The sequence below is a fragment of the Scophthalmus maximus genome, chromosome 15 (assembly GCF_022379125.1).
Source record: "Scophthalmus maximus strain ysfricsl-2021 chromosome 15, ASM2237912v1, whole genome shotgun sequence".
NCBI lineage: Eukaryota > Metazoa > Chordata > Actinopteri > Pleuronectiformes > Scophthalmidae > Scophthalmus > Scophthalmus maximus.
In genome coordinates, this window is record NC_061529.1 from 15,475,839 (window position 1) to 15,597,734 (window position 121,896).

A 121,896-nucleotide genomic window follows, 5' to 3' on the forward strand; every position below is an offset into this window, starting at 1 on the left:
CATGAGGAGTCAGCAGTGTAGTATCTATCTAAAGATGTTCTTGCTCTGCTGTAGAGTACAGTACATTACTTTGACGCATACTGTGGACAGTAAATGTTTAAACTGGTTCCTCTCCACTGGCCTCCGCGTGGTTGAGTACAGGCTGCGAAACAAAGACTCTCCCCTTGTGTTTATCTCTTCCAATGGGGCCAGGCATTTCATCACAGCACTTACAGCCAATAAACTCCTTGACAAATCAAATCAGTATTTAGCTTCTCTCAGCAGTTCACTACCTTGCTGCCAAAGTATCGTTTATCCCTCTGTAATTCACTTTGCTAGGTAAATTCACTATGGCAGGTCTGTTGCGTCTGTCTGCCGGAGAGGATGTTGGGGGGGGGGGGGGGGGGGGGGGGGGGGGGGGGGGGGGGGGGGGGGGGTGCAGTTTGAATTTAAAACACCTTATGATTTTTTTTTTTTTTAAACAAGGCATTTAAATAATTGCTGGTCAAATCACAAACGCACCAAAAACGACAAACAAACATTGACAGGGACCGATGCTGCATGTTGTCAAGTCATCGGGACGTTTGCACTGTGCATGTTTCCTCCCCTCTTCTTCCCCTTCCTGTGTTTTTCCCATGGGGGAAACCAATGTGCATCAGGCCTGATTCCATTTAAGCCTTATAAAACTTTCTCTAACACAGAATAATATTTGCTGTCAAGCTTTTATTGAATTATGCCAGCAGAGGGGAAAAAAGAAGGATGTGTAGGCTCCAGAAGGACTTATCTCTGTTTACCGGATCGTTCAAGCGGCGTGGCACTCAATGCCTTACTCAAATATTTTCTGCTGCTTATAGTTAAAACAATTATTCTTTCGAGATACTATATCAACAAAACCAGTGTTATTCATGCACATTGGTACCAGTTGCTGGGGTTTTTTTAGCAGCTTATCTTCTATGTTTTTCATTACTCTAACACTGACTTGCACGAAAACATTGTGCTCCACTGAGGCCTATAAATCCTGTGGAATCTGAGTAAATGTCACACAAACCATAATGCCTGTGCCATTACTGTCACACACACTCAAGTGAAGTGATTTATTGCTTTTTATAAAAAATAAATCTGTTAGCAAAATTGTATTATTGTTGTTTAAAAATTCCATCATTTATTTAAATGGGGGGGGGGTCCATTAGACTACAAAGTCACAATTTAAGACACAAATGTACTCACTATGGGTTTTTTTATCTGCACCACAGTTACCTTCTAGCTTTTGAATTTTTTGGGATTTTGCATGTGCAGAGCATGTGCAGGAAATGCATCCAACTGAGAACAAGACAGGAGTAATATAAAACTCATGTTACGGCAAGAGAACAAATATATTTGAGCAGTAAAACTTATGGCATAAATGATATCAAACCTTTATTTCTGTCAATGGTTAGGGCGGTACACTGTTTGATGTTAGTGGGTTGGAAGTTCCGATTCTTCCTGGACGCAACCTGTGACATGACACCGAGGCTCCGAAACTCCACCTTTCTCTTTGGCTAAAAACACTCCATGTTAAGATGGAGGTGCAAGCCCCTGAATGCATTTGTAGATCAGATACATTTGCATACAAAGTTTTGATCAAAACATTAAACCTGACCCTAGCCCTAAAAACGTAAGACCTTGGCCTTAAAATATATTTTGTTAAAATGATATATGAATAAAGTATGTATGCATGTATAATTATTCAGAGCAAGCACACAATAATGATGATTATAAACCTTATTCAAAAAGCAATTTTCAATGCAATGTTTCAAGTTAAAAATAAAAAAACGAACGCAAACATTAGAGCATTAGCCAACATTAAGGAAGAAATATGTATGTTAATATGTTACAAATGAGAAGAGTAAAAACAAATCAAAATTTAAAAGATCCATCATTATTTACATCGGCATACATTTATTTATAAAGTGGAATAAGATTAATAATAGTCTGCCTTTTTTTTAGTTGGTCCATTTTCTTTTTTTTTCATGTTACATTCTTATCACTCATCACATCCGTTGGTCTTGGGAGATGCAGGAAGATCATCCGAGCTCATTGCGTCAAAAGGATGAGTCCTGCTCCTCTGTTGGTTCTGTTCTGACGAACCTGTCTGTTTGCACTTGTGGCTGTGGAACAACAAAGAAAGAACGTGTCAGGCAGCAGCCTCCTCCTTCCTGAGCTGGCGCGCGGCTCTTCCTGCGCGCCCGCATCTTGTTTGAGTTGCGTGCAGCTCATGCAGGGCATGGCAGGTGTTTGACTGATCTCCATAGCCGGTTTCCCCAGGCCGTTTATCACTGTCACAGCCACGGCCCAAATCAACACCCCCCCACCCCACCGCCCTCATCTCAGCCAACTTCTTTCTTGAAGATGAACAGATCTGCGTAAGCTTTTAGTTGCACTCAATCATAACTGCCCGTGTAACACCCCACCGCTCCCTGTTTGTTTTGTTGTTGTTGTTGTTGTTGTTGTTTTTACTCTGCCCATCTTTCACTTGGTTGAATCTGTGCAGCTCATCACTTGCTTTACTTTTGACTTTCTCTTTCTCTCACCGTCGGCTTGCTGGACCTGTCCCCGTCCGTCAGCGCAGATGAATCGCCCAAATCTTTCCCCTTTGCCCCCCTCCACGATACATTTGCAATTAATTTATTTTTGCCCCGGTTTCCTCTACCCGTGCCTCTCCTTCCCCTTGATCTAGAGTGGAGCAGTCTGGAAGTGATTTTGACGCTTTAGTTGTAGCGTGCAGCTGCCTATTGGGGACATTTTGCACTCCCTGACTTTTTATTACAAGGGAAATACCGTAATAGGTTGTGGGGGGAAAAGGTCTTTAAGAAGAAAATTGCAAAAATCCTTTTTTTTTTTCTCCGACAACTGTAAAGCTTTTAAGTATTGGAGTTGTAAACACGGCGGCTGTTTTGAAAGGACGTACTGCTCTGTTTATTTGTCTTAAGAGATGATGTAATCAGGAAGTGGGGAAAATATAATAACAGACCATTAGATTTTTGCAGATATGTATGTTTTTGCTTCCTGTACGACGCAGAAGTGGTCGGTTAAGGTAGCTGTGAAGTTGTTAAGGCGTGAGCTCTGAGGTTTGACTGTGTTACAGGCCCTCCACCCTGACACTGCTCCCCACCCTGCTCATCTCCCGCTGGCACCCACTACTAATACACACACTGCCCCTCACGACCACTGCCAGCATTCAGCTGAGCAGGCAAATCACTTCTGGCACCTCTGAAGAAAAGACAACATTAGTGGCAACCACAGCTCTAAGATAATATCCCAGATCTCTACATCATCAGTTTTTCTAACTGAATAATTATGCACGTGTCAGATCGACAATCGCTTTAGTGTCTGATATCTTGAGAGTTGTTCTTTCTCAAATCTTGCAGTTGTGGCGTGAGCTCTACAGTTTTAATATTAGTGTAGAATTGAGATTGAAGTAATTTATTAGTTACAATTTAAACTCTTTAAATTAACAATTATATGTTTGTGGCTTGAAACCGAAATAAATATTTACATGAATAACTTTTTTTTTTTAAGAGCCTTGTCCAGGGACTTCCTGTGACACTGAACATCTGAGTCATCAGTAGTGTTTGTAGTTCCTCCTGTGTTTCTCCTGTGTTTTTGTGCTATTTTAAGGCAAAATGTTGGCTGTGGAAAAGCGGTCTGTTGGAAGCAAAGGTGGAGGTGGCGTGACGTTGTGGCAGTTAGCCGCTACAAAACACCCTGTGGGGAATGAATGGGTCATTAATGTGTGTGTGTGTGTGTGTGTGTGTGTGTGTGTGTGTGTGTGTGTGTGTGTGTGTCTCGGACACACGAGACGGCAGTTCATTCACAGTACAGTTTTCTGCTGACATCAAACCATAACCATGAACACACTTTTCCTAACTCCAACCTCCTCAAAGGGCTTGTCACCATTTTTATTAAGTTCGTCTTACTCATCACAAGGAGGATAAGGTTGTATAATGTCTCCTGGGGCTCTGGAGGGAGAATTGAAATTAAATTTCAGGCCGGAAAAAAAGAAAAGAAATGGGCACCACGCCACACCGTAATGTTCCCGTTGTCTCAAAACAGCTTATTATTTTGAAAACCGGTTGTGCACTCAAAAAGTGCCATAGCCAAGCCTGCTGTACCTCAAATACACCTGTCAGTGCTCAGCGACCCCGAGGGTGGTGTTGTTTTTGCCCTGCAGATGTTGAATCTGAACAAAGCGGCAGCACAGTAGCTGTTTGCTGGTAATCTCTCGAATCAAGTGACAGCCATATAATTTACCTTCAGAGAGAAGCCAGGTACTCAAACATCAGGTTTCACACCCTCCCCCCTACACCCAAGTCAACTGACTGTTTTCAAACCGATAACAAAATAATAGATTTCGAAACATATGTTGAGGAATAAAATACAGTGTAGGAAACTCCTTCCTGCTATGAAGCCAGTTATGTTGCCACTGGTCAAACTGTTGTTTACGTCGCCACCAATTTGGACCATTTGTTAACCCTCCCTCCATATTTCAAAGCCATGTGTGTGTGCATGTGTATTATGAGTGTGTGTGCGCCATCCGACAGCCCCACAGCCTAGTGGTCGTCTGGTGGTTTTAGGGGGAGAATCTCCACCTCAAGTACAAAGTTGGCTAATTGCCCCCAACAGCCGCACGCACGCACACACACACACACACACACACACACACACGCACGCACGCGCACACACACGCCAGTCTTCTCTGTTGTTCTGCTGGTTGGAGGGAGGGACGGTGGGTTAATCCTAATTGCGGTGTGTGGGAGCCTGGAGAGAGGCCAGGATTACTGGGGGCTTCTCCTTGATCCACAGAGATGCTGATGGTAATGCTCCCTGCCCATCCCAACCCCTGGCAGCCGCCTGCACCGTATACGCATATGCATCAGCAACAACGCCACTCCCACGCACACATACGGCAGAGTAGAGTTTCACGAACACAGCAGCCCATAAGTATAGGTTCTGTGTTCTGACTCACCAGGGCTGGTGATTCACTTATGCCCGTGCAACCCTAGCCTCTCTCCGAGTGTGTGTGAGGCCGTGGCCTTACGTCAGGGCTGCAGCACTGCTGTTTATGTCTGCTGTCGTGTACGCAGGCTGCACCCCCAGCTGACGCACTACCACCTCAGCGGGGTTAACCCAGTCAACAATGGCAGACACATTTAGCACTGCGAGTCTGCTCGTTCATTTGTGACTTTGCAGGCTAATCTTTAAACATTGGATTGTTAAAAAACAAAACACATGAAGTCCATGAGGTGCCTTAATATAAGGATATTAAAGGAATAGATAATTTTGCCAAGATAGATCATAACATTGATACATGGTTGTACACTAAAAGACTGGAGCTAGGATGTTTGTATGGAGCCAGACTAACTATTCACCCTTGTTTCCAGTCTTTATTGTATGCTAAGCTAACTGGCTGTAGCTTTACGATTGATGTACAGACTTGAGAGTGGTATCTATCCTCTCACACAACTCTCAACACAAAGATGAATGAGCATGTTTCCCAAAATGCTGAACAAATCCTTCAATGAGTGACTTACATTTGCTTTTTTTATTGCTCTTTCATTTCTGCATTTATTCAGTCGTAAATATGGAGATGTGTAAAATGAAAGTGTACGAAACTTCTAAATAACATCTACATTATCATGATCTTAAACAATATTCATGCTCATCATTTGCAGACAGTGTGTATGGCAGCAGGTTTGTCCCTCATAGCACGGAGCCCCAAGCCAGACCTTTTCTGCCCCGTCAGGCCTCTCCACCATCATGCTGGCTGTTGTGTGAGAAGCCGCAGGCCTGCCCTCCTCCCTTAACAAAATCATGTCAAAAAGCAATTAATATCTTAATACCTCCATCAACGCCAACCACCAAGCCGCCAAAAGGCCCGACTCTTTGTTTTTTCCACCTCGGCGTCGGCTGCCGTGCTGCTCTTGCTTGGCCCGTGGTTTCCTCGGTTTCATTTCCCAGTGCCCCGGTGGTCAGCTGTGGTTTTCCAGGGGGCACGGGGTAGGACGTTGTGGGCAGGAAGGTCCTCCACTCTTCCCAATCATTAAGTACTACTCTCCTCAGGCCTGAGAGCTCCAGCGGCCACAGCCCTGGACCCATCTAATGCAGCGGCCTACAGATCAGACCTGACCAGAGACACTCATCCACTCTTCAGCCTTTCCATCCATTAAGGACACACCAGGGTAATAATGGACACCTCTGATAATTTCGGCGGGTTCAGTCGGCACAGATGTTCACTGGGCTGACTTGGTGTTTTCTCATATGTTTAAATATTGAGCCAGTTTGCTAAGTTGTTGTATCTAGAGCAAGACAGCTCAAGGCGTGTTTTCTAAAAAATGATTAATGATGTTGTCTCTTTACATAAGTGAAAAATGCTGACATCGACATTTTTTTTGTCTTTGCACGGATTATATGGGCTTATGTTGCACAAGCATTAGCCAGGTAATATTAACCGCACATATTTTTTTTCATATCACAATAGCCCGATTAAAGTGTCTCACGTCCACACACTCGGTGAACACAATACCTGGTCCCTGTTAGGTGTTTCTTTTATAGCTTTGCTCATCAGAGGGAAGAAAAAGATGGGTTTTGACTTCTGAGCCATGGCTCCACAATATTTGGTTTCTCTACATTTTCATTCATTTCTCTTGGCAGGCGCGGCCAGTAACTGGTGGAAGGTTTTGGCAGAACATGCGATAAAAGCTCATGATTAAAGGGACTAAAATAAGTACTGTATATAACTCATGTATCCATTAACCACTGAGAGGAGAAACAGAAAGGGCAAAAAAATGTTTTTCTTTTCAAGCCCTGCCTGGCCAGTTAGTCTATATATTGTGAATGTATAATGTATTCCCCCTCATCTCTTTCTGTCCCCTTTCTGTTTCTCTTTGCTATATTGCACCTTCTCATTGGAAGGCTATATGTGTCCTCTCTCTCTGGGTTATGAATATTTGTGATGCATGTACTATATGATCAGCATGGTTGACTTCTCGTTCATACGCACACTTTGTACAATGAGTGCACATTTACACGCTGACTGTCCAGGGTCACCGGTTCCCAGCCAGCAAGCCCACACACCTTGGCCGGCAGGGTGGTGGTGCCTTTGAGTACACTGTAGTGGTTTGGCCCCGGGCCCCTGCCTGGCTCGACTGCCAGCATCTGTGCTTTTGCTCCTCTGGACAGTCTGCCTTACAGTGCTGTCAGAGAACTGACTATACAGCTCTCCTTTACCTTCAGACAGCAGCTAAATAGCAGCTGTACAAACACATATACATTAAACCAGGCCTGTATTAATGACTTTATGTTGGAGCCTCTCTGCGGCAGCGGTTCTGATATTCTAAGAATTTGTAGTGGTTGTTGTAATGGTGGTGGTCTTATGCATAGAAACGCTGATGTCGGCGGACTCTTTTCAGGGTACACACTGGTGGGGAGTGATGGCGCGCTACCAGCTGGACTGGGCTAGACATCAGGAAGTGGATTTTTCGAAGTGTGTAGCATAAGAGTGATTGCCTTGACTCGGACAATGGAGGTGACTATAAACTATTGGGTTACAAGTGATTTGGCCACAGTGAGCACATTGTCTTTTTTTAATGACAGGTTTTATGATTATAGGGTTCGAATTCTACATCTGCAGCCTTTTCCAGCGTTGAGATTTATCTTTGAAGGGTCAAGACAATGGACCAACTGAACAGCTCGAGTTGTGACTGTTGATGGTTTAAGACAGAGAGAGAGTTTGTTACGATCCGTCCTGCACAGGCTCTGAGTGGAGCCCACTGTAGAAAAGATTGATTTACTATTTATCCCTCTGACAGTGCGGATAGGGAAGAGTCATAATTCTGTGCACTGGGGAGATTAAATTCCTGTATCGCTGTCAGCTACATTAACTGACTTCCTGGATCTCAATTCAATTAGCGCAGCAGCATTCTCTAGCATTAATAAATCAATAGTGATGGCCTGCTGATAGGCATGCTGCATGCAGCATGTCGAAGATGCTTTCTGTGCACATACATTCACACACACACACACACACACACACACTCATCTGTTACAGTATGTCTCTGCACTGTTCATTACTGTTCATTAATGACTCCCAGCCCTGCAGCAGTCAGAGCAGATCGCTAGCATGTTAGCTGATGTTTAAGTACACTTCCCCATGGCACATTAAAAAACACACTAACAACACTTACCTATTGATATCATCTCTAGGAATACGAGAAAGAACAACTTTGCCATTTATCCTCATTTATGCCGTTGCTGCTGTTCAACTGTGCAATTGAGGGCCGATTTTCCCCAAAGTCCCTCAACTCTTCACTCACTATTTCAGCAGGGACTCGAGCCAAGATACGCTTGTGCCTGTGAGCAGAGGAAAAGACACAAGCTATTGTTTTCCAGCCGTTAAATCTCCACAGCTGTTTGGAAACCTCTGTGACAGCCAGTAGAGAAGCGGAACCAGATCTGGGGTGCCACTGACAATGAGAGGGAGGAGGACGAGGACGGGGAGGAGGAGAAAAGACATGCTATTTTAGTTGACCTTTGTAAGCAGTTTTCGGCATTAGCAAAGATTTCAGGAAGGGTGGAACAGAGCTCACATGTACTCACTTTGCCCCCATCATTTTATTGGTCTATGACACACTCGTGCAAACACACATTTAACATTTGGTACAGAGACAACGTCACTACGTGTGCCCCCTGTATGATCTAATTGCATGGAGGGCGAATTATCCAGATAGTTTGAAGTGAAATGCATTTGGATGATCTGTTCGGTACTTTGATTATATATCTGTCTTGTGATTCTTAACAAGCTCATCTACAAATGCATCTGCTTTCTGTTTCTGTTTTCCTTCACCACATGTCAATGTCAGGGGGTATCTTGGGTATAAGACGTCTCTCAGTACCTGTGTGCTTAAATGATGTGTTGTGTCTCGGATTTTTATCATCTTCCTCATCTGTTTCTGTCACTGGCTATTAGTTAACTGTTCTACAGTTTTTTTCCAGTGGATACTCTAGTTTCTTAGATGTTGATTTCTCCTTGATTACACCAACTATGCGTCACTCTGCGAACTGCCTGAGGCTAATTTGACCAGTCGGCCTGATGAGACAGTTGATAAGGGCATTGATTGGCTCTCCTTCTGAAGGAGGGGAAGGATTTCATTGGGACAAAGATATGGGGGCAACGCGGCATTCATTTCAGCAATCAGTCCACCATCCTGCCTCCTTCTTTTCCTTTCCCCATTTGACCAAACTCTTCCCAGAAGTCTTTCAATATGGATTACACTGCATGGTACGCACAGGGGAAATTCAAGGTGAAATAAAACTCTTCTAATCCTATTGGCTGCAAGATTGAGGGAGAATCTGAAATGGTACAAGGACAGTCATCAAGACAGAGGTGATTAGATGTATGTGGTCTTTCTTTTGATGGCAGTGTCTGCCTATTTCTACCTCTGGAAGTTGATTTGGTAGTAACGGTCTGGTGAGCACGTCCTTAGTCAAGTCCCTGTCTACTCCTCTTTCTGGATGCAAGCGGCGCGCTGCTCCAAAAAATCATAGGCCTTCATTATCTCCAGTCAGGCAATTTTGGGAACATAATACTGTCTCGGGATCGGAGAGCTTGCCCCCATCAGGGCTGGGGCCTGATCAAACCACTTGCACCGGGAAGGGGAGTTAAAGAGAAGCACACCCGCCAGTCGGTTCATCTCCCTTCAAAGGCATATGGTGCGAATTTGATCAAAAGTGTAGGGGTGGAGGAATTGAGGGGCCATTCACGTTGCTGATGTGAAAAATAAGGCCAGGCTGTAAAAAACCAAATCAAACCACGGTCGGCTCTCTGGGAGTGATTAGCCCAAAGAAGAACCAGCTGCTGCATCGTCGGCCGCATCTCAATCTCGTCCACGCACTGGCAGCCCGCTGGCTGGGCAGGGCAGACGGAGACGGGGGGAAAAAACAAGTGCTCATCCCTTCATCTGCCTCAGTGGCTCCTGAGCTCTGAGGAACCACAGACAGAAGAGACAGTTGGCAAGTGTGAGACGTGAGGATAAGGAAAAACAGAACTTTGATAGTGAAAGAAGAAAGGGAACAAATGCGAGAATGCGGGCAGAGAAGTACGAGACAGGAGAGTGCAAGAAGGTGATAGGTCAGAGTTTGGAGAAAGTGCAATAAGGCGAGAGTGAGGATATAGGGACTTGCTTCACCCCCTCTGGGATGTTAAATGGAAGAGTCCCAGTGTGTCCTTAAATATTCATGTGAAGTGTGAGTTGCAGGCCTCTCTAATGTTCACTAGTGGCCCTAGGAGACCAGGCCCTCTATGTATGACTATACACTTCATTTCAAATTACAGCCTATCGTTTAGACAAACACTTATAGATAGCTCTTTTATAGTCATGCCACCCCGTGTTGATTAACATCAATGAATCCTGGGCCCTTTGTGTTAGAAAGTATTGCGTTGTCTCAGCTAGTGATGAAGCAGTAACTGTTGGTGATTAGTGTGGATATGGCAACGAAATAATATAAAATGTATATCTCAAGAAAAAGGATTCATTCATTCTGAAACAGTCTCACACATGTTATAAATTTGCCGGCATTTCTATATTTTCAGTCAGAGGAGAGACATTTCCATTCCCAAAGGTTAAGTGAACTTTAAGTGTCACTCTGGGCTACCTCCTCTTCAAAGTCCTCTCTGCTTAATGACAGCAGTTATTGAGATGAGATGGCGAGAGCCCCTCACCTCGTGACTCTGACTGCATCCTCATCAGGGCCCTAAAAGCCCCTTTGTCCTCCACAAGGGAGGGGTGTGAGATGGAGCTGAGATGGTGTAGGGACCAAAGGGACTGTGTGCACAGTCTTTTTTTTTTCGCCTAGAGGTAGCGAGTGTTCGTCATCACCATGAATCATTCAAAATACTCAACAGAGCCATACAACATGCATCTTGTCCCTGTAATTCAAGGCCATCAGTCTGTCTCATCTATTAGCAACGCTCAAACACAGTCACACTCATGGTAAATACACACACAATCACAAATCCTGGTCACAAGGACCAGTAATCAATGCCATTACTGATAGAGTCACAGGAGTCAGTGCAGGGCAAGACCCCCTCTCTATCCTCCAAAGCCATGGCCAGGTTCGGAGGGGAAGGTCAAGTTTCCAGAGTGATTGTCCCAGCTGTAGCTCGACCACAGAGCAGAAGGCTCAATCCTTTGCTCCGTCTGGTTGTGCATTTTGCACTGACCTGAGCTTTTGTCAAGGCTGCGGACACCCAGATTGTGAATGGTCCATCCTTGTGGCCCTTGTGGTCACGGTCACCAATGACCATTCAGTTGGAGAGAGAGGGGGTCACGGCACGACAAAGACCTCTCCTGTTAGCTGCCGTGAGTAGGTTGGTCTGTGTGGGATAAGAGCAGGGTGAAGGGTGATTATATATTGATTAGTTATTTGGTAGTACAAAAAACCCCAACATATCAGTCAACTGTGGTAAAGCCCTAGGCTTTCCTGCATCTGGCCACAAAATGATCAGTGGAAGTTTGGGTGTCTTATCTAAAAGGCTCTTGAGATTGAGTTTAACAAAAAAATGCTTTAACTTTGCCTGATTTCTTTTGTATTCTTCATCATAAGCAAGATAAATGTCAAAGATAATGTATTTTGAATGCATTCAACAGTTGTCATTCCGTCCCAGCACTGTGGTGCATGCTGTTTGTGTAACTGTTGCGTCGCCATGGTGGTGTCTGCCTTTGTAATGATGACTCATGGTAAAGCATACACTTACACCACACACTTCCTGTGCAACGTGTTGATGTAGAAATATTTGTCAAACAATGCACTTACTTTACTTACTTATTGAGCTAATTATTGGAGCATGATTCTTTAACATTATCTCATGGAATCTATGGAGAACTACAGCATTGCTCTCTAATACCCTTTTCCCAAATTTCACATATTTTGGACATCTACAGGTTCATGATTTTAATTTCCCTTAAACTGTTGTAGCTGTGGGCCCACCTCCAAAATGTCCATGTCTACTCTGATTGGTCAGCTAGCCCACTCTTTTGTGATTGAGTGTGTGTCAGAAATGTCCCTTACCAAGAGGCTTCCCAGTCTGCTGTAAACACCTTCTGTAGCTGTGGCTACTGTAACAGTGGTGTCAGTTCTGCCGAGTCAAACATGCTGGTAGGCCGGCATGTTACAAGATACTTGGTAACATAAATGCTTTACAGAAGAAAAAAAAACCCAAGAAGGCAAACGGACTTAGGGACCAGTATTTTCTTAACATAAAAACGCTGTATGAGACACTAAAGGAAAGTGGAAAAAACCCAAAAGCATATTATGGGCACTTGATAGCAAATTCTATGTTAAGAGCTTCAGAGCTATCCTACAAATACATTGAATTCTTTGTGTATGGAAAATGTTCAGTTGCATTTTGACGAAATGAACCAAGTGCATAGTGCACGATATTATCGGTGGGCATGATTCCCACCAAACATGGTAACTTTATGAAAGCACACAGCAAAGTATTATTCATGGAACCTTAAAAAAAGAATAATAACACGTACCTTGTGTATCAATATGTATTTTGATTCTCAACCTGGCAGGGTTCCTACACCTGTGCTGAAATTAAGGATTCGGGCATAATTGTAAAAACCTCTGACATATGGAAAACTAAAAAAAGTTTGACAATTACCCCCCGCCAGCCCCCCCCCCCCCCCCCCCCCCCCCCCCCCACCAGTCTTGGTCATTTGTCTTCCCTGCGTATGGTACGTATGGATGTATTCAATCAGAAGCCATTCCCACTGAAACATGCTCTTACACGGCGAGTGAGTAAACCTTTATGTAACCGCCAGTCGAGTGGGGAGTTCATTTGATGGAGAGCCCTGCTTGATTTGTTTGTGGCTCCAAAGAGGCTTATGACACGCAAGCTGCCCCTGTTCTGCACTGATGAATGGTTCTGGTGAGAAGGAGGAAGGAGAAAAAGTGTGTGTGAGACCTCGCCAAAGACTTTGGGGTTTTTCACAGCTTAACTATATTAGGAGACAATCCCCCACAGACACGCACACACACACATGGTACACACATATACATTCAGCTATTAAATATGAATGCACCCACATATACTGTACATTGAGTCATGTGTGCCTGTCCGTGAGCGTTCTCCCGGGCACATGTCTCGCACACACTCTGGGTGGTATTCATTGAAATAAAACAGCGCGATGATGAGGTGGGAAGCTTTTCTGTGCAGGCTCCAGAGGAAAGGGTGGCTCCCCACGCTTCACTCTCCGTCCTCCTGCAGAGTGTGCCGTGTGTTTGCTCGGTAACGCGACGCCGCTGTCTTTTTTGTCCTCTCCTGGCAGACCAGGCAGGTCTGTAATTGAATGTTACCTGTCCCACCCGGCCAGCCCCCGGCAAAACACTGCCACAGCCGATTTGCTAACACTACAACTACGCTAATGACCCGTGAACACGCACGGGGGCCCACGTCTGCTCATGACAATGTGTGTGTGGGTCCTTTTTTACATCTGCCTGTCTCTTGGTCTCTGTGACTATTATGTGTAATGAGTATCACTATGGCGACCGGCTGCTGACAGGCCACACAGAACGGAACACAGTGGTCATGCAGTTGTCCTACCGACTCCCCCACCCTCGCCACAACAGACGCGCAGGCCTCATGTCAGGACTGGGCTGAGAGTGTGCCACTGGAACACACAGATTTGCTCCGGCTGATGGCAAACCACAGCAGTGGAGCCTGTGGTGGCCTGCATTTCCTTTAATATCCTGGCTAATGTACAGAGAGAAGCCAGGGCCTCTAGAAAGCCTCTGGATCCCTGCCAGACTCCCTAACCTACCGCCACACCACATCTTATGTAATGTTTTGATCAGCGCAGTCGGCGGTGTTCGGTGCAGGAGATGTAAATGTGAGTGAACGTGGCAGCGTGTTGTTCACTAATAGATTGTGCTTAGTCTCTCGGCGGTGATAGTGTCATTTCATTAGGATATACTTTGACTTGGACTTTCACTCTGACAATCTGTAAAGCCTAAATGACTCTTTTGGCTGAGTCTTGTTGATAAGGCGTCCCTCGAGAGAAGGATAAGATAATCTTCATCCAAGAAAACTTTCCATTAAAGCACGATATGAATCCTATATTTGTGCAGCTTGTCCAATTGGGTTTTAAAAGTGCAACTAGTTTATCAGTCGCGTACATTCAGGCCGAATAATTTTCTTCTTTCGTTAGACTTCTTTATGTCCTCATCATGATGTTCTGTGACAACACTACGTCTTTGTTGTTCGAAACGCTCTCCATTCCGTTTAATTTAGCAGGAGTTTATTTCACGAGCCAGTAAAACACCCTACCTTTGGGCTAAACTCTGCTAAATAAACACTTTAAGTCAACGGTTGAGAAGCCAAAATTATGTAAAATGGCAAATTTAAATTTTCTATGATTCTGTTTTGGCACGGGTCAATCAAACCAGATGTAATGTGTTATATTGTGAGTTTTAAGAGACGCAGCATGGGAGGAGGATTTTGTCTTTTTTGCTAGCAGTTAAAGCCAGTTTGTGAGTGTTGTGAGTATTTGAGTTTAAGTTTAGTCCTTGAATATGAAATTGGCCACTCCCCCCTTCACTCATTTTAAATGAAATATTCAGAAACATCAGTGAGTATTGGTCCAGAGGGGGAGCAGATACTACTGGGATAGCTGTTGGAGTGAAGTGGTGGTGGGGGTGTAGCGTGGCCTCGACCACGCAAATTAAGCATGGCTTCATGCGCAGACCTTCATTGCAGGATTCACAGCAGCTGGGGAAACCACATCTCCTCCCATGGAGCAGAGCCAGGGCCACAGCCAGACCCGAATGAGCGTCATCTCTTTTTTATACCGCAAAAGAAAAGGAAAGAAAATGAGATTGAAGGAGTGAGAGAGAGGGTGGTGGTGGTGGTGATGGTGGGGGGGGAGGGGGGGTTTAAAGTGCAACAGTAAAAGGGAGGCTGTCTGCATGGGGGTTTGGGGCCGAGGAGCTGAGAGAGGAAACCACAGGAGGATTATGAGCGTGGGCCTCTGTTTCAGTTAAACCTCTCTCTCTCTCTCTCTCTGTCTCTCTCTCTCTCTCTCGGAAACCGTTATACAGACTTGCTGACCCTTTCTCCTGCAGTCAGAACTTCCTGCCTCTGTCTGCCATGCAGAACCGCTCACCTGCTTCGAGCCAAATCACACCTCGCAGGCCGACAGCGGCGGTTCATGAATTACTCCACAGAGAGGTGTTCTTGACCAGACTCACTCCCTTGCTTCCTACTTACATCTGGTGGGGCACAATTTTTTTCTACTTTCAATGTTCTATGCTTTAAACTGGCAACTTTGGGATTTGCTGTCTCTGACTCGCTGAGTTGGCTCACCTGAGAATTGCCTGTCCGGCATTAACAGCTGCTTCTGGCATTTTGATGAATGGCAAATGAAATAAAAGTGGGAACCGGAGAGGAAGGCTCACTCAGTGGCGTCCTACAGGGCTGCCGAACGCGGTGTTATTCCTCCCGTACGGAAACGTCCTGTTGACCTTGGTCATTTGACGGGGGGATTGCGGCCCGTCGCTGGCCTCATCTGGTCAGGTCTGTATTCCCTCCTCGCGTGGGAGGATCTGAGTTTGGCCCGACTCGCCGCTCTGCTTGACTGCGCACAGAGGCTGGTGTCAACAATGGGTAAATGTTACAGCTAGTGTGTTTTTGTGTCAGAGCAGGGTAATTGCACCCTGTCCCATGGTCATCCTTGGACCACAGCTATATGCAGTGTGTGTATTGACTTTACTCTTTCTACCCTATGTTTTTCTTATTTGATGTTTTTTTCTCTCTTCCTCTGGCTGGTGAAGGGGTCACTGTTTTGGTATCGGAAGCGGTTTTCAACTGCTTTCTCTGTTAACCTCCACTTGCTTTTAAAAGTTTAGAAGCGCACAGATAATTCTTATTAACGTTGAGTTGTCAAGAACATGCTCATTACTGTGTTTGTGTGTCTTGCGCACAGTACAGTGAGATCGCGACCACCTACATTGTACAGTAGAGGCCCCACGAGCCACGCCAGCTGCTCTGTGTTTGCTGAAGCCTTTGTTGTGCGGCAGTTGTCATAGGAAATAAATGAAATTAACATTATGTACTGTCATATCCTCTCGGTCCCTGCACACAGTGTTGAGTTCCTTGCCATTTCCATTTTGTAATTTACAATTTATTTGTAGTTTATCAGCGAGAAAACATGTTTCGTTAACACTGTGGCTACAGTCCAGATTTACTGCATATGTCCCTACTGTTGGCGCAACATCACCTTTCAATTCATCTCCTGAAATCTGGAAGACGAGAAGAGGGAAGAGGAGCCACATCTGCAGAGAGCCCCATAATTATATCTGGAGATGAGGAGAAAAAGAAGGGGGGGGGGGGGGGGGGGGGGATATAAAGGAATAAAACGAAGGGGGTGAACAGAGAGGGGAGAGACTAAAAAAAAAAAAAGGTTCTGACTGTGAAATGACTGCCAGATTTCTATTTGTGCGTCTTGAAAGGCCTGTGTCTCTGCCGCTGCATATGGGATGTGGGATGAGAGCTCTGGCAAATCAAAGGCCTACTGGATAAAGATCTCTGGAAGCCTATGCTAGTAAACAGGCCCATAAAAGCGGCTCGCGGGGTGGAGCGTCAAAGAAAAACTTGAACGTCTGCCCACCTCTAATAAAGCCCGAGCTTCTGCAGGCGTCGGCTCCAGCACTGCGCGCGGCCAGGCGCACGGTGCTGCTGGTGGTTTGGAGCGTCGTCGTTGTATCATATCCTCTGATTAAGGGGCTATCAGTCATGCGGAATACTACAGTGTCTCCGGCTGGCTCTCCAACTTTTCCTCCTTGCCTTTCATTTTTGGTTTGCCATGGTTTACATCATTTCATTCATCGCCCTGCATGCCAGCTCTTCTCCAATCTTCACACTTTGCTGACACTTAATTTCCACATCCATCCTGTCATTTTCTGTAATTATTAACCACCATTTTTTTCTTTCTTCAATCTAACCCACTCGACAATCATTTTTCCAGCAAACAAGGCCCGTCTTGCAGTAGCACGTGTAGCATTAGTGCTCGCAGCCCAAAACCCTGAGTCAGCAGATCTGCTCCGGCTCTGCAGCTGCCCCATTTTTTTTTTTTACACTTTATCGCTGCCAACCACCGTTGCACACTGTGCTTCTTTTTTCCCCCCTCCTCCATCAAGGATGTAAGTGTTTGTGACATTGTGGCTAGAGGGGGTGGAGGTGTTGAGGCCAAACTATTTCATTTGAAACAACTCAAACCCGGTAGCATTCCAAACGTAGCCAACCCTCCTGCAGTTTGCTCTGGAAGGGAGAAAAAATAGGAAATTGAAAAATGTGGCTGCGAGCTTTGCGGTAGAGAGGGCTTCATGCTGTGTGGCATTTGTGTGTTGTTGTTTTTTATTTTGGGGAGCAGAGTACTTCACAACACGGAAACAGCCTTTACCTTTAACACCGATAATAAAAAAAAACTCATTTTTTATGCATTTAGTTGTCATCACCATCATACTGTACATCTGTATCGATAAATAAAATGTGAGGGGATTTAAACACCCATTGGACATGAAGCAGTAAACACTTAACTGATCTCTACAATCTGTACATTACACAAAGTCCCTATTTCCCTATTAAAGTTCAAACACTATGGAAAATGTGGCAAATATTGAATGTATATTCACTTTGTCCCTTTTATATCTGCTCACAAAGAGCCGTCTGTGTGAAGTCAGACAGAGCAGTGCCCTCCAGTGGTGTGGCCGCTCAAGAGGGGCCCTTCAGAGCCGCACGGCTTTACATGCATTCCACCTCGGTTGTAGTCAAGGGCTCCTGGCTGACAAAGGCACACACAGCAGCTTTAAAAAAAAAACGAAACTAAAAAGAAATTCGGTTTCCACCACAGTCTGAGGAATGTTTATCAGCGGTAAGCACACTGCCCTGGAAGCATATGGTGTGGTTTCACTGCTTTGGGTGCACAAGAGGTGAACTTGAGGAAAAGTCGTATGATCATAGACGAGCTGACGGATGGTTGAACATGTGAGCTTCTGGACGTAAATGGTGCTTTGCTCTGTTTGTCACCTTTTTTTTATCTGATCAAATCACTGGGAAAATAACCCAAGAAGAACAAGTACAGGATTACTTTTTTACCTTACCTTTAACTCACACATGATTCACATGCACACACAAATTCATAGTGACCTTTGGTGTGATTTGAATGCAACTGCCAAATAAGCAGTAGTAGGTAGGGCACTTGGCCACCAAGCAGCACTTTGTGTCCGACCACCCATCGCTGATTGTCTTCAGCAACATTTAAAGGAGGCACGCCCGGAGCATGATGTGATACAAATTGGCACGTTTTCTTTGTGGCCGCACTTGCTTTGACACTTCCCCGTTGTCAGTATGTCATTAAAGTGATTGGGTTATTACACAATGAAGCATGAAAGTGGTGGAAGGTAAATAAGTGTGTACCCAAGTACTGCACTTACAGTAAGCACAGATTGTAGGCAGCTGCGCTTAACTTGAGTATTTAAATTTGATGATACTTTTACTCCACTTTGTCTTAGGGACATAACTTTATTCTCTTGTTACTTCTACTGAAGTAAATTATCTGAACACAGCCTGATTTAAAGAGTGGACCTAATAACTTGAACACATGAATAGCAGAATACAGTCTACAATCGCCCAGCTGTAAATATGTCTTATGAGCTTATATCTTGGATTGCATTACACAGTACCACAGGTGCCACCGCATCTAATCCTGATATATGAACAGCCCCCTAACACAATACAGCTACCTTCAGAAATGAAGTCCAGAAAACGGTCGGAAAATCTGGTCCGGACATTTTCCTGGACTTTGCTGTTCACATATGACGAATACAGCAGGAGATTGTCCGGCGTCTAGGTAGAACATACAGGAGGCAGAACATGGCAGTAATGAAGCGGTGTATTTGCTGCTCTATTCTCACATGGGCTCACTCTGAGATTTTACGGAAATTCTACGGGGGAAGTGGTAGGAAAAGTTTCGGTATATGTGTATATATGTCCAGAGCAACATTTGCGGACATGTGCACTCTCGTATACCGCCCCTTGGGAAAAGGTCAGGACTTAAGGGCATGTCAGAAAGCAGCCTACGTCACATTTTGCCAGAATTGACCAGAATCTGAAACATCATAAATTACCCAATGAATGTCTTTCAAAAAGACTCTTAACTACAATTTCATCACACACGCACAAACGCACACACACACACGCACGCACACACACACCCCAACACACATACACAGGCTCCTTGTCCCTGTCAGCAGTGCCCTACACTTTAATGACCTTCTCCCCAGTAGGCCTCGTTAACTTCTCCTTAGGACAAATTAAGGAGGTGTTACGCATGTCAGAGGTCACTCGGCTGCTCTGATGGCAATATGCAGCACCCCCCCCCCCAAATTCACAGCACATGTTCACATCATCTGTAAACCCAAAAGGTGTTAACTCAAAGTTCACCACCTCATTTAAATCCCAGGTTGCTGCCCATTTCAGTCAAGCTGAGTCACTGGCAAACAGAAATTAGCAGACAGCAGTTTCTGCGGTGTGCCGGAGCCTTTGTTGGCCGATGGCACTGCTTTGTGATAGACAGCTGTTTTTCTTTGGTCTGGCTAAATTGGACCTTAGGATAGCTGGGTATACTATAAAGGACATTTGGTATCATGCAGCCATGCAATACTGGTCCAGTTTTATGTATGATGCGGTGCAGAGATGTGAAGATATTCTGGCCATGTTCTTTATTTTGGTAGTATGCCACATGTTACTGGTTGATATTTTGTGTATAATGAAATATCTTTTTGCTCAGACGCATATTTTGCTTCGAGCTATTTGGCATTAAAATAATACCCCATACATAAGAGTTTCATCAAAAGGAGTAATGTAAAAAAATTATGAATATTCCACACACCAGGGTTTCTAAAAGGAAAACCTTTTTAATTCCATTGATTTGCTTCACATTGATAAATGGCACGTTAAAATCTGGTGGTTCCAAACTTTATCGATATGGATCAAATCAAGTGCATAGCTGCTGCTTTTCCCTGCAGATTATCAGTGAAATCAGAGCCCACCGGATGGGATTCATATAACACCCCCTGCACTCCTTGGAACAAATGCACTTGATTATTTCGGTCTGTACCCCGTGATTTCTCGAGTGTAAGTGTAAATTACATGTCGCCACCATTAAATATTAAACCCGATGGTGTTTAAATAATTGATGGCATCACTTCTTCTGCAACGGTGGCCGAGGAGCTGGCCCAGAAAAGCCCCTTGCATTAGGCTTCTTCTTGAGGTTAGAGATTGTGGCCACCATATCCATCTATTTCTTTTTAGCAGGCTGATGGATGATCGCAGGAAGTTCGTAAAAGAAAATCTCCCCCACCAGAACGGCATCATCTTGGGCAGGGAATGGCGGAGTGCTGAGTGGATGTAAGTGCTTCTTCAACCACAACTAAGTATGTTTCTGTGGACCTGAGGACTCTCAAGCTGTGGGCAGGATGGGTATGATGATTGGTTTGGGGGGGAAGAATGGCGTGTGTGTGCGTGTGTGTGGAGAGAGTGGTACGGGGTGGGTTACCCACATGGTCTCCGAAGCCTGTAAGCTGTTCCCTCTGCCCCCAAAAGTGGTGTGTTTGGGGTGGCGCTGGCATCTCAAAGCACCACCGCTTCAAAAGTTTATTCAATAAGTGGACAGCCATAATTATTGTGACGATAAAAGCTGAAAACCACTGATGGAATTTGATGTTAAACGTGACTTCCGTGACATAGACCCAGAGAGAAAACGCTCAGGAAACCTGCATATTATAAAATAAGGCTAAACAAAATCATCATTGTAAACACCGCGTATTGTGGAGCATTGTAAACTGTTTTAAACTGTCCAGTAGTGTGCTTTACTACAGCACAGTAGTGCAGGGAGCTGTAAAAGTCTCTCCCCATACAGATCAACAGTCTCTCTCCATAGCACACTTAGTTCCCCCTGGCAGTGATCAATACAGCTTAATAATAACCTATAATCAGTCTCGTCACGTTGGGAGTGATGGTGACTTATAGGCCTCTGCTGTCCGCCTGGCGCTCCTGCTGACACTAATGCACCGTCTGTCTATGTACGACTGTTTATTACTCAATAAGGACATTTGCAAATAGCCTGATCAATAATGAATGCTACTCCCTTAACTCTGCCTGCATGCATGGAGGAGGCAGGGGAACAACATGTAAACAACAAAGCATCTCAGTTTTACATCGGCTGGGGTGAGGGATGTCCCTAAGAAGAGGGAAAAGAAAAAACTGGTAAAAGCACTAGTCTGACTGGTCTGTCCATTCAGTCAAATGAGCAACAGTTATTTTTTAATAATGTCATTACCCACAGAATCAAAATCTACCGATATTTGTTTGAACAACTGGAACAACGGCTATAATTCTACTCTACGGTTCTGTGGAGCTTGTTAGTGTCTTTCACCTTAACCTGTCTTTCAGACAATTTCCTGGACTTTTCCGGAGGGCATGTATGTATGAACACAAATGTTGCTCCGAACTTTTCCCGCCAACCCAACTTTTTTCCGTGAAATACAGCAGGATAAATCTCCAGAAGATCCATGGCGAGCGAGTGGGCGCCCTACCCAGTTGCCAGCCCTCGTCTGAATGTTCTGGAAACGTTCCTCCTGTTGTGAATGTATCCGACTCGGACGGTATCCTGCCGCGTTCTTCACGTGTGAGCGACAAACTCGTCCAGAGAAAATGTCCAGACCCAATTTTTTGGAGGTCATGTCTGAAAACAGCTTGATCGTATTGGTTTGGAAGGCCAACACGTACATTTTTAGGTTCAGGAGGCAAGTGAAAAAGAACACAAATAAATTGTATGTTTGGCCAAATAGAGTCAGACAAGTTAGCAGCTCACTAACATAGGTGGAGCTGACGGAAACCATCCCGAAAACAAGATATATTATATTTGACTTTCATTTACCAAAGTGCCCGGAAGAAGCCCCCCAAAAATGTATAGATTCAAGTGAAGAAGTAATACCAAAATGTAAAACTACTTCTATTACAAGAAAAAGTGTTGTAGCATGGTTACAAAAACTACTTTGAACTATTTTGTGTGAAACATATGTCAGATAAATTTAGTGGAATTAAAGGCACAATAGTTTATTCTGAAATGTGTTGAAGTAGAAATTATAAAGTAGCATCAAATAGAAATAACTTATTGTCGGAGTTAAATCACCGAGTCACTTTCTGCTCTGGAGAATAATAGAAAGAGCAGAGAGCATTGTCACGCTGTTTTACAAAGCTGTTCGAAACGTCTTGCTTTCATACACGACCACCGGCGTCTAAGGTTACGTCCACTGGATGTTGTGGGGCTATAAATTTGCTCTGTGGACCGAGGTGGCCTCCCCACTCTATAGAGGACCATTTAACATGGTCAGAACACTTTGATTCTGGCCAGTGAATGGTTCTTTTCAGCCGACATTCTCACTTTCAAACAGCAAGGGCGACAGATATATAAAAGCGGCTCTTCAGACCGTAGAAAATATTTTTGCAAACCAAAATAGCCTGGCACTTATGGGAGAGAGAGCTGGTGAGAGAGAGAGGGGGGGGGGGGGGGGCGGTAATGACACTTTTTTTTCAATGTAACTGGAAAGGCGACAGGCAATATATCTGCCTGTTGAAATCTCATTGGAACGAGAAAATGTTTATTTTTTTTTCACAACCCAAGGAATCCTCTGTCCCCGTCGCTCCACCGTCTGACTGCTCCGTGTCGGCGTTTGCCTCCAGAGTCGTCGGGGCGGGGCTGGGGGCTGGCGGAGGGCTGATTGACTCTAAAAGTGGCTGAGGTTTCCTTTAGCTCTCCTGTTTGGCCATAACGGGACCATCCCGTGCTGAGCGCAGCCTGACACCAGAAGGAGCCCAGCTACAGGGAGGAGACGCCCCGTCGTCTCCCCGTCTGTGTCAAAATATTTGTTTCGCATGGATGGAGAGGATGTGTGTGTGTGTGTGTGTGTGTGTGTGTGCGTGCGTGCGTGCATGTGTGCGTGACGGTCAGTGGGACTTGTGGTGCTCCATGTGTGGGCACTGCCCAGGCTGTCTTGCCACCCTTTGCCACCACACACAGCCACTCATCTCACCTTCGCAGGGTGAATGTATGTCCGTCCCTGTCCGCGCGCACACACACAAGTACCACAGTCAGACCACCCAGGCAAGTGGGGAACCATGAGAAGGCCACTTTATGCTCCCAGACAGTCCGGTCCGACCACAGTGGCGCCCCTCTAACACCCATGCAGCCACTATTACCCACAGAGCCTGTGTGCATGTGTGCACGTGCAGTCAGTCAGTGGACGAGGCAGTGACTCTTCTCTTTATACTCGGCCGACCACAGGCTCCAGCACATCTAACTGGGTTCATTTAGTCAAATGGCTCCAGTGCACCATCAGACGTTTCACATTTGTTACCTGGCAAACCCCCTACTGAATGTGTTAGCGTCAAGTCCAGGCACAGTCATTAAACCACTGCTTACTGTAGCTCAATCATTATCCTCACTAATATTCATTGTGCCAGTGCGCGTTGGGAGAAGCGGGTCGAGGGGCTTGACTGGTCACGGTGCCGACGTTTATCCTGTGTGTTTTGCGACTGCAATGGTTTGGTTGGGAGTTGTCATGTGAGCCGCGCCTCTGCTTTGTTCTATGTCTCTCTGTCAGACACCATCACCCAGCCATGATGGGAATTGCCAGGGACCAGTTAGACACATATGCTGAATGATGGCTACAACAATTGACTGGGCACAGCACGCTGTCGTGGAGTGCCGATGTGTGTGTGTGTGTGTGTGTTTGTGCCAGCAGATTTCTGCTTGTTAAACCTGCCTGCGCTCATGAACTATGCTTGCACGAATGAGAACAGGTGTGTCACCGCATGTTTCAGCAAATCAGTTGCATTTTGTCCGTGTTCATCGTCATATCGATGCTTTGTCGGCGATCGAAACATCAGCCACCGGCATTTTCTCTGATTGCTGTGACATTCCTGATGAGGGAGGAGGGAGACGCGAGGGAATTGCACCAACTAATCTGGAAAAGCGTGAGTCATTCTCTGTGATATTTTTTCCAACTGAGCCTCCTACCGTGCTACGCGCGGCTTGGCAGCCGCTCCACCTTTGATTGATGACTCCTGCTATTGTCGGCCCTCGTGCCTATGATCATGCAGTAAAGTCGGTTTGTGCCCAGAGAGCTGGTGCGACTCACTGCAGTGACTCATTGCCCTTATTTTTATCACAAGCAGCACAACTGGCAGCTAGTGCCAGACATTTATATAATCTGTACTGGAGCTCGATATCACATTTGTTCATCAGCGGCTTATATTCAGTAAAATATTGATACTTTACTAATTAAAGTGAGACCACCAAATTCTGTTTACTTGTCATACTCAGCATGCAAAAAAAAATGATTCTCATATTTTTTTGTGACTCTAGAGCAGCTTTCCAATATTAGAAAGAATTGCCCTGATGATGTCGTCAATGCTGTCAGAATTTTCACTATTTTGTTCTTCTGAAAATCTTGTTCATTTGTTAAACCTCTCACTCAAGCTTTAATTATCTTAGAGGTGCAACACTGAATAACTAAAAACTTTTAAAAACTTTAAAGCACTTTTAATGCTTCAAAAAAAGCTTCTACTATAACAAACTGGATTTGTGCATGATATTGTTCTGGGGGGTTTTTTTAAGTAGAGGCCAGAAAGTCTAATGATATATAATGTACGTGACGTACATGAAGCTGGAAAAGTTGAGCTGGGTCGCGATGAGATAATATTTACAGTGGATTAGGGTTTTTGAAAATAAGAGCACTTTTGCTTTGTTCTGTTCATTACGTAATGTGCTGTTATTTCGTTTACCGCACCAAAGTGACGTTCCGTGTACCGTGTTTGAAAGAGGTCCCGATTGGGAAAAGATGAGAGCGAAAAGAACTGTGCGCGCAAACATTCTCATAAACACTGTCGCCACTGCGCCCGCCACGCCAGGAGTATGATGAAACCACCAGTGTGTGTGCTGTCCATTCAGGGATGGCGTCTCCTATTTATTTTTTATTTTCTGCCTCCTGATTGGCCGGCGGAGGTGTGCGGCCAGTGGGCTGTGAGCTTCCCCTCTAGAGCCCGATGACAGATCTAAAGGATAGTTCCCTATCCCCCTTGTTACAAATAACTTCCTATGACATGTTTGGGCACGCTGACAATGTTTTGAGTGAAAACAGCTCTCAGGGTTGGATGGGATACAAGCTTTCAACCCCTAGGGTGGGCTACTTCTTCAACTGCTGCTTTATCCCTCTGAGGGAAAGCAAGTGGGAGCAGAGAGAGAGAGAGAGAGAAAGAGAGACGCACAGAGCCCAGGCAAGGCTGGGATTAAGCCCTGCTCAGGACAGTGAAGCGCCATGAATAAAAGTGTTCTGGAGTGTAAGCGTTTTGGCGTTACAGTGTGACACAGACCTGTTTTTTCTCTTTCACTCTCTGTTAGTGCTTTGAGGACGGCGGGGGGGGGGGGGTGCAGACTGGAGGGGAGGTGTGTCATTGTTGACACAGACAGGGAAGAATGCCTGGACAGTTTTCCTCTGTCGCTGGGACTCGATTCCACTTCTGTGGTCTGGCCCGTTTGTTGAGAAGCAGTTCCAGGTCATTGCATGAGATCTGTGTCGTGGGCACAGACGAGCTTTGTGTCTGCTCTCTGTCCCCCCGGCTCCGAAGTCATTGTGCAGAACATGTTCCACTGCTTTGTGTACACCACAAATCCATTGACGCCAGTACAAGCAATGCTGTTGCTCATTTTCCGTTTTTTGCTTTTTTTCCAATCACTAATTTGCTGTTTGCTCAACTCCTCCCCTAAACTGAATTCATCCAGTCCTAGCTTAGCAATCATAACTAGGACTGGCAAGTCTTCTTTACAGGTGGAGGCTGTGATAAAAGAGACACTTAAGTGAAGTCAAACCATAAGAGCAAAAGTAGAAAGGATCAAACTGTATATTTGTCTGCTCTAACGTAAGCTGCCCTCATTCAGTCACCTAGCATCTCCATACAAATGGGGGAATCTCTTTCTGTCTACTTGTATTTAGATTTCATCTTCAAGCAATCATCCGATCAACTCTCAACTTAGTGGGCATATTGTTGAGAACCCAAAACCCTGCATTGGCAAGTTAAGAGTTGTACTTGAGAAAGCCTTTCACACGTTTCTTTATTTACCTGTAAGAAAAAGACAGAACAACACTGTGAGGGCAGCGCAGCAGCCGGACAATACACAGTGCCGACGTGCCAGCGTTTTGAGAAAGGCCAAACTCTGTCAGCAATCGGCACGAGGCACGGCACCGCTTACTTCCGAGGCCGCGGAGTGAATAATTTAGTTTGAATTAGTTTGTGTGCTTTCAGGATACGAGGGCACGTCCGTGTGTACTATTCGAAAGCCAGTCCTGGATTCTCCGAGAGAGTGGGCCAATGTTAGCTGCGCTCTCCTGCTGTTTATTGGATTTGGGTTAGTTTACACTACAGCAACTCCAGTCAATGCTACCGCAGATATAGCCTTACGCCAAAACACATTGGACGGTCCTCATCCGCACAAAAAAAAAATCTGTTTGCTATTGCAACATTAAAAATGAAAACAAGAAAGTTACGCAGCCAATTGGTGTTGTGTAATCTCTACAGGATCTTACATTTGTCTGTAACACATAATATTTATAATACTTTAACTAACTTGATCTGCACTTTATGAACATTGGTACAGTGGTGTCTCCTTATTTATGTTCTACGTGGTTCATTATGAGACTCCTTTAATTGGAACATTTAGATTTCGCCTTGTTCTTTTAGCCCAATAGCCCAATGTCATATGTGTCTTTGAGACAAAGGTTCAAACAGCAGCAGGGAGGAGAAACAGTAGGAGAACAAAGTGAATGAGGGCTGGGCCGAACCGTGACAAATATCGGGTATAAAGCGAGTAAGTGCATCTTTAACACGGTTTTCCGAACAGCCTTTTGTTTTAATTGATAGAGCCGACATGCTTGATTAACTAGCTACGGGCTGGTTTGCATTTGTGATTTCAGGAAACAAAAGTAAAGTCCTCAAGCTAGAAAAGAGAAGCGTGCTTTTGTCTCCTTCTGTCTAAAATAAAGGACCCATTTTTTTCAAAACCTACAAAGGATTTTGGTGGTGAATCTGCCAACGCTATTGGTGTGATACATATTTGGAAGAGCAAAACGCTTGACAGACGTAGTAGTGGTATCCTGGTTAATGGTCAGACTTGACCTCAATAGTTTTTGTGTCCCTGTCTCTCTTACGCCTTTCTCTTCTCTTTTCCATCAGCCCTCCTTTGGGACAAGTCCTCCTGATCAGGCCCATCGGAACACCGGTATGTTCTCCTCAATTGCCTAATCAGAGGAGATGGTGAAATCGATGGGGTTTATCGATCCTAACAGGAATTTGAAATGAACACCAGCCTCCAGGATCAATGCGTTTCTTCGTCTGTATGTGTTCATACGTGTGAGTGTGAAGGGCTGGAGATGTTCGACCTTCTCCAGGACAGCAAGCGGCGGCTGTGTCGGATCACTTTTGGGAAATGATGAAGAGGGAGGAAGGAGAGGAAAAGAGGGGTGTTAATTAGAGGTCGAAGGTCTGCGGCCACCACAGGCCACTTTACGAAAATCAGAGCACAATCTTTTGTGGCCAAATCAATCTGTTTGCAGTGTGGAAGGGCAACGGATCCTGCAGGATCAATCTCGGCAAATATGAGGGATGAGCAAGTTGAAGTCAAGCCACATTGATTTATTCGACAGCAATTGTGTTGGAAACCAAAGGCGATTTTGATGGTGGAAAAAACAGCAATGGCAACAAGGAAAAAACCACTTGGATGAGAGGTGAAGATACGAGAGGCTCAGGAGTGGCTCATCACCATCTCTTCGCCATCTGGTCCCAATCGCCTCTGCTGTGACTCCAGTGATGTCACTCGGAGAGGAGATGGTACCAATTAGAAACCATGACTGAAGACGTCTCTTGAACAGGGACATCTGGGCTCAGTCTCAGATCTTTGTATCGAGTCTGCCGCACAGTCACTGGGTCAGAGGCTCAGAAGGGTTGCGCCACTGCCAAGGAGGCCTGGCACACACCGTGTATGTTTCCAGTTATGGCCGCCGATCTTTCCACAAACAAAAGTATTGATCCTACACTTGTCATAGCAGAAGAGGGCATTATCATTACTAGCGTTGTAGATAATGGCTGTCTGGCTTGGAAAAAAATCTAAAAGTGTAAAGCTCCTCTGTCACCTCAGGAGTGAGACAAGCAGCGCTGGCTCGCCTCTTATTTCTTTATCAGGACCGGAGACGACTCGAGCGCTTTCCCAGAATCTGTCAGGACCCGGCAAGCACAACGCTTCATCCATCACAGGAGCCAGCTCCACAGGCTTTTCATTTTACTGGGGAGGCCCACTTCAGAGGGCAGACCCATTAAGTTTTCACATTCATGTCCCAACGCCTGTCATTTGGCGCACATCAACCGAAACACTCTTTCATTCTCGCCGATTCTCTCGTTCTATTCTTCATGTCCCATTTATCTTTATTTCTCGGTTTTCCCCTCTTTGCCCCCTGTCGCTCCTTCACTTTTCTCACCTCTAATGAGGAGTGAACTCGAACTGCAGAATTATGACGTGGTCCTGGGGTCAAAACTACAAATGAAACACAGGTTTTCGGAGCTCACCCGAAACAAAGCCAACAGCGAGGATGTGCGTGCTCCCAAGATAATGCTGCTGCGGTTTGTGTGTGGCGTTACTATTAATCATCCCACACAAACAGAACTTCAATGTGTTATTTCCATTTGTTTGGGGGATTTTTTTCTTAATGATCCAACTTCTCAGTCACTGCAAAATGTAAATTGTTGATTGTTGAATTCTCTAAGCTTGTGAAAAATCTCTTTTTTAATGTCCAGCCAGCTCCTCTGCATGTGAGGAGGCCCTATTTACACTACTTTGCTCATGATTGCCTTTTTGGTTGATTCTCCAAGATCTTATATAAAGCATTGGTCCTCATTTTGGTCCCAAGGAATTTCTGGGTTCATAAATCTCCGAGTCAAATGCACAACACACATAGGAGTGAGAAGGATGTCGTCACCCTCGGCAGTTGAGCAGAAAATTTCTGGATCTTGCTGAATGGCTGAATTGGCCATTTAAACACTATCAGGTTCCTGCTATTACTTTATTTCCCCTCCTGGAAGCACGGCGTGCAGTGGGTGTCCTTCTGCAGGGCCCGATCACAGGCTCACATTGTTGACAGTCAGATTTAGTCTTGGAACGGGCGCGATGCGTCAATTGCTTTTTCCTCCTTCATCTTCTCTGACCATTTAAAAAGCGGTTCTGCTATCACTGCCAATCATTCCGCAAACATTTTCCCTAATCGGAATCCGATGACTCTGGGCCATTCATCCCTCATTCTGGCACAGGCTAAAATTGTTGCGAGGCCACAAATCTGTAATGATAACATTCGGTCTGAGAGGAGGTGCAGTGGCATCTCTGTGCTCTCCTTGTTGTGGGCCTGCACTGTAACACAGTGATGTAACACTGACCCTGATATATCCTCTGTCAAAGTGCTGCCTGCCATGTACAGTATGTGCACCACACGCACACTTACTGTACATTTTCCATAACTCAAATGATATATAACTAAACTAAACTAAAGATGTTATGGCTTGCAAATTAAAATTGAACAAAATCGTGTGAAGCAGGCAAACAAACAAACAGCAATGAAATCATAAGCTCCTCGGCAATAAAACATTTCATTACTGAAATAGTTTATGTATGACTCCTCTCTACATGTGCTGTTGTGATCATGGCTGTATTAATGACAAATGGATACAATGTTCAAAGATGACGCAGCATTCCTTCCAATGAAAGCTAATCACAGGGTGTAGATACCACATAGAGTCCTCGCACAAGAAGGGAAAAACATAATATCATCATCTGACTCTCCAAAGGTTATTAGGGCAGAATGGATGAAATGCTGATGATAAAATGATTCATCCCAGGGGAGATGGTGACACACCAAAAAAAATTGAAATGTAACTTTACTTCATGTAAATGTCAGTCACGAGCAGTGCATGAAACATTTCAAGTTAAGCACAACTGGAAGCCACTAATGAGTTTTGAAAAGAACACACCAGTACCAGTTATAATTCGTGGAGGTCTAGAAATTATGAGCACAATTTAACAGCCTCTCTGTTCATTTGAAAGCCTCCGCCCCTCCACGGTGAAATTTACTTCCCTCCAGCTCTTCATAACACAACATGCCACACACTCCAGTTATTGCGGTGTAGTGTTTTTGTAATAGGTGTTGTGATTGTAACCACAGCTCCCCCCTCCTATGGCATGAGCCGACGAGTCCAGGGTTGGGTTTTGCCATCTCATTTGCGTGTTTTCATTGTTGCCGCGCCGAGTAGAACATTTGTTGCAATGCACATCAGGCTGCCTGTGAGAGAGCATTTAAAGAAAACATGCCGAACATTCCTGTGTGTTGTGATCGTGACACTGTGTCCTCGCATGTCCTCTGGGGCACTGTTGGAGGCACGTGGCGCCCCCTGCGCGTCAACGCTCAGCAGTTAGGGTCCAGACAGAGAGTACTGACTGGGGGTCAGCGATCCGCACACGGTTTATTTACTCACCTCCACGGCTCACAGTTTGAAGCGACAAATTTGGCTGAAAAGCTCCATTTTTGTCAACTTTGACCTTTTCTCCTCTCTTTTGCCTCTCCACCATTCATACCTCCGGCCAGGAAGGAAGCGGTTGTTGTGAAACATCCGGGTGGTTTCTTCCGTACATCCTTTTTCAGCTCTCTCGGAAAAACGGCAACAGGGGAACAAAAAAAAGTGGTCTTGGACTTTGTTCTATCTATCCATCAGCATGTTTGGGTTTCTTACAAAGCCCCAAACATTTAATTCTTCAGTCTCTTTGGCGATGTGCAGCACTTAAGCGAAAACTCCAACTTTTTATTTAATCTCTACATTTTGACTCTCTCCCTCAGCTCTTTGAGGTGTTTACATAATGAACATATTGAATTTGTTACAGGGCCCAAGTCTGATTTCCACTTCGCTCTGGGTAAATAAAAGGATAGACCCTATATTAAAACATATTTTTGAAATTATATGATAATTAAACCAATTAGGAGTTGTTTATGGGCCCGTGCTTGGGTTATGGCCACTTTGGGCATGCCGTTGAACAATGTGGATCTTGTTTGGCTGACGTTTGAAGCGGTTTGGCTGTTTGGAGGGTCCTGTTAACTGAGACTTTTAAATAGCTGCTTTTTGAAGATCTGTCGTGTGCTCTGCACTCGGCCCAATCTATGGGCTCCTGGAAACCCGGGGGAAACATTATCAAATTTAACACAAAAACACACATTCTGTTTTATATTTTGTCAACCATATCCCCTCTACCAACCCGCCCCCCACTGAAAAGACACTAGTGCCTTTTTCCTACACCACCAACCTTCGTGCTTGCTAGAAAGGCCTTGGAGAGGTGCTGGTGCATTGCATGTTGATGAATCACCTTTACACTGGCCTGATCTCAACTGTATCAACAGCTTCTTGCACAAGCTGCTTTATGAGTCAGAACATTTTTTTATTCACAAGTTCACATTATCTTACACTGTTACAACAGGACATTTAATGTCGCCCCAGCTTTCAGCACATTGCGTTCCACGTTGAGAATTTCACCACAGTGACCGTTTTGCTGCTCGGAGCTGAGCAGAGACGTCGGAGAAACTATGCATCAGTGGCTCTTCCTCCGGTACATTTCAGAGAGGGCTTTCACAAACCACTGGTAAAAATGTTTGTCTCAAGTTAATGGTCCTCTCCTCACACTTGAGACCAAACAGAACAAACAAAAAGCACTTATGTCAAACAGCATCCTTCATTACATAGGAAAGAGAATGTTTTATTAACTCTAAATAAGCCCCACACCTATCGTAAACACCTATATTACTGTAATGCTATCAATAAATGAGCGAGAGGAATCCTTTCAGCCTGATAAATGGCAAACAGCTTTCCATTTGCCTCTGACTAAAATGATTTAATGGCCAGATTGAATCAGGGAAATTAAGTTGTTGTTTCAGTTGTAATGTATAAGCAGCCGCGCCTGAGCAAATGGGAACTTATCGTATATTCCTCTAACTCCAGGGAACTGTAAAGTATGGAACTCCAAAAATGAAAAAAAAGAATTGTAATAATCGCTTGTCAGACGTCAAAAACTATAATGAATGCATGTGCATCAGTAAATACTTTTATTACGGAATATATTAAGACATACACTGGTCCGGTAGCAGATACACACCCATCTCATAATCATATAGGAATTTTCGGAAAAATTGCAAATGTGTTGGAAAAAAAAAAAAACAGAATAGGAAACGTCAACCAACAACATTATTTCTTTACGTGTTGACATGAAATGCCACCTGGTCAGCTCTGCCGCTCAACAGCCACGGCATGTGACATGTGACCTATTTTATGGCGCTCAGGTTTTATCACTACTTTGCTCACGCAACCATAAATCTATCCACTGCCGCTAATAACGCTGAGTGTCGATAAAGACACAACATCATTGCGTTATCAGTGCCGTGCGATAAGGCCTTGTTTACTTTTGAATATCAAACAAGTTGATTTGTGCCAATAAAGAACCCACATGCCTCCATGTGTGGTAGGACTGCAAGGCCTGCACTCATACTTCTGGTTAACCATTATCTCACATCAGGTTTGGCATGCGAGGCCGCAGCCCAGATCAGACCTGAAATAGGCGGTTAGTGTGAAGATTGTGTGTGGGGGCACGAGCGGCACAGGTCGGCGTCGGCTGCAGCAGCACCGCTGGTCCGGCTCGGGGTATTTTTACTGTCAGCACTAAATGCCTCATTCAGCTAAAGCACGCCCCCCCACCCACCTCGTAACCTCAGCCAGAATACCTTCACTTCTGTGTATACAGCACCACAGGCAGGCTTGCCAGCTGTTTACACATGCACACACATACTCAGACACACACACACACACACACACACGCACACACTTACTTAAAAAACACAAATATGCAGCCGGCTCTCTCTGCTACACACCCAGACAAACACTCAGACACAGAACACAACTATTTAAACTCAGCCTCCGTGAAAACATATTCATATTTCTGCAAATGTAGTCGCACAAATAGACTCCTCCACTCTGCACACAAACACACGTATCATGTGATTTGGCCCGGGCCTGTCCCGACTGTTGGCGAGTTAGAGGAACGGAATGTATGTAACGGTGCCCACACATCAAGCCGCCACCCAGTGTTTGATGCCAGCATCACACGAGGTGGGGGAACACACCCACTGAACAGCGGGAGGGGGGAGCAGACAAATCAGCCGTCTATGGTAAACAACGCTGCGGCAATCAAACGCAGCCTCTCTCACCTTGGGCCTCGCTCCCTTTCATCAGATCAAGGCGATACTGGGTGGCACTTTGCGATGGGACGATGGTTATCTGTGAGAGTCAGCCCGAAGGCATTCCTTCATTTTGGTGAGACAGTTTTATGACTCGTGATGAATTTCTCCCAAGCCACCACCGCCACTATTCAATCACAGCCAGGAGGAGTTTTTATGTCTCCGGCCAGAAATCTGAAGGCCTGTACAGCATCTGGCACTTATCTGAAGTTTATTTGTCATGGGCTGGGGTGAGATCTGAAATGGTCTCATGGTAGACAGGTAGGTGTCGCTTTCCACACCTGCACTGTCAGAGATGTTTCAACATTGCATCACCTCGTCTCCCTGCCCTCCCTCTGTTAGCTCCTAGAGTCTGGCAGTGCTAATGAATGAACGCGGGGAGCTGTGGCTGGGCCGCTCTGTATTTTTAGGGCTGTGTGCCTGTGGTCTATGTGGCCGGTCCCATTCAGAGGAGCCATGGGGGGATATTTTGGGCCACAGCCTGAGCTGAGTCCAGGCCCACACAGAATCGCTGACAGGCGGGGAGGAAAGAGGGATGTTTTCCTATTGGGAGGAAACCAGGCCTGATTATGGAGGGAAGAGAGAAAAACCAAGAGAAAAGGCAGATGACTGTGTTTGAGTGTGTGTGTGTGTGTGTATGTGTGTGTGTGTGTGTGTGTGTGTGTGTGTGTGTGTGTGTGTGTGGAAAGGAGATTAAGAGAGAGAAATTTGAATTTTTCCTGATTTTCCAAACACCTTCCTCTTTGTATTCCACACGTGTGAATTAATTAATTTGACATTTGGGTCAATTGTAGAAAACTAAGAGCATCTTTTCTCATTAAATTAGCATCTTCTTCTGATTAATTGTTAATGGTGGCCAGTGACACACTACCACCACATATTTACATGTAAATTAAAACAAAATGATAATAATTACACCAATTGCTTTCCAGTTTTATGTTGTTTTTTCCCTCCATAGTTGGTTTAGTCCATATTAATGATATTAAAGATAACCATAGTCGTATTTATACAGCTCTCCAGATGGTATTTCAGTTGGCTCGCTGATTGGAACGATTTGCATGCTCCATGTAATGTGGATACAGCTCTCAGGCTATGATTCCCCATTTTAATATTTAATTGCCATCAAAGTGTGTTTTCAAAGTATAGGGTGACGCTCCGATCTCTCGGCCCAGTCACGATAGAGCTGACTCCGGAGCAGGGAGAGGAGCACGGTGCGGTTCCAAAGAGACGTGTTTTTGGTCATCTTATCCCTCCCTCTGCATGCGCTGGCACCTGTAGCGCCTCTCCAGCAACAGTAAATCACGTGACCATTTCCTCGCGAAGAAATCCTAATCCGCCTGCCAGATCCGCCCGGGCGCATGCAGCTGCCTCGGCCCAAGACATGCTGAAACCCGAGGCGACAACATTAAGAATTAAAAACGCGAGAAAGTGGTCCCCGTGCGCGCCTTGTTTTGTCATCAATGTTCCATTAGTGTCACTTTATTCTGCGCCTCCCCTCCTTCTCCCATCGGCGTGTTTGAGTCAATATCGGGAAAGCCGGCGCGTTTCTGCCCAAATGGTTACAATATACCTTCTTCACGCCTTACGAGCTGACAGAGGTTATTAGGCTGACCTGCGCGCTGAGCAACCGACAGGGCCAAACAGATAAATCAGAGCTGCAACAGATATGTCATCTCAGGCCCTGGGAATTTGCCCCAGAGAGCCTAAGTGTGAGGGGGCAGGGGCATGTTGAAGTCCCCTAATTATTATGAAGCTGCGAGTGAAAACAGCCTAAAACTCTGGAACAAGTGAAACATTCAACCTTTAACGTCTCCGTGTCGGATGGGGGACCTGACTTCCTGGACAGTGGCATTGGGGTTTAGAGGGCTGTCCTCCAGCAGGAAGCCTCATGGATATAATACCTACGTGCGGCTCCAGCCCGTGGCCAGTGTGGTGATGTTGATACAGCAGCAGACCTGACACACAGCTGTTGTTTATGATGTGGCTAGCCCAGGTGGACGGGACATGGCCACAAGCCAACCAAACCCCTGAATCCACAGATCTATAGTCCTAACCAGAGCTGTTTTTAAGTCTAGGGGGAAGACAAATCAGGTCCGTCCCAGCAAGTCCGATCTCCTTTCAAACAAGTCCAAGGCAAAATCTTATCATAAGCATAATATGGGTCATAAAGCTCTTTCAGGTCATTTTTACAGATGAGATCAAGTCCCTCAAAAGCCTTCACTGACACTGAGACGACTAGATCAGTTCAATAAAGTGTCCTTATTGCAGTGATTTCAACTCTTCATTTAAATCCAGATTATTGTATGTGTGCATATATAAATTGACATTAAAAACATAAATGAATACCCTCGCTCTCACACAAACACAACCTCACATGCGTTCATGACAAATTAAAGAAACACTTAACTTTCCAACTCCTTATAATTTAAAGAAAGGACTTTATATGTAACCAGTAATTTACTAAGAAGTTTCCTGGAACCGTCATTATATATTTATTGAAAATGGAGTAAAAGTGCACTATAGGAAATGTCAGTAAAGGTATCCCAGTTTATTTGTCTTTCTAAGAAAAGGTCTGGTAATTATATAGTAGTTATATAAAAATAAAAGAGGTCAGTTTAATTGGGTTCGTACGAAGCTGTTAATGTCTAAAAATATTTCCTTGGAAAGAACTGACAGGATTCTGGATTTTCGAATTGGAAAAACTGAGGCAGAGATTCACTGAGTGGTCCGTGAACAACATTCAAATGCTGCAGCGCACACGTCTCGTGTGAGCGTCACATCAGTAATACACACAGCGGATGACTGACGGTTTGGTAGACGGTTTGATAGACAGTCTTCAGACGCAGAAACGTGAACAACAGGTTTTCACACGCTGTTTGAGATGCAGGCCAAGTTTCACAGCAAAAATGGGAAAAGCTTTGACACCATCACTTTTAATTGCTGATTAAGGCACTGGTTCTTCCCTGTACATGAAAGTGTTGATGGAATAGCATATTGCACAATTCAGATTATACTACTGAGACACAATATGTTTGATTAGCGAGCTAGGTGATGCCCTTGCTTCCAGTTTTAACTAAGCGGCTGCTGGCTGTAACTTCATACCAAACAGACATGGGAGTTGTATCGATCTTCTCCGCTTACTCCCAGCAAGAGATCCAATAGGCATAACTCCTATCCCCACGACTTCTGGACAAATTATCAATTCACAATGAAATTTAAAAAAACAAAAAACTCAGTGTTGTGTAACTGTACTTCTTACAACCACATAAGACTGATCAAAGGGACGCACGCAGACTGACCTGCAGATGCACCGACCTCAAAACAGCTTCCTTGGCAGAGGCCGAGCTAAGTTGCAAGTGACCTAATACTGTGCTTTTTCTAAGTAATTATTTTGTAGTTTTTTTTTATCAATATTGTTATTATTATTTTAGAAAAAAGGTAGGCTACTGTAGCCTGTTTGCCTTTTCCTGCCTCGTCCATTTTCTGTGTAACCACATTTTTTATGGTTGTTTGGTGGAAAGATAATGTGCCTGCTGTTGCTTTTAGTTCCCGTTCACTGGAAATAGATTATAATACCAGGAAATGTATGAAGATATGACCACGATGGCCATAAGCAAACTCCTTCCTTGACAGTTTCTGAGAAGCGAAAGTCCGAACATAAAGAGGCTTTTCTGTTGTTTATGGACGGCTAAAGTTATTGCTACCTGAAAAAAAGCTTTCACTGTTGTGTAATATTTAAATTACAACCTTTACATTGTTTTTTTTTTCTTCAAATATGACATTTGTGAACCCATGAGCACCAAACACTCAAGGATGTTGTTCCAGCCCAGTGGCTACATGTACAGAGCATGCACTGAGTCGTACTGATATGCATCTGTACACACAAGGCAGTAACAGAACGCTCTGATCCCTGGCCTTCGAGTCATCCAGCTACATCAATAAATACAGCAAAATGGCATTAGCAACAATAAGACCAGGCTCTAATATGATAGAATTAGTATCAGTGTTTTAAGGTTTGGCCATTTAGGTGAAATTCTAAGCCGGGCAGGGAGTAATTTGGACACAGGCAAAATTGATTTTGACCATCAGCACTTTCTCATTTTCAAACAGTGCCTGCGGCTAAATGGGTTAGCCTGTTAAGCACATTACACAGGTAGCTTCTCCTTTCCTCCCCAATGATTATGTGTCCGCCTTGAGCAATTGATATTTCTTGCAAATAAGAAAATTATCATATTCCATGACTGGAAAGAGAAATTAGGGCCTGCTGTTGTGGAGTGGAGTCTCTGGACTGAGAGAGAGGGAGGCTGAGGTACATTTTTCTTTTTCTTTCCTTTTTTTGGTTTTAAGGGTGGGGTGTGCATATCAAATGTCCCATGCTATATTGGAATTGGGGCGCTGTCAGCCCTCATCAATAAATATATACAGTGATAGACTGTAAGTGGTGGAGGGGGGACGAGGAGGGATGTGAGACAGAAGGACGGGCTTTTACTCTGTGCTGAAGCAGAAAGAGCCGGGAACATATACAGTAGGGTGTGTCATAAGAAAGCTGTAATTTAACCACCAGACTGTGCACTGGTCTCATAAATCATAACTATCGCACAGTAAATGTGTTTGGCCAAAGTTAAATAAGCAAATCATGCGGAGCTTTTTTTTTTTTACGATCAATTAAAAACATCAATCTTCAAATGACCAGATTATCTTTCTTTGTAGTGTCACCTCTAACCCGGACCTTATCGTCTTATCATCCCAAAGAAGCCCCCTGATGATCAGTGAGCAGCAACACATTGCCCCGGGGGCAGTCAGGCACCAAACACACCATGAGGCACCAGCTGCTATAGCGATGAGGTGTGTGCCACGATGTGGGTTATTGAGCCAGAGCAGCGGGGCCATTCCCTGCACCACTCCTGCCCTGTGGCCTGAGCGGCTGTCTGCAGACTGTAGCTGGAGCCCCTGGCGGTCTAAGTGGAACCACATGGGGAACCTGATAGCGGCGCTCGGCTTGGGGAGAAGTCAACCTGGGCAGTGCGACAGGCAGCTCCAGGCCTGCGAGATGGATGGTCACTGCTGCTGCTGCGCCTGACCCTCAACATCACACTCAGACATAACCGACACAATATCATCACATAATGTCATCTTATACATCTCTATATATATAGAGAGAGATGTATATATGTATATATGCAGGCTCACAGGCATGCCTGGACACCCACTTTTCTCTCACTTGCCCTCATGCCCACACCTCCTTCATCCTACACCCTCTCAGGGGTTTCTGTGGCTGCGGTGCCCTCAGGAGTGGCCGACCGATAAGCAGCATTTACTCTAGGGCCAGTCGACATGCGAACAACACCAAACACACTAATGGGAGGGAGACAAAGCCACAGGCCACAGACATCCAGTAAACGGCAGACCACAGTCCACGAGACGTATGCTCTCGCTCTCCATTTGACCGTGCAGGTAAACGAGTCTCATTGCGTGTTACCACTTGCCGTGCGACCTTGGGTAACTAGAGTAACCCTGTCTACAGTAGACTTGTATGAACCAGCACACGGCCAGCTACTGTTTGATAACAGTGTCATTAGGCTGGCCGCTCTCTTACACCTGCCCTGGGATGGATTCTAAATTCGGAGGTCAGTTTGTAGGAATAATCCCCGCCTCCGTGTCTCTCCCCCTCTATCTAATGTGCGCCGCAGCCATGTGCTTCCAGTTAAGTTGGCGCTCAGCCCTGTGCAGAGGTTAAGTGAAACTACCTGCTCCTCTGTGCCTGGCGATTATTTGCTTTGTTCGCGGCACTGCCAGATCATAAAACACTTGGGTCCACTTTCCTCCTGCTCTCAGAGTCCCCTGCGGTTCATTATTGTTACGCCTGGACGTGTGGCTGTACAAGGCCGCCTTTCAAATGTCACACTGTGACAGTCCACTGAGGGTCTCACTAACAACACGTACCACGGGCCAATATTTCAACAGCAAACAATTACACACTTCAAACCTTTTCCAAAAAAGATTTCAACCCCACCACCACCACCTCCCCTTCATTTACACAATATTGATGATCATCAGTCTGGAAGTGATACAGTAAATAATGAAAAATGAGGTTTCTGCAGGCAAATGGGATGAGACATGAAAGCGAACTGTAGCACTGGCTCCGGTTTCCTGTCTGAATGGCTGTTAATTAATGGAGCAGACGAAGGCCATAATTCTTCACCGGCCCGAGACTTCCACAGTGCCAGGCAGTTCAGCGATCACAATCATCCACATGCTGCTGGCCTCAAGCTTACATTGTTTCACTGCAGTGCTTCTTTTTTTTTTTTTTCTATTTGAAAGAATTTATGTCTATTAGTCATCGGGGAAACCCAAGCCTCTGTGCCTCTTTCTTATTTACCCCACACAGACTTCCAGAAAGAGAGATATAGGGAATCTGAACCAGTAGATCTGGAAAAAAAAGAAGACGAAAAAAAGATCAAGCCATTTTCACCCCCTATCAGTTTGGAAAGCCGGTCCTTTCTAAATGATTTCCAAAACCACATGTGATTCGTCTCTGTCTCTCCCCTTGACTTCATTTGTAGGACTCAAAGATCAAAAGGGCATGCAGCTCCTCTAAGATGAGCTCTAATCGCTTGAACTCCAGAGCGGTCATTAAATACAGTGGTATGGATGTCTCTGCCCCAGTGCCAGCTGAAAACGGCCCGCTCTGAATTTCTGCTCTCTTTAGCAGACGCCACTCATGGGGAAACATTGGCGCCTCCCACAGACAGTGATTAAAGTAAATGAATGAAATAAGATACAAGGAAATTGAAATGATTAGTTTTTATAGTAACCGCGACGACTGGCGAGGCCCTGCCAACCTCAGAACAGGAACGACTGACAACGACATTGATTATGTATTCCAGCTCATGGATTTCTTTATGAAATACGGTCGGCTTTCAGACATGGTGGAATTTCAGAGGTATAGTCAGAAATCCCCCAAACAATATCTGGTCTTGATCAGTGACAGACACTGACATTTTTGCCATGCAAGAATGTAATTTCCACCAAATCACCACTTTTGCAGGAGTGTTTTTGGAATCGTGCACATGTTGAACCTGGAATAACAACGTTTGAGTCACTTGTGGTAGTGGAAACAAGCTGTGAACACAACACTGACGCATTATTACCTTTTAAGTTGATACTTTGATAAAAATCTGTTGCATTTTTACACATCCCTCAGTTTGAGCGGGACATTAGGTTTCATTTGGAATCGTCTTTCTGGCCACCTGGTGAAGATAAGTCGAATAGCCACTCGCCTTTTTATGTCCGTCTCCACTAACTCCAACATCTGGCTTTTTAGCAGGCTAACAGTGTCCTGCTGTGGCCAAAAAACATGACAGGGTGAGGGTGAACCAAAACAGTAAACACGCGGGCTGATCTACCAAAACAGTGACCCGAAAGACGCTAAAAAGTTAAAAGTAAATAGTTGAGTGGAACTGGAGAGTTGGGTGAGAAGTGACTGTGGGGTTCTTTACAATGAGCAACCACTTTCATATGGCCGTGTGATCCATTGTTAATATAAAAATATTTATTATTGCTGCTTTAATATTTCACTCTCGTGACTTATTCGTACCATATAATGTATATCTCTGAATTCATAAACACTTTTATCCATGTTTTTCTTTAGAGACTGAAACTTGTTTTGCACCGTCAGCTTCCCTCTTCATGGCTGCATTTCTGACGTATTTTTCCGTTTTTACACCGCTTTGTCCCTCCCTGTGTCTTTCGGCGTGGGTGTAAAAGGGACCGCATTCCCAGTGGGGACAGTTAGGTCCCTCATGAGGGGAAGCAATCAGGCCCAAACCTCCAAATGATGTGTCGTCCTCCTCTCTCCCCATCCGGCCGGAGCCTGCGAGTGGTGGTTGCTTTGTCCCATCCTCCCCACCACACTCTGGGCTGGGGTTCCCCACTGAGAACCCACACGCCCGTGCTGGTAGGGCTGGGATAATGAGACGCTGTGAGGACAACAAACAAGGCATCAACCCCGAGCTCTTAGTAATGTTGGAAGTATGTATACGAAATTCCCAACCTCAAATACAGTTTGCAGAATCAGAGTTTGGACAGTGACGCTGTTGAGTGGCAAATTACAGACATGGTCATGGTGAAAAAGTAGTATAGTTCATTGAATGTGCTTGCTTGTACACATGAAGTAGCAATTTAAGAAATGACAGAAACTATAAATACCTCACATTAGCTGTTTTTCCAGGGTTTATGTGGAGCATTTGGTTTATAGAATAAAGAGTGCAGGATGTATTTTCACTGTAATGCTGTGTGTCATTTTGCCAGGTATCAGAAAAGGAAATGAAACACAGTATGTTAATGAGTTGGGGATTAATGGCCTCAGAAATATCCACAAACCAGAGATGGGGAACATTAACAATTGAGGGGGAGGAAAAAAGCTAGAGAAAATACATGGACAATTTGTGCTATAATTAATCGCGTATGAATTAAAACTGTCCCATCAATTGACCACTCGCACTAATCACACAGCCGCCAACCGCCACAACCACCACCGCCCACTGGTGCCTCTCCGGTGTTTGATCCCAGGCCTGTGTCCACCCACCAGCCCCCCAGTGCCCCCTTTCAACCCCCACCCACCTGGCACCAGAAGAAAGGCTGCCTCTAAACACAGTGCAGAGTGGGCTGGGCCCGGCGGGCATGATGCCATGAGTACATTTCCACATTCTCTCAGCGCCTGTGCTGTATTTCCTCTTCAGAAGCCCGCGGCTCTCCCTACCCAGCGCCTTTACGCCTCGCAACATGACTACAAAGCCACGGGCTAAATGACAGTAGGGAAGAAAATGCACAGCGTGACGGGGAGAGAAGGGGGGTTGGGGGGTATTTAACATGGAAGTATTAAAAAGAACGTAAGTATAAACAAGGGCCTAGTCAAAAGCTGTCTGGTGGATTACAGTAAAACAGTCTGCCGCATCAATGGGTGCCTCGCACTGAAACTGGGGGAGGGTGCGGATGCCATGGCCGGTTGCCAAGTTGGAAGTTTCAGGGCTTCCTCGGAGGGCACAAATTGTCACATGCACCAGTGGCCAAACCCAAACCACCATGACCGAGGGTGGAAGTGACATCATCTTCTATGGCTTGGCAGGCAGGAATGATGGCATTATAATAGCGATGGCGTCGCGCTGAAGGAACGAGCCAAGAATTGCTCAGCCGCTGAGGAAAAGGCATGGGGGTGCAATGAATGACAGAAAGCAAAGGGAACATTTGACTTGTCAGGTAAAAGGGTTAATTGATGGTACTTTTCAGCCTCGCTTACAGCGTGGCTGTATGCATGGCAACGTCGGTCGGTAACTGTACACCACTTTGGTCTTCTGAAATATCTCAACGAATATTTCATGGATTGCAATGGAAATTGCTACAGATATCATTGATACCTACGGAATGAATCTCACTGCCATTGGATATTTCCTGACCTAGTAGTTTTCCTAAGAGGTCAAAGGTTTTACTTATCTGAAATATATCTCAACATGTACAGGACAGATTTGCACACACATTTCTGTAGACATTCATCGTTATCAGAATCATACATACTAATGCTGATCCCCTAACTTTTCCTGTAAGTCCAGCAGGAGGTTAAAACTATTGATTTAAGTGAAATGTCTCAACAACCAATGGATGGATCTCCAACAAATATGGTGTGTAATTTCCACCAGGGATTAGCTCTAATGACTTTTTCTTTTAGTCCCAAATACAGTGATATTCCCATTAGCTTCAGATGAATTATGTTAAGGCCCCAGTGTGTAATTTTTGTAATTTGATGGCGGCATCTGGTGGTAAAGTTGCAAACAGCAAACCAACTGAGCAACCGACAGGGACACTTTATGGGGACGCACCGCTGATTCCATATCCGGTTCCCGGCAGCGCTGAAAATTCAATGCGAATTCGACGTATTCTTGACCGTTTTGTGCAACAACCCTATTCAACACGACGTAGCGAACATGGCGAGTCACACGGAGGTCGGGTCCACCTCATGTAACTATAAGTAACTCATTCAAAGTTGACGAAAAAACATTGGTTCTTTGCTGCAGGTGATTATACATATATGAACACATAGTTGTGGACAATATATTCACTTTCTGTGAATAAGTTCCAAATATTAAAGATTGTAGCATTAAGGCCTAATAAGAAAATAGCATGCTACTATGCCAACCAACATAGTTAACATCTACGAAATATATGGCATGTTAGCTTTGCCATCAATGGCATGTTAACGTTCTGAAATTACCACGGAGCGACAGCACCATTGCGTCCATGTGCTCACAGCGTCACAAACATGGTTGTGGATTCTCTTGTTCTCACATATACTACATGAAGTAGACCAAAAGTGGTGAATTATATGTGAGTCACAAATAAAATTGCGTCCCTGAAAGATTTTAACGTCCACATAACCAGCTGGCTGACCATTACATTAATATATTGAGATGCCTTAAAAGAAATGTCCATTCAAATAACAAAATGATGGCGAAGTTGTTCTTTTTTTGGAAGCGGCAGCCTCATAAGATGGCATGCTATCTTGCTCTCAGGACACTGAAGCACTGTGCTCTGCACTGGTGCTCTCAAATGGATGATACTCCCGCAGCATCCCGAATGTGTGTTTATAAACAAGACTCAATATTATTGTGATGTCTGAGCTGAATTCGATAGATTCCGCCTCCGCCAGTTGCGCTTCCGCTGCAATACGATCCGAAAATTACAGTCAACAGCAACAGGAGACGGGCACGGCTCATTCTCTCCGCCGTAGCGCTCCGGCTGCCGCGCTAACTTCATCACAGGGGCTCCGAGGGGCTTGCCAGGGGCCATGGGAGTCTGAAAACACCCTGGTCCATTACTCAGAGTGAGAGGCTAACCTGGAGTTAGAGTGTCTTGGCTACCTCCATCAGAGTCCCATGTCTGGTTAGGAACGTTCCCTCAGAGGCTTTTGGCTTTAATGGACTCTGCTAAACGCATTCTCTCTGTATATTACCTTTAGGATCGGCCCCTCTCTGGTTTCTATACACTCTGTTTACACATGGCTCAAGCTTGTGCTAGCTAATGCTCTCGTTCTCTTTCCTCTCCATTCCTGCAAATATTCTTTTTATTTTTGTTTTACTTTTTCTCTATGTCACCGTCTTTCTCTATGTCACCTGTTTAGCAGCAATTCTCTTTTCCCCCTTCATGCACAAGATTTAAAAATGGACATCCAGCCTGAATGTGAGCCAAATATTTTCCACTCCGCCTGCTGCTCCCAAGAGTGTCCGATTATGGTCCACATTAGGGGAAACACCTCATTCATTCACACACATAACCCTACATCACTGCAGATGACTCAGACAGTTCGTTGACTTTTCCCTGTCCTGATCAGCACTCCCACGTGTGTCTTTTCCCTCCCCAGTATTGTTTTGGGTATTTTGGGTGCCTTTATTTGACAGGGACAGTGAAGATAGACAGGAAATGCAGGAAAAGAAACATGCAGTCGACTTGTGTCAACTTGCTGCTCAGGGTGTTTGTGGCCATGTGGTATTCGCCCTCACCGTTCGGGTGTCAGGTCGCCCTGTGCGTCTGGTTTTAATGACTCCAAGTCACCCACGGACCCATAATAACTCCATGGACCAAATGGTGCCAATACCACACTGGAAATTTTTACACTTTAAAAAAAAAGAAGAAGCATTATTTCAGACTATCACCAGCAATTGCTTTTGTCATTACTTTCAAATGGTTGCCATGCTTTTGGTTGCTTGCCATATTCGTCCGTCCTCCTCTTCTGCCTCAAGGTCTGATTTATTCCCTTTTCTGTGTGCACACAGTAGTAATCTCTCCTCAGGCCTGCCATTTCTTACCTGCCCACCAGTTGTCACTATTGAATATCCTGCCACAGCTCACTTGAGTTCCTTGACTGCTCTTCATCAGCAAGCCGTCACAATGTTTTTATAGTGTGACTCTCAGCCAGTATTTACCGAGATGTCTGTGTTACCTCGCTGCTGTATCCCGTGTTCTATCCTGCCTCCCTCTACCTGTTCTGGTGACTGTCTGTCTGCTCCTACCAGTGAGTAGCACAGTGAAATTTATTGGATTCCTGACAGGATAGGTGGTAGCAACCTTAGCAATTATTATGGCAATAAACAAGATTACCTTTTTTATACAGCTATTTTTATGCTTTTTTAAATATATATATATATATATATATATATATATATATATATATATATATATATATATATATATATATTCCTGAATCAGCTTTTAGTTCACTAATCTGCTGTATGAACAAGTGTTATTGTGTATTTATCAAAATGTTCTATTTAGAGGGTGTCCTGGAGCAATGTGGTGAGTTTTTGTACTCAACGGCATTTTCCACGGTCAAGTGTTAACTAAATGAAAACCAATGAATAAAAATAAGGTATAACCTCTCACCTTTAACCAGATGACTGGCCTTAATCTTATCACATTTTCTCACATCACAGATGCTTCTCTTCACATTCCCAGGGGAAAATGCTCGCCACCTTGAAAATGACTAAATTAGCATTTTCTGCCTCACAAAAAAAAGTTTGTTCATGAAAATAGAAGATCTTTTAAGCCCAAAATAGTCGAGAGAATAAACTGACCACAAAGAAAGGGTTCATTTATCACTCAGCAGTTCTCAGTGGTGTTGTTGTTGACACTTGTTTTAGATTCTTGGCACTGGCGTGTTCATCATCAGATTTGCAATTAGATCATTGGTGCCTTGAACTCATGATGAAAGGAGCCACTGCAGTTTTTGTACTAAACAGATTGTTAGTTCTCAGAGCACAATATTGAGTGGGAATGGGATTCACTTTTTTGTGTGTGTTTGTGTGTGTGTGTGTGTGTGTGTGTGTGTGTATGTGTGTGTGTGTGTGTGTGTGTGTCTGTGACTGTGCATAACCACATGCATTTTGACACGTGTGTGTGTGTGTGTGTGTGTGTGTGTGTGTGTGTGAGTGTCTGTCTGTGTGAAGTTATTTGAGCAACTGATTTTGCGTGTCAGGCTGGGGACAGATGGGGAACACTGTTTGCCTATACAGCTGCATGTCCAGAGGCTGTTGACTGGCCACCTCTTATCACAGCCCTCTACAACAGTGTATTGTTTGGCCAAGTGAGAACTTCACTCTCTCATTAAGGTCACTGGGTAAGAGGATGGGAACTCAGAAGCGGAAACCCATGACAATTTTGGGCCCCGCTCAAGGGGAGACACTCATGTTGAACTTGTGTGTGGGTATGGTGGTGAATGGATGCTTCACGGCAGATATGGAGCCCAGTGCTTTCATCTGTGGTGAGAACTCGAATGTGGCTGTGGGAAATAGAGATACACTTGCTTAAGTAAGGATAAGCATGATATTGTGGCCTTTTTTAATTTAATATTCTAAATCAGATTTAATAGGACTGTCCTCTCTGGTGGAATACCAGGGAAAGGCCTCCCTCTTGTGGTGAGTCGGAGTTGCGAGGGAAAATGGCTCCAGTCCCTTCTTTTGATCACCTCCCTACACTTCCCTCCACAGGATGAACTCTTCCCCATGATAGTCCCAATTGGCCTCACTTACTGGAATCACTCAGACTTTTTCTATTGCCATTCCTCTGAGTTTATATTGTTGTTGCACTTTAATTTTGATCAGTAATTATGATCATAAAGTTTGTGGATGAGTCTTGAGTTCCTTTGGATGACAACAGAGGAGACATCTGTGTGCCCGCAATGTACGGGCCGTGGAGCTGCTCTCTCCTGTGGTTGCTGCTAGTGGAAAACCCATAATGGCCTTTAATTGGGACTTTAATTGTGTGTGGTGGAGCAAAAGCACTGACTGCACAACTGGTGGTATTTGAGTGCATACATGCATCCTTTGTGTAAGTATATGTGTCGCTCACCAAATCCTTCTCCTCTCTCGGCCTGTGATTGGCTTCAGCTGAAATCAGAGCAACTAGTACCGTGTTGAATCACATAAATCATGATCTACATGATATTAACATTATCTTGCCTACGGGGAGGAGATAGTAATTTGGACACACACACTGGCATTTGTGATGACACAGAGATGCATTTGGTCCGGGGCGATTTACAAAGACGCCTATCCAAATAGCTCTATATTCATTCCATTCATGCATGCCCTTTGGATAAGTCTAACAGCAGTTCTGAAATCAATGGGAAGCATTTTGACCGCGAGGGGTGGCTGATAATGTGCTGTGAGGAATGTTTCAGTGGAAAATGAGCTTGATGACAAATGACCCTGTGAGAGATTGCAATTTCTTTCTTAAGTAGCTGCAGTGAGTGTTTGTAGTTGTTGTTGGCAACATTTCAAACAGATCCTCTCTGAACATCTCCAAACTTCTATCATCACCCTGTAATGCTCAAACGCCTGCTATCCAACATGGACTATATCAGAGAAACATGAAGAGGGAGAAAGGGTGGATGGGAAGCGTGGTATAGATGGGGTGCAGAGGCGGGTGGTTGGGCGTGTGTTGAACACACCGAGGAACAGCAAATGAACAAGAGGAGGAGTGTGGAGGGGGAGGAGGGAGGAAATGAGCAGGACGGAGATGAAACAGTGCCTGTCATGATTATACTGGCACCAGCGGGAACATTTGGATGAGATGGAAAACAAGACGCCATCTTGTGTTCCATTCATGTCGGCAGCGTCTTGGCCTCTGTTCCCCCACACATACATATGCACTCACACATCCAAGCTCACACAAAACACACACTGGCGGAGCGAGGCAGGAGCTTGTGGTTCCAGTCCAGTGACAGCGGCCTGTAGTCAGGGTGGCGACGCTTCAGGAGCAGCTCCTTGTATTGGAGAAGCATGTTTGTGTTGGCCCTGAATTAATAACTTTTCATTTAGTGCGGAAATGACAGGAATAGTAATTAAGGAAATGGAATGATTTTATTGGCCATGATGTTTATATTAAGTTCCAGATGTGAAGCAGCTGCCTGCACAGCAAGAGGCCCAGCCCCCCACATGTGCTATCTAGAGGAACTCTTATTAAGAGCAAGATAACGGCCCTGTTCAAATGTATTTCTGTGTGTACAAAAACATATAGTATCTCATTCACAGCATGTAACAAACCGGACTTACACCAAGTACAGCTTGATTAATGGGGGACAGTTATAAAGTAGCATGAGGTCTGGTCTGTGTTTATGAATGTGCCCCTAAAGTGCAATTTATTTGCAGATATACTGTTACTCTATTTCAGGCGTGATTTGCCTGACTGGAAAAGTTAATATTGAGGAGTGGCTGTTCAGCATTTTTGGGTGGCCCCAGCACATGTGAGATACATGTCATACTGCACTAAAGCTCCGTATCCTTTAAATGGCGGTGACAGCGTTGCTGAGATCACATTACCTGTCACAAAGCCAATTTGTATTTCAAATTTAGATCAAACCAATCTCCTCTGAAACGTATGAGGCTGTTGTCAGGCCCATGACAAGCACTGGCACAGGAATGAACAGAAAGACTTATTTTCCTTTGCCCCGACCACACTGCAACTCGAGTATTGTTACAATATGTACCCACAGTGAACTTGCAATAATACTCACACACACTGTAGTTGTATAATCTGTGGGGCGGGTCCCCAAACGTTTCATCACTCGCATCTCCGTTAAGTGTGGCTTAAAATGGAAGCTACCACTGTGAACTGTACCTGGGCTTCATGAATGGCATGATACTGTAAGTTCTTGCTTAGCAGCATCTGTTCATTCCCGAGCAAAACATGTTGGAGCTTCCACAGCAGTGAGTGAATGCACCCAGAGGGGGAGTTTGGTTGACTTGAGAACACTTAAAAAGATGTTTGGACAAATTGCTTCTTTTTTTTTGCTTCGTTTTCTTTGTTTGGTTCGTTTCTCTTTCTTACTCATTTAGAGTCATTTATCATGAAGATGCTTTCTCTGTTGCATGGTAATAGTAAAACGCTGCCCATTACTGTAGCCAATGCTGTTTTGTTCTGTTATGATGTGCTCCCATCTGGTTTCCAGTGAAAATGCATCACTCCATTACCGTTGCCTGTGATCTAGAGGATGCTTTAATCTAAGGCTATAAACTCCACTTAATTACATCCAACAAAAAAAGCACTATTGGCATAATGCAATCAAACAGGGAGAACCTCATTTTCATTTCTTCAAATCAAACATGCTCAAACAGGTCCTGAAAGTGTTTACTTTGGTCTTCTGATCAGATCATAGAGTTATAATTTGGAGGTGCTAGGTTATGCTCCAAGGCCCTGACTGATGCTTGCAATTTTTTGCGAGTAAGAACGAGATGCAGTAGAAAAAGATATGAGAGTTTATTGACCATAACAATTGAGTTTAGGGGAGTCTGACTCCAAACAGACTCTCTTTGTGGCACACTGATGACTTTATGCTTGACCTTTCATGCCTCTCAACGTGAAACCTCCAGTCATATTCATAATTGCTGTCTCTGTACGTCATGCCAGTTTCCACCAGTCGAAAAGTATTTTTCAATCAATTTAAACTTCAAAAGGCAAAATGGCCTGCAAAACATAAGAGGCCAGGCAATTACTTTAGCTGCGGTGCCATGATAAAAACAGGAGCACCACTGATGCAATATTACAGCAAATTAATGTCTTCCATGGTAATATAACAGGTTTGTCATTGTAGGATGACGGAGAAAAAAATAACTCCAGACAAATTTGTCAAAACACCGGATCCTGTACACTGTCAGCTCCTTAAACCTCCTTCGGATAAAGCGTGTCACGTCCCTTCATCTGGGTCATTTTTTTGTCGTGAAAAATAGTGTTTAATGAAGTTGCTGTTATATGAATTTTTCTTTGACCTCCAGATTCTTGTTTGTTAGCCTTTTTTTTCTTACCACTAATTCTATGATGTTGCTTATTCGTTTGAAGGAATAACTGATGCACGGACCAATAGGCTATTCTTATAGTCTGAGGTTAAATCAGTCCGACAAACAATTCTGTTTTGAAGTGGGAAACTTTATATTATACTAAGTAGTTAGTAACCTTTCAGTGTTGAGTGAAGGTTGATGTCTAGCAGAGTTGGTGATGGGTTTGTGTTTGGGTGTGAGCACTGTCATTTTAAAGTATTTTAAAGTGTTTTTAGCTAGAGGGTTTTTTTGGTTCGGCATCTTTAATTTCCCCTTTTAATTGGTATTTTGAAAACTGTACATTTCTAACTGACAAAAGCATTTCGCACTCCCCTGCCAAATCTCAACTGTAAAAGAACAGTGTTCTTCTTACCACCTAACTGATATGTCAAACTCTTAGTGGTAGAGAGATGTACTTACTGATGCTCACTCATGTACCTTTCTTTGATTTTGCTAGTCCTTCCCTTATATCCATCTGTTACATCTACTCCTCGGTATGGGATGGAGGTAGTTAATTCTCATTTGTACACTATATACACTGTATTGGATGCAGGGGTGCTTCTCTACAGCAATTGTAAAGTTTAATTGCAAAGATAAAGAACGGGGGCTGGTGCAAGAAGAGATGCAAAATAAAAAATCAGCATCTCACTGACAAAAAAAATGTTGTTTTTTTGGGGGGGTGTAGGTGTTTTTTCATTTGTTTATTTTTTTCTGAATATGCACAGGGGAAATATTGGTTGGACTAGGTGGTATGAATGATGAATAAATGTAAATATTATGTAGATTAAATCTAGATGCGTTTGAATGCAGATATGGTGTGACTCGCTCTCACAAATAATTGTCTTGAGAGTAATTATTAACTAATAGGATGGAAATTGTGAGGTAAAGAAAGACTGTTTTAAAAAAAAAGTAGTTTGATATTGAATCATTGCAATCCACTTTTTCCAGACTACTCCTTCAAATAACAATCGATTAATGTTTGAATTTATTTCATTATAAATAATAAGACAAAAGCGTTTACGTTCGCTCTTTTTCCTACATCCGGTGTGGACCTCGCACTTCCTGTCGTCGTACTTCCTGTCGTCGGCTGTCTTTTAGCAAAAACAATGGCGTCCTGTAGTGAGGTTTGTAGTGCCCTTTTCATTTCCAATTACTCTGTTGTTGTTTTCATAATGTGGTGGCAGATTGTAGCCGTCTAATAAAAGTCATTCCGTGTGAGGAGATCGTGTTTCTGCTCCGCGCTTGTGGTTTCGCCTGTCGCGCGAAGCTAACCGAGCTTAGCGAGCGCTAGCAAGCTAACGTTAGCTCGTCGCATTTCCTTGCCGTCGACGTCTTGTTGTGTAATACGCCATTTAAACGTCCAATTTCATCATATTATATTCCCCGTGGATGATATTAACAGTGTTTTTTTTTCCACCCTCAGACATCTGCTACAGCCCCCGAGGAGGAACAGTCCGAGACGGATGCGTCTCAGAAGAGAGAAGCCAGACTGCGGAAGTTTCGAGAGTTGCATTTCAAACGGGTAAAAACAAACATGTTTGTACGTTCACCTGGTGGAGACACGTTGTCGCGTCCCCGTGTTTCGGTTAAGTTGTAGACCGAGGACTGTGAACACACACTCGTCCGACTCGGCGCTGTATTTCGTATATAGCCACACGGACACTGCTGCTTGTACAAACCGGACAACGTGTGTCTCTTTTCCACCGCAGAATGAAGCGCGGAAGCTGAACCACCAGGAGGTCGTGGAGGAGGACAAGAGACAGAAACTGCCCGCGAACTGGGAGGCTAAGAAAGCTCGACTGGAGTGGGAGCTCGCTGAAGAACAAAAGAAAAAGGTATGTCAGGTTGAGTCTGTCTTTGCTCTGTGTGTTCAGGAAGATGACAGGTGTCGTCCCTGGTGACCCTGGAGACTTAAGGTTATCCCATCATATATTTAACGCATATCCGTTATGAGTCAATCGATATGCCCCTTCAGCTCACACACACACTCGTGTTTGACAAAAAACAAAATATATTGCGGTCAGGAATGTGCAGCCAGAGGGGACAACTATGACCGAGTGAAACTGCTGGAGATCACCGCGGACGACGCGGAGCGGTGGGAGAGGAAGAAGAGGAAGAAGAACCCCGACACGGGATTTGCAGGTTGGTGACGGGGGGTCGAACGCAAACTGTACACTGTTGTGTGTGACGTGTACTCTTTGGTCATGCTTTGTTTCACATGGTATGAATTAAATCATTAGGTAAAAATTAAAAGAAAAGTCATTAGCAAGTACAGGCACTCATTTTCAGAGTTAGTCCATTTTTCTTTGATTCACAAAAGGTAATCACAGGTGAGTTGTTCTCAGATGAGAAATAATTCAGCATGTGTATATTAACATCAACAGTGGTACTGTCCTTCAACCTAACAATAAAATACTAATGTGTCAGCATATAAGGGAGTTGATTTGCCTCACTCATCCTGATTTACCTTCCAGTTGGCTGAATCATTTCTTACATACTTTATACTCGCAACTCAACGTGATTGTGGAACTGAAGTTCTGGGGATCTGGGGCTATTTTCTGCAAGTTCTAAAATTTGACTTTTGAAATCGGACTTAAAAACCACGCAGACGTCTCACACGTGTGCTTTCCTACCCACCGACTTGTGTGGACAGGAAGAACCACAAGTTGCCATAGGTCACATAACACACACTGTCGCCAGCGTCTTGTTCATTTGAACAAATAATCAGGTTTGTGAATCTGTTAAAAGCTCAAAGTAGAGATTAAAGACGTAGGCCTCCTTTTTAGTCTTGATTTTTTTTAAAAAAAAGAAAGAAATGTAAACTAATTACACTTTCTGTCCCTTTCGTACTTAACATGACTGGCATTTATTGTTCAACACAGTCTCTGGAATCCCGTCAGAGGCCAGTGGGGATTAAATCAAAGTGTTTTATTTTAGCCATGGTAAACCATCATGTCACGTCATAGAACATCTGTCTGATTCATTTAGTAGATAGTAATTCAATACAATTAACTGCTGAGCATAGTGGTGCACCGTGATATTTGTCCTATATATATTAGTTTTTTTATAGCATTAGACCGATAGTAATAGACTACTAAATTAATCGGCAAAGCTCATTCTGATAATCGATTAATCAGTTAAAGTAGTTTTCATGGGGGGGGGGGGGGGGGGGGGGGTTCTATGATTTCAACTTGTGAAATGTGAATATTACCAGTATAATACTACCAGACTGGCAAAGCGCTTTATGCACCAGGTTTTCAAGAAGCTCACCAAGTCTTGCACAGCAGTAGTGTTAAGACAATCAATTAACAAATAAGGACTCTTTGGGATATTACTCTTCTCAAATTGCTCCCGATTTCATCTACTGAAAAAGACTTGGCATCTCCTAAATATGGCCTCCTCTGAATTAAAACCTCTGGGGGGCAAGTTACCACCAGGGGGGCTTCAAGAGAGGAAGGGAGGAGAACTGACGCCAACCAGCCACATGTTGTTGCTGAGCGTGGTGCCTGCTTGCTGTTTGTTCTGGTAATTATAACTCAGTCAGTTTGTTTTCTCCTCATCTCACACAACGGCCTGCAGGTTACGCCGAGGCCCAATTCCGACAGTACCAGCGGCTCACCAAGCAAATCAGACCAGACCTGGAAAACTACGAGAAACAGAGGGAGGAAGGGTGAGATAAGCCCCTTTCTCTTTTTCCTTTACAGTGACAGTGCTGTATTTGTAAGTTTATGTAGACGCCCAGACGCAACGGCACGAGAAGAAATGCCCTCTGGCGTGAAAAGATTAATGTGCATCGTATAAACAGGGCCATAAAAATTATGCATGAAGACATTTCTGGTACCAAGACCGTAACTGTGAAAATTCTAGTCAAGTAAAATGAATTGTAACAATTTGCTTTGCGTAATCGTCTTAGTATTCACCCATCACATGTGCACAAAGCATTTTCTATATGTGAAATAAGGGATCCCCTCATCTACCCTGGGGGCGTGTGTGTGTGTGTTGATATATCTGCACACCCGAAGTAATTTAAAGACGTAAAAGTGTTTAGGAGAGGGAAAAGCGCTATGGTCGCTGATAAGATCTGTAGGCCTGCAGGTTTTTTCCCTCCTTTAAGGCTGCCACAACCCCTTTTTTTTCCCTGGAGCCACAGCAGCTCCCCTCAGTGGGACGGCCGTAATCACAATGATGGGATAGAAAAGTAAATTTAGTATGTTCGAATGGTAATTATCTGTGGTAATTCATTTTCTCATTTCTTTGCTGTTGCTACACAGCGGTGCAGACTTTTACCCCACGTCCAATAGCCTGATCCACGGCACACACATCCCGACAACGGAGGGCGTTGACCGCATGGTGGAAGATGTTGAGAAACAGTAAGTCACTCTCCGAAATGGACAGTAGAGCAGATATGCCATATCATCTCCTGACTCTCTAAATATGCTATTAACTTCACCTCTGTGTCATTCAGTACCCACTTTAATTTCTGCTCACTGTGGATGTTAAATAACAAGAGACATTATACCAGAATGACAAGCTAAACACTGACCCATTAATGTGGAATTTTATAATTGCATAAATCCATCCAAAGTGAGGCTACAGCGCAAGTTTTTCTTAACATCCTATTTTTAGTCATTGGTCATAACAGATTACTTAATTTTATAATTTGTCACAAAGGCATTCGTGGAAATGCAGATTGAAATAATCATGTGTTCAAAAAGATTTATGCCCCTTAATGACCAAATAGATTCGAAGAAGAGTTAGTTATTTAAAAAAAAAGTACTTATGTGTCCATGCATTTCTACAAGGTTTATGGGCGTGGCTGTTTACTGATGACCTCAGTTTCATTTTTGAGGTAACTCAACCACACACAAACTTGTGATCATGGAGCTCATAATTTCTCCATAAAAGTGCAATGGAAAATAGTTTTTAAATGAATCCGTATTTGAGTCTATTTGGTCATTTTAAACACATTTCCACTATTTTTTTCAAAAAACAAGGAATGATTTCAAAGGTTTGGTGCCATTTGGATACAGAACAACTTCAATTGAATGAATGTGATTCGATGCAGTGAACAGCTGATATCAATGATTCAACTTATGTGATTTGGTTTTTGCATTTTAAAAGAAAATCCAATTTAGCTCAACCAAATCATGATAAATTAAAAAACATAAGGGGTTTATTTTCATGGGAAGTTTTTGTTTCTACCTCTAACGTGGAAAATAAATCTGTGGGGCTTTTCTTTAACATACTTAATATAGTTGTTAATCATCATCAAGTGATCAGCTGAACACACAGTAATATTTAAAATCCTCCTTAATAGAATTTCATCCTGCCACGACTTTATTTAAGAAATGTGTGGGTGAGCTCAGCACCGATTGAGACACCCCTGCCTATCATGATTGGCTCGAGCAGTTCAAACAAACCCACATCTTTTTTTTTTTTCCATGCATCTCTGAATGATAGGGGGTTCAGTCAAGATCCTTTCCTGGCACCGGCACACACCACAAACATGGCGCGGAGATGAATTATGAGGCTATCTCGGTTGTTATCAATTATGTGTGAGAAGAGGGATTTTTGTGACGGGGGTCTTTGTGTGAACCGGAGAGTATCTGATCTGAAGAATTCAGCCCCAGTTGCAAGGAGCTGATTGGAGGCAGGTCATTATCGTCCGAATAGTGTGGTGAGCCGTCTTGAGCATCGCCGGCTCCAGGGTGGGCGTATCCATGAAGCGTCCTACTACAAAGAGTCACCACTAAGGCCCGAATTATAAGAAAATTGTTCAAAATTATGACTTTTTCTAAGAGTTTCCCCTCACTGTTGAGATTGGATCCTGGTTAAGATAAGGTATTCACAAAGCATCTTGGCCTTTTAAGAGAGTTCCTGAGGTGAAGGGAGGAGGACCCAAAAGAGGCTTAAGGATTTCTGATGCACAGGAGAAACTGGGGGTAAAATTCTGAAGTTGTTCAAGATAACTTTTCCATCAGTTTTAAGTAAGTGGTAAATCTGTGTTTTGTGAAGAATCTTGTCAGAGAGCAACACACACTGCCGCTCTTCACGCTGGTGCAGCACAACCAGTGGGAATGGGAGTGTTTATCTGCTGCACTGTAATCTCTTGGACAAATGTTCATAAAAATGTTTTGGCACTCATCAAATGATTGAGTTAATATTTGGTTGTCTATCCAGTTGGGTTTTCTGGATCTTTTACTTGCTCTTGTTTCTGCTACTTATATAGACCCACCAGCAATCAAAAAAAATGATGAATGCTGACCCATTTTCCCCCCATTCATATAAAATAGATTAAGTATTAAAAGTACCAGCAGGATTAATAACTTTAGTTTTATAATAAAACAACTATCAGCATAGGCCTGAGCTTTAAAACATGTTGTAGGCGACTTGTAACGTGTGTCTCACAGCTTGGGGAATAAAATTAGCTATTTATCACTACAACAACTTCTATGTTCGGGCCCGTTGATTTCACGTTCATTTTATGCTGATTAAGTCGGTGGGTTCTCAGAATGTTTGAATATGGCCCCTGGTCGGATGGTAGCAGACTATGGCGACATCGTTGAAGCACATCACTTATGCTGGAAATGCTGCTGCTTGTGTTTCAGTCTGGACGATCAGAAACTTTTAGAAACGATGATGTTGTAACCCACCGCCGCTTCGTTATTGGATCTTGCCCGTCTCCCCGCTTTGCTAAAAGCCAACTTCCCAACTAATCGTCGTCATCCAAAGCAAAGAAATCAATGGGTTTTCTTTTTCACCATTGCAGTTTTTTAGTTTGTCCATGAGCAGATGGTTGAACATTGGCAGAATATTGACTACAAACTGCTTCCTGTTTACACTGGAATACACTCCACCAGCGAACGTGACTGGTCATGTGATAGGCATTTTAGGTGTGTTAGTGTGGAAGATGATTACTTCCAATAAGGAGCTAAAATCCTTGTCTGGGTGGAGATCCAGTCTGAAGCTGTTTTCAGACATGAAAACATGTCCGGACAATTTGGTCTGGACATTTTCCAGACTTTTCCGATAACACAATTTTGGGTGAGACGAGTTCACAATAGCAGGAACATTTCCAGAACATTTGGGGTGAGGGGCAGGTAGAACACCCACTCGCTTGGCAATGAATCTTGCAGAGATTTTCCTGCTGTATTTTTACATTGGCTCACTCTGACATTTTCCAGATATTTAAATAGGGGCCTGGCAGGGACAGTTCCGCAAAATGTCCGGAGCAACATCTGCTGAGATTTCACATGCAGCCCCTCTGGACAGGTTCAGGAAAATGTCCGGACTTCAGTGAATGCTTGAAAGCAACTTTAATGTGAAGGTAGCCAATGTCTACAACCTCAGGTCAAACAAATGCTGCTACAGTTCCCACAAGTAAACATACTAACTGTCTATGGTTGTCAAACCTTTACAAAAACCACATAAGAGCCACAACACAAAGACACCGTCTTACCTTTTGGTGTCCCACACATGTAGTTAGGTTTTTTGCCTTGCCTTCCCCTGAGATTTTTTATATTCAAGACAGTCTGGTGCTTGTGTTGGAGATGCGACTGTGGGGCATTAGACAAGGATTGAGTTTCCAAAGTATGACGCACAACAATGCTTTGAAGACGCTGTGAATCAAGACTCGGAGCTCACAGATTTACCGTATTTCCCTCTTGAGTGTGTGTGTGTTTCGTTTTACATCGCCACTCTCCTTGCCAAATTTAAGAGCGCACGCTGCCAAATTATCGCCTGTAGCCAATTACTGTTAATGGATGTGTCACGGAGAGTGGTCTTACTGGTTTGTGAAATCCTCCCTAAGCTGCTTCTATTTGCGATTGTCAGGATCGAGAAGCGGGCCAAGTACAGCCGGCGCAGGGCGTACAACGACGACGCAGACATCGACTACATCAACGAGCGGAATGCCAAGTTCAACAAGAAGGCGGAGCGTTTCTACGGAAAATACACGGCAGAGATCAAACAGAACTTGGAGAGAGGCACAGCTGTCTAGTGAGTCCGGTCCCCTCCGCGGAACATGCTCACTGGATCCGTTTTTTCCCTCATTTAGGAGTCGCGGGCGTGCAACTTTTTTCTTTTAAGTTCTTGCTACAGAGACAGTGTATTGTAAGGCTGTTTCTGTAAGATATGAAACGTGTGGTGTTTCCTTGTACAGTATTAGAAGCTTAAGCAACACTTTCAGTGTATACTTGTTGTTTTTAAATAAACCACTTCCAATTATCCAGTTATCGTGTGTGTGTGTGTGTGTGTGTGTGTGTGTGTGTGTGTGTGTGTGTGTGTGTGTGTGTGTGTGTGTGTGTGTGTGTGTGTGTGTGTGTGTGTGTGTGTGTGTGTGTGTGTGTGTGTGTGTGTGTGTGTGTGTGTGTGTGTGTGTGTGTGTGTGTGTGTGTGTGTGAAATACCAGTAACTACCATCAGATGCCAGCCAAAGGAATGTTTGAATGTAGGTGCACCCACAGATGAGTTCCCAACAATTGAGCAATTCAATTTATTCATTATCATCAACATCTTAGTTTAACCAACTCGCCCCGGAGCTGCGACATGAGCAGCAAAGCCTTGTGACTGGAGACGAGATAGACATGCAAGCAGGTTCCCATGCGAGTCTCCCATCTCTCCAGCACAGTCGCACTGCACCCTCTAACGGGCAAACACTGATGGCATTGTGTAGCTAAGTGACCCCAACATGGATTTACATCTAACACACGGGTCTGACTGACCCCACTGTATATCAGTTATTTTATATTTTACCCCGCAGAGAAACATTTTGAGATGCCCCCTAAAAAAGGTGTTTGTGCAGAGATTCCATGGCTCACACTGTTAATGCTTTGCTGATGAAAGGGAGGTCTTCAAATTATGCCTTTTGATATCTGACTCTGCTCAAGGTCTCTTCGAAGGGGTGGGGGGGGTGTTGTTATATTTTTGTACTCTTATCTGATTCACCCGAGGATGTTGGCCGGGACTTTTGTAAAAACCGACAATCTGACACCTCTGATTCTTTCAAAGCCAAGTGCCAGTTATAAAGTGTTCCCTCTAAAGCAGGACGGCTTTGATTTCAGCTCAGCCAACAGTTTTCCCATAGAAACACCAAGTGGCGAAGGGGCACCGACTCTCGCTTTTCAGAAAAAAAACGAGATGTATAGGTGCTCACAGTGAATATGGTAAAACGTACAACTCTGTGTGAACATCAAGACTCACCGTGTCTTGCGTTTGCATTCCTTATTTTCTGTCAAAGTCATGAATCAGAATTAACAGCTTAGTTTACAGCAGGAGACAGAGTCTGGCAGTTAGGACATAATCAAAAGTGTGATTTCACCCTATATTACAACAGATTGACACGTAACCCTTTCAGTCCCAAAAGTCTTGGAAAGGATCGATGCGTATTACTTACTCAAAAGATGGTTATCTCACCAGACAGATGCATTACGCTCTTGCAATAATTCATTCAGTATTTTCAACAAATGCCAAGGACATGTCATGGTGAACATACACAAGTTTTTGAGTAAGTAGCACAGCAGCCACAACAGAAGATCTTTATCAGGTTTACCCAAGAAGGAACACGTTTGAATCCTGCGTGGGCAGAAATCTAACACTGATAATTATAGATGGTTGGAGATCAGACCAAAATGAAAAAAACTAAAAAAGGTTATTTCCGTCAAGTGTCTGATTAATTGTTAAGGGTCTTTTTATTTTGACTTGTCATGGTGGGAAAGTCACGTTAACACAAAAAAAGTGTCACATGACAGGAAACCAACATGCACAATAACAAGACCCAACTGATGAAGCTACATTGGATTCAGCCAGGTCATTATTTACATATGTGCAGTGTCAAAATGTCTCTGTGCAAAGGGCCTTTTGTATAAATTGACTAAGAATGAGCTGCCAATCACAAGGAACCGTGTGGCACAGAGGCATCACTATACCATAATACAGGAGTTAAGATACGCTGGGATGACAATTTTGGACATAATTAAACCAACCAGTCTGATAATCTTGACTTAACTGCTGTTTTCTATTACTTCCTTTATATTTAAGTTACTTAGCAAGTTACGATAGGGCAGTGATTCAGAGAACTGAAACCTCTTAAAAAAATCTCACCATGCTGGTGGAAACTAATGGTGGACAGATACTGACACCGTGTGGCCATTCTAGTAATGGTAGCTAACTATCTTTGTTTTCCGTATTAACTTATCTGATCAGCATACAGCAACTCCTGCATAGCTGATCCTTACACACCCCTCAATTAGACTGGAGAGAATACTTTGGAAACCAGGCAATAAACTGAAACCTTTTGGGCCATCTAGCTCTCAACTGCCAATATCTTTGAAAACCTGTTTATACATGTTCTCATATTTTAGCTACTTAATCATGCCCAAGCCATGTTAACATTTTTAGCACTGGCATATCCCACATTTTAATAGGATAGTATTTTCAAGTATAGAGTTACTCATGGTTTACACACATTGATTTGCACATACTCCATATACCCCCTGGAATATCCAAGATAAGATAAGTCTGTATTTGTCCCACAACGGGGAAATGTTCGACACATCAGATGTAGTAGGCAAGAAGCGGTAAGTGTCTTGACTCACCCGGGAACCGAACCCTGACCCTCAGTCCCAAAGTCAGTGGTGTGGAAACAATAAATGAATAAACAATCGCCCTATGCCCGAAAATAGGATTGACAAGCTAGAAGGATCATTCTGTAAGAATAATTAACCTTGGCATTACTGGTCAGCAAACCAAAACCCTTCCCCTCTACACAGGCTTTCTGTGATTTTTGACTACAGACATGGACAAACAATTTTTGATCAAATAAACATCTTTATTAGATCTTTGAGCAGCTTCATACACAAAGGGAAAAAGACAATCCCACCTGTACCGAATTCTTCACTTCTTCCAACTTAACTCTTTAACATCTGAAAGAAAACGTCGACCATGAAATGAGCGTATGTACAAAATATTTACAGTGTTCTGTTCAGTGTCCGTGTTCTCTGCCACACTAGTGTGCCTTGGTGAGTGTGTGTTTGCGTGCTTTGGAGGATTTGCCCGCTCTGATTGGAACCCAGTGGCCGTAGGGCTTCCTGCTCTCGTAGCTGTCCATTCTGGGGGTTACCTTAGCTGAGGGTGGAGCTGCTACTGTTGGTTTGGCCACAGAATTCTAGAGACATGACGACAGGAGAAAGAGAACCCATTAGAACACATCATTGTCTGTTCAGCAGTTCGGCGAGGATCAAAAAAGCAATTTGAGCAACTTACGTTCAGGCTGAAAGAGATTGTTTTCCTTTTAGGGGAAGTCTTTGGGTTGGAAAAGTCATCGGGCTCTGCGTCACTGCTCTGTTCCAAAAAGACAAGAGAGACAGACCTAGTTAAATGTGAGTAAAACTATTGGAGGTTGTTTTTTTATACAGTTTTGGAAGTTTATCTTGATGGATTGTACATTACTAAAATTGTAAGGCCCTTCTATTGCATAGACTATAACTCAAATATTAGCTTCAACAAACTGCAGCTGTCATGCACACTCCCCAACCCCACACTGCTGTCAAAAGACTAAGCTCAACCATTCAATGAAAGCTTCAAGAACAGACCTTGAAAACAGAAATATTAATGTTGTTTTTTAAAATATGCAAACAAAAGATCAAAGTAAAAAGGATGTCTTCTCTGACTAGAGTGGCAGAATGATGGTGACGTAGGTTTCCCAGCCCCTCAGCACTCGCCTCAAGTACCGACTTATCTTTGGCATACGGAGAGGAGTTCTTCGTCAGTTTTTAGTGCTCTTGACAGGAATAGTCACTATAACGCGTCCACACGCCTGCGCTCCATCAGTGAGTGGAGGATTCTGCTAAATAACAATGACCCATTTCAACTTCAAGCATAAACACAATGTCAAAATTCTGCTGCCTTGCTATATGAAGTGTAGTACGTGATAAAATATCCAAATTGCTAGTACAACATACAAGTATATGTGTGTGTGTAATTAGCATTTGAATGGACTGTGCATCGTGGATCGTGTCTCAATGCGAGCTAATCTACAAATGTGTGATTGCAGAGCTCTAGTTGATACATTTGCATTACAAGGGTTATCAATTAACCTTTCAGAGCAAACACATTTAGTCTTCACCCAAGTCACATGACAGCCTTTTACTCCCAGGTGCCGGTGAGTGAAGGAGACCACTGTCATGTTATCTATGAAGACAGGAATAAATACAGAGAGAGTATGTGTGTTCCCTCAGGGGTCCAAGGGTCAACACAAGACAAGGAAATTCAACACAGCACAGAACTCATGCTCATCAATAGACACGTGGAAACACCACACTGTTTGATATACTGCGTGTCTGTCGCAGTTTTCTTAAAATTGTGCAACAGATAACTCTTACTTACAAATTATTTTCTGTACAGCTCCTACGAGTCCATAACCAACCAGGTAAAACATGTATAGATGGCCAGGTGGAATGAAAAACTATTGGCTATTCCTAAAATTCTTAACACCACTTAATTTGTATTTACATCCATGGACTATATTTGCAGCTAAGCCTTGTCTTCAGTGTGCGATATGTTCAGCATGAACCACACGGACGACCACTTTCTGACACCCACCTCTGACGTCGTCCTTTCCGGGTCTTGTCTCACCCATGTCTCTGGTTCTGGTGACACCCGTTTGGGTTCCAACTGTTCTGAAAAGGCTGGTTTCACTCCCTCTGAAATTTCTGGCATCTCCACTACGAGGAGCTTCAGTGCATTGGCATTTGCAGGGCCGATGAGTTCTCTTTTATCTGGGGAACATATGGAAGTTTTGAAAAGATATAAATCGGTTGAAAATGGCTCTTTGGGCAACAAATGCACATACAAAGAAATTACTATTTAACCTATTAACTTACCATCCACACTCAAGCTCGGGGAGTGGCCTGAAGATCTGGACTTTGAGTGGCTCCTGTAGCTTTTGCCCGTGGATCTGCTGTCCTCCGCCCTCCTGTGCCTGCTCCGACGGCTGGTGGACCTGGAGCGGGACCTGTGACTTCTGCGACTGGTGCACCTGTCTGGTGAGGGCGAGCGGCTATAGGATCGAGAGTTGGCCCTGAAGCGACGAGGTGGGGAGCAGCGGTGGCGGCCGCGACCATTTCTGCGATGACTGTCACAGCCACAGCGGGAGGAACGTCTGTGGCAGCGAGGACGAGAGCGGGACCTAGGGCGAGAAGTCAACTCAGAGCTGGGCGAGGACGATGTGGAAGACGATGAAGACTTGCAGAGTCCCCCGTGGCTGCTAAGCACCGTGCGGCGGCCAGAACCAGAGGAGCGGCTGCTGCCGCCGCTGCTGCTGCGGGACCGGGAGCGGGACGAGGCGGGGCTGTTCTGGTCAAAGATTACGTTGATGCCATCGCTGTGATGAGGGCGGGCCATTACAGAGTGTGAGCCTTCTCCCTTGGCCATTGTTGCGTTGAAAGCCACGGGCTGAAATAGGATGAAACACTGACGTCAAGATCATCAAAAGTCACTTTCATACAACAAACAGTAATGGTGGAATAGGGCAAAATAATAGCGGTTGTTTCAGAAATGGTTATACCAGCTATGAAAAGGCCATGCTGCTCTGTTAGCGTTTCTGTTTTGGAGCAAGTGTATTTGGAGAGTTTCAATTCTGTCTATTCCAATGATGTGATTCAAAGCGGACAGTTTAAAATGTTCTTTCCAATTCTTGATGATCGTTTAATCGAAATACTATCACACAGCCCCCGTGATGCAACAATCGAAGGGACACACTCCTGTGATCGAAGACGCACACTCCTATGATCTGTGATCTCATCGCATACAACAGGAAGTGAATCCGCACGGTTGAAAATACAAAATGCCGGACCCAGATCACCACCTGGAGAGACGAGCACAGTTTCTGAGAAACCTCGTGCAGCAGACACCTAAAACAATAATAAAGGAACTGAACACAACAAAGACCCGATCATTGAAACCCTTCTCTGTGAAAGCAAACCCAGAGTTCTTAACGGACTCTCCGTGGCGATTCGAATGATCTAACTATGTTTCACCAGCCACAGAGTGTGTGTGTGTGTGTGTGTGTGTGTGTGCGTGTGAGCCTCAGGTCGTTGCATAACAGCTGATCCCTCGGCGCTGCCCCTGGCCAGCAACGTAATGTTGCGTGACTGTCATGGCCGACCGGAGAGGACTGGAAATTTCCAGAATGACGCAAGCATAAAATAGCCCGACTAGCTTCGGCTAGCGGTCTTCTGCTACTCAATATCTTTATCACCTTCACTCGTGGCTTACAGCGGGTTTTCTATACATCATAAGAATTACGCGAACAATCCATTCACAACAGCCAATTAAAGATGGTTCGACCAGCTGCAGACGTAGCTTTAGATTAAAAACACAGTGATGCTAACGTGCTAACGTTAGCTGGCGTCGAGCCGCTTACCAGGTCGGCTGTGGAATCCTTTGTTCCGAACGGCGTCGATCTGAAAGAGACGTGAAGAAGGTCGCCTTCAAAAGCCCACGTCGGGTTGAAGATTTGACGACAAGACCTCGACGGGAATCGACTTGTTGTCGTGTTTGAAGCCAAAAATACTGCGTCAAGCTCGAGCGATGTCTCTTCCTCGAGGCTGTAGCTTCTGTGGTCGTCACACGAACGAATGCGGGGGGTGGGGGGGTCGGCGGAGCGACGGGCTCGTTAAGTAGCTTGTGGAAAATTCCAGTCACGTGTTGTTGTTCTTCTTCTTCTTTTCCTCTTTTTATGGCGGTTGGCAAACAGCTTTCAGGTGCGCATTACCGCCACCTTCTGAACTGGAGTGTGGATCACAATGGTCTATTCTAAGTAAACGACATCTCGCGATATTTGTCTGGTTGGTTAACGCGGTGTCTTGTCCCGCCCCGAGCCCTCGACGCTCGCCAGCGCTCTGCTCGCCGCACAACAGGGAACGCGTTGAGCAGACATGGACATTCTCAAGGTGCTGCCGCCCAACTTCGGATATGTCATATTCACGTACCTCTACAGCTGGGTGATGCTGGGGTACCTGGCGGTCAAGGTCGGGGCCGCCAGGAAGAAGTACGACGTCAAGGCAGGTGGAGTTGACTTGCAGAGGAGAGCTTCGGCGATGGGACGGAATGGAGTTCTTTCCCGTTGCCGATCCTTCTCTTCTGCTCTTTTTGAAATGTACACATCCAAATGTGTGTCTGTGTAAATTCTGTTCATAATAACATGCTCCTGTTGTGTGATCCTGGCGTCACTTTGCAGTATCCCACCATGTACAGTGACAAGGAGCAAACGTTCAACTGTATCCAGAGGGCTCATCAGAACACACTGGAGGTGTACACTCAGTGGCTTGTTTTCCAGACTATCGCAGCTCTTGTCTATCCGGTACGTTCCTTTTCACACCTAGTCTCCATTATGTGTGAGGAGTGCCATACATCCATAAATACGTGTTATTTTGGCTGTACTGTTTTACATAGAGGTAGATATTAAGGGCTACCAACTTTAGTATTACTCATTGTGTCGGATTTGTGGTAGTAGCATCCGGTCCTCATGATATTTGGCATAAATTCTTAAGATAACAGAGTCGAGGCCTAAATGCAGTGTCACTGTGACTAAGCATATTTTCATTTTGCTAAACCACCCATGTTTTTATTCCCATTGTTTCTAATTCTCTGTGCGTTTGTTTTTTCCGGTTTTAACGTCAGTTATCGGCATCTGTGCTGGGGGCTATTTGGGTGACCAGCAGGCTTTCCTATGCCTGGGGTTACTACACCGGAGGTAAGATTGACCTTTATGCTAATGTAGGCCAAAGTCAATTCAACCACTCTTTTATGTCAAATACCTTTTTACACACAATTCTAGGTTGACATCATACATTCAAAATAAAGTTAACCCATATTTATCTACAAGTGTTGACATGGGTCAAAGTTCTGAGTTCAGAGACCCTTCAGGATTGAAACACAAATATCATAATCGCAATTGTTTGCTTAGATTTGTAATGATAAGGTCATAATTCATCCACCTTATCTACCACTGCACTGCAACAGTTTGTAATTCCAACAAAATAATGTTTAAAACATTGTAGCATTAAAGGCTGCAGTCCAATGTGTCACAGAGGTTACGCTATAGTGATTGTTTGAGCATATTTATTGCTCCTCACTTAGTTTTGTGTAATCATTTACAGAAGATAGCCTAACAGCACTAGCTAATGCAACTAAAACACATGCAATTAAATTGTGGCATTAGTTAAGTGGTAAAGTAAATCATTTTCACTTAATGTGTTATCTGCAAAATCTTAGGTGTTCAGAGTTTCACAACCAGACCTAAGAATCCTCCTACAAACACATTTTGTATACATTGTTCCAAATAAACAGTAGTTCTCTGTTCCATATGATTCTTTTCTGGTGAACATGTGCATTGTCCGGTTTTATTCCAGATCCATCCAAGAGGATGAAGGGTGCCTATGGCTACATTGGATACTTTGGAGTCATCTTTCTGTCCATATCTGTAGCCTTGCAATTGCTTGGTGTCTTTTAAGATGGTTGTCTTTTATCTTACTGATTTGTTTGCTCATTTATATGACTTGCATGCTATTTTCAAATGTATCATCAATAAAGTGGAATCACAGTCCTCTTATGCTTTTTTCCCCCAACTTTTGATGTGAAATACCTTTATACCACTAACTTGATACTTGATATCTTTTCCTTCCAATATTTGTTATTAAATTTTTTTTCCATGTAATCACTGAAAATAAAAATAGATGCTGTCTGATACTACTGCCTCAAATACAGTGTGTTCTTTATAGTCCTCTTCTCACAGTTGAAAGCATAGCAGTGTGCGCATAGTAAAAGGCTTAGGAGCAGGCATGAAAGCCCCATGTGACTCGCACACAATGTCCCCACCAAGCACAAGGGTCCCATGAGATGGAGCATACAGCAGAGGACTTCATAAAGATCTACAGGTCATCCCGACAAACAATACTAAGACAAAGTAGAATATTCTGTTCTCCCTTTGTTTCAATAAACCTTCTGTTTGTTAAACTTGTATGTTGCTGCTCTGCAGCTACACCGCTGTGCCGTGGATTAATGCTGTCTTCCCTTGCTAGTCGGAATTATTCGAGTTCAACACTTGAGTCATGTTCAAGTGTTGTTTGTTGTTTGGTGTTGTGTCGAAAAAATAAAAAAAATGGCGTAATGGCTAATGAAATAACTTTGCACCATGCTAGTAGACTTTAGTCCATTTGTTATGGATAGAACGATAAATAGTATAGGTCTATACTAAGTTAAGGGGAGATAGATTATAGATTAAAACTATGTACAGGACCTACAGCTAATTCTTGTTGCACTATTGTCACTGTACATGGAGGGATACTGTTGCACTCTTAAAAATAAAGAATTACATCAAACCATCACAATCTACCCTCTTCTCCACCATGTTGAAAGGTTCTGGTCACCCCAACTCGGGAACTCGGGTATCAAAATTATTTCCCACTCGTAATAACGACTTGAGGGAGCGTTCATATGCAATTTCCAAGTCCGCAACTTGTATTTACCATAATTCCGATACCACATGAAAGCAGCATAAATCAAGTCAAATGTTAAAAGGCCTGCATACAAGGAGAAAAATACACACTAAGATGGTGTATAACTTTTTTTCAGTCACATTTATGTATCTACCCTGTTAAGCTCAAGGCCCTATTCACAGGTCACTGCACGGAAATGACACGCCCAAAATGAAAAGTACATAGTTACAAGTTACATAGGCAGGGCTACCGCTCAGCAGCCCATTGGTCAATCTGAATGATTGACTATAGATGAATGTCTATCAAACCATCAGAGCCAGTAGAATCTACCATCAGCCCCCAAATCTAACCATTCCCTAACTATCAGGAAGTGAACGAACTATGAGGAATTGGATAGGTTGAAGCCTTTTCACCTTAGAATCCCTCCGCTGAAAGCAAACAGTGGTAAAATACGCAGGTAAACCTTTCAATGTGACGAGTAGCCTTGAGAGAACAAGTTATTGTGACAAAACATCAAAGGTAAGAAAATGTATGTATGTCGCTGTTTCATACAAACTTTCTTTTTCTCTTCTTCGGCTGCTTGTTAGATGACAGTTGCTCGTAGAGTGAAAAAAACACAGACAGTTGGAGTCTTTGGTGTCTCGCTCTGCTCTGATATGTAGCTTTTGGTGTTCTTATGAAATATCACGACCCTCATATATGGACATAATAAATATGTACAGTTATCTTGTTTATGTGATATGCTGATTTAGTTGCTTTGGTGTTTGAAGTGTGTTTTTTCAGGTGAAATTGGTTGATATTGTAACGTAGCAGAGTTTCTCGCTGTTCTGTGCACATGCTGTATGGCTATATTACTTAATGTTTGGCATAATGATATGTGATTTGTTTAAACTGCATTGGAACCAAAACCAAGTGAAACTATTGTTTTAATCATATTTGGTAATAATTGCTTGGATATGCGTTGACTTATTGGCCAAAATACTCATTCACATTACTTCATATTTTTTGTCATATATAAGTTGATGAATGTATATACCAGGTTTACTACTTACTGAGGGGGATCGTGCACTTTATGTACTGTAATGTTTGGTTTGAACGAGGCCCGCTTTGTCCAACAGCACCTGAATGCACCACTATCAACAGCGTCTCGGAGGTCCCCTCGTCGAACGGGTGAACTGCGCATGTGCATGACCGAGCTCGTTCGGAAGCAAAGTCGGGCTAATCCAAGGGGTCCACATCAAACAGAACGATAATAAACGGTAAGAATTTCCTTTAGAAAACGACTCTACCGCCAAGTAATGTCGCCGCGGCGCGTGCTTTCGCGCGGTACAACCACTGTCGTTTGAGCCGTGGTCTTGTTTTCAGCGACTTCGTAGCGAGAAGAACCCTTCAAGGAAACGTTTGCTAGTGCCAAAAGCGACGGAACAAAAGAATCGCCCCGGTCGTGTATTTTAATCCACACCGCGAATGCGCCGTCTGGCTCTCCAGCCTTTGAACTTCCCGTGTCGACGAGCCTCGTCGTCGAACGCGTCCGAGAGCCGCCGTTCGACTCGAGGGGGTCGGGCATCATCCTCAGCGCACAGCTCATCACGCACGGAAGTGGGCTTCGCGTTTCGTCTGGTCCAGGTTTCCAGATGATCGACGCCTCGGGGGGACATGCTGTTAGCCGTCGACTACGGCCCGCGATGAATCACCAACACATCGACGTCCAAGTGTTTTTTCCGTGAAGTTTATTGTTGCTTTGTTGTTGCTTTCGCTTTCGCACACAGACAGTCGGCCCCTGGCGCAAGAGCCATGTCGGGCTTTCTGGACGGAATCCGCTGCGGAGACTGCGAGTGCAATGTGGACTGGGGCGAGAGGAGAAACACCATCGCATCTGTAGCCGCTGGAGTGCTGGTACTTACACGGGTCTCCTCGGTCACATCGCAGCTGTGGGCTACTTCGAGATCCGTGTAGCTTCACAACTAGAGCCCGACCGATACATCTGTCGGCCGATATCAGCCTTTCACAGACATCTATGCTGGATATGTTTAATAGTTATGAGCCTTTAAATGTGCATTTATGTTTACATTTTACGTTAGATTAATGTTTGTTTTCTTTATTCAAATTCTATTTATTTGGTTGTAATTGCTTTTTTTTTTTCAATTTATAATTATTTATTATAAATTTTATGGTTAAACTACAATGTCAAGCCTCAATTACATTTCTTTCACGAAGGTTTGGTGATGACATCTTAGGAATCATTGACAGATTCAGAAAACAAAAAAACAAATGTAGAATTGTGGATTCCTCTTATTACACATTCTTTTCAACGGTTAGCGTTGAGCCGGTGATCTCCTCAGGCTAACTATGGACCTTTTTGTTGCAGTTCTTCACTGGCTGGTGGATCATCATCGACGCGGCAGTGAAATATCCTGATCAGGGGCAGTTTCACCATGCCTATCACACTTGTGGAGTCATCGCTACGGTGGCTTTTCTCATGTAAGACAGACAGGCATTGTGTGTCCTCTGGCAGGGAGTGTGAACTCCTTGAGTGTGGCTAAATTGTCATTGTAAGCTTCATTAGCTTTGTGTTCCCATAGCTTGTAGCCGAATCATGTGGCCTCCCTCAGCTGATACGAGTTGCTTGGTTTCCACTGAGATGGAACATTTGCTACTAAATGACTTAAATATGGACTTTCAGTCAAAAGATAACACGTGGACGTAGGAGGATTGGTTTAAAGATGGTCTCCACCATTAGGTTCGGTTGGCCTTCTTAGTCTTTCGCCATCTACTGACCACTGGTTGGTGCCTCGGGCCCTTTTTCCAGTCAATGCTGCAAATGTTTTTTGGTCTATTTTCCACATGCAGCTGTAACACGTGACTGAAATTACATATGTAGGCCACATGGTAGCAACTAAACTATCTCCATGACAGTTCAGCAACTACATCCACCAAGGAAGGCCATTAGATGTGGCTAAAAGTTTCAGAAACATCAAAGCTGTTTTCAGACATGAACACGGCAAAAATTGGGTCCAGACATTTTCCCTGAGTTTGCTGTTTACGCACGAAGAACGCAGCAGGAGATCGTTCGAGTCAGATGCTTTCACGCCAACAGGAAAATATCCGTAACATTCCGTGGCGTCTGGGTAGGGCCTGCGGGAGGCAGGACTTGATGATAATTCCGCTACGAGAAGCAATGTTTTTGTTTACAGTCATTGACGCGCACACGCAACATTTTCTTGCTGTATTCTCACATGGGCTCACTCTGACATTTTTCGAAAATTTTAATAAGGGCTGGCAGGAAAGAGTTCAAAAAGTCGGCCCTCAGATGATTTTTTGGTTTTTTTTCATGTTTAACAATGTCAATTGTCTAACTTTTTTTTTTTACAATCTATGAGGTGCCATTAAACATGAGCAATCTGGTAAAAGTAACTTCTGATATGTTAGTAATCATTTTTGTTTTCTTCCTTTTTCCCCTCATGACAATTTAGGATAAATGCTGTTTCAAATGGCCAAGTGAGAGGAGACAGCTACAGCGAAGGCTGCATTGGACAGACAGGTGTGGGTGGGTGGGTGGGTGGGTGTGTGTGTGTGTGTGTGTGTGTGTGTGTGTGTGTGTGTGTGTGTGTGTGTGTGTGTGTGTGTGTGTGTGTGTGTGTGTGTGTGTGTGTGCGTGTGTGTGTGTGTGCGTGTGTGTGTGTGTGTGTGTGTGTGTGTGTGTGTGTGTGTGTGTGTGTGTGTGAGAGAGAAAATACACTATGAGTTGCTCTTTATTATGAGCATATTTCCCATACACATTTCCTTTTCACCATTTGTGACGATGCTGCTTTCTTCTGCAGTCATTGAAATATTGTGATGTCATCACGTTTTTTCTCTCATACTAATTTCAGTCCAGTTTCCTTGTATTATCATTGGAACTTACATGCAAGTAAAACACGCAATCATTAAAGGCACCGTACCGATTCACCCAGTAATCCACCCTCTCTTATTTCTGTTTGCAGGCGCACGAGTGTGGCTCTTCATCGGTTTCATGCTGGCTTTTGGTTCTCTCATTGCCTCCATGTGGATTCTGTTTGGAGGCTTTGTGGTGCCTCGTAAGTCCCGTCCTCTGCTTAGCACATCGGAAAGTGCGCTGATTATTCCGTACTCAGTTTTAGGGGGTGACACATTGATCATCGTTTTTCAGTTTTGAGCAACTCAGGAGCGTGTTTTTAAAAGACAGAGAGATTAAATGGGGCGCAGTATGATGCAGTAACTGAAAATCTTATACAATGGCGGTGTGGTATTATGCAACATATACACGCTGTCCCAATTTCTAACCTCTGTGCACCTGTTGTGTCTTTTGCAGAGAAACCTGTTGTGTACCCGGGTATTGCCATCTTCTTTCAGAATGCATTCATTTTCTTTGGGTAAGTCAGTAGTTGTAAGATGCGTCTTACTTTCAACCTATGCTTCCCCTTCGCTCTCTCATAGTATCTTCTTGTCTTTCGCTGCAGGGGTTTGGTCTTCAAGTTTGGCCGTACGGAGGATCTGTGGCAGTAATGCACTGTGTCTTTATGTCCACTGTTAAACACTTACAACTTTTGTAGCATCAAAATTAACATGTTTAATTTAAACCATTGGCTGTATAATGGCTAAATCATAGCTGACCACAATTGTAATAGATTGAATATTTTCAAATGAAGCACATCTTTAAGTGTAGCCATGTAGTCAGAACGGTTTACAACTTGTGTATGACCAAATGTGTATTTTGGGAGATGTACTTCCCTGAACTGAACTGTCCATTTTCCTTTGGGTATACTGACTGCTATGATGTCATTTAATTTGAACTGTTTATTGAGGGGAAAATACATAAATTATTATCATACAAATCATATTGAGAGCAATGTTTCAAAAATACAGTACACATCCAGTACACATAAACTGAATGTTTGTAATTCTGTTGAAATAACACTGTCCACTCTGAAGCTTTGCCATCATCCAGTTTTATTGTTGAAGATTTGTGTTTCACTGCTTCACTCACTTGTATCCATTTTGCTTGTGTAACATCATAACCAAAGTTATTTTCTGACAACTATCGCAACATTAAACATAAACCTACTGGACATTAAAAGTCACCTACATTTATGTTTCTCTGGTTAAACACTGTTTTGCTCAGGAAAAAAACAACTTTAGGAATTAGGAATAATTGAATGGAATTATATACATTAGCGTAGAAAATTGTTTATACTTCCAGGATTCCAGGCTTCCAACGTCTCACTTTTTTACTGCAAGATGAGGAAACTGCAAAATATAAAATTAAATGTAGTTAAATGTAGCACAACAGAAACATGCCAAGTGCAGTACAGTTCAGTATCGCTGTAACTTTTTTTTCAGTGTAGAAAAAGGAATTTAATACTCGTACCTCCCAGAAAGCCTGGTCATCGAAACATTTCTTGCTTTTGGGTGTCCTCCAGAAGTCCCACTTGAGTAGAAGTCCTTAATGATAGATTAAAGTCCTTTAGGAAAAGAAGCTTACAAATTGCAAACAAAAATTATTGAAGCACATCTGTGATGTAAACATCTGTGAACAGTAATGCAATTTACTACACTCTTTTTGCAACTGATAAGAACCTTATTTTATTTTCTATGATATGATAGTGCGAGGGCCCTTGAAAAGGGAAACTTACCTGTGATGATTGCCATGGACAGACAGTTAGTCATGGTGATGAGGAGAGTCGAAATGTGAAATACAGCAAACCGGATCGGGATTGCCCTGCAAAATGAAGGACACAGGGTGTCACACTTTTGTGGCAAGTGCTGCAATGCCTATCATATTCATTCTGCATCCTTACGTTGTGTGATCATCGCAGTCTTTGATCTGCAGAAGAAGATTTGCGAGCCACCCCACCAGACCAGGGAGTCCATGTGTACTGAGAACAGCACAGGTGTCATGGCATTGAAATGCAAGTAGCATTTGAGTCTGGAATATAAAGAACTGTCAGGAATTCTGAGGTATACATTGGTAAAATGGTCATTCTATTGGTGATCAAAACCTTGAGGTATCGGTGTCCGACGGTTGATACAATGGCAGCAGTGAATCCAATCACCATGGCATCCCCTGGCTGATGAACCACTGACATGGAGATGCCAACAGCAACACCACCAGCAAGGATGCATTGCTGCATATGGATCTGACCAGAGGAGTGAAGACGAAAGCCTTTAGTCAGATCTCGCAGTTGTCAGACATATTGACTGACTCATTTAATTTATGGGTGGATCTTGTGGTCCGGAGGCAGGCAGGTGCCCTTCCAGTCCAGCTCATAGTGACACATGAAGTAGCCTTAATTGTGTGTTCAGCTATCGATGTTGGATCATACCAGGTTGAGTTTCCCCTTGGGACTGGAGAGCACAGACAAGGCAGCAGCTGTTACTGCACTGACAGCCAGGGCAAGGTAGGTGCTGCACACGGCCCCAAACTTCCTCCAGGGATTACCACTGTCCACAAGGACGGAGTTAAAACTGGGCCAAAACACCCAGAGAAACAGTGTCCCTGGAGAACAGAGAAGAGGATATCTAATGTGCTTTTGAACTTAAGTGTCCAGTCGAAGGACAGCCATCCCACTCGCTGCACTACCCTACAAACCCTATGCAGCAGTAATGTCAGAAAAACTGAAAATATTACACACCCAACATTGAGAACGATCCAGATCTGTGGTCATATTTCTCTTTTTCAAATCCCTGCTCAGAACCTTTCCGATACAGGATCCAGGCCAGCATGAGTCCAAAGAAAGCCCCAAAGATGTGAAGCATCATGATGCTGTTCAGCAGCTGCACCTGCAGTCAGGGAACATCAGCAATTTACCAACAAAATATGGACAATCATACACATCATGACATGAATGTGATCATCTGAAGAGCTAACGAAAGGCTGAATCACTGGACTAGATGTTGCTTACGTTCAGCACAGTCTGCAGGACCCATTTATTGAAGATGAACCCCGACACCTCCAGCAGGGAGATGAGGATGAGGTGAACCGGGTTAGTCTTTCCCAGCACAGCTCCGATTGAAATGAGGACAGAGGCTGTGCACATTTGAGCTTCTACCAAGCTACATTAAAACATGACAAGCAATGACTTAAATGATAGAACTGTAAAAGAAGCATAAGATTTTTTTTTTTCACAAGGGAAATAAAATTGAAATGTGCTGTGTTATACCTTTTCAAATCCAGCCTGATCTTTCCCCTGAAGGACTCAATTCCATTGAGTATGATTGCCCATTGGGTGGCAATCACGGCCACGAGGAGGTTAAAGGCAGAGGCACTGAAACCATACCTCACCAGGAAAGTGCTTAAGAACCCGAAACCAAGAATCACCGTCACATGCACATCCTGGAACTCTGCAAGAGAAGAGGAGTATAGCAGGCTATAAAATCTGTCATATATCCGAATCAGATGATACCGTCACTTCTAGTGTGTCAGTTTCCAGGAGATAACCCAGATCATCTGCCGCAAAAGAAGCAGCAACTGTAGAAGCTTATCAATGGCCACCAGTAATAGCCGCAGCCCCTCCCAACACTCATGAAATGTTTCACTTTATGTAGCTTCTTAAAGAACCTATTTGACGAAGCTTCATTCAAAATGTCACCACTCACCTGGGTAAATTTTGCTGAAGTTACTTCCATGTGGGTTGACATTGCTCTGGATTTCAGTCCAAAAGGCATAAATGGCAATAAACCCCAGCTGCAGGAGGAGCAGCAGCGGTACCAGGCGGGAGCGCAGACTTGGTGCGTATCGAGGAGCCATTGGAGATGTTCTCTGGTGCACTCCTCACCTCCAAGTGACGCAACTGTAGCACATGAAGTGTTTGAAAGTGGGCGCAACCTCCAGCAGAGCGTTTCGGGTTGTTGTTTTTTTTAATCAGCTGTTGCACCAGCAGAAAATATATATATATATTTCTCCCCCACAGAGCTCTTTCTCACAAAGAAAAGCCTGGAAGCACTGTGAGAATCATGTTTGATCGTTGATCTCTCCAGTGCCTTCAACACCATCCAGCCTGTTCACCTGAGGGACAAGCTGGAGCACACAGGAGTGGATCACCACCTCACATCCTGGATTATTGACCACGTCACCAACCGCCCCCACTATGTGAGGACAAGTGACTGTGTTTCTGACTCAGTGGTCTGCAGCACAGGAGCACCACAGGGAACGCTCTTGGCTCCTTTAATGTTCTGCCTGTACACTGCCAACTTCATGTGCAGCACAGACAACTGCCATCTACAGAAGTTCTCTGACGACAATGGACTTTGTGGACTGGTGCCAGTGGAACCGCCTCCAGATCAACCTTGAGAAAAAAACAAAGAGCCCGTAGTGGGACGAATGAAGGATTATCTTACATTATCTTATCTAATATGTCTCTCTATATCTATTTTTATTTATATCAAGCCACTTTGTTTGGAGCCTACAGACAATGGTATAATCAAAAAGCCACGGGTAAAGTAAATCATACTATAAACAATGACAACTGCCACCTACACTTATATAGACAAATGCACACATTTGAACCTGCCAATACAACATTGTTAATGTTTGGCCGTAGGATAAGTCTGTCAGTGAACCACACACAAAGGTCCTGAAATAAATAACCTCCGTCTGTTGAAGAGGAAGTTTGTTTGTGGCACGGAGTGAATTTGGTCAAACACTTAATAATAAACCACAAGCAGACGCTAGTCACTCTAAGCCCGCCTCTGCGATGAGCTGATTGGTCAACCGGCGATGCCCGATTTGTCCACAAAGGCCTGATTGGCTTGAGGACGAGCCGCTGGACACACAGCGGGCCCCGCCTCCTCTCTCTGTCCTATTTGTCTTTGGCGGAGGGGAAATGTGCGAGCGACTACGGTGCAACGTGAGTGGCTCATTTCCGCATCCGTCAAAGAGGGAGGCCTCGGCGGACAGATTAATTGGATGTATCAGCCGTCTGACAACTGCACGCATGTACGACACGGTTTGCGCTTATTGAGCCTGCGCTAACAGAAAAAGAGGAGGTTCCCGAATAGAGTGCCTTTATTTATGTCTTTGTTTCCAGTGGAGGGGGCAAATAACAGCCACACGTACCACAGCCACTTCATTTATTATTTTGTGTCTGTTTACGCAAGAAAACTGGATAAGACTACAGTGGTTACTCGAAGGCCAAAGCCAAGAGGAGGAGGATGAAGCGGCGCAATGCGGACTGCAGCAAACTCCGACGGCCGTTGAAACGGAACCGAATCACCGAGGGTATATACGGCAGGTAACTTATATGGAGCTTGACGAAGGGGGTCCCTCCTCACGACAGCAATTGGGGGCCACTGGCTGGAGATGCCTGCGGCCCCGTGGCTGCGGAACGTGCAAGTTGCCAACGTTGCCGCTCGTGTGCCAATCAGCTGCCACCGCTGGCGCTCGTATTATCCCACAGTAGCTAGCCGCTGGTGCTAGCGGTGTGTATGCTAGCGGTATGTTTTCGTTGTACATTAAAGGCATCGTTAGCTGTTAAGCTAGTTGCCGCGCTAGGCCGCAGCGCAGCCCGTTTTGAACCATGTCACCAAGTCTCCTCCGTGGCAGCGTTGCTGTTCGAATTGAGTCGTGGTGAGGTTTTGGATAATTGAATAAAAAAACCTCGATTAGCGAACGTTCCCCCACGTCAGTTGTCATCTGAAGATTAGCCGCTTCCCTGCTAGCTAGAGTATCTCCTGCTAGCTAGCTCCACAGCAGCCACGTCCACTCATTGCCAACCCACTTCTCCAATAACACTCAAACCCATGTTAATATATTATCCGTAAACACGACAAGACTGCAGTCAGCTGCCCTGACGTCTGGCGAGCTTGCTTTAAACTACTCAATGTGGACACTTCAAAGCGGCTTGGTTGTCCTTCCAGCAACACCTGACAGGTTCTACCTCGATGTGACTCCCTATGTATCCAATGGACCGGACGTCAGAAGCCACTTGTTACACGCGTGGCACCGAGACCAAGAGGTGTGGAGATGTCCTTGAATTATTGAACAGGTGCCCCCCAGCCCCCAAAACACTCAACTACCATGCTTTGGAGCTCAAAGAACACCCCCACAGCGTCACTGTCAGGGTCTCAGTGTTCTGAGGACAAAATGTCAGCTGAGATCAAATGACTGTATCCTATTAAATTGAAATGAATTTGGGCTCTTGCAAAGATCCAGCAGCAAATTACAACAAAGCTCTCTGTGCATGAGGTACCTCCTCATCCCCTTGGGAATAAATCGAATAAAAACTCATCGTGTTCAAAGCAGCATCACATAACAACATACGGTACAGATGCAGACCTCTTACAGAATGTCTGCAGACGTCTATTGCGTTTCCCTACACATGTACCAAGTTGCAGTTTTTAACTTAAGCTGCTTAGACTAAGTGCAATGCACACAAGCGCCTAATCTGTCAAAGAGCAGCTCCAGAGACGTGCATCTTGGAGGCATGTGTGTGTCGAGTCCTCAATTAAGCTGAACTTCTTTGATATATTGACTTAATGGCGACCTGACATATAATGACTCATGAGGGTTGAGATGAGTATATTTCTTTGTAAACGCATATTACTTTGCCAATATGAAAAGAAAACACTCTTGAAAGGGTATTTGCTTTCCAAAACATCCCGTGTCATCCCGTTTTTCTTCTCATTTTCAGTACCTTCCTGTACCTGAAGTTCCTGGTGGTGTGGGCACTTGTGCTGCTGGCAGACTTTGTACTTGAGTTCAGGTTCGAGTACCTCTGGCCGTTCTGGCTCTTCATCCGGAGTGTGTACGACTCCTTTAGATACCAGGGGCTGGTGAGTAGCTGTGCTCTGATTGTCTTAGGCAGAAATGATGCCTTTCTGAAGAAACATCATCTTAATTACGATGCAGGCAAACGCCCTTCATATCCAAATGTGTGTTTAGATATTAGCTATGGACTTGTGTGTCGACCAAGATGATTGGTGGAGTCGTTTCCTGCTTGGAGGTAGGTTTGAAACTGAGATACAAACAACCCAAAAAATGCTAGAGGGTAGAAGGACTTTCTTATGCTTCAGCCCCTTTGCAACTTCTCAAGGACTCAACCCAAATAAGACACTGTTGCACAAGTTATGCACAAAATGAAACTCCACACATCTGAGCGGATGTGTGAATGTGCAGCTCAAATAAGCCTGCCAGTCCAAATTCTTATACCAAAAATTAGACAACGTATTGCTCCAGCATGCAGGATTATTAAAATGCTCAAATATGTGATTTCATGCCTTACCTCACTTGTCCAAATAACCCGATTCCTTGTGTATGTCTCCTTGGGTCCATTACTGATGCCGGACAGCTTGTTCTTATTGAAATGCATTGTGTAGGTGTGTTTGTTGGCCTGTGTCTAACAGAGGTGTAGAAAAAGAACCAAATATGTAATATTTATATAACTATTCCTGGTATATTTTTTTATCATCCAGGACGAGGTCACTTATTTATTTTTTTTATTAATGATTATGAGGATATGGCAACCAGTCTTTCATGATCTGGTGTCCAACAGCTTCACGCTGGTTGTCAGCCTTGAAACATTTCCATTTTCTTTTTCCAGTTATGGTTAAGTTTTGATTCTCGATATGCTGAAATTGCCATTGTTGAGTTGATTGTGAAATGCTAAGGGAGAAGAGCAATCTACATGTCTCTTTCTCACTCTTGTTTAACACAATCACCTCTCCTCTCCCCTACAGGCCTTCTCAGTATTCTTTGTGTGTGTGGCGTTTACCTCGGACATCATTTGCCTCCTCTTCATCCCGGTGCAATGGCTATTCTTCGCTGCCAGTACCTATGTGTGGGTGCAGTATGTTTGGCACACAGGTACGGCCCTCCTCTGTTTAGATGTCTTGAAATTGCACATGAGAAATTGGCAAATGCCAGTGGTTAGGTTGAATACAGGTTTGCGAGAGGCTTGTATGAAAATCAGGAACAAAATATACCTCATGGCTACGACCTTCATTTTATCTACTCAATATACTGTTTAGATAAACCATGCTTTTGAATTCACAACTCAGTCATTTTCAGATCATCTGCTTGATGCTTCTGGGGAAAGCAGGTGTGAAAAGTGTTGTGCAATACTCATGCACATTGTGTTATCATATTTTCAAATAGTTGGCTTGCTTCTTAGTATCTTGCATGGTGTGTGTAAGTGAGCCTTGCTCTGCGGATTAGTTGTCACTCTGATTTAGTGGTTTCCCCCGTGTTGACCAAAGGCCAGGTGTCAGATTGAAATTCAAATGCCAGTTGGGGGAGGGATAAACACAGAATGGTCCCCAGTTGCTTTCCAAAACCTCCAACTTAACTCGCCACAGATTCACAAGCAGAGGAGTATTAATATTTCTTACACACACTCCATAGCCTGGCGGTAAAGGTGTCTGAGTGTTTTACAAACAAGGAAATAGTGCATAATGTCTCTATCCTGACCACGCTCTCATAAGGGTTCAGTGGTAATGCGGCTATGAGGAGATCACAGCAGGTGTTTACCAGGTCGCTCGCCTGTTCTTGCACTGCACACGTGCGAGCGAGCGAGAGAGAGCGAGAGAGAGAGCGAGAGCCTATTGAAACAGTTAAAGTAGTTGCAATATCATCTAATGTACACAAGTCAGCAGTGTCATTCTAAGGCATGTCTGGATAAGATTTACAAAACCAGTTTTGCTTTGGCTGCCGAGATAATGATAAATCATCAGAGTGGATACATTTTGCATCAAATTGTTAAACTGTCATTGAGGAAAAAGTTGTGAAGTTCTAACGCTGAAAAGGTTTAACAACTTTTGCCGAGCAAAAATATGATGAAATTATCATTTAGGCAGTGTCTAATAAAAGAAAATATAAGCCATGACCAAGCATTCCTCGTCAGCACTGGCAGTTAATGGATCTCTTTATCATGGTAACAATTATGTTTAATATCTAGTCCTAACATTTATACCTTTTTTTTTTTTTTTTTTTTTTTTTTTTTTTTCAGAGAGGGGTGTCTGTCTGCCCACAGTGTCTCTATGGATACTTTTTGTGTACATCGAGGCAGCCATCAGATTCAAAGACCTGAAGAACTTCCACGTGGACTTGTGTCGTCCTTTTGCTGCACACTGGTGAGCCACCGTTGTATTTTAACAAGGTACAGCGGGACACTGCCCTCGACGGGCAGGATTCGAAAGCTGGGTTTAGTGTCCACTGTGAATGTGTCGCCATGGTGCTGAGGAATGATGTGAAGGAAAGACTCATTATAAATTACATTTTCTAAAACCATAAACAAAGAGTAGACTTGTAAGTGTGCTTGTTATGTCCATCTCTGTAGCATTGGCTACCCAGTGGTCACACTGGGCTTCGGCTTCAAGAGCTACGTAAGCTATAAGATGCGCCTCCGGAAGCAGAAGGAGGTGCAGAAGGAGAATGAGTTTTACATGCAGCTCCTGCAGCAGGCTCTGCCTCCAGAGCAACAGATGCTTCAGAGGCAAGAGCGAGAAGCAGAAGAAGGTAAGGTTCAGACCCGCGTACGTGGATACTGTAAGTACACATGACGAGCTAGCTTCATATGAGATCTACGAGATCTGGATAATGAAATTACACTTTTGGATTGATTTGACAAAATAGAGATTTCTTCATGAAAGCACATGGTGTTAATCTCTTGGCTAGTATCTGGTTAGATAGTTTGCTGCCTTGTGTCAGTGATTGTACATCCATGGATAGTTAAAAGATCTGCCAGTCACTCTTGCATCAGTCGGTCAAGACTGTTAAAGGACATAGCAGGCAGTAATGCATGATACAGAAAAAAAACTTTTTGGTTTTGTATATTCTTCATATTTTAATTATTTTTCCCTTTGTTGGTTGAAATCATGCTCATCCACAGCTTTGGTCAAATGTTCTTGGGCTTTATGTTTGGCCCAGGAGTGACAACTCACAAGAGATCTCGGTCCCATTCAAGTGATTAAATGAATGGTCACAAACGGGGGGCCTTTTTCTATTTCCTCAGAACTAGGCTTTTATCAAGTTCTCGTTGTGTTGTCATGAGTCTAGCACTACTACAACAGAAATTTGCAGCAGTATAAGCAGGATGTCCCTCCATCCAAAGCCTGTGGTTGCAGGTGCACCTCCCTTGGAGTTTAAACAAACACACCATGCACATATTGATCGCAAGAGGCTCTGCCCTTTGTGTGTTTTTAGCCAAAATTTGAAAAATTGTATCCAGCAAAAGATTTGTGACCAATTAGAATGGCCAAAGGTCACCGAGATGCAACTCAGATGAGTGGCTGCTTTGTATCTGTAGTCAGAGTCTGTCTATTTCACACAAGTGATACATATAGGAGATGCAGAATTACACACTGGTTATGTGAGTATATAGTCCTTCAGGAAACTCTCTTTAAGATGAATTTTTTTGTGTATACATACAGTATATATATATATTATAGATTTCATCCCAATTACTTGTTTTTCTTTATGCAGCAGCAGCAGCAGCTAAAGGAATATCTGAAGTGGACACACCTCCAGTGTCACAGAATGGCGCCCCAGCCAATAAAAAGATATCGGCACCACTGCCGGAACTAGACTATAGAGAAAAAGGGAAAGAGGGAAGGGGCGGCGGGGAGACTAAAAAGCAGCACAACAGCAACAACAGCATCCTGCCATCATCAGTGGACTCTAAACTCCAGGAGATGGAGTATATGGAGAACCATATGAACAACAAGAGACTGACCACAGAGCTGGGCAGCACAGAGAACCTGTTGCTCAAAGAGGACAACAATTCGTCCTGCTCCTCCTCATCCTCCTCCTCCTCCAAAAACTACAAAAACGCGAGCAGCAATGCGGCGACGCTCAACTCCTCGCCCCGGGGCCATAGTGCTACAAACGGCAGCGTGCCCTCCTCCACGCCATCATCCTCCTCTTCGTCGGGGAAGAATGACAAGAAGCACAAGTTATCGGTGGGGAAGGGGACGTCAGGAGGCTCACACAGGGATCCCTCAGACAACTGTATCCCAAACAACCAGCTGAGCAAGCCAGAAGCACTTGTTAGGTAAGAAGCACACGCTCAGACAAATTCATCAACACACACACACTAATATCATAATTAAGTTTGTTTTGTGGTATGTTTATTTTATGCTTAACTCAATTTACCAAGTGTGGGGGGTTAGGGATAGACGGTTTATTTATCAGGTGTTCACCAAGACAAATGTCCACCATTTGTGGACCAAGACTTGGTGACCGCCTGAGATGACAGCAGATAGAACATAATTAGAACACTATCTGCAGCATTCATTTCTAGTTTAAGGTCTCTGCTTTCTTTCATCATAAATCTAAAGACTCTTTTGCTGAAGGATTGAAAATATTCTTTCTTCAGAGTAGGACATGAAAATAGTTAGGAAGCTTCCTCCAGCCACTTTGAGGTCCTGTAAGAAAGAATGAGATCAAAATTTTTAGTTTTCTTTGTTGGGTTGTGTATCTTGCTCAAAAATTAAGATGGTCTTGTTGTTCTACATAGATTAAATATGAAATGGTCCTGGCAGCAATGCTTGGCTTTGGCTCTGATTTCGGCTGAACTTTATAGACCACAACATCTGGAATCATGTAGCCATAACTACATACATGTATTGATCCTAAGGTGTATTTTTACTTGAAATGCAACGTGTGCTTGAGAAACGGTGTTGTGTATTTTCTGAAAATAATGTAAATGTGATTGTCGTGGCACATCATTTTGTCTCCTCTTTTAACTCTGTCGCCTTGGACAGATTGGAGCAGGACGTTAAAAAGTTGAAGGCGGACCTGCAGGCCAGCCGGCAGGTGGAGCAAGACCTGCGCAGCCAGCTTGGCTCACTGGGCAGCGCCGAGCGCTCCATACGCACCGAGCTGGGTCAACTACGCCAGGAGAACGAGTTGCTGCAGAACAAGTGAGTGGTACTACAGTCCAACGGGTCTTAGCAAGGTCCGGAAAGTCATCGCTTTTGGTTTAGGAATGTCGCTATCAGGGTTTTTGTCCTGTGCACTTGCAGACTCCATAATGCTGTGCAGGCGAAGCAGAAGGACAAACAGACAGTAGGCCAGCTAGAGAAGAGGCTCAAAGTCGAGCAGGAGGCTCGAGCTGCCGCTGAGAAACAGCTCGCAGACGAAAAGAAGAGAAAGAAGTTAGAGGAGGCCACAGCAGCCAGAGCAGTAGCACTAGCAGCAGCATCCAGGTAGGTGCACGTATGATGTTACAGGTTCAGTTTTTGACAATTTCAATCCTGGCTTGTCGCTTGTTTATTTCAAGGTATGATGTGTGATATAATTCACTTCTTTATTTTCATCTTTTTGTCCCAGAGGGGAGTGCACAGACACGCTGCGGCGGCGGATCACTGAATTAGAAACAGAGTGTAAGAAGCTAACAATGGATATCAAGCTGAAGGAGGACCAGATCCGAGATTTTGAACTGAAAGTGCAGGTGAGGATACTTTTTTTTAATTAAAGTACTTGTAAAAATTGTTACTATCAATCTTTTTGCAAGGTGAGTTACAGCTTTAAGAATGTCATTAATTCTTCTTTCTGAATCATAAGAGTTGGAACCACTGAACTTTAGATCTGCTCTGGTGCGGCCTAAGTTTCCAAATCTTGATGCCAATAGCTTTTACAATAACGTGGACCACAGTTTAACTGAGGAAAGATGTGACACAGCATAATACAATATGTCTTTCATGTCAGAGCATTTCTTGCAACTCTGTCCCAGTCAGTTTCTCGGAACTAGCCAATGCTTGGGGTACATGTAGTACAAGTGCAAAAATGTGTGAATATTTAACTTCCCAGTTAGTGCTTACACACAAGGCAGTACAGTAGAAGTCAAACAAGCAGTCAACTGAAGGCTGTTACATGGCATTTACACAATGCTACCTACACATTAGCTTACCAAGACAAATACAAAACATTACACCAGTTTTGCTCATCAAATTGTCGCAGACACCAACCTCCCGACTTGACCCTGACTGCGTCTCTTCCTTTCCATCTTTCAGGAGCTTCATAAATATAAGGAGAATGAAAAAGACACAGAGGTGCTGATGTCAGCGCTGTCAGCCATGCAGGACAAGACCCAGCACCTGGAGAACAGCCTGAGTGCAGAGACGAGGATCAAACTGGACCTCTTCTCTGCACTGGGAGACGCCAAGAGACAGCTGGAGATTGCACAAGGTCGGCCAGATCGACACAACATACGTATTTTCACATGATACCGAGAGTATATTTGGCTGACTTGTTATTGTCTCCGTTCAGGTCAAATCCTGCAGAAGGACCAGGAGATCAAAGACCTGAAGCAGAAGATAGCCGAAGTGATGGCCGTCATGCCCAGCATCTCCTACTCTGCCGACACCAGCAGCATGACCCCCGTGGCCCCCCACTACTCCTCCAAGTTCATGGACACCAATCCCTCCGGCCTAGACCCCAACGCCTCCGTTTACCAGCCACTTAAAAAGTGAACGCTTCATCCTGCCCCCTCCCCTCCCTGCCCTTCATCCTTACCCGTGTCCTTTTCATCTTCCCTGCAGGCCTACCCCCTTCCAATCTGCTCGGCATGTCTGCGGCTGAGAACGTTGTTTTTCTTGGGGGTTTTTTGTTTTCTCCTCGCCAGGTCAGAAGGATGTTGTATTGTGTGACTGTATTTGTTGTAGTTAAAACAAAAGACAAAAAAAAAAAAAACTTTAAACGGACATCACATGTCAACTAGGAAGTCCCAGGTTTTTTTTTCTTCTCTTAAGTGTCTAGTGAAACCTCACAGAATCAGGTATGTACCTTCATCTCAAGGGTGTTGCTCTCCCTTTCCCACCACCACTGCAACCCGTTGCCTGCTCTTTGGTCCTGGTTTATTTCGGGGGGGGGGGGGCTGAATTGTCCCTCCTAAAACTGGAAAAAATTGAGTTCTCCTTCATCATACAGTCTGACCCTTGTCCCAATTTCTTTGACAGATTGTTTTTCTCACAAGGTAGCAAGGCAACATCTGTACAACCAGAGGAATGTAGTGCAAAGTTGGCACAGACTCTCGCCCCCATTATGTTTCATTTATTCTTTCAATCCACAATCGGACACCAAATTAACCCTGCCCTCAGCTGCTTAGGAATTTGGTGGTACATCATTTTATTCAAGTGTATTTTGTGGTTCTATCCTTTAAGATTCAAGTGTTGATTTCAACAAGCTGGAAAAGATCTTATGTTAGAAACGGAAACGGACCTTGAAACGAAACGAACCCCAGCGGCACAAAGTGTTCAGCATCAGTTTGTCCCCCCCCCCCCACCCTCGCTTCTTTTCTGTAAGAGTTTCTGAGTTGAAGGAGCACCGGAAGAGAAGACTGTGTGCGAGTGCTCAGCCTGTCAGTGCTTCTGAATAGTCTTTCAACATTACTAATATGCGTCATGATCACAGTGCCTTGAGTCAAGGACATGCAGTGGGTGAGATGATGAGAAATGGTTGTGAAACATCAGGCTAAAGCTGCAATGGATAAGAATTTGACCCCGCCCAATCAAGAGGGACGAGGTTACTTCAGAAACCAATTAGGTTTTTTGGCCTCTCTGCTGATTTCCACACTCGTGGGGAAGCGGAAGGGAAGGGATGCCCTGTCCCTTATTATCAGTCACAGTGGACAGATACAGTGGTTAGCAACAAAACCAAGACTTTTCATTGTACACCATTGTACGCCTGTCTTCGGTACATTGGCATGACGTTATTAGAGTCTACTGCACACAGGTCTCTGAATGGTCACATGATCCACACACTGAAGCTCATCTACACAATAGTTTGACCCCAAATCCCTCAGCGAAGCCATAGCTCCCTCTTTTCTTTTTCTTTTGAGTTGCAATTGAAAGTTGCACTGTTAGAAAACACACACTGTTTGAAAGGGAAAACTAAAAAGATGGATTGTGCAATGTACACAAAGCTTTGGAAAATACAAACTTGAATATAACAGTTAAATAATATTATTTAATTCACGATTCATATTCAGTTCATGTGCCAAGACTGGAATGCTTTGTTTCCCCAGTAATGTGTTCAAGAATGTACTTCAAATACATTGGCTGACATTTTTATTTCTTTCTGTCAAATAATCCAGTTGAATATCACTCTATGGAGAGAACAGTGGTTACCTGCCTGTAGTAGACAGTTTAGTTAAAAATAAGGGGCTAGAAAGTCAAATTTCCTTTTGTGAATGTTACAGTATTTGCAGCTGTCGGGCAAATGGCTGTTTTGAAAAGCAGTTTTCCTCACTCCTGTTTCTGGTATTAATGTTATTTTCCTGCAGAGAGAAAATCGCTTGAGTCTGATGTGGTTTCGCTGTCATCTGAACTGATCACTGTTGTGCGTGTGGTTTCACCTGCTGTCTACGGAGAGAAGCCTGTTTCGCTCAGCTTGCTGACATTGGCTCCTGGGGGGGAACAAAGATTTGAAAATGACATTTGCGTCAGTTGTTTGGTCAACTGGTTATTGAGAGGTCAGAGGAGTGTTTTGGTTTGTTATTTGTTTTCTATGCCCACAGTCACTGCTCTGTTTCTCCCCAGGTCTGACCTTGGCTGCGCTCTCGCTCTGTGAGGTTTGCAAGGAATAAACTTTTTTGTTTTCTTGCAAATGGGTTTTCCTCTGTTGCTGTTACTGGACAAACAATGTTCAAAACAACTTTCACTACGAGTGCATGTTAAATGGGGCTCCCCACAGATTTTTACACATCAAGATCAGTTTATTCACTTAATGTGCCACTGGCATTGTAAGTGGCAATGCCGGAAAGAGTATTTTTGTATCTTAGCCCATACTTGAAACTAAAACTCTGAGTCCCTAATTTAAATGGAATAGCCACAAAATACAAAACATAACATAACAATCCTTTTGGAAAAAATATATATAGAATTTTATATATATGTATATATATATATACATATTTGTGTGTATATATATAAAACCCCTTCATAAGATAAATGTTTTGCCATACTCTGATTTTGCAGATTCATGAGACGCCCTCTCATCTCTTTGCCACTAGGAGGCAGTGTCCGCCTTCATAATGCAGGTTAAAGGAGATTATCTATGTCAAGAACCACTAAATTCCTCTTTTCAACACCAGAAAATCCCATTCAGCTCAGACTAAAGGAGCTGATGACCGCTAATCACGGCTTGTCAGAACGTGTGAACCACAGTGCTATCTATAACAGCATCGGTTTGTCAGGTTGTTCATTTTCAAAATAACATTTCAAGTGCAATTCCAGGGGGAATTGAAGACCAATTGATTTTATTTTTACACTTCCTCTTTGTCTACATGTCAATTTCCGACAGGGTGTTCTCTGTGCTCTGCTGACCCATGGGCCCTGGATTCCACCAATGGAACCATGAAAGGGGAGCCAGTATTTTATTGCTCTCCCTGTCCCAACTTGGCACCACACTATTTGACTATTTGGCAGAATGGAGCATGTGGAATTAACAGATTGTTAAAAGGTCTTTTCTAGCGGCGGACGTTGGGCACAAGTTGTATTTGCAAAGCCATTGGGCCTCACAAATCTGCAGTAAATCCAGCTGTTTGAGGAGAATAAGCCATAAACAAATGAGAAATCCCAGGTAAATACTCACTATCCCCTGCTGCTCTGCTCAATTAACAAAAAGTCCAGGAGGAATTCTCTTGGTGGAAATGCACTTTCCCTCCTGCCTGTCCCTGTGAGGAACCTGGTACACAGTGAAACGGACTAAAAACGGAATTGGTTTTCACATCTGATCATTAAAGATGTAACGAATTTATATAAATATGCTCGCATTGCTGATGCTATGAGGTCATGTGTAAACAAATCCCCTGTATTTTGACTTTAATTCTCACCTCCAGAGTGAAGAATGTTTGAATAATGAATGTTTGTCAACCTCCTATTCCCCGCCTCTCTATGTGCAGTTGGACCCCTCCTCTCTACCCGCCAGCAGAAACTCATTCATTTTTTATTTCTCTTGCAAAACACACCTTACTCTTTCGCCATGTTGCCGCTTTAAAGGCCAAGATATGTCTCGCGTGCTTCAATAACTGGCAGAGAGTGCAATTTACTGACGGAGAGTGTACCCTTTTGACTCGAGCCTCTCAGTGAAGCACGGTTTGTGGCTGCCAGCCAAGAAACTGATTTACAGGGAGTGCATCTGTACAACCGAAGGGTCATTTTAGTTTACTGGGAGACACTGATGTGATGATAATTGTATTATTTTTGCGTGTGCAGAGTACAACCAAGCACTGCTACCTGAGCTTTATATTGAAGGTGGCCGTCGTGTTGACAAATGTTTCCTTGGGGATGCAGAGGCCTGTTGCACTCTTTATCGCTGAGCTCATCATCTCCTATGAAATCTGGTGCTGCGGGATTTTATTTTTTTGAAAGCCATTCTCCCAAGTGGTTCATTTACAGTTTGGTGGTGGAAGCTCAACGTACATATGTTGCTGGATATCATTTGGAAATGTTTCAATAATGGACCACTGATAACCAAAACCACAAAAGAAGAACTTAAACACTTCTCTGTGCTGCTTTAAACCTCATAAGTTATTGAGGTTTGACCCCATAGCATAAATACACAAATATTACTTGTGGGCATGATGGAACTTCATAGCCACAAACACAGTTTTTCCCACGGCACTCTGCAGACAGTGGCCCTATACTATAGTCATTTTGAACTCCAGCTGTCAGAACAGTTGGTTGTATCTTGTCCTTGAGGACATTTAACATCTATGCACAAAAGAGGTCACCACCATATGAGTTGCTCTTGCAATCCTGCATCTGTGGCTACAGTCTAGATCTCCCTAACTTCCTTATTATTATCATCATCATCGTTTTTTATCATTCCATCAGAAGATCCTTTCTCCTCCAGATGCTCAGCAGAGACTCTGTGGCCCTGGGACTGGGAACAATGGCTCAGTGATGCAGAGAGTCTTTTCCCCTCCCATGCAGCTGTTCCGCCGGCCGATGTTGGCGATCGGGGTGCTGGGGCCGGGGTGAGGCCGCGGGATAGGGGGTTACACACAGCATAGGGCGCACGAAAGAATGGCGCGTCACTGCATGTGATTTCACTGAAAAGGACATGGCTGAGACATGAGTAACAAGGTATGACTTGCCTTGAGGAAAACATTCGAAATTATAAATAAAAAGAAATCGTCACGTCCTACAGACCGCAGTGTGAGATTGGCTGCTTCGCGTCAACCCGGGAGAAAAGTGAGTCGTGACACTTCACACCTCCACAAGATGACGTCGGGAGCTCAGAACGGCAGAAGCCACGTGGCTGAATGAAACATGACGCGTCGGACCGCTGCCCGCGACATGACTGCAAATACAAAAGACAGTGTGTGGGAGTGAAGCCGCGCCGTGTTGTGTGTGAACAGGAAGTGCCGATACTGCCGCTGCTGCAACCTCACTCGCGTGTGACTCCACTACCGGGCGTCACGCGCGTCGCCCGGCTCATTTACATACTTGACACCGCCCAGTGGGGACGAGCGCGATAAGCTGCCGTCGCCCGACAAGCTATGAAGCTAACCGCGCGGAGGGGAGGGAGCGAAACACCGAAACAAAGTTTGGCCGGGAGAGGGCTGCGTTAGAGAGAGAGAGACGGAGAGACGAGTGTTTCGACAGAGCCGAACCGCGGCTTCGTCGGGCTCTTTCGCCCCCCTCACTCTGTGGATTACTGCCATGGACGCGTTGAAGTCCGCCGGGAGGGCGATCATACGGAGCCCCAGCATCGCCAAACAGTCGTGGGGCGCGGGCAGGCACAAAAGTAAGTGTTCGGTTTTGTTCAGCGCGTCTGCCGCGGAGGCGTTAGCCGCCGCCCGAGTTCGGCCGAAACCAAGCTAGTAGCCTCGACCGGTGGCTAACACTACGACCAGTTTACTGAGCGCCACTTTACTACTCGCCTGCGAGCGCGCGCGCGCGCACGTGCGTGCGTGTGTGTGGACGCTGGCTACAGCTGCTGGGAACGGAACCGCTGTCAGAGGGGTGGAGTGGGGGGGCGCTTTATCAAAAGCTTTAGTCGGAAATGTTTTGTTGTGCAATTGAACCTGACGCTCGAAGTGTCAGCAGCGCCCCGCAGCTCCGTAAGCTGACTCCTGTTGACGCGTCGCGGCTCCCACGGTGGCTCCAAACAAACACACCCTCCCGTCGCGGCAGAAGTTTGACGCTCCTCTGAAATCCTGCGGTCGCCTCGCCACGTCACTCGGTGCCCGGTGACTGACTGACTGACTGACTGACACGGGTCGGCGGTGGCACGACACGGGCTCCTCTCCGCGGGGGGGTCGTCGGGTGGCTTGGTTGGGAGTGGGACGACACACGGGGGGGGTGTGAACAGGCATGAAGAGAAGAGTGGTCGTCTTCCTGTGCCATCCTAGCAACGCGCTGTTGCTAGGCGATACACTTATGCGTAACAGAAAAAGACGCGAGGCTTTGTGAGGAGGAGCGGTGGTGCTGGTGGAGTCTTCACCTTCATATATATATATATATATATATATATATATATATATATATATATAAACCCGGGGTTCGAGCATCACCTGCATATTGTTTTTAGCATGAATTTCCCACATGATGCTCGACTCCATCACAAAGCAGGAGGCAGAGCACGATCTCACTCAACGGTGCCCGTGTGGCTTTCACATGCTTGTAAACCCCCCTTTTCATGTTCACAAAGAGGAGGGTGTCCTCTGCCCTCATGCCCCCCCCCCCCCCCCCCCCCACACACACACATTTTATTTCATGGACAATAGAGCAGTTGGCAGCAAGATGTCACACGTGACAGACAGTGCAATCGATGCTTTGTTTCGGCCCACTCCTCTCTGGGGGGGGGGGTAATGCACAATAAGCGTGGTCCACAGAGGGCTAACCAGCCATCAATAGCTGATGTTTGAACTTTGTCCTTGTTCAGTCTGTGCCGAAAAGTCCCATCTCCGCTCTCTGTCGCCGCCACGACCGTCACGGGCAAACTGACCTTGTCACATCAGTGGTATCATTTCTTCACTTGCACGACTTTCTCATTTGGACCTTACAGTTTTTGTTTTTCTTCTTCCCCTTTGTTGAGATACTTACTGACTCAGTGAGCTGAACTGTCAAAACTAAGCAGCAACTTGTCTTATCTTGTAGTGTCAGTAGGCTTCACGCTCCAAGTTGGACCCAGTTCTTTTTCTTCTTTTGCCTTTGATGCATGAAGATATTTTAATATGTGTGATCTCTTTTGATTGTGTGCCCTCTGATTTGGTTTGTTAGTTATGAAAGGGAAAAACAACGACGTTTAGATGGAGACAGGTCCATAATTTGAGGCGAAGTTTTGCCGCCAGTCTCCAGTAAGACTGTCTCTCCCTCGCCTTCGTGTTGGGCTTGGTCTTGTCAAAACAGCGCATTCACTTCTTTGGCATCCATCAGCATTCCTTCTCTCCCACTGTCGGCGATCAATCATAACAGCATCCAGTATTGTTTTCACAGAACTGTCCCTGTCTCTCGAATGATCTCCGCACATCAACGTTGAAAGTAGGCCGCCGTTAGTGGCTGTGTCACCCAGTTTTTTTTCTTCCTTCCCTCTGCACAGGCACGAACGTGTCCGCTCTGTCATTTCCTGCTTGGTGTTAAACAGCTCAGTTGTCTTGTGGCAGCCTGCTGAGCTCACAGAATGTTTCTCTGCACTGCCCTCTCATTACATCCAAACAGTGTTTCAGAGGGCGAAAAATACTATGTTACGTCATCGACCAGCCTTTAAGGTCACGAAGCCCCTGCTTGTTGTTGTTTTTTCTGTCTGAAAAGTGTGGGAGGTAGAAAATCCCTGTCTGCGTTGAACAGAAATAGTTCCCTCCCACGTGCCCCTTCTCAAGGAGCTGTCTTCTGTGTGCTGGTCAATATTGAAACGGCTACACTTAAGTGTGTTAGTCGTCCCACGCAGATGTCTAATAGGGAGTGCGTATGATGTGAAACCACTTGGACTGCACCATATGTAACGCATGATGTACACTTGTGAAGAAATGTTGTGGTTGTTGCAGGCGCAGATGGTAGTTTCCTCTGCAGTGACGGAAGTTGACATCTGTATCTGTACGTCATAATGGTGGATGACATGCATTACCAGCCTTATTAATATTGTTACATGTCTACATCATGGAGTGTGTGGTGTGCATTGGCCAGTCCCCCTGACCCTCTGACCCTGCTGGCCAGAGCTTTGTCCCCTGCACAAAGTCATCCAAAGGAGGCCACCAGGCTGTAATGGAGATTGCTTCCTGCAGGAATCCTTTATTGACTTGTAAAGCCCTCACTGATTTACAGGCCTGTTAGATCTTCTGTATCTGTAAGCTGCTTCAATGTGTGGAGTCAGTGTATGGAGTTAGGTGTGTGTGTGTGCGAAGGGATAGGACTTCATAATCATGTTCAGGTACCAATTCTCCACGAGGGCAAATTTGAATCCTAGGGGAAATGTATGTTTTGCTTTCTCTCGTTTCAGCAGCGGCAGCAGGGAAAATACGATACTCTAAACATCATAATTATTGTTTCTAAACCAGTAATTGGCACAGGCTCTAATTTGCAGTCTTCCGAGTTTGCAAAGCAAAAGCTGATTCATTTGCATCGCTTATTTACCCTGCTATATTGCATTTGCTTATCTGTGATTAGAAAAAATGCACATCTATTGCTCAAAAACGCATTGTATTGCAAAAAACCCAATTTATGGTAGAAACTAAATTAAAAAACAAACAAATCCCTTCTGAGAATTTCTGTCCCTGTTATAAAAAAAATAGACAACATTTTTAAAAATACAACCCCCCTTTCCGCTGTAGCGTTCTACTTTGAAAGACTGTGCCGTTCAAGTACAGTGGCTAACCAGTTTACCTTGCGGGTAAGAAATCGTTAATGTAATCTCCTTCAGCCATATGTCTAGACATATGGTCGGTGTGGTAATTCACAGCTTCATTGTCGGAAGGAGATCTTGGCGACAAAATAGCAGCAACCTGAGGCTTGGGACAGCGAAAGGAAAGCATACAAATTCTAACTAAGTCTATTTAGACAGCAGTCTCAGTCTGGAATCAGTTTCGTTGTTGGTGTCCTCAGCTTTTAACCTCGACGCTACTGCCGGCATGACGAGAACATCGGTGCAAAGCTCGAAAGCCTGAGCAAGACACTATCGGGCACCTACAGTTGTCAGTCAAGATGTGGGGTTGTGGGAAGTTTTGAGGTGTTTTACCACTAGAGAGGAATGAAACTAGGGTAGTTGATGAAGCAACATGTCCTTTCCCTCCCCCCGTTCTGGTGAGCATGTTATTCAGGTAAGACCTGCTGGTTTTGAGGATACATTCTTAATACCAATGCTTGTTTCAAAACTTTGTCCCATTTTTTTTCTCCAAGGTCCAAATTTACCCTGAGGTATAGCTTGGGAAAAATCCCTGTTGTCAAATCTCGGGAACCTAACCTGACACACCCTGTCCTGTAAACTCATGTTGTATTTGAAGATCCTTGGAATGGGAGGGAGATTCTTTTCATTAGTGGAAGATTCCTTTACCTCTCACATGGTCTGTCTTTCTCTCTCTGCCAGTAGTGTGTCTGCAACGGAAGCCACAGGCGCAAACCTGAAAAATGTTCTCAAGGGGCAAAAGACTTAAGCATACGGATGCAGAGCAGAGACTTTGCAGAAGAGCTGACTTTGAATCTAAGGGACACATTGCGTAAATCTGTGGTTTTGTGTATCAAACACTGAACAAGAGGGATATCTGTTAGCCTTTGAGGCAATATGTAACATTTTCAGTCAAAGCAAACAAATGGCTCTTTTCTTCTTCGCTTTGTGCTGTTTTTCTAGTACTGGTTTGATGTAGAGGTTCTTACAAGACCCCTTGATTCCGACTAACTGAGACCCGTCAAGGACCTGAATCGGGCTTGGTCCAAATCATACACTGTTTAACTGGGGCCAGGCAGGGTCCAGTTCTATTGAGGAAAGTCTTGGGTCCATGTGTCAGAAATTCTAATACTCGAGTAGATTCAAATGTACTCAATATCAGGTGGTGTGTCATAATCATCAAAGTTGTCTGACCTGACGAAGAAAAACATAGGATCAACTGAATGATTGATCAACTACACATTGCAGCTTTACTGTATATAACACCATCCTCTAGATGACTAAATGTCAGTATTAGGCCTCATTTAGACGCCCTTCCCTTGCGGACACCACCGACTTGAAGTTGTTCTTATTATACATTTTGGTGCCCTTGTAGCTTGGTGACCAGACACAACAAATTGGAGGGTAGACAGAAATCCGCACAGAGCATACACGGACCCACGTGTACAAAGATGCACTCTGTCATTTAATTTTATTTGAGCTGCAGCAGAATCCATTCAGGATCAGTTTCATAACCCTGATTCTCGTTGCAAGTACATTCTGGCCTCAGCTGGTCATCAGCTTGTAATCCCTGACTGGCATGACCACTCACCTCCCCCTCTCCTCACTTTCCTTCTTTGAGTGGATTTAGCCAATACTGAAAGACACGTGTCTCAATGTTAGGACTTATAAACCCCGACTATAAGACTCTTATCCTCTGCAAATCCCTTTCCCCTCACCCAACTGTACTTGGTCATCAAATCAAAGGGTGATAGCTGCACAGTCATGTATTTGATTCTCTGTGTCATTGGAATTGCTCCAACACAGATATTTAAGAATATCATATGCCTGTTGTAGGAGATTAAACTAGAGGCACATCCTGGTGCTCAAGGACAGAGATAAAAAGGGTCATAGGCTGCTGAGCATAAAGGATCCTAGCTGACCATTCATCTTACTTACTTTATATCGATTGTTCCTTTAGTCAACAGGCCCGCAGTTTATGTCTGTGGTCATTTTCAGAGAGACTGTGACCTGGGTCACGATAATATGTGCAACATTTCCTGTATCCTTTCCACATAAGCTAGAGTTAGGTGTGTGTGTGTGGGGGGGGCAGTGGATCAGGTTTGTACCAAGCAGGCACAGACAGTGACAATCGCCCCACGTGTACCAACACACTTTTTCCCCTTTGACTAACACTCAGTCTTTCTCTTCTGAACAATCCTCCGCCTCAGCCTTTTCCCATAATGGCTGTGTCTGTTTTTAGCAATTAGAGATGATGGTGCTTGTCTCTGACCTGCACCGCACAGCCTGAATGGAGTATATAAGCTAACAGACACTGTGCAGACAGTACAGAACACGGTTACACGACACCACTGTCAATAGTCTGAGGTTTTCTTGTGGCACAGTTAAAGGTTTTTCAAGGCTCTCTCTTTTTAAAAGCTTTGTGCTGTGTCTCTGTGTATCCCCCCCCCCCCCCAGGCAACTTCCCTCATCTGAGTCAGCAGGTTCTAAATTAGCCCAAAGTTTGCTGATTGGAATCTGATAATGCTGGAATAGGTTGTTCTTGCACGTGTCTTGCTGTTGTGTAATGAGAGGAGGTCTTCTCACCAGCGGTGGACGGCCGAGGCCATAAATGGCACACGATACAGAAGCAAATTTGCTTTTCTCATTGGTTGCACTCATATTATATCGTCGTAACAGGAAATTACCGGTCCTGTAGAAATTTGGCTAAAGGCTGGCGTTACTCTATATTTACATCTGCCCCAAGAGGCTATGTTTTCATCAACTGATTTCCATGAAATTTTGTGAGGTGTGGGGCACGACCAAAGGAAGAACTCTGGTCATTTTCAGAGAGACTGTGACCTGGGTCACGATAATATGTGCAACATTTCCTTTATCCTTTCCACATAAGCTAGAGTTAAATTTGGCTAAAGGCTGGCGTTACTCTATATATACCTCTGCCCAAAGAGGTTATGTTTTCATCAACTGATTTCCATGAAATTTTTAGTGGTGTGGGGCATTACCCAAGGAAGAACCCATTCAATTTCCCCCCCCTCTTTATCTAACTTGGCAATAGAGCATTTGTTTTGGTGGAGTTATGCACTCTCTGAGTGCTCATCTAGTTTCTTATCGTTGTCAGGACAAAACTCACCAATAAGTTGATCCTACTAAGGATCGTTTGTGTCTGTTGATATAATACTAATGTATGCAGGGCTGTAGACAATATGGCCTATAAATAAAATTGAAATTAGGGCTACAACTAACGATTATTTTCATAATTTGAATAATCTTCTCGATTATTTTCTTGATTAATCGATTACTTGTTTGGTCCATAGTGTCATAAAATGGTGAAAAATGTTGATCGTGTTTCCCAAAACCCCAAGATGCTGTTTTGTTTTGTCCATACACCAAAGATATTTAGTTTACTGGTGTAAAAGGAGCAAAGAAACAAGAAAATATTCACATTTAACAAGCTGAAATAAGAGAATTTTGACCTTTTTTAACATAAAAACTTCTAGTACTGATCAATCGATTATCAAAATCGTTGTTGATTAATTTAGTAATCAATTAACTTTTGCAGCTCTAATTAAAACATTTTTAGACTATATCGTAGTACCCAAAATATGTCTTGATATATTTCAATGTGCTCTAAAGCACTACATAAATGCTCGATTTAACCCTTTTTAATGAAAATAAACCTCATTATGATGATCTATATATCACAGCGTCAAATCATGGCTACACTTAAGGTTTGTAAGTGGACAATGTATGGTACTCGAAAAATACTTTGCAGACACTGAATCAGTTGTATCCAAAGGATGATCAGGCAGACCAAAAATACACTGTCAAAAAGAGACGGCACGTCAAGCTTAGTTCCCTGAGGGATGGAAAAACGACGACAACACACACGCACAATAATTTACTGAATAAAGTACACAAGACTGAGATCAGTACTGTCAAAATAAGGCTGTTTTGTCTCAGTGGACAAGTGGCAGTTTCTAAATCACTTCCCCGTAGGGGAAACAAGGGTAAATACATGGGTTGAGTGAAGAAATTCCAACATTTCACAGTGCATGACTGAGAATATGTCTATCAAAGAAAGATCTATGTAAAGAAAAGGAGAGAATGATAGCTTAGTGTATCAAACAGACAATGAAACTGAATGTTTCTAAATGAAAATGTAGTGGGTATATTCAAGTCTGGGTGTTGTTTGCCTGCTTTGGATTTGGACACCTGCTCTGTACTGACATCCCTCTGACCAAGGAGAGCTACCACTCCATTCTTCCAAGACATGTTGCACCTTCTGGTTCACAACTTTTGTGGAGAAAGATTCATAGTGTAGCAGGATAATGAAAGGATGATCAGAGCTTAGCATGAAATAGTTTAAAACTGAAGAAGATCAAGGAGCCTGTCATGTACGTGTATCCACAGCCACCTGACCTCAAACACAATCAACATGTATGAGTGCTCTCGAAGACTGAGAAAAAAGCCAAGCTCTCTGTGACAAGAAGCTCTTTGAGGCATCATCAAATCGTGCAGGGATAAAAGGTTTTGCACAAACTTGTGGTTTTTCATGATCGAGTTGCAAAATCATCACACTCTGTGGCAATACTTTTCATCTTTTGGACGACGCTCTGTTTTTCTTCCACACGGCACAGTATTAGGAAGTCGCCATGAAGGCATCACAAACAGAGAGAGAGAAGATAAGACAAAAGTAAAAGAGTAATTCGGAACAGTAGGCCCACCTGAGAGAAAAATGAGGAGCTACTTGTGTTATATCCTTGGGTATGAAACCCTCTCACCACATCCATCCTATGCCAGGGAGATTCCCACCAAAGCAAGACATGAGGTCCTGTTATTTGCCAGGCATCAGTGCTTGTGGTGACTGATTTTTTTTAGAGCCACAAAAGCCCCAAAGGAAATTTTAATCATTTCCCATCTTGTTCAGGTGATGCAGTATGCTGGTGGGCAATAGAGTCTAGATAGACCAAAAACAATGAGTCATTCAAAGTGTGGTATCCAGAGGGCTCAAATAAATGCACCCAGACTTCATCCTCTTAACTATTCACTGAAGCCAATGTGACACCACGCAGAAAGCTCTCAGTGCTCAGACGCTCCTTTTAAAACTCACCAAAGAGGAAACTGTTGCTGCAGCAGGCTGGACTTGTGGAGCCTGCTGGAGCTGTGAAGTGGTGTCTGGGGTTTGACTGATGACCTGAAAGTCTTTTTTATTTATTTATGTGTCCGTAAACCAAGCAAGGCCACTTTGCTGCCAGTCCCACTCCTAAGAATCCTAGAATAAGCATTCTTGACAGACTCGATTGAACTGCATTAGCTCACTCATGTGCTCACCGCTTGACTGATGGTAATCTGGTATCACTTGTAGAATGAGGTAAACGACGAGGAAGTGAAAAGATTTTTCCTTGATACTGCTCGAACATTTACTCCCACGTGTGGTAGTTAATGATGGAGTGAAGTCACAGTCGACTGACTCCATCACGCTAAAGTCTGGACACCTGTTCCACTCCACTTCTGCATTTTCATCTTTATTTTGTCTTCATCCATCCTCAACCATTGGACAAAGCAAATCTTGCATTTTAAGACGCTTTCTCGTCCATTTTCAAGCAGAGAAACTCTATAAATGTTGGCTGGAAGCAAGCTCTAGATGGCAGTGATAAAATGACCGAGTTGTCAGGTTGTCACTGTGATAATTTGTTTTTTTTCCTTATCCCTGCCTTGCTCTATGCATATCTCTCTTCCCCAGAGTATTAACTACATTATTTAGCCTGCACTCACAGCGTAGCAGAGCGCTCTTGCTGTTTCCACGGTGATTAAACTGTTACATCTCCCTAATTGTCCATTACATTTGTTGTGCGAAGGGCATACGTGTGTGAATTTATGGTGAGAAATTTGACTCACTGCCACCATTTGCATGTTTTTCTTGGTAGTCGAATATATTGCACCAGTATCTCTCTTACCTTGTCTCGTTTATCAGCTTGTACTTCATTTATGACAAACACTATCTGTCTTTCTTTTCTGTCGTCCCTACCCCTCTGCCCGACGTCCGTCACTTATCCTTCTTAAAGCAGAGGCAAAGCCACGTAGAGCAGTTCTCTCCTCATTCCCATCACTGTCGCTGACTGTTGACAAGGATAGAGATAGGAATCCTCTCTGACCCTCCCTTGTCTGAATTGCATGCTTCATTTCCTTGGTGTTGGCTTTTGACCAAAATACCTACCACCACCAAACACACCCACCATCCTTCTAATGCTCTCCTGCTGAAAGAATCAAATCCCTGTGATTATAATTTGCGGGACCTCTGTGCTGTCTTGCTTCTCTAGACCTCTTGTTGCATCAAACGGAGCTAACTGCCTCTGTAGTCTTGACTTCAATTTTAGCTTTTAATGGAAAGTCCCACCTCAAATGATCAGATCTTAAAGAATAGGTCAAGACCTCCTCCAACAGTCTTGCGTATGACCACATGTTGCCTTCACACTCAGACCTCTTGGACAACAGAGACAGTTGGGTTTTATGCCCACAGGTTCATTGAACCCCACACATCCAGTAACCCATGTGACTTCTTCAAATACGGGACACTGTTGGAAGAACACACTATAGCCTGCAATAACTGTTAATACTGATTTCCATATTACAGAAATGTCAGGCAAAGTAGATAGAGGTGGTGGAAAAGGTTGTATGGTCAAGGAATAATTTTCTCATCGATGTGTAGACCACTTTTGTTGATATGGTTATAAAATTAAAGTGAAATACAGCAGATTTTTTTAGGAACTTGAAATATCCGTTAAACACATTCTGACATTCTCGTGTCATCAGACTGATTCTTTGTGCAGAAATCTTACAGGTCATTACGTGTTATCACATCAACGGAACATTTTATGAAGAAGTCTGATGTTCCTGTTTTAGTTAACACATTTGCTCTTTTACACTCTACTCAGTTGACAGTGTGACACAGAGATCCTAAAGGTCTGTTGTTTTACACTGCACTTGAGATGAGGTGAACTGCGACGTGAGTAAGGCGCTACAGGTCTTTCCTTTGTTCCTCTGCTCCTCTCTTGGCCCGAGTCTTAGCGGTGTAGGGTTTACACTTGTCTGAAGCAGGAGGAGACAGGGGAGAGGGAGGGGAGTATCCATCGGACGGGGCAGCATGAACTTCACACCTTACACAAGTGGCGGCTGCTCACAATACATAGTAAACAAGCCAAGTTATTCCTCTGAGCTAATGTGTACCAATAACCCAAATGACAGATCAGAAATGTACAACAACATTTTTTGCCAAGAATCGATATCAAACATAAGCCAGAGATTACATCGTATTAAGTTGTTGCTGTAATTTCATCACTTCTAAGTAGAAGACAATAGATAATGTATCTCTGTGCCTGACTGCGCAAGGCCTCTGTTACAAACAGCAAGCGGACAGGGTGACTTGACATAGTAGAATGACTTACTACAGAGAGGAATGCTCACTCTGCTCCTACTTCTACAACTGCGCATTGACTGCCCCCCCCTAAAAAAAAAAAAAAAGATTGAGATGTCTCCAACTGTGGATTTAATGTTGGCAGCCCTAATACGAGGTTGACTCGAGTGGTACTTTTTTCCACAGTTATTTGCTGGTAAAACCAGAAGATAGTTTCTATTCACAGCCTTGTCCCATGACACATATTTCCCTTGTCTGGCATGAACATCGAAAGTGTGGTTAATATTTATGTAATGGTTTGTGGGATTGTCTAGTGTGTGTGTAGTGTGTGTCCGTGTGTGTCCGTGTGTGTGTCCGTGTGTGTGTCCAGAGGTTCAGGGGGCAGGCACCAGGTCCTGTAAAGACTTGCAGAGCAGGAGCCCGAACAAGAGCCAATGAACTACACCATTCTTTGAAGATGATTGGCTAATCAAACCATCCCAGCTGTGGCCCTCTACCTGTCCCCCTCTTCCTGAATCCCATTCCCCTCTCGTTCAGCAAACACCGGAGCCCCGTCGCCTTCTCTCTCTGGCGTGTTTTGCGGCGAGGTGCACTCGTTGACCCGCTGGAGCTCCAGCGGAGCCGAGAAGCCTTTGAAGCTCAGTCTAATCAGCATCGCAGCTGCAGAGAGCTGGCGTGGATGGGGGCTGGGGCTGGTGATGGTGCTGGGTGGGGGGTTGGTTGTGTGAATGTAAATGTAACCAATATAAAAATGGATTATGATTCCACACAAAGCAGCACTCTGGGTACATGCACGAGTCTAAAAATTGCTCAAGTTCACGTTTTTTTGACAAAAAGCTGTTGTTTCGAGATCTGCTCCAGCAATGTCGTACTGGTTTTGTTTTACTAGAATCCATTAATGTGTTTCAGGCAGGCTAAAGATTTTCGATCATCTCCATAGTCTAGTCTCACGGTGGCCTCTTAACTGTCTCTTGGGATGGGGTGTTCCGAAGACTGCGGTCAGGGTGAACTGCTCGACATCCCTGGAGACCTGCCTTCTGCAGGCATTAGTATGGGCAGTGGAAGTAGAGAGGGTGCTTGCCTCTGATCTCTCCGATGGACCAGCACAAGCCTGTGTCGCTGCACTTGTGTGTTATGTGAAGGGTATCTCTTGTAAGCCTCGAATCACTCTGACTGCTATCAAAGCAAATCTGACAGACTGATGAAATACAGATCCGTCAGCAATGCGTAAAAAATCTGTGGACTTGAGGCTTCACTGTTGCCCCCCCCCCCGAACATGAGCAAGCACCAAAGGTTGGAAATGTCATGGCAGCTGAGGTTATTATTGCTATAACTGTTTGCAAAGTGGCTACACCTCCTAATGGACATTTATAGGCCACTTGGACCAGTCGGAAACTTGATTTAGGTTATGTGCAGCAGCTAGTGATTCCTCGCCACAGATTCTATTACAGCAACGGGGCTACTTATCCAGGCACTAATGCAACAGCAGAGGGAGGGGGGTTGATCCGTTCACCATACTTGGAAGCTCAAAGACCTTGACCTTAGAGTGAGTGCTCACTGTTAGGACCCACCCATTACTTACGCATGGGTTTGGTCAGAGCTGCATTTGGAGCATTAAAAACCATTTGCTTGGTTTGGGTGGGGATGGTAGGAATGTCATAGTCTAACCTCTGCTGCTTTCATGGTTTATGTTCCCTCTGCGATATGGTTTCTCAAGCCAAGTGATGGAAAGTATTTTCACAGTCCAGTAAGTGCCTCACTTACTGGACTGATCACTGGCAACAAGTGAATAATAAATTATGTATTCAGTTATTTTTTTTAAATGAAATACTTACCAAACTATAAATTAATGCCATTAGTGTGATTATTTCATCGTCAGTCAAAATAGTTTAAAAACAGTCACATGATGGAGCGACAGCTTGTACTTGTTCATTCAAATCTGCACACAGCTCATGTGTTGCTGAAGAAAATTACAGCCACTCAAGCGAATCAAAGATTAATGTGCGCGCTATCAGATGAGTCGATTTTCATTTCAATTAGTCAGCAGATTATTTTCTCAGTTAATCAGCTATTATTTTCTTTCAATTGAATAGACGGAAAGGTCCATCACAATTTTAATAATCTCGGAGCCGAAGTTAACACCTTCAAATGTTTTGTTTGAGTAATGGTCCAAAACCTAAAGATATTCTGTGCACTATTACAGACGGCTAAGAAAACCAGCAAATATTCATATTTGAGCAGTCCATTTATGGCTTTTCTCTCTTTAATGATGAAGAGAATCATGTTTTGTCGATTGACCAGTTGTGTGACTAGTATTAAAAAGCCTGTAACTGACTGCACACAAACATGGTGACAATAACAACAGGGGTCTATTTAGATGGCGCTGAAGATAAAGGGTGACATGAAGACCACCCAGGAGGGACGGTTGATGGTTCCCTCTGTTTTCTGCTGAACCTCATTTGAAGAGACAAATGGCCTCCACTTACTATCACACCACATAATGGCAAGTCCATAAAGCTTTTATGAGCTTCAAGAAGAAGTTTGCATGTTTATTGCCGGGGCAAATGGCGGAATGACGAAAAAGCAGTTTGTTGTTTGCGTGTGTGAACTTCCAGTCTGAGATATGGTTTCCACCGTTTAGTTTGAAGGCTGATGAATGTCGTAGATGTAGTTTGGACTGTAAGCATAATTTCAACATGGGTTTCTAATTTGCGGAAGGCAGGTCAGCTCACGCAGACTGGAGTTTGACGTTCACGTATGAGGAACACAGCAGGAGATTTAACATTCAGGCGAGGGGTGGTTTCTGGGTAGAGCGGCCACTCCCTCTCCGTGAATCTTCCCGAGATTTTCCTGCTGTATTCTCACATGGGCTCACTCAGACATTTCTTTGGAAATTTTACGGTTGCGGACATTTGCCTTCTCACATACAACCTCCAGGAAAGGTTCAGATCCTCAGTCCTCAGTCCTGTGAACCAGGCACGCTGGTCTCTTGTAATATGACATAATGTGAAGAAGAAGACTTTGCCTTGAGCAACAGAGGTTCCCTCTGATAAAAGCATGTGAATGATTCTGCTGGCTGTGGTTGGCAGGATTATCAATTCGACAGTAAAGTGGGACCAGTTTTATGGCTTGAACCTGTATTTGACTTCTTGTTGAAAACAGTTATCCCACATCCCACCCCTGACGCTTCATATCTAACTTTAATATTGTTTTCATGGCATTTATGCTTGATTTGTGACGTTTATCCTGCAGGAAGTGATGGATGAGAGAGGAGGACAGTGGAGAGTACAGACCAGGAAGCAGAAGTATAGAATAGATGCGTTGATAAGTAACTATAAAGGCTTAAGAATATCAAGAGAGAAAAAAAAAAACCAAGGATGAACAAATTAAAATAAAAGCTTCTAAACCCAGTTTACCATTATTGTATTGATTTGTTTCATAATCCGAACAGAAATGCCATCTGGAAAAAACATATGCCCTTTCTCACTTTTCACACATCAAGCATTTATGATCATTGTGTATGTGTTTTTATTAGTTTCATTTTAGTGTGCCTTATATTTTCATACATAATAATGAGTTTACCGAGTTATGTGTTTACAAAACAAAACAAATTTAACGGCATCTGTTTACCGGGACAGTATTATGGTGGCAATTTGGAATTTGAGCTAAACATCTTATTCATGGTTTCAAGGCTGGAAGAGTCTTTGAGATGCTCTGGGTGTTTCAAAGATTGCTCGGCTTTTCCTTTTTTGGAGAACAGCTGCTTTTTCTGACACATTTCAGTTGCTCAACCATGCAGTTCACGTTTGGCTCACGCAGCCCCCAAAAGAGATGATCCACCTTTTTATTCAGGTTTAAAATAAAACTCTGTGCCTTGTTCCCCATTTTAATTAGCAGCAGACTTATACATATATTTATGTGGAAAAGAGGACAAAATATATTTTAGCCATTGAAATATTCATTCCTTTAAAACACTTAGATTTTTCCTCACACTGCTAGAAGGTATAGCAAAAGCATGTGCTCTTTAGACACGGCCATAATGAGGACAGGGTTTGTCTGCTGTCGTATCTAATCGAGCCGAGTCTACCTTCCTGCCGATGGACAGACAGACAGACAGACAGAGAGAGAGAGAGAGAGCGCTGCGCTTTGCTGACACATGTCAGACAGAGTGTCTCTCAGCCTGCCCTACAGTAACAGCAGGGATGTTGTTGACGTGCTGAAGTGTCACCGGTTGCATGTCTCTCCTCCCGCAGAGCTTCCGGAGAACTGGACGGACACGAGGGAGACCCTACAGGAGGGCATGGTGTTCCAGCTCAAGTACCTGGGGGTGACGATGGTGGAGCAGCCCAAGGGAGAGGAGCTGTCTGCGGCCGCCGTCAAGAGGATAGTGGCTACGGTGAGAAACATAATTTCACCCCAGAAAGGATGGCCCTGAGGTCTTAGTAGAAAATAAGTTTCTCTGAAGCACATTTAACATTTTGCTCCCCATCATCACCTCAGCCAATAGACCAGTCATAATCCACCTCCACCCCACCTGAGACCCAGGTTGATATTTAGAAGAGGATGCCATTAGTTAGGCGGGCAGTGTTGCTCATTGTGTGGCTCACTCCGATTCATCACGGCAGAAAAGGCTTAATGTTATTGGATCTGGCAGCTCAGTGGATAATGAAGTTAGTGGTGGCGGAATGGGGGACTCGGGACACAGTGATGTATGGCGAGGGAGGCAGGAAAGAAGACGTCAGGCTGCTGAATGGGAGATTTAAACAAAGAATGTACCATTTTGTGTAATAGGTGGATTTTGTGTAAAATATTTTGTCAGGCCATTGTTTGAAATGATTTCATTTACTCTAAACTGCCCATCTCTTTTATTCTGATTAGTCTTTGTTAAATGGCTCATGGCAGATACATATTTTTATCCAGACAGTAACTCTGCAAATGTATAGTTAGAGGTTCAATTTAACTTGTTATAAAGGTTTAATGGCATGGCATTTTCTTTGAATGGTTTGTAAAGAAAGAAAGAAAGAGCAGTTATAATCTTCTCGCACACGCACAAACCATATTTTCTCTCTGTGACCTCCATCCTTTCTCTCTCCTTCCCCCCTTCCCTATCTCTCAGGCCAAAGCCAGTGGAAAGAAACTTCAGAAAGTCACATTAACGGTCTCCCCACGAGGGATCATCCTTTACGACAGTGCCTCCAAACAGCTGATAGAAAATATCTCCATTTACAGGTTGGTCCTCTTCCAGCTCCTCAGGCGATTGTTCGATGTTTCCCACATTCTGTGTCCTGGACTCAACTGAGCAGAAAACTTTCACCCTGAATTTAAAACAGATATTGTTTTCCTCTCTTGTTTTCATCCAACACTGCGTGAGTGAGAGTGTAAGGATGTGTGGTATTCCGCAGCAGTATAAGGTGTGTGTGTGTGTGTGTGTGTGTGTGTGTGTGTGTGTGTGTGTGTGTGTGTGTGTGTGTGTGTGTGTGTGTGTGTGTGTGTGTGTGTGTGTGTGTGTGTGTGTGTGTGTGTGTGTGTGTGTGTGTGTGTGTGTGTGTGTGTGTGTGTGTGTGTGTGTGTGCGCGCGCGCGCGCGGAGTAGACTGTCCATAAGCTGTATGTCTCATCAATGTCAACTCTCATGGGACTCTCTCACAGCTGTTTGCCTGAGCTTTTACCTCAGGTGTGACTGACTGACTGCCACACACACACACACACACACATACAACTCTCACACACACTCGCTTTCTCTTGTCCTCTCTAGTAAATGTCTACAGATCTCACTTGCCTGCCTCAGCCTGCACCCTTGAGGCTGCGATACCTCCACTGGCCTCGAGCCCATGAACAAAGCTTGGATCACTTTTCTAAAATTCCACATTTATGAGTCTACACATCGGAGGCAAGATGGGACTTTCCATCGCACTTCTAAGCACGAATAGCCTCATTTTTGCACAACTTTGTCTGAAACCCGGCAGATTTATTATCGACAGTTATCAGACCTTATCCGAGAACAGTTTTACTGACAAGTTGTATTCACTGAACCGTGGTTGCAGCTCTTCACGGTCACCTTGGGAGGCGGACCTATTTTAGAGAAAAGTCTCAGTCTTCCCACCTGCTCAACTTTGCATCGTTTGTCTTTGAATATGTGGCTGAGCAAGTTGGAGTCAATAACTCCAGCCCACAGCATTTATCTACATTAACATCTAGTCTCTAAATCGCTGGGCTGGATTGAACTTAAGTAACCGTTCTACAAAGGATGGATGACAGATGTCACTGTCTTGGGCTAAAATCTGATTAAGTCGATAAGACATGCATGTTGCTGTAGGCTGCATTCATTCTGATTCTGATTTACATCAATTAATCAGATGAGAACTTGTCTCGATTAATTGTTTGGTGTAAGAAATGTTAAAAAATTCATCATCATTTCTAGAATCCAAATCGTGTATTCATATTGACTGTTATACCAACTGCCCCAAAACTTCCAAAGAGTTGATACCAGAGAATATTTAGCAGCGTCAATGACTTAAATATTGATGCTGATGTCGACTGATTAATCGTTTTTTTCATTGTGATTTCTCTATGGCTGATTATTTTCGATTGACATCAGCGATGATTTTGGAAAGTGTTAGAGTGAATCAAAGAATATTTGCGTCATGTCTTGTGTGTTGGGGTTTGACCAGAGTGATGGCTGAGAAGAAGCAGCTTAAACACCTTATTGCATCCATGAGCGGCTGCAGCAGCCGTTGAACACGTGGACCAAACCAGTAGACCAAACTGCTCCTACTATAAACTTCCCACTGTTTTCAGAACAGCAGCATGCTCCTGTCTCCCTCGCCTCACTTTGCTCAGGAACTCTCACATAGGCTGGTTTTTTTCGGGACGATATTTTGGTCCCACAACTTGACCATTTTTGCTACTGAATCATGTGATCTTACAGTATTTGTAATTTGCCGGTGCGAGTGTAAACACAATGGCTATAATCGAGGTCAATGAAATTATGTAGTTCATGTTCATGTATCATGCAATCAATCGAATCCTTTTTTTTTAGTGACAGGCCTAGCACAGTCTGAAAAGTCCTCCACTGACTGTTACGGCTCCACAGATGAGCAGTTTCATATCTGCCGCCACATTGACGGGACGCCAGTGAAACGCTGCATCGACCATGGCTCCTGTCATTTGAAGAATAAAAAGTATGTAAATAGAGGAGTAATTAAAAGGCTGACTGGGCGAAGTGAGTCCAGCTGTAACCTCAGGATGGTGTGAAGACATAAAGCAGCTGTTTTTGTGTCGCGCCCCATCGAAGCTCTCCTCCCCAGACATCTGCGGAGAAGATGGATGACCAATAAAAGAAATGGATTTGCAGAGAGACACCCCATTTCCCTGAAGCTCCCGCCCAAACGTTTGCCTCTAAATCTTGATTCTGTTGTGCCTGACTGAAGCTGTGATTCTCAGACCTCTCCAAACTTTTCTTCCATCACTTCTACTTGCATATTTATATATCTATTCCTGCCTGTATATTCCCTAGTCGGAGTTAACCGAGTGTGTGTGTGTGACTATACCACAGCAGCAGAGGAGAAGGACAGATGGGACACATTCCACATAGCCTTCCTCCAGTGTGCCCATCACTTACGTGTCAGGGTAATGGTTACATGATGATCAACATTGGAGGAAAAAAATGTATTTGTGCGGCATCACAGCTTAATTTAAAGTCCTGCTATGCGCCTGAGACCAACAAGCGAGACTGATCCCGCCAACAGAGGAATCTCATCAGTCGATAACCTTCGACACCTGAACAAGACTGTCTGTGGGGGTCTTTTCATGGGCCTCGCGGGGACCAGGCCCACTCTAAAAGATGGAACTTAATACTCTGCGTGAGTCGAGGTTGTTTGACTGGTGGACACAGAGCGAGTGTGGTGTAGAGACTTGTTTAAAAAGCAGAAGGGAACGACATCCGTTGGGCGAAATGGCACAGATGTCCACCGCGTACGACTCATTTCAGTTTTATGACTTTGTTCGGCTCTGTACCTGCACACAGCTGGTGTGTGTGTGTGTGTGTGTGTGTGTGTGTGTGTGTGTGTGTGTGTGTGTGTGTGTGTGTGTGTGTGTGTGTGTGTGTGTGTGTGTGTGTGTGTGTGTGTGTGTGTGTGTGTGTGTGTGTGTGTGTGTGTGTGTGTGTGTGTGTGTGTGTGTGTGTGTGCGCGCTCACGTGCAGAGCCGTGTGGATGTGAGTGCAGCTGGCTTTAAGAATGCATGGGATTCATTCTTTTTTCTGCAATAGTTTTTAAAAAATGCTAGAACAGTTTAAAGCAGATCGCTGTGCCAGCTTACGGGCTTAGTGCAGATGAAGTCGCATGATGGCCCCAGTTGCTCTGCGAAGACTCCGTAAAAGTCTTAGTGGTTTTGTATTAAAGTGTGTGTATCCCTCGGTGTTTGTCTTTCAGAATATCATATTGCACGGCAGACAAGATGCACGACAAAGTGTTTGCCTACATTGTCCAGAGCCAACACAACGAGACTCTCGAGTGTCACGCCTTCCTGTGCACGAAGAAGAAAATGGTGAGTGTGTGAGTTTGTGCAGTTAAGTGTGTGCACAAGCATGCTGTTTGTCCAACGTTGTCCAATAACTTGTCGACGTGACAGGTCTTTATAATTAAAGGACTATTTAAATATTTTAGAACATGGGCTTTTTTCAATTTAAATTTAAAATAAAGAATTAGATGCACAGATTGAATTTGAATTTGAAGCTACACCCCAGCGGCTGGAAACAGGAAGCCTGGTAACATAACTCAACCTCTGAAGCTCCGTAATCAACGCGTTATTATATCTCACTCCGTCTTGGTCAGGCACAGTGACTGTCGTAACTCTCGTCTTCATTGTGAGGTTGCCAGGTAACAAGCCTGCTCCCAGCCAAAAAAACAGCCCCTTAATTCAGGACCCACCTGTAATACCATGTGTTTTTTTTTTTTTACACTTTTGATCTTGGACGGAAAAAAAAAACACGTTGAGTAATCGGCTTTGGAGATGCTGATGGGTGAATATTGTCACATCTGGACGGAGTCAGGTCTGTCGTTTCTCGTCTTAATGCTAAATTATTTGGCTACTGGCCGTGGTTTTTCTATTAAGCATACAGACCTGAGAGGGCTTTTGATCTTCTCATCTAAGTCTCACCAGGAAAGCAGATAGACAAATTTCCAAAAAGGTCAAAATATCCCCTCACCGCTTTTGGTGACATATAAATAAACGTAAAGTGAAGTAAGACTCATGCCGGGAATTCTGCGTACAGCTATTCCATTCAGCATCTGCTCCTGACTGTGTGGGGCAGTTAATGCGGATATGTTGCAGAGAGAACTCGGAAAAAACTGCACTGCCACTTTGAGCCACACTTCACTTGCAAATGCCCAAGTATTAAATCAGGAGAAAGGGACCAGGGGTGAGAACATGAAGGGCGGGGGGAGGCTGTCATCACTCTCTTGGCATTCTCTCCATCCCTGGAGGTTTTTAGAACGAGAGAACCACTCCCTCCTCTTCCTTCCCCTCACTAATTTAGTTCAGGCCAAAAGGCCACGTATCCTCCCAGTCACATTAACAACGGCGCCGCGGAGCCCACAGGTTTCTCTTCCTCCTCTTCAAGTGTCTCCTCGTGTTGGTGGTCAGTTCCTGTTTTCTTAGGGTCACACTTCCTGCATTTTTCCTTCCTGTGGATGAGATGTGTATGACCTATTAGTAATCCTTTATTTTTTTTTTATTCTTTCACTGTATGGCTCTGTCTGACTCACTTCTGTTTCTCTGCTTCCCACCAACAGGCCCAGGCTGTAACCCTCACGGTGGCTCAGGCTTTCAGAGTGGCGTTTGAATTCTGGCAGTCTGCCAAGGAAGGTACGCATGGTCCCCCCTCCCCCCCAACAACCAGAATGTGACGGATGAGCGAAAACACTCTCTCGTCTTCCCTCTCCTCCCCCACTGTTGTGTTTCTCTACCTTTTACTGTATACGCCCAGTACAGAGTGATTCTTTCTTTTATCCTGACGTTTCGCAGACAGCTGGGAAAAATAAATGATCTACCTGGTCTGGACCTTGACACCTCTTTTTAGAGGGGTAATGTCAACTACCCTGTGTCCCCATTGATTGGACCACTTCCCCACACAGTGTTTAAATCATTGCCCAGCGAGCGGACACCTGTTTAAGTCAAGTGATGCCGACCCATTTATTACAGAAAACTCGGTCATGGTTAAAATCTCATCCATGTATCGACTGTGGGGGAGTCGAGGCTTTGAGGTCAGCCCGGGGCAGAGGTGGGCCGACTGGGGTAGATCTGCTCGGCTTCCTCTTATGGGGAGAACAGGACTCATGTTGTGCGGGAGCTTGTATTTTCCCTCGATATTTTCTCACTTTTTTGTCTTTGCTGCTAAATTTTTCTTTTACTCCTCGTAAAATATATTTTCCTTTTTATCTGTTTTATCTCAAACTTGTGAAGCACTAAACCTCTTTGAAATTGTGAACACACCTAATAGTACAGCTAGCGGATGAGCAGGCAAAGTGCTGTGTGAGGATGAACAACTCAGCAGAACATGCATGTAATTTACTGCATGTATGACTCTGGTGTAGATGAGCAGTTCTTGCCTCATAATTTTGGATTCTATATCACACACACACATACACACACCCCTTCTTCTATTTTCCTCATCTTTTACACGCATGTTGCCTCGTAGGTGCTCTTTGAATTCTTTTTGATTATCCAATTGTCGTGGTCCGTCTTGTTTTGCACCTGGCATCCTTAATCCCCCCTCACCCCACACCCATTTTTTCCCTTCCCTCTCCTCCCCCCTTTACCAGCACTTGCTTCTGTTTATTATAAGGAGGGGAAGAGGAGGAGGAGGCGAGCGATGGAAAGGGGGGATGGGGATAGGGAGAGAGGGCAGGAGAGGATGAAGGGCGGGGGGGCAGAGAGGCAGAGAGGCAGAGAGGCGAGTGTGTAAGAGAGAAAGGAAAATGATTGTATACGTGTGTCAGCGCGAGCTCAGCCCCCTGACAGATCCAGTGTCAGTGCCATTGATCTTGTCTCGTGTGAAGGCAAGCTGGTTTATTCAGGCCCTTTAGAGACGCAGGCGCTTTCCTGTATGAAGACTCCAACCGCCTCTTTTATTCTCTCCACATTTCTACCCCTTCATCATCTTCTTCTACTGTGGTGTCTAAGGATGTTTTCCATTTTGCCATCTGGGGGTGGATTACTGTAACCGATCAAGGCTACAGGCTCCCTACCCCACGCCTCCTCGTTCTGCTGTTTATTTTTAATTATTGAGCAGAATATTAAATCTGTAAATGAGAGCACACTGCCTCCTCACTCTCTAACCCCGTCTTGTTGGTCCCCTCTCTCTCCATTCTTCACCTCTGTGTCTTCATTGTCTCCGCGAGTCTACTATCCCTTTTCATTTTACGAAGCTGCGTTCTCCTGGTTCACCGTGGTGTCACTGATGAAGGAGAACTGATGCCTCGCTGGTAGGGGGCTTTATGGAGGGGAAATTATGATTATTCATTTTTTTCTTAAAGAAGTATTGACATTCTCATTTGGCAGGAAAGAAGAAAGCGAGTCAGGAAGAGGAAGAAAATCCTTTCGAGTCTGTTTCATTGAAGTTACAAGGCCCCTGAGGATCAGGATAGGGAGGAGGTGGGGGGGGGGGTTGCGGCCCATCTACTGTACGACTGTCTAGTTTGCTGCGTCTGTTTCTTACAAACTCCTCTCCACCACCCACAGAGCTTCTCCACAGCCCACCACACATTCCTGACCCACATTCCCTCATATATTACAGCTCCCACCGCTGTTTATAAATCTGTGTACATAGAATATTCACTGTCAATAGTGCAGGGAGCGTTGAACTTGCAAAGCTTCAAGTTTAAGTTTTCCGTGTTTGGCACGAGTTGGGAGTTTCTAGTCAGACTGAAAACGACACACCAGAAAGGCCACGGGGAGAAAATAGTTGACTGGGGAGTAACTCTGCCGTCACCAAGCTACCTGGGCTCTGGGGAAATGAGACGTTTTTTTTTTTCCTTACCAAGGATTGTGATGAAATAAAAACTCCTCCTTGCCGTAAGTGAGTTGAGTATAGACAGAAATGGACATTTGATCTCTAACCAATGAGTTAAAGTTTGTCAGCATCTCCACCCCTTTAGGTGATTATCACACTATTGTGTCTTCTTCATTTGCCTAATCGTCAAATCCTGGGGACCGGTGATATTTCAGTTGAGGAAGTTATCGTTGTTGGCGTGCATTTGTGAATATTGGTAAAAAAAAAAATGTATATAGAGGCATCACAGAGTAGGAACTACTTTTAGAATGAACATTAAAAGCATTTCAACTTTCCTAACTTGGAAAATCACTTCTCTTTTCTGCTAATATTTGAGAGTGGTCCAGAGGAATTATGTTTTAAAGGTTTAGAGTTGCAGGGAGAGTGTGTTCAGCTCTGCAACAGGGACGACCGTTCGGTCTGTCATAAATAAAACTTTGATCACGCTGACAGGAAACAAGGTGACCTTACAGAAATAACTAGTCCTCCCATGGAGGGGGACGTTAACCAGGGCGTGTAGCTGAAAGGTGAATTGAACAGTGGAAAAGGAGATATCATGTTCTTCGAGGAGTGGTGTGCCACAACGCACAGAGGGTTTGCAACATGTTCCTGTGCAAGATGAACCACTGTTTTCGATGTGGATGTTGCACAACTGTAACATCCACAGCTCAGCTCCGGCGGCGGACTTTTGTTGTAACTTTCAGCTCAAGAGCAACTCTGAAATAAAATTGATAAACACGGGCCGTGATGCTCCTCCGCCAGAGCGATCAAGAGCAGCGATGTGTACAAACGGCAATCATAGCTGTTTGCCGTTTGCACTTAGTGACCTGTGTGCCCCGTTTTCAAACCACGTTCTTGGGAGGTGCAAGTGTTTTATGGTGGCCCAGAGGGGCCCAGACGCAGTGTTTTCTCCCTGTGTCACAGCCTCTGAAGCCCAGGCAGAAGACCCTCTCAAGTTCCGGCCGATGTCTTGAGTTAATGGCCTTAACCTCATCTGCCAATTTACCGCCGCTAATTTGTTTACACTCATTACGTGGTCGGTTAGTCAGTCGCTAGCAAACTCGACGGCTCCTTCAGCGGTGCACTGCCGGGGCCTTCACACAGTGGTTTCAAGTTCGTGAAGCACGCCGCGTTTACCTCCACTAACTGTTGTCCCCTTCTTCTTTTTGTTCCCCCTCTGTCCCTCCTGCCTCTTCTACGCCGTGCAGAGAAAGAGAAGCGAGTGAAGTCGGGCTCAGACGGGGAAGGAGCCAGTAACTCCCAGTCGGAGAGCTCGGCCAGCCTGGGCAGCCTGAAGGGAGGGGGTGAGTCATCACGTCTCCCTCTCTCCCTCTCTCTCCCTCACCCTCTCTGTCACTGCAGCCATAGCTTCAGGGGATGGAGGAGTGTTCAGCTGCATGTCAAAGGTTGGCCTATATAAAGTCTGCAGGTCAGCTGACAACAATCTGTATTGTCTTGCTTACTATTACTCACCAACATTACAATGAGCAGCAAATTGCACTTTTCAGCGATTGTGTCCGATGATGACGGAGAAGATGATGCTCTCTTCGACTTGGAAACATTGACGCCCTCCTGCCGCGTTTTTATGCGGAGCCCTCTTCAAAATCACGATCGCGGAGACGTGCTGTAGTACTTATATTCTGCCTGACTCTGTTTGTGTATGAGGCACGAACGAGGCCAACATTTCCTGTGACCCAGTTGTTTCCACCAGATTTGCTTCGATTCCAGGACCCCATGCCTTCTGAACGTGCTGCTGACAGCCATTGAGCCGGGCAACCTTCAGGCACGATTAGCTCCACATATTGTCCAGAGCCTGAGATGGAATGAGATCGGGGGCATCCCACTGCCGGTGGCTCAGTAGCTGTTCACTTATTCCTCACAATGCTTCTTCCTTTGTGTTTGTGTTCGCCCCTTTTCCTGCCACACTTTGTATGTCAACTCCTGCTGATCGAGGTTTCCCTGGTCCTTTTTGTACCTGTTATCACTCCAAAAACATCTCCAAATATCAGCTTTGTGCTGAGCTTCCTCCTCTGCCCAGCCAGGTGGCCTCCAGCCAAAGAGGGATCTCTCTAAATCTGTTCTGAGGCTTTATTTTGGGCCGTGGCCCGGGACGAGTAGCACTTTATGAGCGACACAGGTTTTAAGGATGATCCCTAGTGAGAGGACTCGACAAAGTCGGACTTGGAACCAACAGACAGGCTTGGTGGGCATTTTAAGACTAACATTATCCCACTGACCATTCTCTGGGTCATTTTAGCCGCCAGTGGACTGGGTTCTGTAAGGCAAATTGGTGTAATCGCACAGTAGAGTAAAAAGCATGCGAGTGCCCTTTTGAAAACGGGGGCCGAGCCAGAGGTTTTCCGCTGCCAGCCCTAAAGCAGTGATCGGACACAGCGGAGCTTTGGAGCTGTCAGAAGGTTACGTTTATGTACCCTTCACTGTGTGTCGCAGGGACTCTCGGGATCCGTCGCGCGGTCAGGGGTGATGCAGCTTTATTCATGAGACATGATACTTTCCACTTTCTCCCAGTGCCACGTCTCTTCCAGTGGATACAAGTTATAAATACCACTTTTTCCTGAGTTAGCCTTGATGTTAGGAGGTTTTTTACTGCTCGAGACTGCGCCTTTTTACAGTGTTGAATACAGGGCTACAGCTTATATACATTAAAAATCACATCAATTCCGGGCCGATGCTGATAGGATTATTACTAATCTAAGAGGCAGTTAATCGATACTTGAGACCGATATTTGTCTACAGAAGACGTCAGAAATTTAGAATAATACAAACTCTTAACACAAAACTTGAAATGTGAAACCCTTTAATTCCCAGAACCTTTCAACATGACCTCAACACACAAAGTGCAGGGAGCTATCAGCAGCATTATTATGAAGCTGAACAAACAAACACGGACGGGACAGAGCCAAAGTAGTGCATTTTAAAATCAAATTATTTTGTTGGCAAATCAGCAAAAACATTACTGATACCGATAATCGTAAAAATGGCGAATATCAGCTCAGATAATCGGTCAACCCCTTCTTCACAGCACTTATTTTGTCTTATTTAATTTCTTGTCAATAGGAAAAAAAAAGCGGACACTTGAAAAGCTGAATACCACTAAATATTTGTAATTTTTGTTCATGGCATATAGCAGACAAAACATTTGTTGATTAATTATATTATAATAAATATTTCATTTGATTACTTGACTAATTACCGCAGCTCTCTTTAAATGTGCACTTTGCTCCCAGAGCCCCATTTCTACCTTAATAAAAACCTACGCTGCTAACCCCCCCCCCCCCCCCTTTTCCTCATGAATGACGGACCCAGTCTCTCGATATTGTCTTCCTCATAACAGCAGAATACTCTAAGTGCCTTTGAGCCCGTGTTGAAAGATAGGACAGGCTGAGGGGAATTGCTTTCACATGCTGACTCCGTCGAGCTCGTCTTAAAGGAGCAGAAAGTTTCAGCATCCAAGTGTGTGCACGACACAAAGCACCAGAAGAGTCATCGGGTCGTTCCCCTTCTCCGTGAAGCCCAGAACACTGGACAGAAATGAGCGTTGACGTGTATTATTATTGACACACATTTATCATCAGGCGAACCCCATTACAAACCAATCCCGCTACAGATCAGCGATGTGGCGGCGGCTCGACGTGCGAGTCGGGGGGTTACTGCGCGCTCACTTATCACAGTGACAGTCCACACACGGCTGCTTTAATGAGATGCTCAGTAGGAAACAGTGGACCCTAATGACAAGCGTGGCATTATAAGTCGCTGCCGCTTTTTGCTGCTGATTATGATAATCACAAGAGCCGATCAAATGGTTTACGTGGAGTGAACGTGTCTTCGTTATTATGACTACCACCATTAAGTGTGTTATTAAAACCACACAGGGAATGTAGCATGTGAGTTTCTGAAGCATTCATACGTGCATTTTCATATTGCAGAGGTGGCCGAGGGGAAACTTCTTGACTTGGCGGAGGGAGCCATGGTGGCGCAGGTCCACTCCGGGACCAAGCAGGCTGAATCGGATCCCTTTATGGCGCATGACCACGCAACGGAGAACAACAATACTGTTTGGGTAAGACACAAGCCACGCTGGTCTGTGAGATTCAGCTGCTTAGGCTTGATAAGGTGGGAAGAGAAGGACACTGACTTGAGTGGTGAAAGTGCCTGGGGATGTTGGGTACCTGTTGTATTCGTAGGAGCTTTAGTGCTGCTGCACTGACTCAGACAATAGCCTATTGAACAAGAAGTGGCCTTATCAAATGGTCACATAGCAGGAGAGGGTGTGGGGCTGCAAGTAGCCCAGATTAACTTCCCACAGCCATTGAATGTTCGAGAAAAGTGGCTGGAGGTCATGTTCATATGTGAGCTGAGTGTATTAACGTCTCTTGGAATAATCTCAGTTCACTGATTGTTTCTTAAAACATGAACCGTAACCGAGATTTGTGTGTTCTCTGTGGCAGGAGTTGGAGGACGGTCTGGACGAGGCTTTCTCAAGGTGAGAACCAGTGGAACAGTCATTTTAGTTGGGGTTTTTTTAACCCTAAAGCCCCGTGTCTCTGCTGAACAGCCACACGAGCTGCCGCTCTGGAAATAGCCACCTGTGGTTTTGGGCTGCTCTCATGATAAACACGGCCTCTCCCTGGGCTCGGCTCGCCCCGATGCTCTCCCACCGACGGGAGATGGGCTCAGTTTACAAGCCCTGGCACGGCCTGACAGCCCTCCCTGAGTCATGCTGCTTTAACAGGCTCCACTTACCGTCGTCCCAGGCCCACGCACTGATTTCACATGCGCTCGGGAAGCCTGTGATTACGAAAGGGACACATGGCAAGGTATTTACACCACGAAACCACAGGAAAGTAACTGGTGTTGTAGTGAAGTCGCACACCGTTTGGGACAAAGTGAATTCGTGATTTTTAAGTTCAAGGTTGACAGAAAAGTCCGGAGGAAGTTCATGCCTCCCCGAGAGCCAGGTGGGGTCGATGTCCGCGAGATGATTCTGCTGGAGCAGAAGAGACGATAAGAGACGATTCGTGATCACGACAGAATGACACTGTCTTTATTATGTTCACCATAACTGATAGTTGGTGTTTGGATTTGAATAAGCTCCAGATTAATGGGCAGTTTATATCTGAGTAATCTAAATGTGCCTTTAATCTTTCCCCACAACCTTATTTCAGATAAAGACTGTAAACAGCTCAGATTAGTGGTCAAACAGTGTAATGTCTATTGAGTTTGAGAATGGGATATCATAAACATACATTGAGACTGGAAAAGATTATTCTTCCCCCCCCCCCCCCCCCTTTCTAGTCACAGATTAAGATGTCCTAACTTTGATCAAAGTACCCGGTGTGTAAACACCCTTGAGGTACAGTTGAACAGGCAGCGAGAAATCTCAAAAACGTCAGCTCGCACACTGCAACACCTACATTTTAATTCTGAGGCTCTAAGTGTCTTTTCCTTGCATTCATTATGTAATTCTCCTTTTTAGTGACATTTCAGTTCTCAGTTTTGTCACTGCACTTCTTGCTGTGACCTGTGAGTGAATTCAAACGTGGATCATTGTGTTTCTATTTGAGAGGCAGCACTGCCACCTGCTGGCTGTGGCGTGTTGGTAAACTGCTCCAGATGTAAAAACCCTCTGGAAGGGGCCAGTTGACCATAATGAGGAGAACGTCAGTACGGTATAAACGCACCGATCAGCCACAACTTTACAACCACTGACAGGTGAAGTGGACCACATCCATTATCTCGTTGTACTGCGATGTTCTGCTCGGGAACCCCCCCATGACACCCCCGGCCAGCAACAGCCTCACCCAGCAGGACAATGTGCCGCCACACTGCAAAAACTGCTCAGAAAGGAGCACATGACAAAGAGCCTAAAAGCTTTGACTCGACCCCCAAACTCCCCTTGATCCCAATCCGGTCGAGCCTGTAGGATTCGCTGGGAGAAGCCAAATCCTTGGAGGCCCCGGGCTCAAAACCCACCGGACCAAAAGGACACACTGCCCGTGTCCCAACACCACAGGACACCCCCAAAGGTCCTGTGTCCATCCCCAGACAGGCACGAGGGGGAAAACTACACTAATTTAGTCTGGTGGTTTTTAATGATGTGGCTGATAGATGTATGTTTTCTGTTGCGCAAAGATAAAATTGGCCAGTTTTCTTATCATCTGTCATCTGCAGGTCTGTATAACCACACGCTTTTGGACCTGAAGTCAAACTGTCTGTTCACTTGTTTTATTTGAGGTCGTCCAGAACAGTTCAGAATGTAATTGTTGCCTGACTTGTGATCTTTCCTTTGCCCCTCACCCCCAGCCGCAGTCTGGATAGCTTTGAATCCTACTCAGGTAACAATATCATACATGGATCCGGCAACTTCAACCTCATTGTCCCGTAGTCAACCTGTCAACTCATCTGTCCGGACGTCGCCGTCCAACCAGATTAATGAAAACATTTATTCTACCACTTTACTTTTATTAAAGTCATTCCACAGTTTGATCCATCCATGAGCTTCACGAGACCGAGGGTCTGATCAGTCCTCCGCTGTCTTCATCACGTGTCCTGTGTGTCTCCGCCTCACACTCATCGGCTCTGAACGAGAGGCGTCACGATGATGAATGAGAACGCTGTGTGTTCCGTGTGTGTGCTGCGTTAAGGTGGCGTGGTTTTGATTCGCCTCTATTGGCTCATGAAGGAATTTTTTTTTTCATTATCACGTTGGGCGACGTGGTTTTGCTTAAAAAAAACAAAAAACAACAGATTTTCCTTCCAACAGGAATGCCACTTTAAAAATTCACGTTCGTGTCCATACATTGTGTGTACACACACTGCAACCTGCCATCGTTTACAAGCTGTTTCCATGTACATGTAGTGACCGTGATTTTGATCGTCACTCTGGCTACATCATCTTGGCAGCCTCTGATAACACCTCTCTCTCTCTGCTCCCTCTGCTCCCTCCAGACTCGCTGAGTCTCGCACTAACCCCCAGGTCCTGGACATTGGGGTAAACCCTCAGGACTTCAACACTGAAGAGTGCCTGTCCCCAGGCAAATGGGACCAAGAGGACACGGACTTCACCGCACAAAAAGATACGTTCAGGTGCTAATGTGAAGCGTCCGCCAAGAAGGGAAGAGCAGGGAACGTTGAGGAGGAGGAGGAGCGGTGGCGAAGGAAGATGAGCAACGAAACGGACATTTGTGACACCGGGACGGGTTCCCACCTCCCCCCCCCCCTGCTGCCGGGACGTCTCAGCGGTGCCGTCTAGTGTCTGTTCGACGCTGCTGTGCGCACACGAGCAGAGAAGCATGAGCGACACGAGCAGGCTGCTCACGGAACAGGCCAAAGCAATACAAAACCAATTTCTCCCTTTTCTATGGAAAAAAAAACAACAACATGCAGTTATTTAATGTTTGTTACAGTCAGTGTGAACCTCCTTTTTCTGTGTCTTGTTACCCCAGTCGCTGTTGTGTGTGTGTGTGTGTGTGTGTGTGTGTGTGTGTGTGTGTGTGTGTGTGTGTGTGTGTGTGTGTGTGTGTGTGTGTGTGTGTGTGTGTGTGTGTGTGTGTGTGTGTGTGTGTGTGTGTGTGTGTGTGTGTGTGTGTGTGTGTGCGCGTGCGCGCGTGCGTGCGTGCGCGCGCGCGCGCGTGCGTGCGTGCGTGCGAGCGAGCGAGCGAGCGAAAGGATATGAGAATTAGGAGTGTGTCATTAAGCGAGTTAAAGGTCGACATGCTCAGTTTACGAAGAGATGGAGAAATGTAAGTGCACGAGAGGCCACACACACCAATTCTACACAGTCCAGTTACTACCTATGTGCTTCGAGGCATCCGTCTTTCGTTGGGCAACAAAAGCTTTAAGAATTACCTGTGTTTGTGTGTGTGTGTGTGTGTGTTTCAGAGCGAATGTGCGAGAAACGGATGAGAGCAAACGCGACAATCTCTTTTCCTTTTTCTAATGCAAAATCTATTTTTGCACTCGGCATACATCCATCTTTAAAAGCACATTTCACGTAAAAGGGAATTTAACGTTCAAAATGCGACAAACTCAATATTCAGGCTTCTTTACTGTGCCTCTGTTCACTCCCCTGAAGCTTCAGTGTTTCACAACTTTGAATCACAGCGAGTTCTTTACGGAATGTTGGAGGATCGTGGAGATGTGTTTTGTTTCCCTTTAACGTTACGGTTCATCCATTCATCAGCTGGGATTCCTAGTCGGATAAATGCAACATGAAGTCCAAGGGGGGGATTATGTTTTATCGGCGCTACCCTTTTTTTGTGTTAAATTCTAACGTTACATTCGGTGGTTTACTGTTTTTGTTTTCTAATTCTTTTCTTTTTTTCCGGGTAAGGTTCCCTGTGTTATTTTTGAAATTTTGGTTATGTATGAATTTAATTTTATTCAGTAATTTACATGAATTTCAATAAAGCTAAAGTTATATATGTGATGATTATTCTGTGGGGGGGGGGGGTTGTGATGCTCTAATCACCTAAGCTTCATGACATTACTTGTTCATTCATTCATTCATCGTCTACCGCTTTATCCATTTGAGGGTCGCGGGGGGTCGCTGGAGCCAATCCCAGCTGACATTGGGCGAGAAGCAGGGTTCACCCTGGACAGGTCGCCAGTCTATCACAGGGCCACATACAGAGACGGACAACCATTCACTCTCACATTCACACCTACGGTCAATTTAGAGTCTCCAATGAACCTAACCCCATTCTGCATGTCTTTGGACTGTGGGAGGAAGCCGCAGAACCCACGCATACACGGGGAGAACATG

At 44.4% G+C, this 121,896-nt stretch overlaps 7 protein-coding genes across 16 annotated transcripts; 5 read left to right on the top strand and 2 right to left on the bottom strand.

The window, feature by feature from the left end:
• Positions 1–51,416: 51,416 nt before the first annotated feature.
• Positions 51,417–58,595, top strand: syf2 (SYF2 pre-mRNA-splicing factor). Its single transcript, XM_035611059.2, has 7 exons — positions 51,417–51,493; positions 51,793–51,891; positions 52,079–52,204; positions 52,394–52,511; positions 53,949–54,039; positions 54,641–54,739; positions 58,203–58,595. The coding sequence occupies exons 1-7, from the start codon at positions 51,476–51,478 to the stop codon at positions 58,366–58,368; spliced, it is 717 nt and encodes a 238-aa protein (XP_035466952.1). The 5' UTR covers positions 51,417–51,475; the 3' UTR covers positions 58,369–58,595.
• A 2,580-nt stretch (positions 58,596–61,175) lies between these two features.
• rsrp1 (arginine/serine-rich protein 1) lies at positions 61,176–65,026 on the bottom strand. 4 transcript variants are annotated; one of them, XR_007029755.1, is made up of 6 exons: positions 64,791–65,026; positions 63,250–63,820; positions 62,969–63,144; positions 62,089–62,210; positions 61,631–61,708; positions 61,426–61,532 (listed from the first exon to the last, which is right to left on the bottom strand). XR_007029755.1 is itself a non-coding variant. In XM_035611068.2 (5 exons), the coding sequence occupies exons 2-5, from the start codon at positions 63,797–63,799 to the stop codon at positions 61,374–61,376; spliced, it is 963 nt and encodes a 320-aa protein (XP_035466961.2). In that variant the 5' UTR covers positions 63,800–63,820; positions 64,791–65,024; the 3' UTR covers positions 61,176–61,373. The 4 variants fall into 4 exon arrangements, 3 of the variants coding, with proteins under 3 accessions (XP_035466961.2, XP_047183122.1, XP_047183123.1); XM_035611068.2 differs by lacking the exon at positions 62,089–62,210 and having other exon boundaries at positions 61,176–61,532; positions 64,791–65,024; XM_047327166.1 differs by lacking the exons at positions 62,089–62,210; positions 64,791–65,026 and adding an exon at positions 63,933–64,087 and having other exon boundaries at positions 61,176–61,532.
• Positions 65,027–65,238: 212 nt separating this feature from the next.
• mgst3b (microsomal glutathione S-transferase 3b) lies at positions 65,239–67,117 on the top strand. Its single transcript, XM_035611070.2, has 4 exons — positions 65,239–65,430; positions 65,607–65,729; positions 66,050–66,122; positions 66,781–67,117. The coding sequence occupies exons 1-4, from the start codon at positions 65,305–65,307 to the stop codon at positions 66,879–66,881; spliced, it is 423 nt and encodes a 140-aa protein (XP_035466963.2). The 5' UTR covers positions 65,239–65,304; the 3' UTR covers positions 66,882–67,117.
• Positions 67,118–68,984: 1,867 nt separating this feature from the next.
• Positions 68,985–72,961, top strand: tmem50a (transmembrane protein 50A). The gene is made up of 7 exons (XM_047327168.1): positions 68,985–69,125; positions 69,636–69,762; positions 70,235–70,347; positions 71,340–71,407; positions 71,850–71,942; positions 72,197–72,257; positions 72,345–72,961. Exons 2-7 carry the CDS (start codon positions 69,661–69,663, stop codon positions 72,388–72,390), a joined length of 483 nt encoding a protein of 160 aa, XP_047183124.1. The 5' UTR covers positions 68,985–69,125; positions 69,636–69,660; the 3' UTR covers positions 72,391–72,961.
• Positions 72,818–77,598, bottom strand: rhd (Rh blood group, D antigen). 2 transcript variants are annotated; one of them, XM_047327165.1, is made up of 11 exons: positions 77,480–77,598; positions 75,481–76,169; positions 75,045–75,225; positions 74,787–74,937; positions 74,517–74,664; positions 74,208–74,380; positions 73,884–74,021; positions 73,683–73,810; positions 73,518–73,603; positions 73,253–73,326; positions 72,818–73,131 (listed from the first exon to the last, which is right to left on the bottom strand). In XM_047327165.1, the coding sequence occupies exons 2-11, from the start codon at positions 75,629–75,631 to the stop codon at positions 73,105–73,107; spliced, it is 1,257 nt and encodes a 418-aa protein (XP_047183121.1). In that variant the 5' UTR covers positions 75,632–76,169; positions 77,480–77,598; the 3' UTR covers positions 72,818–73,104. The 2 variants fall into 2 exon arrangements, with proteins under 2 accessions (XP_047183121.1, XP_035466960.1); XM_035611067.2 differs by lacking the exon at positions 77,480–77,598 and having other exon boundaries at positions 75,481–76,430.
• Positions 76,694–87,425, top strand: maco1b (macoilin 1b). 5 transcript variants are annotated; one of them, XM_035611063.2, is made up of 12 exons: positions 76,694–76,819; positions 76,981–77,114; positions 78,513–78,654; positions 79,558–79,684; positions 80,826–80,949; positions 81,156–81,334; positions 82,301–82,868; positions 83,581–83,739; positions 83,842–84,024; positions 84,149–84,269; positions 84,832–85,006; positions 85,088–87,425. In XM_035611063.2, the coding sequence occupies exons 2-12, from the start codon at positions 77,035–77,037 to the stop codon at positions 85,288–85,290; spliced, it is 2,061 nt and encodes a 686-aa protein (XP_035466956.1). In that variant the 5' UTR covers positions 76,694–76,819; positions 76,981–77,034; the 3' UTR covers positions 85,291–87,425. The 5 variants fall into 5 exon arrangements, with proteins under 5 accessions (XP_035466956.1, XP_035466957.1, XP_035466955.1 ...); XM_035611064.2 differs by lacking the exon at positions 76,694–76,819 and having other exon boundaries at positions 76,828–77,114; positions 82,304–82,868; XM_035611062.2 differs by lacking the exons at positions 76,694–76,819; positions 76,981–77,114 and adding an exon at positions 77,185–77,867 and having other exon boundaries at positions 82,304–82,868.
• Positions 87,426–90,193: 2,768 nt separating this feature from the next.
• ldlrap1b (low density lipoprotein receptor adaptor protein 1b) lies at positions 90,194–121,555 on the top strand. Of its 2 annotated transcripts, XM_035610465.2 has the most exons (9): positions 90,199–90,571; positions 105,314–105,456; positions 106,177–106,289; positions 109,492–109,606; positions 110,854–110,926; positions 114,320–114,415; positions 117,059–117,192; positions 117,581–117,615; positions 120,081–121,555. In XM_035610465.2, exons 1-9 carry the CDS (start codon positions 90,487–90,489, stop codon positions 120,223–120,225), a joined length of 939 nt encoding a protein of 312 aa, XP_035466358.1. In that variant the 5' UTR covers positions 90,199–90,486; the 3' UTR covers positions 120,226–121,555. The 2 variants fall into 2 exon arrangements, with proteins under 2 accessions (XP_035466359.1, XP_035466358.1); XM_035610466.2 differs by lacking the exon at positions 114,320–114,415 and having other exon boundaries at positions 90,194–90,571.
• Positions 121,556–121,896: the final 341 nt, after the last annotated feature.

Bases quoted from the DNA above. Each gene is read 5' to 3' on its own strand.
- syf2 (XM_035611059.2), top strand. The intron at 52,512-53,948 runs GTTGGTGACGGG...AACGGCCTGCAG, and splicing joins CCCCGACACGGGATTTGCAG to GTTACGCCGAGGCCCAATTC. The intron at 54,040-54,640 runs GTGAGATAAGCC...GTTGCTACACAG, and splicing joins GAGAAACAGAGGGAGGAAGG to CGGTGCAGACTTTTACCCCA.
- rsrp1 (XM_035611068.2), bottom strand. From the start codon at position 63,799: ATGGCCAAGGGAGAAGGCTCACACTCTGTAATGGCCCGCCCTCATCAC. The intron at 63,145-63,249 runs GTAAGTTAATAG...TATGTTCCCCAG, and splicing joins CCCGAGCTTGAGTGTGGATG to ATAAAAGAGAACTCATCGGC. The intron at 61,533-61,630 runs GTAAGTTGCTCA...TCATGTCTCTAG, and splicing joins CAATCTCTTTCAGCCTGAAC to AATTCTGTGGCCAAACCAAC.
- mgst3b (XM_035611070.2), top strand. From the start codon at position 65,305: ATGGACATTCTCAAGGTGCTGCCGCCCAACTTCGGATATGTCATATTC. The intron at 65,730-66,049 runs GTACGTTCCTTT...TTTTAACGTCAG, and splicing joins TCGCAGCTCTTGTCTATCCG to TTATCGGCATCTGTGCTGGG. The intron at 66,123-66,780 runs GTAAGATTGACC...GTTTTATTCCAG, and splicing joins CTGGGGTTACTACACCGGAG to ATCCATCCAAGAGGATGAAG.
- tmem50a (XM_047327168.1), top strand. From the start codon at position 69,661: ATGTCGGGCTTTCTGGACGGAATCCGCTGCGGAGACTGCGAGTGCAAT. The intron at 71,943-72,196 runs GTAAGTCCCGTC...TGTCTTTTGCAG, and splicing joins TGGAGGCTTTGTGGTGCCTC to AGAAACCTGTTGTGTACCCG. The intron at 72,258-72,344 runs GTAAGTCAGTAG...CTTTCGCTGCAG, and splicing joins AATGCATTCATTTTCTTTGG to GGGTTTGGTCTTCAAGTTTG.
- rhd (XM_047327165.1), bottom strand. From the start codon at position 75,631: ATGGCTCCTCGATACGCACCAAGTCTGCGCTCCCGCCTGGTACCGCTG. The intron at 74,665-74,786 runs GTAAGCAACATC...CCCTGACTGCAG, and splicing joins TCCTGCAGACTGTGCTGAAC to GTGCAGCTGCTGAACAGCAT. The intron at 74,381-74,516 runs GTGTGTAATATT...TCTGTTCTCCAG, and splicing joins TGGATCGTTCTCAATGTTGG to GGACACTGTTTCTCTGGGTG.
- maco1b (XM_035611061.2), top strand. From the start codon at position 77,776: ATGTATCCAATGGACCGGACGTCAGAAGCCACTTGTTACACGCGTGGC. The intron at 80,950-81,155 runs GTGAGCCACCGT...CCATCTCTGTAG, and splicing joins CGTCCTTTTGCTGCACACTG to CATTGGCTACCCAGTGGTCA. The intron at 81,335-82,300 runs GTAAGGTTCAGA...TTCTTTATGCAG, and splicing joins AGAGCGAGAAGCAGAAGAAG to CAGCAGCAGCAGCTAAAGGA.
- ldlrap1b (XM_035610465.2), top strand. From the start codon at position 90,487: ATGGACGCGTTGAAGTCCGCCGGGAGGGCGATCATACGGAGCCCCAGC. The intron at 90,572-105,313 runs GTAAGTGTTCGG...CTCCTCCCGCAG, and splicing joins GGGCGCGGGCAGGCACAAAA to AGCTTCCGGAGAACTGGACG. The intron at 105,457-106,176 runs GTGAGAAACATA...CCTATCTCTCAG, and splicing joins TCAAGAGGATAGTGGCTACG to GCCAAAGCCAGTGGAAAGAA.